The sequence below is a fragment of the Cherax quadricarinatus genome, chromosome 20, assembly GCF_038502225.1.
Source record: "Cherax quadricarinatus isolate ZL_2023a chromosome 20, ASM3850222v1, whole genome shotgun sequence".
Classification (NCBI taxonomy): domain Eukaryota; kingdom Metazoa; phylum Arthropoda; class Malacostraca; order Decapoda; family Parastacidae; genus Cherax; species Cherax quadricarinatus.
This window is the reverse complement of record NC_091311.1, coordinates 1,807,344-1,951,522: the sequence shown is the minus strand read 5'-3', so window position 1 is coordinate 1,951,522 and position 144,179 is coordinate 1,807,344.

The following is a 144,179-nucleotide window of genomic DNA, read 5'->3' as shown; positions in this document are numbered from 1 at the left end:
ACTATTGACTGTGCAATTGAGTATAAAGTCGTGAGTTAGTCACTTATCATAAACCCCGGTGATATGCGGACCATTGAGTCCACACAAGTAGGTATTTTGTCAGCCATCAGTGAATGAAATATGCTGACATAACACCCCCTAGGGGTAATTTATAATCTTACAAATTATATTTCGTGACAGCCCATGTTGAGATGGTTTCGACAGCTTCTAGACCTCGTCTGTAGGGGCGGCTGTGCAGGCGATGAGTTGTCCTTTTAAGTTAAGTATTAGTCTTTAAATTTAACTGGTAATGCCATTTCTCAACAAGTGATAAGGAATATGATATTGTTTATTTGGATTTTAGTGAAGCCTTCGATAGAGTACCTCACAGGAGACTCTTGAAAAAGGTGGCAGCTCATTGTATAGGAGGTAAAGTTCTAGCATGGATAGAGGCATGGCTTGCCAATAGAATGCAGAGAGTTACCATTAATGGAGTGAAATCTGAATGGGGATTAGTCGCTAGTGGCATTCCACAAGGATCAGTTTTAGGCCCTCTCTTGTTCATAATTTACATTAATGACCTTGATGAAGGGATTACGAGTGACATGAGTAAGTTTGCTGATGATACAAAGATAGGCTGTATAATTCACTCTGAGGAGGATAGCAATGAACTCAAGGAGGATTTGGCAAAATAATGTCCTGGTCTGAAAAATGGCAGATGAAGTTCAATGTGGATAAGTGTAAGGTACTAGCCCTTGGTAACGAAAATAACCCTTGAAGCTATAATCTAGGTGAAGTAGAGCTTGATCATACAGAATGTGAAAAGGACTTGGGAGTCATGGTGAGCAGAAATCTAAAGCCAAGACAGTTGTGCCTTAGTGTGTGCAACAAGGCCAACAGATTACTTGGATTTATCTCAAGAAGTATTAGTAACAGATGTCCAAAAGTTATTTTACAGCTCTATACATCACTAGTGAGGCCTCATTTAGATGATGCTGCTCAGTTTTGGTCCCCTTACTACAGGATGGATATAGACTCATTAGAGAACATACAGAGAAGAATGACTAAAATGATTTACTGTGTAAGGAACCTCCCGTATGAAGATAGACTAAAAGCCTTAAATCTCCACTCTCTGGAGATGCGTAGAATGAGGGGAGATATCATTGAAGTGTATAAGTGGATGACGGGCATAAACAAGGGAGATATTAATAAAGTACTGAGGGTGTCGAACCAGGTAAGAACCAGAAATAATGGATTTAAGCTGGATAAATTTAGATTTAGAAAGGACATAGGTAAGTACTGGTTTTCTAACTGAGTTGTAGATGCGTGGAACAGTCTTCCCAGTGGTGTGATAGAGGCTAGGACCTTGGGTAGTTTTAAGAAGAGATTTGACAAATATATGAGTGGTAGGGGCTGGGTTTGATTGGTGTCATTGGATACGGGAGTTATTTCTTGGGTAGCTTTAGGTAGAGGTCGTTTTGATAAGGACCTGCCTCGCATGGGCCAGTAGGCCTTCTGCAGTGTTCCTACATTCTTATGTTCTTATGTTCTTATTGATGGACTGAACACATCGACTCCAGGCTGAGGGACTGATTACCTCAAACTCCTCCTCTCCTTATGCCTTTCTTCATTGTATTGGACTGATGAAGCCACTGTGTGGTGAAACGTTTCCTGAATAAAAATTCCCATATGTTGCATAAGTGTCTCAATCTTCAACTTGTCGGTTTTTCAAACCATTTATCGCAACTGTCAGACGCTGCAGCATCATGGGATCTTTTTGCAAAGAATTCTTCAACACTTGTCCAACCTTTGGACGAAGACCTACTTCGACTAGTGGATGATACCACTATTACCCCACCTCCTCCTGCTTTGCCTCACCTCACTACAGTATATAAGCCACGTCTACGGCCGTATGCTCTACATTCTACAAGATTGATGGACTGAACACATCGACTCCAGGCTTAGGGACTGATTACCTCAAACTCCTCCTCTCCTTATGCCTTTCTACTTTGTATTGGACTGATGAAGCCACTGTGTGGCGAAACGTTTCCTGAATAAAGATTCTCATATGTTGCATAAGTGTCTCAATAGATAAGTTTAGATTTCGAAAGGATATAGGCAAGTATTGGTTTGGAAATAGGGTAGTTGATGAGCGGAACACTCTTCCTAGCAGGATTATTGAATCTAAAACGTTGGGTAGTTTCAAATTTAGGTTGGACAAATACATGAGTGAGAGGTTTTTAGGTAAAATACATATGCAACAGTTGGTCCCTATGATGAGGGGGTACTTGTGCCTCCTCCCATGGGAAACTTAGGTCTCAGACACTCCCTAGACAGGGAGCCAAGGCCGGTCCACCACTTGGAAAAGGCCCAGGCCTGGAGAAATACCAGAGAATCTTTAATAATAATATATTACCTCTGGTAGCTCTACAGAAAACGGTAAAATGCGCACGAGAAACAATAAGAAATCCTTTATATCGCATACAAAAGCCCAAAGTTGCACGATTTTCGTGATTTTTTTTTATTTTTTTGACGTAATTAGCTAGTCCGCACGCTTACCCGAATATCTCGTAAGATTTTGGCCTATTGCTTGTCAATGCGCCGTTATTAATGATTGGATTGAAATTATTTTTAGACAATATAAAACAAAGTTTGTAGATGAATGGTTCAGAGAACCGACATGTTGATAAATTAGACACAAAGTGTGTTTGAATTTCTGGTGGTAAAATTTTTTGGAATATCTCAAATATTTTTGATTTTGTGGGGCATAAAAGGGAGATATTTTGGTGATTGTCATAAAAATGCACCAAATGTATTTTTTTCACTATAATAATAAGGTATATTAGATGAATTTTATCCACCAGAAATTCGTGTTAGACATATTCTAACAGTTGGGATTGTCGGCAGTGTCACTTGTAGTGCCAATTTGTCATGTCTATTTCTATTCTATTCTATTTGATTCGCCGGTAATCCCGGCCTGGGTCTCTTCCATTTTGGTGACCCGGCATTGGCTCCCCGGGTAGGGAAGTGACATTTATCGTTACTTGCACCTGTGTAGCAGGTCTTCAGCAGGAAGGGGGGGTGCCTCACCGGCCCTATGGCCAGATGACGTACCAAACGTTAGTGTGCACTAACATTGGCTGGTGTGCAGTGCAATGGAGGCCCAAAGCAGGCCCTCGCAGCAACTTCAGCAGGGAGGCAGATGACGTGTAAGGACTGGAAGTAAGGTTTCCAAGTCCCTGACAGCTAAGTACACAAGATGTGCTACCTCATCCTCTCGGGTCTGCCCTACTGGGGTCATTGGGAAGTGTCTACGGCGAAGGGGCATCGTAGCCGGGCAGTCTAACAGGTAGTGCACCAAGGGCTGCAGAACCATTCGGTCACAATGGGCACAGAGCTCCTCTCGTGCCCGTTCAACAATCCGCGCAGTGGTGGGATACCCTAAGCGTAGGCGGTGGATATGCACCCTCAGTTCCCTGGACTGTGTCCGAATACTTGGAGGGGGCACCCTGTGGGTCGCCCTGACATACCAATAGAGGCTCCGTGAATCCCCAGGGTCAGGGAATGGGCGCCTGGCCACACCAGTAGCCCACAGCACAATCTGGCTGAGGCTGATGGAGATCGCAGCACGTGGCTGTGCCTCGAGGGTTGCAGTCCTAGCAGCCTCATCTGCAACATCATTGCCAGGGATACCCACATGGCTCAGGATCCAGTTGATGGTAGCCCTGCGACCCTGGGCCATGAGAGTCTGCAGGTCACCCCGGATGGATGTGATTAAGTGTATGTTGTCCTTTGGCTCTCAGTGCATAAGTGCTTGGATCGCTGCCTTGGAATCAACGTGGATGATGGGGGGATGCTGATGGTCTGCAAGAGCATGCCGCAGAGCTTGTTGTATGGCAAAGAGTTCGGCCTGGAGGATGGTGCAATGATCTGGGAGGCGCCAACCTGCTGTCAGATTGCTGTGGAACATCCCAGCAGCTGTGCGGCCTGCCACTGGGTCTCTGGAGCCATCAGTGTAATATGGCACACACCCTGGGCCTTCTGCACCCACAATACTAGCCGAGGCAAGGTGGTGCAGAATGTCCCGGGTGCAATGCCTCTTGCTGTCAGGTAGGGTTGTCCAGTGCACCGCAAACAGCTCTGGTGCCCAAGGGGGTGGCACCGTGTAGCTCGCTGCCAGTCTGTCGCAGCCTCCCGCCTGGAGCAATGTCATGGGCACGAGCTTCTGTGTGGCATCTGCTACCGACCACATCCATCGGCGGCCGGGATGCAGTGGAATGACCTGTCCCTGGCAGACCCGTAAATCTCTCATCAGTTTGTCAGCCCCTGGGAGTCGGGGATACTTTGCAATCCTCCTGGCAGCTTCCAGTTGAATCCTGTCTTCAAGAGGCTGTAGCTGCACCTCAAGGTTCAGAGCCACTGCATTGGCCCACCTAGGATCCCCCAGCATGGCCCGCACAGCTGTGTTCTGGATGACACAAAGGGATTTGATGTTTGTGGGTCTGGCGTGAACCAGAGCAAGTGCTCCATAGTCAACGAGGGAACGTATTGCCTGGATGTAGAACAACCTCATGACCTCGAGGCTGGCCCCAACCCTAGGGTTGGCCATGGCACTCAATGCCCTGACCCTCTGCAGAGCCCTCTCTTTAATGTGGCACACATGTTTCTGGAAGGTGAGGTGCCTGTCAATGTAGATGCCAAGGTACCTATAACTGTGAACCCACTCCAGGTCGATGCCCAGAATGCACAGCCTCTGACTGGGCACCTTGGTGCGAAGGATCATGGCTTTGGATTTTGCCGCAGATATCTTGAGTCCCAAGTGACGGCAGGTGGAAGCCAGCAGATCGAGATTCTCCTGGGCACGCTGCAAAAGCCGGCACTTCCTAGGTACGACAAGTGCCAGGTCATCGGCACAGCTGAAGAGGATGGTGCCTCTGGAGAAAGGCAGGCACACCAGCTGGTGCATCAGTACATTGAACAGGGTGGGACTAAGCACCCCGCCCTGTGGAGTGCCATTGTCCAGGGTCTTGAGAGAAGAGGCATGCCCCTGGAAGCGTACCCGGGCCTGCCTGTCCTAGAGATAGGAACGAAGCCATGAAAGCAGCCTGCCTTTAATCCCCCTGCGGGCCAAGAGTGAGAGAATGGCAGGTGCACTGGCTAGCTCAAAAGCTTTCTCGAGGTCAAGAAAGACAACAATGTGGGCTTGGGCGTCCGACCCAATGCCGGTCAGTAGAGTGGTAAGGCTTTCGAAAGTGCCCACTCCTCTGGTGAAGCCATAGAGGTGTTTATGAGGAGGGCCAAGCTTCCACCTCAGGCGCTCCAACACCATCCTTTCAGACACCTTCGAGATGCAACTGGTGAGGGAGATGGGTCTCACACTGCCAGGATCCCCAGGCTTAGGAATCGGTATGATGTCAGCCTCCTTCCATACGACAGGGAGTTTGCCAGCTCTCCAAGTCTGGTTGATGACCCCCAGGACAGCTGAATGTCCAGAATGGCCAGACCGAGTGATCATGCCATAGGTGATACCATCATGCCCCGGTGCAGTGTCTCGATGAGATGTGAAGGCTGCCTGGAGCTCCTGGTCGGTGAAGTCTTCATCCGTGACGTCCTTAGCCTGGCATGCTGCTTGGATCACCATCACCCTTCCAGGAAGGAGGGTGGCCTGGAGGTCCTGGAGATCCTGAGGCAGTTGAGCCATGGCCGCTCTGGAGGTGAATAGGTCCACCAGACGCTCTGCCTCCGTTGCGGGGTCTGGGTGCAACCGAGCCACACTGCGACGCTGCCCAGTGGCCAATCGTAACTTGGTCCAAATCTCAGATAAGGTGGAGGAGTAGCTGAAGGAGGCACACCACTCGAACCATTTAGCCTGCCGGACCCTGTGTGAGACATGGCGTGCATGCTGCACCACTTCCCTAAGCAGACGCATGGACTCAACCGTGGGATTACGCCTGTGCATCTTGCATACAACATTGATGCGGTGGTTCTGTTCCCTGATGTCCTCATTGTAAAACCACCAGTCACGTTTATATGACCCTCCGCCTGTAATCTTAGGTATTGCTGCCTCAGCTGCACATGCGAAGGCCACCTGCAAGCTTTGAGCCGCCTCATCTGGGTCTTCTGGAAGAGGAGACTCCGCCCACCAGTGCTCAATGACCTCCTGGAAGCACTGCCAGTCGGCCTTTTTTAGATTCCATCTGGGGGTAGGTGTGGGGAGCGGGCACCGCTGGACCATCAGCGTAGTGACCACTGCAAAGTGATCACTGTTGAGACGGTGGTGGACCTCCCATCTCGCGCTCGAGAGCAACCGCCTAGAGATGATGTGACATCCAAGCGGCCACCATAGTGATGGGTTGGCTCACCATTATTGAGGAGGGCGATCTCAGGGACCTCCTCCAGCACAGCCGCAAGGTGCCTCCCAGCTGCGTTGGTAGGAGAGATAGAAGAAAGTATTGGGTGGTGGGCATTGACATCCCCAGCCACAACAAGACCCTCCCGTGGGGCGAGTGCTGCCACCTCTGAAATGTCAAGGGTGTACCGAGAGCTTCTGTAAATATTGTAAACCACGAGAGGTCCATCCGCCAGGTGTAGGGTGACAGCCTGAACCTCTAAACCCTCCCCACAGCCGATGGGGTCAGTGGAGATTGAATGAGGGATAGTGGTCCTGACGTAGATCGCCGTGCCCCTGCCAGTCCCTTCCAGGCGCTGAAGGTAGGCAGAGAATCCCGGAATACGTGGCTGCATTTGACGTGACAAATCGGTCAGTGTCTCCTGAAACAGGAAGACATCAACCTCATCCTGAACTGCAGCTTCAATCACTAAGTGAATTTTCCGCTGCAGCCCACAAATGTTCCACTGGAGGATCTTCAAGGGCCGCAGAGGTGGCTCACTGCTTCCATCTCTGCCTGGGACTCGTCGTCCGTTGTTGGCGACTCTGGGGCCTCCTCCCTCACAGACTGGAAAGACTCCTGGATGATGGCTTGAAGTTCCATTGAGTCTTTCCTGTCCAGTAGAACCACGCCCAGCATCCATGACAGGAGCTGCCTGCAGGCGCCCCTGTCCTCTGCCGATGGCAGCAGGAGACAGAGGAGCGCTGAGATGACCCCGATGGTTTTCTTCAGTCGATCCGGAAAGGATTCGACCATTACCTCTGCAGGCATTGAGCTGGACGACCCGTCGAGTCGGGGCTGGGTCACAGGGTATGTCTGGGTGGCTGTCGACACTGCAGCAGCATAAGCTGGGTGCACCCTGGGCCCGGCATGAGTGGCCATGGGCTTCCAAGTCCCCTGGCGGGGTACCTCTGCCTGACTCTGGCCGCTCACAGTATGGGCCTGCCCTTGAGAAGAGGCCTGCTGGCGGTATGGCAAGGAATGTTGGTGCCCAGCTGGGACCTGCTGGGCAGTGTGCCTGGCCTGTGGCTGTTTTTCCCAATGATTCTGTCTTCTTGGCCACCTTGCCATCTGACCCCGCAGTTGACCGCGCTGCTGCAAACCAGTGTCTGCCCCCTGATGCCTCCGCTGGGAGCCCAGTGCTGGGAACTCGCTGGTATTGCCCTCCTGCAGTATCCGGGGAACCGTGATTGGAGCCCATGCTGACTGTTGTTCGGCAGTTCCAAGGCTGGGTGGCGTCGGGGCTATCGGTTCGTTCCGATGACGAACCTGCTGCCAGTGCTGCACCATCACAGGACAGCTCCACTTCCAGGCATGGTGCCTCTTTGAGCAGTTGGCACACTTGGGCTCTGGCCGAAGGGCTTCGCTAGTTGGCTGTTTGAGGATTGCAGTGCAGTCCTTCGAAGTCGTGTGCCTTGCTGCACACACCACACTTCTTCTCTCGCTGGCAGGTGGCTGCAATATGATTGAACCCCTGGCAGTTGAAGCATTGTACTGGGCCTGACAGGTATGGTCGGGTCTTGAATCTTCCCCAGACCCCAAGGTCCAGGTGCGTGGGAAGTGGACCTTTGTGGTGGATCAGCACCTGGTGGGTGGGCACCTTGTTCACCGTTGCAGTGAGTCGCTCCGCCTTGACAATATTGGGCACTTCCAAAATGGGGTCCAGTGGGAGGGGCACAGGGACGTGTAAAAGCACCCCCTTGTACACCTTCTCCGAAGCAAGCAGTTCCACCATGCTGGGATGGGTCACAACCAGCCCCTTCAACTCCTCGTAAGAGTCTTCGTCCCGAGGAATGACCAGAACCTCGTTCCTGAGAGTGAACTCGCAGCGGAACTTGAGGTGGGGGAGACCTTCCAGATACCTTACAAACCCGTAGTTGGGAACCTTGAATTTGTTGAAGGCCCTGGTTGCTTGTGCCCGAGCTGAGAGGGAACTCCTCCTTCCACGTGGAGTCAGCCAGTCCTCGTCCACTGTGGAGGCCAATGCAACTGGTGTAGGGACCTGGGATGGCTCCATCCTTGCCACTTGAGGAGCTACATCCTCCTGGCTTCCTTCCACGACCCCTATGGCCATCTGGGGGTGCAAGTCTTCTTGGGTAGGGGCTGCCGACGGACCTAGTGGCAGATTGGTAGGTACAGTAGTCTCCACTGCATCCTTGGCCTTCTTGGTGGGGGCTCCCACCTGCCCCACGTCGTCCTCCAACTCGTCCCGGCATTCCAATGTACGTTTAGGCCGCTCTCCGGGATCTGTCATGGTGACTGTAGGTGTGGGGACAGAGCCAGCAGCAGAGCTGCTGCCTTTGACCTCACAGCCGCCCACACTGGGTGCAGAGCTGTGAGGCTCAGAGCCCCAGTCGGAGCCCGTAGCCACCCTCTCGTGGCTCACTGCTCTGAAGCACTGAACACAGTCCAAGTATCACCAGGAATGACGCTACTCTGTGTGTAAACTAACACAGATTTGCGAACATAACACACTGAATGATATTGTTTCATACTATGGAACAATGCTCTTCTCCAGACTGAGGGCCTGACCACCTCAAAACTTTAAGGGTGATGGACTGATTACATCGTCTTCAAGTATCTTCTGCTTCTATCAACTTTTCTGTACTTGACTGAAGAAGCCTACTGTGTAGGCGAAACGTTTCATAATTAAGATACCTAACTGTTGCATATGTGTCTTACCTATCAATCATAACACACACTGTTTTCCAATCTTCGTCCAGTCGATAATCCTTATGAATTGAAATTCTTGTCTTTTTTTTCCTGATTCAATTTGTCATGTCATGCTGCCATATGTCAAAATCAGTAATTTTTTTTCTCTGTTGTTTGTTGGCCAATCTTATTGAAACTTTGCCGTGTTCATTTACATATGCACTTCTAAACGTACACCAAAAATAAAAGAAATCGGCAAAAAATAAACAAAATGATAACACATTGTGCATGCTCCCCTTAGCAACCCAGGATAACCCGGGGTAAGGAGGGTTAGCAACCCAGGATAACCCGGGGTAAGGAGGGTTAGCAACCCAGGATAATCCGGGGTAATGAGGGTTAGCAACCCAGGATAACCTGGGGTAAGGAGGGTTAGCTACCCAGGATATCCCAAGAAAGGCAGTGCGTCATCGAGAACTCTGTCTTATTTCCATTGTGGTCTATGAATCTTGTCACCCAGGATGCCAGCCACACCTAAGAACATAAGAACATAAGAAAGGAGGAACATTGCAGCAGGCCTGTTGGCCCATACTAGGCAGGTCCTTTACAATTCATCCCACTAACACAACATTTGCCCAACCCAATTTTCAATGCTACCCAAGAAATAAGCTCTGATGTGCAAGTCCCATTCAAATCCAACCCCTCCCACTCATGTACTTATCCAACCTAAATTTGAAACTACCCAAAGTCCCAGCCTCAATAACCCAACTAGGTAGACTGTTCCACTCATCAACTACCCTATTTCCAACCCAATACTTTCCTATGTCCTTTCTAAATCTAAACTTGTCTAATTTAAATCCATTACTGCGGGTTCTCTCTTGGAGAGATATCCTCTAGACCTTGTTAATATCCCCTTTATTAATACCTATCTTCCACTTATACACTTCGATCAGGTCTCCCCTCATTCTTCGTCTAACAAGTGAATGTAACTTAAGAGTCTTCAATCTCTCTTCATAAGGAAGATTTCTAATGCTATGTATTAATTTAGTCATCCTACGCTGAATGTTTTCTAATGAATTTATGTCCATTCTGTAATATGGAGACCAGAACTGAGCTGCATAATCTAGGTGAGGCCTTACTAATGATGTATAAAGCTGCAGTATGACCTCTGGACTTCTGTTGCTTACACTTCTTGATATAAATCCCAGTAATCTATTTGCCTTATTACGTACGCTTAGGCATTTCTGTCTTGGTTTAAGGTTGCTGCTTACCATAACCCCCAAGTCCTTTTCGCAATCTGTATGGCTAAGTTCTACATTATTTAACTTATAAGTGCTATGGTTATGGACACTCCCGAGCTTCAGAACCTTGCATTTATCTACATTGAACTGCATCTGCCACTTTTCTGGCCAAGAATACAGTTTGCCTAAATCTTTCTGAAGTTCCCTAACATCTACGTTTGAATCAATTATCCTACCTATCTTTGTGTCATCGGCGAATTTGCTCATATCACTAGTAATTCCTTCATCAAGATCATTGATATATATTATAAACAACAACGGGCCCAAGATTGATCCCTGTGGAACGCCACTTGTTACTGATCCCCACTCGGATTTAACCCCATTTATGGACACTCTCTGCTTCCTGTCTGTGAGCCATGATTCGATCCACGAGAGCACTTTTCCCCCAATGCCATGAGCTGCCACTTTCTTTAACAGTCTTTGGTGTGGAACTCTATCAAAAGCCTTACTAAAATCTAAGTAAATAATATCAAATTCTTTATCGTGGACAACAGCCTCAAAAGCTTTGCTGAAGAAAGTTAATAAATTAGTTAGACAAGACCGGCCTCTTGTGAATCCATGCTGAGTATCATTAATCAAGCTATGCTTATCGAGATGGCTTCTTATAATCTCAGCTATAATTGACTCCAGTAATTTGCCTACAATTGAGGTCAGGCTTATTGGGCGGTAATTTGACGGTAAAGACTTGTCCCCTGTTTTAAAAATAGGAATTACATTAGCCATCTTCCATATATCAGACACTACACCTGTTTGAAGAGATAAATTAAAAATATTAGTTAATGGTTCACAGACTTCCATTTTGCATTCTTTAAGAACCCTTGAAAAAAACCTCATCAGGACCCGGTGACTTATTTTGCTTCAGTCGGTCTATCTGCTTCACAACCATTTCACTAGTGACTGTGATGTTACATAATTTATCTTCTGGCCCACTATAAAAATTAATTACTGGAATATTATTAGTGTCTTCCTGTGTGAAAACAGAGAGAAAATAATTATTTAAAATCGAGCACATTTCATTCTCTTTGTCAGTAAGATGCCCATAGTTATTTTTAAGGGGACCTATCTTATCTCTGACTTTTGTTCTATAGACCTGGAAAAAACTTTTTGGGTTACTTTTAGAATCCCTAGCAACTTTAATTTCATAGTCCCTTTTAGCTTTTCTTAGCCCCTTTTTAATGTCCCTCTTAATGTCAATATACTGATTCGTAAGATGACCCTCACCTCTTTTGATACGCCTACAAATTCCTTTCTTTTGCCCTAGTAGATATTTCAGCCTATTATTCATCCATTTTGGGTCATTTCTATTTGATCTAATTTCTTTATAAGGGATAAACGTTCTTTGAGCCTCATGTATAGTGTTCAGAAAACTGTCATACTGATAGCTCTCTTTGTTACCCCAGTCAACAGATGATAAGTGTTCTTTAAGCCCATCGTAATCTGCTAAGCGAAAATCTGGGACTGTTACTGAGTTATCCCTACTATCATACTTCCATTCAATGCTAAAAGTAATTGATTTGTGGTCGCTAGCACCCAGTTCCTCTGAAACTTCTAAATTATTAACAAGGGATTCATTGTTTGCCGGAACTAAGTCAAGCAGGTTATTTCCCCTTGTAGGCTCTGTCACAAACTGCTTCAAAAAACAATCCTGAACTACTTCTAAGAAGTCGTATGATTCTAAATTCCCAGTCAAGAAATTCCAATCAATATGGCTAAAGTTAAAGTCTCCTAGAATTACTACATTATCGTGCCTTGTGGCCCTAACAATTTCCTCCCATAGTAGTCTCCCTTGGTCCCTATTTAAGTTTGGGGGACGGTATATCATATCTAAAATTAATTTTTCATGCCCCTCTGAAAATTTTATCCAAACAGACTCTGTATGTGTTATTTCAGACTTAATACCCATTTTTATGCAACAGTTCAAGCGATCTCGGACATACAATGCCACCCCACCCCCCTTCCCGACACTTCTATCTTCTTGGAACAATTTAAAACCCTGAATGTGACATTCCGCAGGCATGTCCCGACTTTTTGAATTAAACCACGTCTCAGTTATGGCAAATACATCAATGTTACCTGCACTAGCAACTAGTCTCAACTCGTCCATCTTATTCCTAGCACTGCGACTATTTGTGTAATATATATTTAAAGACCCTCCTCTCTCTTTACCCTTCCTGCTCCTTTCTGTTATTCCACTGCCCTTGTCAATTAGTGCCACTGGCTTTCCAATATCCACCTCAATTTGCCTATTACTTGCTCTCCTAGTACTCATATTACTACACTGGGACTTCACTGTTTTACCGCCCAAACCCATACCACTAACTATTCCTAGTTTAAAGACCTAACAGCTCCCTCCACTGCATTGGCCAGTGCTCCTACCCCAGACCTAGATAAGTGAACCCCATCCCTGGTATACATGTCATTTCTGCCATAGAAGAGGTCCCAGTTGTCAATGAATGTTACCACATTTTCCTTACAGTATTTGTCCAGCCAGCAATTGACACCAATTGCTCTGGACAACCATTCATTTCCAACTCCACTCCTTGGAAAATGCCACATATGACAGGTTTCCCACCCTTCCTCCTAATTATCTCTATTGCTGACCTATACCTGCTAATCAGGTCCTCACTCCTACGTCTGCCAACATCGTTGCCTCCAGCACTGAGACAGATAATAGGATTGCTCCCATTACCTCTCATGATGTCATCCAGACAGCTAACAATATCCTTCATCCCAGCCCCAGGAAAACACACTCTCTGCCTCCTACTCCTATCCTTCAAGCAGAATGCCCTATCCATGTACCTAACCTGGCTATCCCCAACAACAACAATGTTTTTACCTTCCTTGGCGTCGTCCGTCGTGATGCTCCGAGTAGTCGACTCACATTCTTCAGGTAGCATTACACCACTTGTAGAATTCGTCAAGACGTTCTCGATGGTCTTCGTTGGGGTTTCTAGGGATGTCTCACTCACGTCTGCCAGTGCTTCCTTGGTGCTCGTTGTGGCATTCCTAGTAGAACACTCACATTCGTCAGGTAGCACAGAGAATGAGTTGGAAGTTTCCACGGTAGTCTTCTGGTGTTTCTCGTTGTTTCTGCCTCTCCAACCGTTTTCTTGATCCTCAGCTTCGTTCCATGTTGCCCGGCCACTGACCAAGCTCAGCTCTTAACCTGGGGACTCACAACAGGAGGATTACTACGAATCCTCTTGTTCTCCTCCGTTAATCGCCGTATCTCCATCTTAGCAACTCTGAGCTCTTCTCTCAGCTGCTGGTAAAGTTGCTCAAGAGAGGGCATCCTGGTTCAGACTCACAGAGTGCACACAAACAGGCCTTCACAAAGCTAAGTACACTTCGCCACCTGTCAACTAATACCCAGGTACTCACTCATTTGGTATGTTTGTACGTGGCGTGTTAGTTGTTATAAAGGTATGGTGCTTCTAATTTACTGTAATCACGTTGTGCCATGTGGAGAATATAAGAACATAAGAAAGGAGAAACACTGCAGCAGGCCTGTTGGCCCATACTAGGCAGGTCCTTTACAATTCATCCCACTAACAAACATTTGACCAACCCAATTTTCAATGCTACCCAAGAAATAAGCTCTGATGTGCTAGTCCCACTCAAATCCACCCCCTCCCACTCATGTATTTATCCAACCTAAATTTGAAACCACCCAAAGTCCCAGCCTCAATAACCCAACTAGGTAGACTGTTCCACTCATCAACTACCCTATTTCCAAACCAATACTTTCCTATGTCATTTCTAAATCTAAACTTATCCAACTTAAATCCATTACTGCGGGTTCTCTCTTGGAGAGATATCCTCAAGACCTTGTCAATATCTCCCTTATTAATACCTGTCTTCCACTTATACACTTCGATCAGGTCTCCCCTCATTCTTCGTCTAACAAGTGAATGTAACTTAAGAGTCTTCAATCTTTCTTCATAAGGAAGATTTCTAATGCTATGTATTAATTTAGTCATCCTACGCTGAATGTTTTCTATCGAATTTATGTCCATTCTGTAATATGTAGACCAGAATTGAGCTGCATAATCTAGGTGAGGCCTTACTAATGATGTATAAAGCTGCAGTATGACCTCTGGACTTCTGTTGCTTACCACTTGTTACTGATCCCCACTCGGATTTATCCCCATTTATGAACACTCTCTGCTTCCTGTCTGGGAGCCATGATTCAATCCACGAGAGCACCATTCCCCCAATGCCATGAGCTGCTACTTTCTTCAACAGTCTTTGGTGCGGAACTCTATCAAATGCCTTACTAAAATCTAAGTAAATAATATCAAACTCTTTATCGTGGTCAACAGCCTCAAAAGCTTTACTGAAGAAAGTTAATAAATTAGTTAGACAAGACCGGCCTCTTGTGAATCCATGCTGAGTATCATTAATCAAGCTATGCTTATCGAGATGGCTTCTTATAATCTCAGCTATAATTGACTCTAGTAATTTGCCTACAATTGAGGTCAGGCTTATTGGGCGGTAATTTGACGGTAACGACTTGTCCCCTGTTTTAAAAATAGGAATTACATTAGCCATCTTCCACATATCAGACACTACACGTGTTTGAAGAGATAAATTAAAAACATTAGTTAATGGTTCACAGACTTCCATTTTGCATTCCTTTAGAACCCTCGAAAAAATGATATAAAACCCAGTAATCTTTTTGCCTTATTAGTTCTATAGACCTGGAAAAAACTTTTTGGGTTAGTTTTAGAATCCCTAGCAACTTTAATTTCATAGTCCCTTTTAGCTTTTATTTTCCCCTTTTTAATGTCTCTCTTAATGTCAATATACTGATTCATAAGATGACCCTCGCCTCTTTTGATACGCCTATAAATTCCTTTCTTATGCCCTAGTAGATATTTCAGCCTATTATTCATCCATTTTGGGTCATTTCTATTTGATCTAATTTCCTTATAAGGGATAAACGTTCTTTGAGCAGCATGTATTGTGTTCAGAAAACTGTCATATTGATAGCTCTCTTCGTTACCCCAGTCAACAGATGATAAGTGTTCTCTAAGCCCATCGTAATCTGCTAAGCGAAAATCTGGGACTGTTACTGAGTTATCCCTACTATCATACTTCCATTCAATTCTAAATGTAATTGATTTGTGATTGCTAGCACCCAGTTCCTCTGAAACTTCTAAATTATTAACAAGGGATTCATTGTTTGCCAGAACTAAGTCAACCCTTGTAGGTTCTGTCACAAACTGCTTCAAAAAACAATCCTGAACTACTTCTAAGAAATCGTATGATTCTAAATTCCCAGTCAAGAAATTCCAATCAATATGACTAAAGTTAAAGTCTCCTAGAATTACTACATTATCGTGCCTTGTGGCCCTAACAATTTCCTCCCATAGTAGTCTCCCCTGGTCCCTATCTAAATTTGGGGGACGGTATATCACACCTAAAATTAATTTTTCATGCCCCTCTGAAAATTCTATCCAAACAGACTCTGTATGTGTTACTTCAGACTTAATACCCGTTTTTATGCAACAGTTCAAGCGATCTCGGAAATACAATGCCACCCCACCCCCCTTCCCGATACTTCTATCTACTTGGAACAATTTAAAACCCTGAATGTGACATTCTGCAGGCATGTCCCGACTTTTTGAATTAAACCACGTCTCAGTAATGGCAAATACATCTATGTTACCTACACTAGCAACTAGTCTCAACTCGTCCATCTTATTCCTAGCACTGCGACTATTTGTGTAATAAATATTTAAAGACCCACCTCTCTCTTTACCCTTCCTTCTCCTTTCTGTTATTCCAATAAACCTATTACTGTCCTTGTCAATTAGTGCCACTGGCTTTCCAATATCCACCTCATTTTGCCTATTTCTAGTTCTCCTAGTACTCATATTACTACCCTGCGACTTCACAGTTTTCCCGCAAAAACCCATACCACTAACTATTCCTAGTTTAAAGACCTAACAGCTCCCTCCACTGCGTTGGCCAGTGCTCCCACCCCACACCTAGATAAGTGAACTCCATCCCTGGCATACATGTCATTTCTGCCATAGAAGAGGTCCCAGTTGTCATTGAATGTTACCGCATTTTCCTTACAGTATTTGTCCAGCCAGCAATTGACACCAATTGCTCTGGACAACCATTCATTTCCAACTCCTCTCCTTGGCAAAATGCCACATATGACAGGTTTCCCACCCTTCCTCCTAATTATCTCTATTGCTGACCTATACCTGCTAATCAGGTCCTCACTCCTACGTCTGCCAACATCGTTGCCTCCAGCACTGAGACAGATAACAGGATTGCTCCCATTACCTCTCATGATGTCATCCAGATGGCTAACAATATCCTTCATCCCAGCCCCAGGAAAACACACTCTCTGTCTCCTACTCCTATCCTTCAAGCAGAATGCCCTATCCATGTACCTAATCTGGCTATCCCCAACAACAACAATGTTTTTACCTTCCTCGGCGTCGTCCGTCATGATGCTCCGAGTAGTCGACTCACATTCGCCAGGTAGCATTACACCACTTGTAGAATTCGTCAAGACGTTCTCGATGGTCTTCATTGGGGTTTCTAGGGATGTCTTACTCACGTCTGCCAATGCTTCTTTGGTGCTCGTTGTGGCATTCCCAGTAGAACACACACATTCGTCAGGTAGCACTGAGAATGGGTTGGAAGTTTCCAAGGTAGTCTTCTGGTTTCTCGTTGTTTCTGCCTCTCCAACCGTTTTCTTGATCTTCTGCTTGGTTCCATGTTGCCCGGCCACTGACCAAGCTCCCCTCTTAACCTGGGGACTCACAACAGAAGGATTACTACGAATCCTCTTGTTCTCCTCCGTTAATCGCCGTATCTCCATCTTAGCAACTCTGAGCTCTTCTCTCAGCTGCTGGTAAAGTTGCTCAAGAGAGGGCATCCTGGTTCAGATTCACAGAGAGCACACATAAACTACACTAATGTTTTTTGTTTTATAAAATATGTATTACTTATTACCAAGCTCCTTTCTATTTAAAGTTTGTTCAAGGGCCCCCATTATCATTTACACCCGTCACCACAAACTTTCCTGCCACACCCTCTATAAACGTTTCTCCCACTTTAGCATTCATGACTCACGAAATCGTAATGACACGATTGCAAACAAACTATTCCCCGGCCGGGATTGAACCCGCGGTCATAGAGTCTCAAAACTCCAGCCCGTCGCGTTAGCCATTGTATTATTTTATAATATTTATACATTCTAGTACTTTTCCAATAATGTAGTAACGTAGTGTATTCAATAACACTATAAAATGTAAACTGCACTTTGTGCAATGTTGTTATAAGGCTTGAATTTCATGGCGGCTACGTTAATTTTGATATTTATAACTTGTAGGTGCATATTTTTTTTTTATTTTATTAAAATCTCTGGTACACAAAACAGGAACATATAGGCAAAATAACAAGTAACAGATTATAAAACAGGGACATATGTCCATACAATCCACTAAAGGAGAGCTTAATGTAAAACGTGTCCACCATAAACAAACCCACAACTACCTAGAAAGGTAGTCCAAGGCATTACATTGGGATTAAAGATAAACCCTTGTAAAAAAAAATATGGAACTTTCGAAAAGTCCTACCAAACACAATACAAAAAAGACAGTTTAACAAAGAACATGATGCAAATGCTTAGAAATAAAAAAAACTTAGGAACACATAGATACAAATATGAAAACCTCCGGTACATGGAACGGTAACATATACGCAAAATAATAAAGATAAGTGATAAAAATAAAGTCATTCCTTCCATACAATGAATGGCTATGGAAAACATGTATAACGTTGTTCGTACATTCAGCAATATATGCTTCAGACTATTACATGAACAGTATATAAAAACACACACTATGTAACAACACCCACTTCTCCCGCCCCCTCAATAAAACCCAGACACACACATCCTTGCCCCATCTCATCCTTCACATTACACATCTAGGGGGCCATACCTGCATGTGGCAAGGTAATATATACATAAGGTTGTACCACACCACAATCATTAACATTTCTACTTGTGAAGTAATATTAAGACTCATTGTGGGAATAAAAGAATCCTTTACAGTATATATAGAGACATCCTCATAGGTTACAACCAAAACATAACAAAGCGCAATACATAATCCACGTTGAGAGCAATACTCTTGCAACCCCACTCTCCCATAAGCACGCCCCCGTGATCGGAAACTCGTTCTCATCAGGCATACACCACGCATACACCATCAATCATGTCCCCTAGGAGACTAGCCCGTTTCTACCCCTGAAACTACAGTCGTCTCAAATCCCCCAATGTAAAAACTTCGTAACTTTCCGGAAAATCTCACTCCCACCTACCTCTGTATATCTCTTTATTGAGACACTTAGTTTTATAAAAAGTTGCTGCTAACGCCCCTAGTCTTTCTCGAACCATCCTAACTAATTTATTAACTTTTTTCAGTAAAGCTTTTGAGGCTGTTGACCACGATAAAGAATTTGATATTATTTACTTAGATTTTAGTAAGGCATTTGATAGAGTTCCGCACCAAAGACTGTTGAAGAAAGTAGCAGCTCATGGCATTGGGGGAAGAGTGCTCTCGTGGATCGAATCATGGCTCACAGACAGGAAGCAGAGAGTGTCCATAAATGGGGTTAAATCCGAGTGGGGATCAGTAACAAGTGGCGTTCCACAGGGATCAGTCTTGGGCCCGTTGTTGTTTATAATATATATCAATGATCTTGATGAAGGAATTACTAGTGATATGAGCAAATTCGCCGATGACACGAAGATAGGTAGGATAATTGATTCAAACGTAGATGTTAGGGAACTTCAGGAGGATTTAGACAAACTCTACTCTTGGTCAGAAAAGTGGCAGATGCAGTTCAATGTAGATAAATGCAAGGTTCTGAAGCTCGGAAGTGTCCATAACCCTAGCACTTATAAGTTAAATAATGTAGAACTTAGCCATACAGATTGCGAAAAGGACTTGGGGGTTATGGTAAGCAGCAACCTTAAACCAAGACAGCAATGCCTAAGCGTACGTAATAAGGCAAATAGATTACTGGGATTTATATCAAGAAGTGTAAGCAACAGAAGTCCAGAGGTCATACTGCAGCTTTATACATCATTAGTAAGGCCTCACCTCGATTATGCAGCTCAATTCTGGTCTCCATATTACAGAATGGACATAAATTCGTTAGAAAACATTCAGCGTAGGATGACTAAATTAATACATAGCATTAGAAATCTTCCTTATGAAGAAAGATTGAAGACTCTTAAGTTACATTCACTTGTTAGACGAAGAATGAGGGGAGACCTGATCGAAGTGTATAAGTGGAAGATAGGTATTAATAAGGGGGATATTAACAGGGTCTTGAGGATATCTCTCCAAGAGAGAACCCGCAGTAATGGATTTAAATTAGATAAGTTTAGATTTAGAAAGGACATAGGAAAGTATTGGTTTGGAAATAGGGTAGTTGATGAGTGGAACAGTCTACCTAGTTGGGTTATTGAGGCTGGGACTTTGGGTAGTTTCAAATTTAGGTTGGATAAGTACATGAGTGGGAGGGGTTGGATTTGAGTGGGACTTGCATATCAGAGCTTATTTCTTGGGTAGCATTGAAAATTGGGTTGGTCAAATGTTTGTTAGTGGGATGAATTGTAAAGGACCTGCCTAGTATGGGCCAACAGGCCTCCTGCAGTGTTCCTCCTTTCTTATGTTCTTATGTTCTTATGAACGTCCATGATATGTAAACAAAATCTACAATTATGTAAGCCATCGCCCGTTGAACCTTAAAGCCCTTATAACTGACAATCCACCCCCACCCACCAATCGACATACTCTCCCCAACCATTCCCTCACAACACCTAAACGGTCACAAAAATAAACAACATGAAAAGCAGTTTCTTCCTCCTCACAATACGAACACCCTCCACTCACTCGAAGTTGTCTATTTTTTAATACCACCCCTGATGGTAGAATGCCGTGTAAGAAACGGAACATCACTTCTCTCACACGTCCCACGCATACATGGGGTATGCTACCTCCACATGAACCGTTATTTGAGACCAAACCCTCCTTTCTACTGACACGATCCTCATTTTCGTTGTTGCACTGGCTTGCAAAAATATCTGCAAAATCGCCTCACAATCAAGGAGATCCTTCCCCCTCCACCACCTCTGAATATTTTCCCTCACATTATACAGCCCCCTTCCCCCTTCCCCATACTCTTGCCTGAACACATGCTTGACATAAACTCCCTTTAATCTATTCCCCAGTGAAATTAACTCCAGCCCACCCTTGGCTACCGGAAGTGTTACTACCTCCCTCTAACTAGTCACACCCCGAACCCCATATATTCTTAAAAACTATACCCAAAAGCCTCCTTACATCGCTTGACACCAGCGGGTACACTGCAGCAACGTGCCAAATTTTGCTGTACAAAAGCACATTCACCACAATGACCCGCTGATGTAAAGAAAGGTGAGGCATTCTCAACCCATTCAAACGTCCCAGCACCTTATTTACAAGACACTTTGATTTTTCCTCTCTCGCAAACACCTCATTTGCCATACACACAATCTCACAAATCTTGAGTCTATCCACCACTCTCCACCTTTCCCCTACACACATTTCATCCCCCTCTCCCCACCTACCCAACCCTAGAAGTTTAGACTTATCCACATTCACCTTCATACCTGTCGCTGCCCCAAACACATCCACAATTCTCCCCAATCCTCTTAAACCTTCCGTCCCTCTCACTAGAACCGTTGTGTCATCGACATATCCTATGATACCCACCACTTCCATTCTCCCACATGGCCACACGGACGCATCTTTCCACCGCCCTATGAAAAGGGTTCTGCAAAAATGTTAACAAGATTTGAGGCACAGGGCATCCCTGTCTCCAACCACGGGCCAACCTTACATGCGTTCCCAATCTTCCATTGACTTGCACGCTCATACCAGCATCCCTATATAACAACTGCGCCCATTGCACAATTTCCTCTCCAAAACCCTGCCATCTCATAAAGCGCCACAACGCCTGACGCTCCACACTATCATAAGCCGCCTCCCAATCAATCGCTAACACTCCGTCCCCACTCTCATGCGTACTCCCTACAAAACGTTTTATGATCCCATGTCCCTCATACATTGAACGCCCCGGCACCCCAAACTGGCCTGTAACAATTACTGTATTAATGACTTTTTAAGCGATTACCTAAAATTTTCGCGAATAATTTATAGTCCTGACACATGATTGATATACGATAATCCTTGACTGTTGTCTGACTAACACCTTTCGGTACTAATACTACTATCACCGTTGCCTGAGTCGCCCCTAACTCCCCCCGGGTCTTCATAGTATTAAATAAGGTAACCAAAAAATCCTTAAAGACATCCCAATGTTTCACATAAAAATCACTGGGCAAACCGTCAATTCCAGGGGCCTTGCCTCGGTGCATGCTCATTAAAGCCTCCCACACCTCCATGGTGATGGCCCCACCCATGAACGCCCTGTCACTCTCAGTAAGCACACACTCTACACTTTCCCCCATCTCACATAAAGCCTCCTCACTTATACCCACACTGTCCATGTATACCACAACCGAAGCATCCACATACCTACCCATCCCTTCATTTGATGCCAATTCTTGTCCCTCCATATATCCCACCATTGCAGCATGCACACACAGCCCAACCATTTCCATTGCCTTACGCCATTGCATCTGTCCACGCAGAACACATACCGATGGCCTATCACCCAATAAAACCTCTTCCAAATCACCATCTTAAACCTCTCGTTTTGTGGGTCCCTGAGTCTATCCTTCAACTTGCAATAAGTTCCACCGGATATCCTCCACTCCCATCACTTTGATAACATTCCTGTAATTGCCCTTCAATATACCTAATTAGTCCGTAAGCCATTTGACTTTCTCGACTCCTTATATGAACACCTTCCCACAATTCCTCCCAGAACCTCGCAAATAAGACACCCTCCCTCATCATCACATAAGAGTCGTACATTTAATTTCCAATAACTCCTATACCTGTGTGGTAACCCCTCCCAATACAAAATCGCCATGACACCCCTATGATCTGAAAACCCTACATTCATAACTGACACTTTTAACCACCACAGGTCTAGTAATATAGATTCTATCCAGTCGAGCTGTGTATTCCTGCCATACAAATGTGTGTTCAATGCTCCATGTCGTACTCCCCGCCACATCTACCAACCCCACTCCTGTTAATAGTTCGTGCAACATTCCTGAGCAAAACTCCATCCCTCTTGGTTCCACATCCCTACACTGAATCACACATTTCCAGTCCCCTCTCACCACTGCAACTGTGGGCAAAGATCGTAAGTGAAAACCAGAACATCCCAAACAACGATGTTGGCAGACGTAGGAGTGAGGACCTGATTAGCAGGTATAGGTCAGCAATAGAAATAATTAGAAGTAAGGGTGGGAACCCTCTCATATGTGGTATTTTGCCAAGGAGGGGAGTTGGAAATGAATGGTTGTCCAGGGCAATTGGTGTCAATTGCTGGCTGGACAAATACTGTAAGGAAAATGCGGTAACATTCATTGACAACTGGGACCTCTTCTATGGCAGAAATGACATGTATGCTAGGGATGGGGTTCACTTATTTAGGTGTGGGGTGGGAGCACTGGCAACTGCAGTGGAGGGAGCAGTTAGGACTTTAAACTAGGAATAGTTAGTGGTATGGGTTTTGGCAGGAAAACAGTGAAGTCCCAGTGTAGTAATATTACGAGTTCTAGGGGAACTAGTAATAATAAGAACGAGATAGATATTGAAAAGCCAGGGACCTTGGGTGATAAGGACAGTAATAGGTTTAGTAGAAAAATAGAAATGTTCAGGAAGGGTAAAGAGAAAGGAGAGTCTTTCAATGTTTATTATGCTAATTGCCGTAGTGCTAGGAATAAGATGGACGAGTTGAGACTAGTTGCTAGTGTAGGTAACATTGATGTATTTGCCTTAACTGAGACGTGGTTTAATTCAAAAAGTCGGGACATGCCTGCGGAATGTCATATTCAGGGTTTTAAATTGTTCCAAGAAGATAGAAGTATTGGGAGAGGGGGTGGGGTGGCATTGTATGTCCGAGATCGCTTGAACTGTTGCATAAAAACGGGTATTAAGTCTGAAGTAACACATACAGAGTCTGTTTGGATAGAATTTTCAGAGGGGCATGAAAAACTTATTTTAGGAGTGATATACCGTCCCTCAAACTTAGATAGGGACCAATGGAAACTACTATGGGAGGAAATTGTTAAGGCCACAAGGCACGATAATGTAGTAATTCTAGGAGACTTTAACTTTAGTCATGTTGATTGGAATTTCTTGACTGGGAATTTAGAATCATACGACTTCTTAGAAGTATTTCAGGATTGTTTTTTGAAGCAGTTTGTGACAGAACCTACAAGGGGAAATAGCCTACTTGACTTCGTTATGGCAAACAATGAATCCCTTGTTAATAATTTAGAAATTTCAGAGGAACTGGGTGCTAGCGACCACAAATCAATTACATTTAGCATTGAATGGAAGTACGATAGTAGCGATAACTCAGTAACAGTCCCAGATTTTCGCTTAGCAGATTACGATAGGCTTAGAGAACACTTATCAACTGTTGACTGGGGTAACGAAGTGAGCTATCAATATGACAGTTTTCTGAACACTATACATGCTGCTCAAAGAGCGTTTATCCCATATAAAGAAATTAGATCAAATAGAAATGACCCAAAATGGATGAATAATAGGCTCAAATATCTACTAGGGCATAAGAAAGGAATTTATAGGCGTATCAAAAGAGGTGAGGGTCATCTTATGAATCAGTATATTGACATTAAGAGGGACATTAAAAGGGGGATAAGAAAAGCTAAAAGGGACTATGAAATTAAAGTTGCTAGGGATTCTAAAACTTACCCAAAAAGTTTTTTCCAGGTCTATATAACAAAAGTTAGAGATAAGATAGGTCCCCTTAAAAATAACTATGGCACCTTACTGACAAAGAGAATGAAATGTGCTTGATTTTAAATAATTATTTTCTCTCAGTTTTTACACAGGAAGACACTAACAATATTCCAGTAATTAATTTTTACAGTGGGCTAGAAGAAGATAAATTATGTAACATCACAGTCACTAGTGAGATGGTTGTGGAGAAGATAGACAGACTGAAGCAAAATACGTCGCCGGGTACTGATGAGGTTTTTTCAAGGGTTCTTAAGGAATGCAAAATGGAACTCTGTGAACCATTAACTAATATTTTTAATTTATCTCTTCAAACAGGTGTAGTGTCTGATATGTGGAAGATGGCTAATGTAACTCCTATTTTTAAAACAGGGGACAAGTCGTTACCGTCAAATTACCGCCCAATAAGCCTGACCTCAATTGTAGGCAAATTATTAGAGTCAATTATAGCTGAGATTATAAGAAGCCATCTCGATAAGCATAGCTTGATTAATGATACTCAGCATGGATTCACAAGAGGCCGGTCTTGTCTAACTAATTTATTAACTTTCTTCAGTAAAGCTTTTGAGGCTGTTGACCACAATAAAGAATTTGATATTATTTACTTAGATTTTAGTAAGGCTTTTGATAGAGTTCCGCACCATAGACTGTTAAAGAAAGTGGCAGCTCATGGCATTGGGGGAAAAGTGCTCTCGTGGATCGAGTCATGGCTCACTGACAGGAAGCAGAGAGTGTCCATAAATGTGGTTAAATCCGATTGGGGATCTGTAACAAGTGGCGTTCCACAGGGATCAGTCTTGGGCCCGTTGTTGTTTATAATATATATCAATGATCTTGATGAGGGAATTACTAGTGATATGAGCAAATTCGCCGATGACACAAAGATAGGTAGGATAATTGATTCAAACGTAGATGTTATGGAACTTCAGGAGGATTTAAACAAACTCTATTCTTGGTCAGAAAAGTGGCAGATGCAGTTCAATGTAGATAAATGCAAGGTTCTGAAGCTTGGGAGTGCCCATAACCCTAGTACTTTGTAGATGAATGGTTCAGAGAACCGACATGTTGATAAATTAGACACATGTGCAACTCTTGGGTATCTTTATTGAGGAAACGTTTCGCCACACAGTGGCTTCATCAGTCCATACATAGGAGAAACTTGAAGAACAGGAGGAGAATGAGGTAATCAGTCCCTCAACCTTGAGTCGATGTGTTCAGTCCATCAATCTTGAGTAGAATACGGCAGATGAGCGGAGAAGCAGCTTATAAACCGTATGGCAGGAGAGGTGTAGCAGTCATAAGAACATAAGAAAGGAGGAACACTGCAGAAGGCCCACTGGCCCATACGAGGCAGGTCCTTATCAAAACGACATCTACCTAAAGCTACTCAAGAAACAACTCCCGCACCCCCCAACACCAATCAAACCCAGCCCCTCCCGCTCATATATTTGTCCAGTCTCTTCTTAAAGCTACCCAAGGTCCTAGCCTCTATCACCCCACTGGGAAGACTGTTCCACGCATCTACAACTCTGTTAGAAAACCAGTACTTACCTATGTCCTTTCTAAATCTAAATTTATCCAACTTAAATCCATTATTCCTGGTTCTTACCTGGTTCGACACCCTCAGTACTTTATTAATGTCTCCCTTGTTTATGCCCGTCATCCACTTATACACTTCAATGATATCTCCCCTCATTCTACGCCTCTCCAGAGAGTGGAGATTTAAGGCTTTAAGTCTATCTTCATACGGGAGGTTCCTTACACAGTAAATCATTTTAGTCATTCTTCTCTGTATGTTCTCTAATGAGTCTATGTCCATCCTGTAGTAAGGGGACCAAAACTGAGCAGCATAATCTAAATGAGGCCTCACTAGTGATGTATGGAGCTGTAAAATAACTTTTGGACTTCTGTTACTTATACTTCTTGAGATAAATCCAAGTAATCTGTTGGCCTTGTTGCGCACACTGAGGCACTGCTGTCTTGGCTTTAGATTTCTGCTTACCATGACTCCCAAGTCTTTTTCACATTCTGTATGACCAAGCTCTACTTCACCTAGATTATAGCTTCGAGGGTTATTTTCATTACCAAGGGCAAGTACCTTACACTTATCCACATTAAACTTCATCTGCCATTTTTCGGATCAAGACATTAATTTGTTCAAATCGTCCTGGAGTTCATTGATATCCTCCTCAGAGTGAATTATACGGCCTATCTTTGTATCATCAGCAAACTTACTCATGTCACTAGTAATCCCTTCATCAAGGTCATTAACGTAAATTATGAACAAGAGAGGGCCTAAAACTCATCCTTGTGGAACGCCACTAGTGACTAATCCCCATTCAGATTTCACTCCATTAATGGTAACTCTCTGCTTTCTATTGGTAAGCCATGCCTCAATCTGTGGAAAAAGACACTTATGTACAGTTCAGGACATTTATTAAAGGAAACGTTTCGCCACGAGTGGCTTCTTCAGTCCTAATGGTTTTAGGACTGAAGAAGCCACTCGTGGCGAAACGTTTCCTTTAATAAATGTCCTGAACTGTACTATTGGTCAGAAAAGTGGCAGATGCAGTTCAATGTGGATAAATGCAAGGTTCTGAAGCTCGGGAGTGTCTATAACCCTAGCACTTATAAGTTAAATAATGTAGAACTTAGCCATACAGATTGCGAAAAGGACTTAGGGGTTATGGTAAGCAGCAACCTTAAACCAAGACAGCAATGCCTAAGCGTACGTAATAAGGCAAATAGATTACTGGGATTTATATCAAGAAGTGTAAGCAACAGAAGTCCAGAGGTCATACTGCAGCTTTATACATCATTAGTAAGGCCTCACCTAGATTATGCAGCTCAATTCTGGTCTCCATATTACAGAATGGACATAAATTCGTTAGAAAACATTCAGCGTAGGATGACTAAACTAATACATAGCATTAGAAATCTTCCTTATGAAGAAAGATTGAAGACTCTTAAGTTACATTCACTTGTTAGACGAAGAATGAGGGGAGACCTGATCGAAGTGTATAAGTGGAAGATAGGTATTAATAAAGGGGATATTAACAAGGTCTTGAGGATATCTCTCCAAGAGAGAACCCGCAGTAATGGATTTAAATTAGATAAGTTTAGATTTAGAAAGGACATAGGAAAGTATTGGTTTGGAAATAGGGTAGTTGATGAGTGGAACAGTCTACCTAGTTGGGTTATTGAGGCTAGGACTTTGTGTAGTTTCAAATTTAGGTTGGATAAATACATGAGTGGGAAGGGTTGGATTTGAGAGGGACTTGCACATCAGAGCTTATTTCTTGGGTAGCATTGAAAATTGGGTTGGTCAAATGTTTGTTAGTGGGATGAATTCTAAAGGACCTGCCTAGTATGGGCCAAAAGGCCTGCTGCAGTGTTCCTCCTTTCTTATGTTCTTATGTTCTAAGCCACTCGTGGCGAAACGTTTCCTTTAATAAATGTCCTGAACTGTACATAAGTGTCTTTTTCCACATCTTGTCGGTATCACCATACCATTTCCTCATGCCTCAATCCATGCTAGAACTTTACCTCCTATACCATGAGCTGCCACTTTTCTTAAGAGTCTCTTGTGAGGTACTCTGTCGAAGGCTTTACTAAAATCCAAATAAACAATATCATATTCCTTATCACTGTCAACTGCCTCAAATGTTCTATTGAAGAACGTCAGTAAGTTTGTCAGGCAGGAACGACCTCTCGTGAATCCATGCTGAGATTCATTTATCAAGTTATGCTCTTCAAGGTGACTTCTGATAATGTCAGCTATAATTGATTCTAATAACTTGCCCACTATAGATGTCAGGCTTATTGGACGGTAATTTGAAGGAGTGGACTTATCCCCTGATTTGAATATAGGAACCACATTAGCCATCTTCCACATCTCTGGCACAACACTGGTAAGGATGGACGCATTGAATACACTCGTTAATGGCTGACTAAGCTCCATCTTGCATTCCTTAAGTACCCTTGAAAACAACTCATCGGGTCCCGGGGACTTATTTTGTTTCAGTTTGTCTATCTGTTTAATAACCATGTCCCTCGTGACAGTAATATTAGTTAACTTAAATTCATCAGGAACTAAATAATTGTTAATTATTGGAATCTCATTTACATCTTCCTGTGTAAAAACTGACAAAAAATAGTCATTAAATAAGGAACACATTTCCAGTTCATTATCCGTCAGCTGTCCATTCCCAGATTTCAGAGGTCCTACTTTTTCCTTCACCTTCGTCCTATACACTTGAAAGAACCCCTTTGGATTAGTCTTTGATTCATTAGCGACTCTAATTTCATAGTCACGTTTGTTAGGTAAGACACATATGCAACAGTTAGGTATCTTTATTATGAAACGTTTCGCCTACACAGTAGGCTTCTTCAGTCAAGTACAGAAAAGTTGATAGAAGCAGAAGATGAACATTAAAATGGTATGAAATACCGACAGATTGTTAGGTAAGACACATATGCAACAGTTAGGTATCTTTATTTCGAAACGTTTCGCCTACACAGTAGGCTTCTTCAGTCGAGTACAGAAAGGTTGATAGAAGCAGAAGATACTTGAAGACGATGTAATCAGTCCATCACCCTTAAAGTTTTGAGGTGGTCAGTCCCTCAGTCTGGAGAAGAGCATTGTTCCGTTGTCTGAAACAATATGAAGTTGAAGTGACAGAATGGGGCCTTTATATAGTGCCAGGAGGTGAGACGTAGGTTGCTTTGGGAGGGCAGGTCCTTCTCAAACCCAGCCGTTCTCACTAGTAGAGGTTGTCGAAGTGGTCTGTACCAAGATACCCTTGTGTTGCAGTGTCTGACAGAATGAACATTAAAATGGTATGAAATACCGACAGATTGTTAGGTAAGACACATATGCAACAGTTAGGTATCTTTATTTCGAAACGTTTCGCCTACACAGTAGGCTTCTTCAGTCGAGTACAGAAAGGTTGATAGAAGCAGAAGATACTTGAAGACGATGTAATCAGTCCATCACCCTTAAAGTTTTGAGATGGTCAGTCCCTCAGTCTGGAGAAGAGCATTGTTCCGTTGTCTGAAACAATATGAAGTTGAAGTGACAGAATGGGGCCTTTATATAGTGCCAGGAGGTGAGACGTAGGTTGCTTTGGGAGGGCAGGTCCTTCTCAAACCCAGCCGTTCTCACTAGTAGAGGTTGTCGAAGTGGTCTGTACCAAGATACCCTTGTGTTGCAGTGTCTGACAGAATGAACATTAAAATGGTATGAAATACCGACAGATTGTTAGGTAAGACACATATGCAACAGTTAGGTATCTTTATTTCGAAACGTTTCGCCTACACAGTAGGCTTCTTCAGTCGAGTACAGAAAGGTTGATAGAAGCAGAAGATACTTGAAGACGATGTAATCAGTCCATCACCCTTAAAGTTTTGAGATGGTCAGTCCCTCAGTCTGGAGAAGAGCATTGTTCCGTTGTCTGAAACAATATGAAGTTGAAGTGACAGAATGGGGCCTTTATATAGTGCCAGGAGGTGAGACGTAGGTTGCTTTGGGAGGGCAGGTCCTTCTCAAACCCAGCCGTTCTCACTAGTAGAGGTTGTCGAAGTGGTCTGTACCAAGATACCCTTGTGTTGCAGTGTCTGACAGAATGAACATTAAAATGGTATGAAATACCGACAGATTGTTAGGTAAGACACATATGCAACAGTTAGGTATCTTTATTTCGAAACGTTTCGCCTACACAGTAGGCTTCTTCAGTCGAGTACAGAAAGGTTGATAGAAGCAGAAGATACTTGAAGACGATGTAATCAGTCCATCACCCTTAAAGTTTTGAGGTGGTCAGTCCCTCAGACACTGCAACACAAGGGTATCTTGGTACAGACCACTTCGACAACCTCTACTAGTGAGAACGGCTGGGTTTGAGAAGGACCTGCCCTCCCAAAGCAACCTACGTCTCACCTCCTGGCACTATATAAAGGCCCCATTCTGTCACTTCAACTTCATATTGTTTCAGACAACGGAACAATGCTCTTCTCCAGACTGAGGGACTGACCACCTCAAAACTTTAAGGGTGATGGACTGATTACATCGTCTTCAAGTATCTTCTGCTTCTATCAACCTTTCTGTACTCGACTGAAGAAGCCTACTGTGTAGGCGAAACGTTTCACAATAAAGATACCTAACTGTTGCATATGTGTCTTACCTAACAACAGAAGCAGAAGATACTTGAAGACGATGTAATCAGTCCATCACCCTTAAAGTTTTGAGGTGGTCAGTCCCTCAGTCTGGAGAAGAGCATTGTTCCATAGTATCTTCTGCTTCTATCAACTTTTCTGTACTCGACTGAAGAAGCCTACTGTGTAGGCGAAACGTTTCGAAATAAAGATACCTAACTGTTGCATATGTGTCTTACCTAACAACCTGTCGGTATTTTATACCATTTTAATGTTCAATAGTCACGTTTAGCCTTTCTAATCGCCTTTTTTACTTCTCTTTTAATCTGAACATATTGGTCAGTAAGGTTAACCTCTCCTCTTCTGATGCGCCTATAAATTCCCCTTTTCTCCCCTAATAGATGCTTTAACCTCCTGTTAACCCATTTGGGATCGTTATTATTAGACCCAATTTCTCTCTGGGGAATGTATATACTCTGGGCACTGTGTACATTATTAAGAAAACAATCATAAAAGCAGATCCCTTCATATTCATAAGTATGATTATCGTCAATAAAATCATTAGCTAGATAACCCCAATCAAGATTAGACAGATGTTCCCTAAGTCCACTATAATCGGCAGAACGAAAATCGGGGATTTTTACTGTATTATCATTATTCTTGCATTCCCAATTAATGCTAAAGGTGATGGATTTGTGATCACTTGCGCCAAGCTCTTCAGTGATCTCCAGATTATTCACGAGTGTTTCCTTATTTGACAAGACTAGGTCTAGCAAATTATTACCCCTGGTAGGTTCAGTTACACTGTTTCAGAAAACAGTCCTGAACTGTTTCCATGAAGTCACTGGACTCTAGATTACCTGTCAAAGAATTCCAGTCAATTTGGCTAAAGTTAAAGTCCCCTACTATGACTACGTTACTGTGTCCAGAAGCCCTAACAATTTCGTCCCAAAGAAGTCTCCCTCTATCGTGATCCAAGCCTGGAGGTCGGTATATTACACCTAGAATTAGTTTTTCTTGACCCTCCACGAACTCTACCCAAAACAGACTCTGTTACTGCTCCATCTATTTTTATACCTTTCTTTATGCAACAATTAATATTTTCTCGAACATACAATGCAACTCCTCCCCCCTTCCCATTACATCTATCCACATTGAATAACTTAAATCCCTGAATATTACACTCAGCAGTCATATCCCGACTCTTTAAATCATACCACGTTTCAGTTAATGCAATGATATCAAAGTTCCCAGCACATGCTACCAAACGTAGTTCATTAATTTTATTTCTTGCACTTCGACTGTTAGCATAAAATACCATCATATGTTTTTTCTTCTGCACATTTTTCCTATTCATCTTCGTTTTTACACAATTTCTGAAATTATCATTACCCAGAGTTACTCCATGACAGTTACTATTAAGATTCTTAATATCAGAGCATAAGTCAATATATCCATACTCATTATTAATCATTTCTAAACCCATACCTCTAACTAATCCTAGTTTAAAGTCCTAACAACCCCCTCAACTGAGTTAGCAAGAAAACCCACACCTGCCCTGGATAAGTGAACCCCATCCCTGGCATACATGTCATTTCGGCCATAGAAGTTGTCCCAGTTGTCAATGAATAGTACTGCATTATCCTTACAGTGTTTATCCAGCCAACAATTAATACCAATTGCTCTGGACAACCATTCATTACCAACACCTCTTCTTGGCAAAATGCCACATATAACAGGGCGCCCCCCCTTCTTCCTAATCATGTCTATAGCTGTCCTGAACTTTCTAACTAAATCCTCACTTCTACGCTTGCCTACATCATTGCCTCCAGCACTGAGGCAAATAATAGGATTGATCCCATTACCGTTCATGATGTTGTCAAGCCGGCTAACAATGTCCTCCATCCCAGCCCCAGGAAAGCATACCCTTTGTCTCCTACTCCTGTCCTTCAAGCAGAATGCCCTATCCATGTATCTAACCTGGCTATCCCCAACAACAACAATATTCTTACCTTCCTTGTCGTTCGTCGTGACGATCCCAGTAGTAGACTCACATTCGTCGGGTAGCACCGAGAATGCGTTGGAGGTTTCCACAGGAGTTTCCACAGCAGTATCTTTCTTCTTCATCGTTTCTGGCTTTCCATTCGTCTTCTTGATCGTCAACTTCGTCGTCCCCTGCTGTCCAGCCACTGACCACGATCCCTTCTTGACCTGAGGACTCGAAACAGGAGGACTACTACGAATCCTCTTGTTTTCCTCGGTCAATCGCCGTATCTCCATCTTCGCTGCCTTCAATTCTTCCTTAAGTTGCTGGTAAAGTTGCTCGATGGAGGGCATCTTGGTTCAGTCCACGGGAGCAAACAAGACACTTCTTCACAGAGTTAAGTACAGGTCACCACTCAAAGTACAGGTCACCACTCAAGAGCACACAAACAAGTCTTCACAGAGCTAAGTACACGTCACCACTGAGCTAAGTACACGTCATAGGTAGTGTCACATTTGTTCAATGTGGAAGTAGGTTGTGCCCAAGAATTAGGCAAGCGAAGAATTCCTAAGTATTAAGATCCCAAGAAGTTGCAGTGTCTGACAGGTTTGTAGATGAATAGTTCAGAGAACCGACATGTTGATAAATTAGACACATGTGCAACTCTTGGGTATCTTTATTGAGGAAACGTTTCGCCACACAGTGGCTTCATCAGTCCATACATAGGAGAAACTTGAAGAACAGGAGGAGAATGAGGTAATCAGTCCCTCAACCTTGAGTCGATGTGTTCACTCAAGATTGATGGACTGAACACATCGACTCAAGGTTGAGGGACTGATTACCTCATTCTCCTCCTGTTCTTCAAGTTTCTCCTATGTATGGACTGATGAAGCCACTGTGTGGCGAAACGTTTCCTCAATAAAGATACCCAAGAGTTGGTATAAACCTTGGTAATAAATACCGACAAGTTGGTTTAGAAAGACACGTAAGCAAACACTATAACATATTTATTAGAAAACGTTTCGGTCCTGGGACCTTGATCACTTCTAACATACAGAGGTAGAAAGACATTATATATATAGGCGGAGAGTGAGATGTGACGCACGTGACCTGAGGAATGTCATAAGAACATAAGAAAGGAGGAACACTGTAGAAGGCCTACTGGCCCATGCGAGGCAGGTCCTTATCATAAGCAGAGGTTGTTTTGATAAGGACCTGCCTCGCATGGGCCAGTAGGCCTTCTACAGTGTTCCTCCTTTCTTATGTTCTTATGACATTCCTCAGGTCACGTGCGTCACATCTCACTCTCCGCCTATATATATAATGTCTTTCTACCTCTGTATGTTAGAAGTGATCAAGGTCCCAGGACCGAAACGTTTTCTAATAAATATGTTATAGTGTTTGCTTACGTGTCTTTCTAAACCAATGTGGGGTTTGCAGGATATGTTGTGAGTTGTGTGTTTGGTTGTAATACTGCCATTATGTATGGTGTGTTTATTTTCTGTACTGGGGTTTTGACATTTGGAGCTTATTGTTAATATCCAGTATTATGATTCATTTTATTATACTTTTATACCTCCTTGAATTTGTCATATGTTTTAAATAAAATATAAAAAAACTTACTCCTAGGTGAACAGTGACAGCCAGCATATGTAAGGTAGCTAACACCCAGGTTCCTACTTACTACTAGGGGAACAGTGTCAGCAGATGTAAGGTAGCTAACACCCAGGTACCTACCTACTGCTAGGATTTTGCTATTATTTTTTGCTATTTTTGCTATTGTTATTATTATTATGTAGGAAAGACCTACGTCTTGTTTCCAGAAGTTCCAGTTCTGGGTCATTATAGGACCAGAGACCAGCGTCAGGAAAACACCTAATTTTTTTTTTTATTTAAAACACTGGACAAATAAAAGGAGGTATAAAAGTATAATAAAATGAATCATAATACTGGATCTTAACAATAAACTCCAAATATCACAACCCCAGTACAGAAAATAAACACACCATACATAATGACACTTGTGGAAAATTAAATTCACTTGGATGAATCTCATTAGATACATACCAGTAAATGGTAACAAAGATAATTATTCTTTATCAAAGTTACAGAGACAAGTAGGAATTTTTAGGACACCTAAGTCGCAAAAAATGTCCCCCTTCGATACCTACTACAATCTATATCTCCACAAGTCACTCTGGACCTATATTAATTTCAAATGAAATATACATCACCAGGAATTTTGATAAAACATTAATATAAATATGTGGACTGTATATTAAATTTAAAAAATGAATACATATACATTAAAGGAGAATTTATCTTAATACCACTCACTAATTAGTCTGGAGTCATACACAAAACCCCCTGCCTAAAATATGAAGAAAATACTGGCCAGAATTTCAACATAAATAGACATCGACTCAGCTGTGATAATATCCTGTTTCCATCTAATTACGGAGTACTGTCCAGTCGCCTAATTCTCACATTCTGCAGGACTGCAATTCCAACAATTTCGGCTCCTATTTGAGAGGTTTTAAGCCCAATATAACCTCCTGAGCGACGAAATTCTTCCGATTTTCACTAACATTTCTCCGTCAGTTTAAAACAATGGGACACCCCCCCCCTACCGACGCTCACCAATTTCGCTGGTTCTTTATTTATTTACAAATTAATTTTTATTACCTACAATATATTCCATCAATTTACATACAAAATACACTGTATTTTCGGAAAATATACAGTACTTTCCACACTGCGGCTGGGCGGAGTTCGTCTCTAAAAGACTCAAATGGTTTCACTAATTGTACACGCTCCTTTGGCAATGGTGGAGGACCTGGGTACTTATAGGATCTGGCGTCCACACGGCGACATATTACACTTTGCCGTCCTTGTGGAATCCAGAAAATTTCCCTAATACAATTTAAGGTATCTTGTACCCCACCATGCATTACATTTTATGTGCATTTATTTATTTTATTTATTTATTTGAACATGATACAGTGAAGTACAAAGTTATTACAGTGCAACATGCCAAAGCCCCTTGTATGCAGAGCATTATGAGCAGACTTAAAATTAACTTAAGATTAACTAAGCAGTGATATATTCTGTGGTAAAAACATTATAGTAAACAGATAACAATTTAACACAAATGAGTATTACAAAGATAGGTCATATGGTCATTTACTGTGTTGCTGAGCATTTTTTTTTATATATTTTATTTAAAACTCAGGTACAAAAATATATGGGTACATAATCAATATGTAACAAGATACAGGCAGTGAACAATAATCAACTGTGACTACACAATACTGAAGAAGCACATATATAATGACAGAACTGGCTGCACTCAAATCAAACACCGCTTGTACGTACTGTGCTTCACATGAAAAGGTGGTCATATCAAAAAAAAAAACAACGATAGAACCTACCCAGTAATGCTTACACTCCCCCCCCCCGATGAAAATGTGCCACTTTCACCTTAGATACACAGTGACAAATCTCTTATACTTATACATTTGTAAAAGCATTAAAAACTTCAATGACAATGTATATAAACACAATCCAGCCAGCTAAACGTCTGACACTATAATACAACGAATGCCTGAACCTGATGGCTCACATCCACCATAGAACACAATCCACCCTACCCTCATATACCCTAAGGTAATAATTAATATCGTACATGGTGGTGGGTTAAGACACTACCGCTGACACTTCACCCCCCCCCTCCCACATGCCTAGTAACTGTGTCTGCCATCACCACTCATAACCACCAACAGTCATTGATGGTAATTAGCGTCTTATAATATATCACCCTAAAAACACGCTATACACATAAACCTACCACAATAATAAATAAATTTACACATTATTCCCTCCAGCAGACAGATTATTTACACTGCCGGAGATAATCTATACATCACATCCTACAGAGAATGGACAACATTAGACATCTAAAATAATATGACATGTGTGTCACATGACCTGCTATTTTTTTTTATATTTTATTTAAAACCAATACATTTTAACATAAAAATAAAGAAACAGTATGGAACCTAATCAAATTTTTTTTTTTATTTTATTTAAAAACAACATACACATGATACAAGCCGACAATTAGCAAATCCAAAACCGTGACAGACAATGTCAGTACACACACAATAAACAAAAAAAAACATTTTAACATATTGATATAACGAAATTCTACCGTAAGAAACCCAACCCGTTTACGGGAAAAAAAAAACATACCGACTACAAAATAGAACGTCGGAGTCATAAAACATGTAGGAATAACTCCTATAATCATGTATATATGTATATACATACACATGCACATATACACATACATGTATGTGCACATATGTTCTTACAGCACAGACTGGATTATACTAGAACAAACAAACAAACAAAAAAAAAAGACTTATCACTAAAAAAAAAACTAGACAAACTAAATACATAACATCCAAAACAGAAGTGGCAGACAATGTCAGGTACACACAAAAAACATTGTAACACATTGATATAACAAATTCTACTAAAATAACCCAACCAACCGACTTCCAAACAAACAGTCGGAGTCATACACAAATAACCCGCACATAAAAGACAGAAGCTTACGACGACGTTTCGGTCCGACTTGGACCATTGACAAAGTCACACTAACTGAGGAGGAGCAGGACGGCTATATATAGGCAGGCTGCCTATATATAGCCGTCCTGCTCCTCCTCAGTTAGTGTGACTTTGTCAATGGTCCAAGTCGGACCGAAACGTCGTCGTAAGCTTCTGTCTTTTATGTGCGGGTTATTTGTGTATCGTTCCAGTCACGGTATTGTGCCTTTTTGTTATTTATAGTCGGAGTCATTATAAAACATGTAGGAATGAGTCCTACAAACATATATATATATATATATATATATATATATATATATATATATATATATATATATATATATATATATATATATATATATATATATATATATATACATATACGCATGCATATACACACATACGTGTATGTGCATTTGTTCGTACAGAACAAACTGGATCATACATAGAAATAAAGCTCTAAATGACTTTTCACCAAATAAACTAAAAAAATATTACATCCAATGATAGAACTATACCTAAGACATTGGTTCCCACAAACACACCTACACACACACAAAATTAATGTTACCGATTAACACTCAATATATAATATGACCTTCCAGTCAAATGAAGGGTATATATAAACCCCATCAAATACTTTTATATTTTCGTACATAGGTCATTTTGTACCCATTCAATACGCTAAAAAAGAGACGTATGACAAGGATAAATCTAACATCAGATTCGAATGTATAAAACATATCCTCACAATATACATATAAATATAAACCCCCTATATAAAATGGTTCTTATAACAATAAGAGAAAAAACAGAAAATCACATACTACTTTTGACTCTGTGATTTTACAAAATTCATAAAGGTCTACATACCCCGGAGCCCCCGACGGCTCCCTGCAAAAAAACTTTACCCACATCTACCACCTTGCAAACCAATCAACCTTCCTCATCAGGCTTCCAATCACTCCAAGAGGACACACCACTGAAGAGACCAACCCCTTGCCTCTCACCCCGTCACCAAACGGAGTAGACGTTCAACAGTAAGTTCACGATATCCCTCCGGAAAACTAATTACCCACCTTCCCCCATATAATTGTTTGTTCCTACATGCTGTCCTATAAAAACACGCCGCCAACGCTTTTATCCTAATGTTTCCCTCCACCTCCCTCATCCCCCAAGAAACATGCAAGTAATCAACTATTACGTATCTGATAGCCCTCCCCACCTCTTTGGGTACCCCTCCCATATCTAACATTAAAGCCCTGAGGGTTGATATGTCCCCCCCCCCAATAAAAAGAAAACCCTCTTCAACCACAATCTTACCACCTCCAAAGCAGAACAAAAATATACTACATGAAAAGCCGTTTCAACTTCCCCACAAAAACCGCATGATGCCTCTCTCACAAAACCCATTCGTCTTAGCACCTCTTTCGATGCTAACGTCCCCATAAGAAATCTATAAACTAATTCCCTCGCTCTTGCCGGTATTCTTAATTTACTAAATTCCACCCATATCACTCTCCAATCATATGTGGGATACACTGCCATCCCTTGCATTGATTCCTGACGACGACCCACACCCACTAACCGTTTTACCTTGAGTTTTTTAACATTGCATACCTTTAACATAAACCGCAACATATCTTCACACTCCACTAAGTCCCTGCCACCCCACCATTTGCGGATATCCCCCATCACCTCCCCCACCCGAAGACCCCTTTCCCCCGCTGCCCGAATATACCTCTGCTTCACATATAGCGCCTTCACCCTAGACCCTAATGCCATCAATCCCAATCCTCCCTGTCTTACCGCAGTCATTACCACATCTTTACCCAACCACGCCCTCCCATAACCCCACACATACCTTAAGACTCTTCTTTGTAATTCCATAATATCCTGACTTCTTAAGGGGTAAATTTCCGCCACTCCCCACACCTTACTATAAATCAGCGTATTTACCACCACAACCCTTTGATGCAAGGTTACATCCCCGGCCCTTAGACTCCTGAGCCTACTCAAAGCTCTGTCCATTACCATTTCTGAATTAACCCTCCTGCTCTCCTGTACATCTGCTAAATACAAAATCCCACAAATATTTAGCCTATCTACAGTTATCCATCCAAACTCCTCCCCCAAGGTCCCTCCTACCCAATTGCCTACCTCCAGCAACCGTGATTTCTGCTTATTAACTCTCATCCCAGTAGCATTCCCAAAAATCTCAATTACCCTTCCCACTTTACTTAAATCTTCTATCTCATTAAGTAAAACAGTTGTATCATCTACATAACCAACAATATTCCCACCAAATCCACCTCTCTCCCCCATCCTTCCCATCCCACCATCAACCAGAACATAGAAAGGATTCTGCATACATGCAAAGAGTATTTGGGAGAGTGGACACCCCTGCCTTAAACCCCTCCCCATGCTTACTGAACTACCCAACCTACCATTTACCTGTACTCTCATCGATGCATTCTCATACAATGTCCTCACCCATCCAACCACCCTCCCTCCAAAACCCATTCTCACCATACTCTCAAACAAAAAGTCCCTATCCACATAATCATAAGCTTTCTCCCAATCCAGACCTAGAATACCTCCCTTACTACTACCCTCAAGGAAATCCCGAATACGTCCATGACCTACCCGCATACTCCTCCCCGGGATACCAAATTGTCCCCCATGTATCACCGACCCCATGACCTTCTTCAGTCTATTACCCAAAATTTTCGCAAAAACCTTGTAATCTGCACACATCAAAGATATTGCTCGGTAAGCACTCAACTCTCTTCCCCCCCTCTTCTTTGGCACCAAAACTATGACACCCGTACTTTGCGATGTGCCCAACTTCCCACTAGTTAACATATGATCCAATAGCCTAACAAAGCACTGCCTAATACACCCCCAATGTGCTCTATAAAAATCATTTGGTATACCGTCTATCCCTGGTGTTTTCCCGGTACTCATCCCGAAAACTGCCTCTTCCACCTCAACCTCACTTATACCAACCTCCAACCCCACTCTATCCTGCTCACTTAAAACGCTATGGAACCCCCCTTCAAAAATACCCTCCCAGGAACCCCCCTCCCTCCAACTCCATTTCTCCCTAAACCAACTATCAGCATAGAGACTCATACTTTCCGTATTGGATAGGACTCGACCCACTGGATACCCTCCCACCCCAGGGCTTGTCTCCAATTGTAGAATGGTGTTTACACTCTGTCGGTCCCTAAATTTACGTAAAACAAACCCAGACGGCTTATCACCCCACAATACATCCTCTAACCCCGCCCTAACCCTAATTGCATCAAACCTATCATTGTGTATTTCAGCGATCCTGCTCCGCAGACTGTCCATGTCATCCCTCCTACCACCTCCCCCAACATAACAATCTTGCAACTGTCCCTCCAGATAATTTTGCAACCCAAAACGCCACCTCGCCTCTTCCCGTCCCCTAACCTTAAAAAAATTCGCTATTCCCGGTTTTGCCTGCATTTCCCACCAATCTAACAGATCTATCTCCCTGTCCCTAGCCTCCCAAAAAGGCAACCACCAATCACTGAAAAAAGGCCCCTCCTCCTCCTCCTTAAGAAGCCTTACATTTAATTTCCAGTACCCAGAATAAATACGCACCACTCCATCCCACATCAAATCTGCTATTACCGCCCTGTGATCCGAAAACCCCACATCGAAGGTTTGCACCCTCACAACATCTATACCCTGCTTAATATAAATTCTGTCCAATCGCGCTTCATATCCCCTACGGACGAACGTGTGCTCCACTAGGTATCCCCCCCTCCCCACCACATCAACAACCCCAATATCTCGCAATACATCCCTCAGCACACTCAGCACACAACCCGCCCCTCTCGGTTCGACATCACCACTCCTAATCACACAATTCCAATCACCACCTATTGCCGTTATAGCAGGCAAACCTCTCAAGTGATACAGCAATACCTCTCTGACAAAATCTACTTTTACCCTGGTATTGCTAGTTGCTGGCATGTAAACTCCTACAAAACTAGCTCGACTCTCACCCCAGACACCATCCACCCTCACGACCCTCCCCCCCCCCTCTTCCCAGCCGATGACACGCAAGGGGCTGGTCTCCTTTATCGCCACTGCTACCCCACCTTTCAATTGCAAACCACTGGTAACATACATCCGATATCCTTTTAACCGCAACACACAACCAGCCCTATGATTATGCTCTTGCAAAAAGCAAATATCTACATCAAACCGCCGTAAAAACCACTCCAACCAAACTTTCTTAACCTCAGTCTTAAGTCCATTGACATTAAGCGTGACACTTCTGAAAATTATAGAAGTGGCGGCTTTCCCCTATGCCGCTGGGATTTACTCGCTGCACTTTTCACATTGCGTATTCCCTTACCACTCGAGTTATCCTGTGCAGTCACCTCCCCCCTCCCTCTCCCACTGTGCAACTCAGGCGCACCTCTACCACTATGTGGCATCGGCTCCACAACCGCTGCCCATGACTTCTTCCCCGGCCTCTGCCCCGGGGTAATAACCTCGTCTATCTCTGATGCCGCAGTTCTTTTTCTAGAACTTCCACTTACACACATCTCACCCTCAGACGAATCCTCCTGGTGTACCTCCACGGCCACCACACGCTCCAGCCTTTTCTTACTCAAGTCTTTCTCCACAATTTGTTGTCCCTCCAGCTCTCCAACTTCACATAAACTGAGGACACCTTCAGCACCGAGCTCATCCCCATCCAAAAAATCCTTGATGACATCTGCCAGTAAACCCTCCTGAGTCGAAGCTTCCTGGACTAAAGACTCCTCAGATAACACCTTCGACTCCCCCGTCTCCCCTGGGATAGTGACACACGTCTCCTCCTCCGCCACCTCCCGGTCGACCTCCTTGCTCCAGAGATCAGGCCTCCGGCCTCCCGAGGCAACAGAGCCAGGCACCAAATCACACGACTGTTGAATCACAATCGGCGTTTCCAGAATTCGAGGAGCCCGCCTCCTAGGACACTGGGCTGCCATGTGCTCATAAGAGCTGCACAGACGACATGTTTTTCTCTGACCCGCATAGTACACATAAACCTGTGTTCTACAACCGGTCATCGTTACATACGATGGTATAGGCCTTGTTAAAGACATTTTAAGGGTGTAAGAACCTTCTGGCATTCCTTCATACGGACCATCCCTCCATACCCCCATGGTTGCAGAATGCACTGTCCCATAACTGCGAAAAAACTCCTGTAGTCCATACGCCGTAGCCTCGAAGGGTACATTCCGTACCTTCACCCATGTGAAGTACTTAGAAACATCATGTAACACAACATCCATCGCTGAATTCACACTCATGCGTTGTTCCTGGTACTGCTCGACAATTCTTGTGTAGAAGCCGGCTCTCAGAAATTTCACGAAGATTCTTGTCAAACCATTAAGAGCGACGCCATATAATTCCTCGTTGGGGATACCATATGTGTCCCTGATGATGTTAGGGAGAAGTACGTTCATCGTATCTCCACTTAACGTACCACGAACCAGCTCTATGCAGATAGTATTTACTCTCCGTACTGTATGTTCAGCCATTTTGATATCCCAAAATGAGCAGCGCACGTCCACACTACTCAATGGTTGTTGATGTACTGTGGTAGCTCGCCTGAAAAACAGCAGAGGGGTGCTGGGCACAACCGCACTCCACCGTAGTCAGGCAGCGAATGGAACCTAATCAAATTGACTGACAAACGGATCGTACCTACATGCTCGCAAGATATTGCTGCCAAACATACAACAATAACTTACAGCAAGAACATAGCTAAAAAATTATGTCACAGGGTCATGAATTGACATATATACAAAACCTTGCATATATATAAATTGTACATATAAATGACATCTGACAAAGGTTCAATACACTTGAACATGAAATATACAAAGAAGTTATATCAGTTAAATCCCATCATTCACATTAATCAAAAACCAAAACCTAACATCATAATCTTACTAGAAAATCTACATACTTATCCCTAACAATACAGCTGTACATATACCAACATACAAATAAACAGAAAAAGAATACAGCTTAGGACACAATAACTGAAGCACTATACTGTTACAATACACCCATATACAACTCTCAGACACAAATGGACTACGTCACTAAACTGTCTAGCTATGTCTGTATACCATACAGACTAAAACTTAACATCAAGAACTTGCATTAACACCAAACCGGTATCAGGGTACAGACCATAATTATAAACTTTAAAAAGAATCAATCATGCATATATAAAGTATTACATAACGTCTGACCCATGACAAAGGCTCAATACAATAGAAAGGGATATATATTTATATATATATACACACACACCCACACACCCACACCCACACACCCACATCCACACACCCACATCCACACACACACACCCACACGTACACACAAAATTTTTCACAAAATCACATTAATCAGATGCACTGTATGCACAATGCAAAACAGTATATAAGTATATATCATCGTGCCAAAAACCCAGCACGTAACATAAATACAAACTAAAACACACTTCATGTCGCAAAGAACTTATTTCTCAAGAATCATGTTATACAAGACTGATACACATCATAATTATACATAAAAAAGTCTACTATATTATACCTACATTCTGAAAAGTGTTATATCTAACATAACGAGACCTTGAGCTCTACATCCACACTTGGATGCCATAAAGTCTCAATGAAAACCAGGAAACCATTCCAAACCCACATTCACAACACTCTCACGACCCCCCCCAGGGAGGCGAGCCCGCTGTGACCCCCTGACTCACTCCAACCTATGAAAACCCCTTCGCTCACTCATTATCAGTCACAGATTTACGAGAATCCCTAACGTTAGCATTCTATACCCCTCTGAGAAAGCCTGATCCCACCTCCTCCCATACAAATCTCTGTTACGACACATCGTACGATAAAACGTTACCGCAAGAACCTTCCCTCGCTCTTCACTATCCCCTCTCCCCCTCATCACCCACGACATATATATATAATCTACCATGATATAATCTAAAGCTCTTATGACACCCTCGTCTAACCCACCCATATCTAGACTTAAAGCACGCAAAACCGACACCCCACGGCCCCCCACCCTCTGTACCAACCTACTTAACCAGCACCTAACCTCCTCTAGCCCTTCACAAAAGTAAACTACATGGAACGCTGTCTCATCCCCTCCACAGATACCACACCCCCCACCCTCTACAACCTGTCTGTTTCGTAATATCTCACCAGACGGAAGGATCCCATGCAGAAAACGAAACATCACCTCACGCGCCCGAGGGTTTAACTTCATTTTACTAAATCTAAACCAAATACTCTTCCACGCATACATGGGGAACAAACCCTCAACTGGGACAACGCACCTACCTACAAGTAACCTACACAAAACCCTTATACGAACCTTTCTCAGTTCCCTAACCAACATCACAGCCCTCAAAACTATTTCACATTCCCTCAACTCCATTCCTCGATACCACATACCCAGCCTGTCGTGTATCCTTCCCAAACGCCCCGCGTTCACACCCTCACGCAACACTTCCCATTTAATAACCACACATTTAGCCCTCCATCTCAAATCCATCAACCCCAACCCACCCTGACTTACAGGTAACATTACAACTTCCCTCCGTAACCAATCACAACGTGAACCCCACAAAAATTTGTACACCCGTCTTAGAATCCCCGCAATCGCTGTCCCTGTAATTGGGAACACAGCTGCAACATGCCAAACCTTACTATACAATAAAATGTTCACGACTATCACTCGCTGTATCAGAGTTAGGTGCTGGGGTCTCAGAACACCTAGACGCCCCACGATTCTTTCCAATAACCTATCCGAGTTTTCCTCCCGCGCCGCAACCATGTCATCCCTATAAATAATACCACAAATCTTTAAAGACACCGCCCATTGTGTACGAATGGTATATAATACCGACAAGATGAGAGTAAGACACATCTGGGTATCTTTATTGTAGACGTTTCGCCATCCAGTGGCTTTATCAATACAAATTCCAGGACAAAAGTTGAAGACAGTAGAACTATGTACAGAAGATGAGGTAATCAGTCCCTCAACCTAGGAGTAGGTGCGAACAGCACCATAGTCGTGGAGATTCTGAAGCAGAAGAAAGAATCCTGGCGCTTATATAGTAACGTCAGGTGAAGCAGACGAGGGCAAATTCACTGGTGGGCGGGATTCCCCAGTGGAAGTAGGTCCTTCCCAAAGAGATGGGTTAGTTGTAGTAGTAGTAGTTGTCGTAGTTGTGAAGGTTATGTACATGTCCTCAGAATTAAGATTCCATGATGTTGCAGTGTCTGACAAGTTGTGTACGAATGGTATATAATACCGACAAGATGAGAGTAAGACACATGTGCAACATCTGGGTATCTTTATTGTAGACGTTTCGCCATCCAGTGGCTTTATCAATACAAATTCCAGGACAAAAGTTGAAGACAGTAGAACTATGTACAGAAGATGAGGTAATCAGTCCCTCAACCTAGGAGTAGGTGCGAACAGCACCATAGTCGTGGAGATTCTGAAGCAGAAGAAAGAATCCTGGCGCTTATATAGTAACGTCAGGTGAAGCAGACGAGGGCAAATTCACTGGTGGGCGGGATTCCCCAGTGGAAGTAGGTCCTTCCCAAAGAGATGGGTTAGTTGTAGTAGTAGTAGTTGTCGTAGTTGTGAAGGTTATGTACATGTCCTCAGAATTAAGATTCCATGATGTTGCAGTGTCTGACAAGTTGTGTACGAATGGTATATAATACCGACAAGATGAGAGTAAGACACATGTGCAACATCTGGGTATCTTTATTGTAGACGTTTCGCCATCCAGTGGCTTTATCAATACAAATTCCAGGACAAAAGTTGAAGACAGTAGAACTATGTACAGAAGATGAGGTAATCAGTCCCTCAACCTAGGAGTAGGTGCGAACAGCACCATAGTCGTGGAGATTCTGAAGCAGAAGAAAGAATCCTGGCGCTTATATAGTAACGTCAGGTGAAGCAGACGAGGGCAAATTCACTGGTGGGCGGGATTCCCCAGTGGAAGTAGGTCCTTCCCAAAGAGATGGGTTAGTTGTAGTAGTAGTAGTTGTCGTAGTTGTGAAGGTTATGTACATGTCCTCAGAATTAAGATTCCATGATGTTGCAGTGTCTGACAAGTTGTGTACGAATGGTATATAATACCGACAAGATGAGAGTAAGACACATGTGCAACATCTGGGTATCTTTATTGTAGACGTTTCGCCATCCAGTGGCTTTATCAATACAAATTCCAGGACAAAAGTTGAAGACAGTAGAACTATGTACAGAAGATGAGGTAATCAGTCCCTCAACCTAGGAGTAGGTGCGAACAGCACCATAGTCGTGGAGATTCTGAAGCAGAAGAAAGAATCCTGGCGCTTATATAGTAACGTCAGGTGAAGCAGACGAGGGCAAATTCACTGGTGGGCGGGATTCCCCAGTGGAAGTAGGTCCTTCCCAAAGAGATGGGTTAGTTGTAGTAGTAGTAGTTGTCGTAGTTGTGAAGGTTATGTACATGTCCTCAGAATTAAGATTCCATGATGTTGCAGTGTCTGACAAGTTGTGTACGAATGGTATATAATACCGACAAGATGAGAGTAAGACACATGTGCAACATCTGGGTATCTTTATTGTAGACGTTTCGCCATCCAGTGGCTTTATCAATACAAATTCCAGGACAAAAGTTGAAGACAGTAGAACTATGTACAGAAGATGAGGTAATCAGTCCCTCAACCTAGGAGTAGGTGCGAACAGAACCATAGTCGTGGACTGAGGGACTGATTACCTCATCTTCTGTACATAGTTCTACTGTCTTCAACTTTTGTCCTGGAATTTGTATTGATAAAGCCACTGGATGGCGAAACGTCTACAATAAAGATACCCAGATGTTGCACATGTGTCTTACTCTCATCTTGTCGGTATTATATACCATTCGTACACAACTTGTAAGACACTGCAACATCATGGAATCTTAATTCTGAGGACATGTACATAACCTTCACAGCTACGACAACTACTACTACTACAACTAACCCATCTCTTTGGGAAGGACCTACTTCCACTGGGGAATCCCGCCCACCAGTGAATTTGCCCTCGTCTGCTTCACCTGACGTTACTATATAAGCGCCAGGATTCTTTCTTCTGCTTCAGAATCTCCACGACTATGGTGCTGTTCGCACCTACTCCTAGGTTGAGGGACTGATTTCCTCATCTTCTGTACATAGTTCTACTGTCTTCAACTTTTGTCCTGGAATTTGTATTGATAAAGCCACTGGATGGCGAAACGTCTACAATAAAGATACCCAGATGTTGCACATGTGTCTTACTCTCATCTTGTCGGTATTATATACCATTCGTACACAACTTGTCAGACACTGCAACATCATGGAATCTTAATTCTGAGGACATGTACATAACCTTCACAACTACGACAACTACTACTACTACAACTAACCCATCTCTTTGGGAAGGACCTACTTCCACTGGGGAATCCCGCCCACCAGTGAATTTGCCCTCGTCTGCTTCACCTGACGTTACTATATAAGCGCCAGGATTCTTTCTTCTGCTTCAGAATCTCCACGACTATGGTGCTGTTCGCACCTACTCCTAGGTTGAGGGACTGATTACCTCATCTTCTGTACATAGTTCTACTGTCTTCAACTTTTGTCCTGGAATTTGTATTGATAAAGCCACTGGATGGCGAAACGTCTACAATAAAGATACCCAGATGTTGCACATGTGTCTTACTCTCACACCGCCCATTCTTTAACAACATTACATCTCCCCCCCACACCCCACACCCAAGAACCCAACGCCATGCACCTTGACTTTGCACTATTTACCTGCATACCCGTGGCACTTCCAAATAATTGCACCACCTCGTCCAACACTCCCATTGACATCCCTTCACGAATGAGAACAGTGGTGTCGTCAACATATCCAATTAACCCCGGCCAGGCCCTCCCACCCCCCACACTTCCCTCACATGGCGTACATAAGCTACGGTCAACCATTCTATAAAAGGGGTCTTGGAAACACGCAAACAATATTTGGGACATGGGGCATCCCTGTCTAAAGCCTCTTCCCATTGCAATTTCCCTCCCCATACACCCATTAATCTGTGTCATCATTTTCGCCCCCTTGTACAACGTATTTACCCACTCGACTATTTCCTCCCCAAAACCCTGTCTCCTAAGTATAACCTGCAAAGCTCCCCTTTCCACTCTATCATATGCTCCCTGCCAATCTAGAGCCAACAAAGCCGCCCCTCCACTTCCACCCTTAGCTTCCACAAAACTTCTCAGTATCCCATGTCCTTCAATCATCGACCTTCCCGGCAACCCAAACTGAGATTTTGACACCACCCTCCCCACAACACATTTAAACCTATTACCTAAAATTTTTGCAAACACCTTATAGTCTGCACACATCAGTGATATGGCTCGGTACTCCCGAAGGGTGGGCTGCCCCTTGACCTTCGGGACCAACACTACAACTGCTGTTTCCTGCTTCTCCCCCAACTTACCCTTCTCCTTCATACGATTAAATAACCGAACTATAAATTCCTTTATCAACGCCCAATGTTGTAAATAAAATTCTACCGGGAGACCGTCAATATCGGGAGCTTTCCCCTTCCTCATTCCCCTTAACGCATTCTCTATTTCCTCTGCCGTAATAGTCCCACCTAAAGCCTTTCATTCACTATTTCCTAAATTACACGTCACATACGTACACACCTTGTCCAACGCCACGTCACCCACCCCCCCACTGTTCCAGTACTTCTCGTACCAATCCTCCGCATACGCACACATCCCCTTCGTGGTTCGTATCTCCTGCCCTACTCTATAATTCCCAACCATCTCCATTACCTCTAAACATGGTATAGCTGTCACCGCCTGCCTTTGCTTTTGATGCCGCAAAACACACGCTGACGGCTTGTCGCCCCAAAGCACTTCCTCCACCCCTGCCTGCATCCTTACAGCTTGAAACCTTTCATTTTGCAACACCCTCAACCTTCCCTTTATTTCAGCTATTTCATCCATAGGAAAATTATTCCCACCCACCCCCCTCCCATAGCAACCTCTTAACCTATCCTCTAAATAGTTAGCCAGTCCATATTTTAAATTATTAATACGTTTTCCCTCTCTCACATAAAACTTTCTAATCCTTTCCTTTGCGACACTATCCCACCATGTCACAATGTCATCCACTCCCTGTTCTTCCACACTAAGCTCCCTCCATAGGACTGAAAACCCCTCCAACCCCTCCTCATCACCTAACACACTTATATTTAATTTCCAATAACTTCTGTATATGTCCGCAAGCGTCCCCCACCCAACCTCCACCACCACTGCCCTATGATCTGACATTGTAGCCTCAACAGTAAAGATTTCACTTCCACTCCCTGAGAAAGGTACACTCTATCTAGTCTCGCAGCATATCCACTCCTAACAAACGTATATTCAGTCTCCCACACCGCCCCCCCAAAGGCATCACGTAGCCTAACATCCCTTAATAAATCCCTAAGAGCCACAGACATATATCCAGCCCCTCTTGGGTCCACATCAGCCACCCTGATTACACTATTCCAGTCCCCACCAACTATCGCCACCTCTGGCAGTGCACTTAAGAAAAACACAAGATCCTCACACACAAAATCATTCTTTACCTTTATGTTATTTTCTGCCGGCACATACACACTCACAAAAGACACACGCTTACCCATCCACCACCCATCCACACGCAACACCCTCCCTCCCCCTCCTCCCTCGCTTCTCTGCAAAACAAACAGGCTCGTCTCCCTTATTAAAATTCCCACACCACCTTTTAGACGGGGAGATGGCAGGTTAACTACTCGAAATCCTGCCACCTCCAACACCCTACCCTCTTTGAAATTGTGCTCCTGAAGGAACACAACATCCATTCTAGATTTATTCAGAAAATTACGAAACCAATCTCTCTTCATTCCGCTACATAACCCATTAACATTTGCAGACATACACCTAAGACCTATTAAAGTTTCCACCCCTGCTTCCTCTCATCACTCTTTACAACTCCAGAGCTTGAATTTACGTTCGACACCTTCAGAGTGCTCTCTTTCCCTCCCCCCTTCTTCCGGTGCCTCCTATCATGGCTACCACCACCTACACCACTACCTTCACACTTTACCTCAGTCTGTTTCCCAGGCCTTTGTGCAGGCGTAAGGACGTCATCAGAATCTGATGTAGCCGCCCTCTTTCTCGTGACAGTCATGTTTCACATGTCTTGGTCAGATGTTACCTCTCGATGAACCTCCACCTCCACCTGAGAATGGTTCAATGTTTCAATGGACGACTCCAGACTTTCTGGAAGCGACGATTCTCCAATGACACCACGCTCAGATGTAATGTCCCTCTCTGGCGGTGACAACGTCTTCAACACCTCCACCAATTCCTCCTCAATCTCAAGAACCTTCTCCTGTACTTGCCTCTCCTCCTTATCCACAGGAGACGACACCTGATCAGGCAGTTGGGGGCGTGACTCCAACTCACCGCCAGTCCTGTGTGCCCGATCCACTATCTCGCTCCACAAAACACCACGCCCTCCATCCGATGTTTGTTCCTCACCTGCCACCTTTGAAGCAGGGGCTGCGACGTCCACCACAGGTCCAGGCACATGTCTTCGCTTGTCACAGGTCGCTGCTATGTGATCATACTCACCACATAGGCGGCACGTACGTCGTTGTCCTGGGTACATTACCATTGCCTGCATCCTGAAATCTTGTAGATACACATAGGATGGTATTGGGTGCCTCAAAGTCATTTTGAGGTTGAAAGAACCCTCTGGAAAACCAGCATAGGCTCCTGCCGCCCACGTACATGTTGAGCATAATGCACCGTCCCATACTTCTCAAAAACTTTCCTTATATCCGCCTCGTCCGCCTCAAAGGAAACGTTGCGTAACTTGATCCACGTATAATACCGTGAAACATCTATCATTCTTACAGTGACAGCTGGTGTGACGTTAAGACTCACGTCCTGAAACCTGGCGACTAACGATTCATAAACCGTTGCTGATAGCAGTTTGACGAAAATCCGTTGTCCTCCGTTCAATGCTTCACCATACAAGTCACTATCTTGTACTCCATATGTCTCCCGGATGATCTTTGGCAATAAGACTTGCGCAGAACTGGGCGTTATCGTTCCTTTAAGTAGCTCAATGCCAACAGTATTTATCCTTCGTCTCAGACTAACCGCCATCTTGACAATCACAGTGCACCTAAGTTGTTAGCCGAGGTGTGACAGCACCACTTCACACCACTGCAGCCAGGTAACTGACAAGGGAGCTCGCCGACAAACAGCAGAGGGGTGCAGAGCACAACCGCACTCTACCGTGGTCAGGCAGTGAAATGACCTGCCATTGCAGAGATTACTTAAACTCCTACCCCCCCCAAGTGAAAAACTGTCCAGTTTCACCTGGCTATACACAAGATCTATAACTCATTCACTTGAACATATATAATGAAAATGTGAAAAAACATCTGTAACAATACATAAGCAAAAACACCCCAGGCAAGATCTTACATTATATACAATACCAAAACGTTCCACTAGTTAAAAAACAGGTATGAATGCCTCATTATTATGACAAGTTACATTGCTCATATATAGGTAGACATGTATAATTACAGGTTAAAATATGCTTATATACTAACATGCTTATGTACATCCTTACGAAACATGAAGGAATCCTTAGATAAATTATAATCATCGGTGGTCACAATAACACCAAGACATTACATTGAATATCACATTGAATATCACCTCAACATCCTTTCCTCACACAATTCCACACACACTCACACAATCGACCTCTGCAACACATCCCCCTCCCTGGGAAAGCCAGCCCGTTCGTGCTCCTGACCACTTATAAAGACCATAAATCCCTCAAAAGAAAGTCCCTGTAGCCCTCTGAGAAATCCCTCTCCCACCTCCTACCATATATTTCCCTGTTGCGACACTTTGTTCCATAAAGGGATGCTGCTATGGCCATCCTATGTTCCTCCGCCCCTTTGTCTCTCATTGCCCATGATATATACACAAAATCAACCACTAAGTAAGCCACTGCTTTTTGAACCTTTACCCCAACCCCACCTACATCTAAACTGAGTGCTCTCAAAACCGACAACCCTTTCCCCCCCACATACCGGATTACTTTCCCTAACCATTCCCGCACAATCCTTAGGCTTTCACAAAAATAAACTACATGAAAAGCTGATTCATCTACCCCACAAACCTGACACTCCCCACCCTCCCTTATTCGCCTTTTTCGTAAAACAACCCCAGACGGCAATATTCCTTGAAGAAACCTATACATTACCTCCCTCACGCGTGGCCGGATGCATAACCCTTTTAATCGACCCCAAATGTCTTCCCATGCGTACATCGGGTACACTCCTTCCGTTGCCACTGCCACCCTAGGCCATATCTTCCTCTCCATGGACCCTACCCGCATGTTTCTCGGCTCTCTGACCATCATCAATAGATGCCACAACTCCTCACCATCTCTCAAATCTTGTCCCTTCCACCATCTCCGAAGATCTCCCTGCAGCATCCCCAACCCTCCACTCCCTTCCCCCCAAGCCCTTAGCAACCCATGTTTCACATATACACACTTCAACCTTCTTTCCAAATGAATTAACCCCAGCCCTCCCAAGGCCACCGGAAGTGTTACCACCTCCCTTTTCAACCAATCGCATCCCGAACCCCAGATAAAACGGAAAACTCTGCTCAACAATCTCCGGACATCCCCATACACCAAAGGGTACAAAGCTGCCACATGCCATATTTTGCTGTACAAAAGCACATTGACCACAATGACCCTCTGGTGTAACGTAAGATGTGTCGGCCTCAATCCTGACAATCTTCCCAATACCCTATCTACCACACCCTTTGAATTATTCTCCCTCGCCATCTGAGCATTACCCATATACACAACTCCACAAATTTTCACCCAGTCCACGACACTCCACCTCACCCCGCCACCCCCGCCCTCCCGCCCATCCCATTCACCCAATCTCATGAGCTTTGATTTGTGCACATTCACTGCCATACCTGTTGCCATCCCAAAAACATCTATAACTCTCTCCAGACCCTCCAATCCCTCCCTCCCACTCACTAGGACAGTTGTGTCATCACCGTAACCTATGATACCGGGACTCCCACCTCGTATGTCCTCCCTTACCCCCTCCTGTATGCACCTTTCCACTGCCCTATAAAACGGATTCTGTAAACATGCAAATAATATTTGTGACAACGGGCAACCTTGCCTCAATCCCCTGCCCATTTTCACATGCAACCCCACCCTCCCATTTATCTGTACACACATCCCAGCTCCCCGATATAAAGTACGTGCCCAATTCACAATGTCCTCCCTGAACCCCTGCCGCTCCATGATTCTCCACAGAGCCTCCCTCTCGACACTGTCATATGCTGTTCTCCAATCTAACGCCAATACCCCTCGTTCCCCCTCTTGCTGACCCTCAATAAACCTTCTAATAACCCCATGCCCCTCATACATTGATCTCCCCGGAATCCCATATTGATCCCTCACTATTACCTTTCCAATGACCTTTTTTATACGATTTCCCAAAATTTTTGCAAAAAGTTTGTAGTCTGCACACATGAATGATATCATCCGGTAATCTCTCACTGTGCACTGACTTTCACCCTTTGGCACCAAAACTACTAGTGCTGTCGCCAGCAAAGGTTCCAACACACCCCTCTCTTTTATGATATTAAATAATTGCACCAAAAAATCTTTTAATACTCCCCAATGCTGTATGTAAAACTCCGCAGGCAGCCTATCTATCCCCGGCGCCTTACCCCTGCTCATACTCATTAAAGCCGTCCACACCTCTTCCTCCACAATAGGCCCCTGTAACTGTTCCCTGTCGTCCCTGTCCAGCACACTCTGCACCCATCCCCCTGTCTCTCTTAAAGCCCCCTCTCTCACACCCACACTCCTCATATGTGTGCACTAAGCCAAGCATCAACATACCCTCCCATCCCCTCTGTCGTTACCAAATCTTGTCCCTCCCTATACCCCTCGATGTCCTCAAGAACTCTCAAACCCACCATTTCCATTGCAATGCGCCGGTGCCCCTGCCCTCGCAGGACACACGCCGATGGTCTATCACCCTACATGACCTCCCCCAACCCCCCTAAAACCCTTGCCGCATCAAACCTCTCATTTTGCACTTCCATTAGGCGTTCCTTCACTCCCTCTATGTTAGCCACTGGGGCTCCCATCCCCCCCCTTCCTCTCTCATAATACTCCCTTAACTGCCCCTCAAGATACCTAATAAGCCCATAAGCCAACTGATTCTCGTGCCTTCCCTGTCGGACATAGAACTCTCGAATTCTCGTCTTCGCCGTCACATCCCACCATCTCAACACATCCCCATTGACTTCCATCCCTTCCCATAAGCCTTTCCACCATTGTGCAAATAGGACCCTCCCCTCAACATCTTGAAGCAACCGAACATTCAATTTCCAATAACTCTTATACCTGTTCGGCCGACCCTCCCATCCCAAATCCACCAAAACACCTCTATGATCGGAAAAAAAGACATCCAAAACCCTTACACTCCGCACCACTGCTTTCCTTGTCACGCATATCCTGTCCAGCCGTGCAGCATACCCCTGCCTCACAAAGGTGTGCTGCACCTCCCACGCTGCCCCCCCTCCACATCCACCAACCCCACCCCGGTTAACAGGTCCCTCAGAACGCCAGAACAATATCCTGCTCCCCAAGGTTCCACATCCTTGCGGCGTATAACGCAGTTCCAGTCCCCTCCCACCACAGCTAATGCTGGAAGCGACCTTAAGTGATACACCAACACTTCACGTACAAACTCATTCTTCACTCGACTGTCCCCCTCCGCCGGACCATAAACACACACAAAAGACATCTTATCTCTTCCCCATGTCCCATCCACTCTTATAACCCTCCCCTCACCCCCCTCCTCACAATGATGTACAGTAAACGGGCTAGCCTCCCTCACCAAAATAGCCACTCCTCCTTTCAATCTCGTTGAGTGTGCCGCATATACAGTATACCCCTCAATCATCAACATACAACCCGGCTTGTGGTTGTGCTCTTGCACAAACACTACATCTACACCATACCTAATGAGCATCTCATGAAACCATTCTCACTTCCTAGAATTTTTCAGACCATTAACATTTATAGAGAGACTCTTGAATTTGTCAATGGAGGTTTTCCTTTACGTATTGCACCACCTTTATCCCCCTTCCCCTTTATACACCCTTGATCTTCAATCACCATTCTGTGATCTGCTTTCACATGCCCCTTGCCCCTGGACCCCCAGGTCCATGCTCAACCACTTCAGCCCAAACCTTTTTGCCCGAACGCTGTGCCGGAGTGAGCACATCATCCACGTCCGAGGGCACTGCCGCTCTCTTCCGTGACACTCGAGCCTTTCTCCCCGCCTCCACCCGGAAGCCATCCCCGTGCACTTCCGCCACCACCGTGCCAATGTGCAACCCAGCCTCAACCTGGGTCTCTGACATGCCTCCCCCCCTCTCACCACCTGGAACCCCAGCAGCATCCAGGGCACCCACAAGCCCCTCAACTGTGACCTCTCCTGGGGTCCCTAACAGGTCGTGGAGGACTGAATCAATGGTAGCCTCCACGGCCCTGTCCTCACCCAGTGACACCACATCTTTGGTCTCCGGTGCCTGCCCGGCAGTGCATGTCTCTCTCGGAAGAGTTACACACTCTTCCTTCCTCAAGGCCTCCTTGACCTCCACACTCCAAGCCTTGTTCAAGGAAACCGACTCAGGTCATGCCAAATTCAACGTCTCAAGGTCCTCTGATGCCTCCTTATGCTGTTCCTTCGCCTGTGTACCCTGTTGTTTAACACACTGTGCAGCAATGTGATCATAGGCACCGCATAATCGACAGGTACGTTGTTGCCCTGTGTATGTCACCATTACTTGAGTCCTGAAGTCTTCTAGGAAAATATAGGAAGGAATAGGATGCCTCAATGTCATTTTTAAGGAAAAACTTCCTTCAGGCATCCCAGAATACGATCCTTCCTTCCATTTCCCCAATGCCGCCATATGAACAGTCCCAAACTTCTCGAAGACGGCACGTAGGTCTGCCTCATTAGCCTCAAAGGGTACATTTCTGATCTTCACCCACGTATAATGGCGGGACACATCATGTAGCCTTACTGTCACTGCAGGATTCATTGGTACACAAAGATCTTGGAATCTGGCGACTATGTCCTCGTATACACTTGCATTGAGAAATTTCACAAAAATTCTGTATGCCCCGTTCAAGGCTACGCCACACAGCTCTTTGTTGGCAATGCCGTATGTGTCCCTGATGATGGCAGGTAATAAAACTTGAGCTGAGTGGGCATGCACAGCCCCACGCACCACTTCTATGCCGACAGTGTTTACCCTTCTTCTTGCCTGCTGCGCCATTTTGAGAAAACCAAGTTGTCACTGGCTGACAGCAGAGGGCAGGCTCCGCTCACGTCCGCTCGTCCCAGAGGTTGAGCGACGAATGTTGCTGAGCATTCAGTAGAATGGAGCATTCTGTTAGGTAATGTAATTAAAAATAAAGTTTAATTGGGTCACAGGTTAGACATTTATGAGATACAATAATGAGAAACATTTATGAGATACAATTTATGAGATACAATTATTCATTATTTATTTAGTTGTGGGTGATTAAGTGATTTTTGAGAAGAGACTTGAATTTATAAACAGACAGTGTTTCTTTTATATTCACAGGTAATGAATTCCAGATTTCAGGGTCTTTTATGTGCATTGAGATTTTGCATAGCGTGAGATGGGCTCGAGGAACATCAAAGAGTGATCTGTGCCTTGTGTTATGGTCGTGTGTTCTGTTGAGGTTGGTAAGGAGACGTTTGAGGGGAGGGTTTATATCAGAATTAAGTGTTCTATGAATGTAGTAGGTGCAGTAATAAGTATGGATGTTTTGAATGGTGAGTAGGTTTAGAGTTTTGAATATTGGTGGAGTGTGCTGCCTGTAGTGGGAATTTGTTATCATTCTGACTGCAGCCTTTTGTTGGGTAATTAATGGTCTGAGATGGTTTATTGTTGTTGAGCCCCATGCACAAATTCCATAGATGAGATAGGGGTAAATAAGAGAGTGATATAGGGCCAGGAGGGCTGACTGTGGAACATAGTACCGTATCTTCGATAGTATGCCTACGGTGTTGGAAATTTTTTTGGAAATTTGTTGTATATGTGTTTGAAATTTGAGTCTATTATCAAGGTGGATTCCTAAGAATTTTCCTTCTGTGAGTTTTGTGATAGGTGATCCGTTTATCATTATGTTAAGAGGGACGTCTGTAGCTCTGTTACCAAACTGAATGAAAGTAGGTTTTGTCAATGTTTAGAGTAAGTTTGTTAGTACTCATCCAGGTAGATATTTTCTGTAATTCGGTATTTACAGTATTGGCTAGCGTGACTGGGCTCGGGTGAGAGAAGACGTATGTAGTGTCATCTGCAAATAGTGTGGGTTTGAGTAGTTGCGATGCATTTGGTAGGTCATTTATGTATACGAGAAAGAGAAGAGGGCCTAGGACACTTCCCTGTGGGACACCAACTGTAATTGGCTGTGCTGAAGAGTTTGCCCCGTTTGTGTACACATATTGGCTTCTGTTGCTGAGGTAAGACTTTAGGTAGTTGAGGGAGTGCCCTCTTATACCATAGTGCGACAATTTTATATGGAACAAGTCATGGTCAACTGTATCAAAAGCTTTACGTAAGTCTATGAAGATCCCCAGTGGGACTTCTTTTTTTCTATTGCAGTGTATATGTGTTCTAGCATGTGTATAATAGCATCATTAGTATTTTTATTAGGCCTGAACCCAAATTGACAGGGGTTGAGTATGTTGTGGGAGATGAGGTAGGAGTAGATTCGTTTATGAATTAATTTTCCGAAGACTTTAGAGAGAGGGTGTAAGTTGGATATTGGCCTATAGTTATTCAAGTCTGTTTGGTCTCCTCCTTTATGGGTCGGGGTGACCCTTGCTATTTTGAGAACTGTAGGGAAGGTAGAGGATTCTATGGATTTGTTAAAGAGTGTTGTAATGATTGGTGATAGTACTTGTGATGCTTTTTTGTATATAAAGGGTGGTAAGATATTTAAATCTCCTGTCTTGTTTTTTAGTGTGTTGATAATAAGGGAGACTTCAGTAGGGTTAGTCGGAGCTAGGAACAGTGTGTTAGGGTAGTTGACAGTGAGGTAGTCATTGGGTGGGGTATCTGAGCTTGGGATTTTATTGGCAAGGCTTTTTCCTATAGTGGAGAAGAAATTATTGAGTCTGTTTGCTGTTTCAGTTGGTTGGAGTTGGGGTTCATCTGGTTTTGTCAATTCAATTTCGCTATTTCGTGATATCTTTTTTGTTCCTAGAATTGCTGATAGGGTTTTCCAGGTCTTTTTATATCACCTCGTAAGTTGGATAATCTGTTCTCATAATACAGTTTTTTTAGCCCTTCTTATCAGGCTGGTTAAAATTGACGAGTAACGTTTTGTTGGGTCTCTGGTTATGTGACCCATTCTGTACTGTTTTTCGTATAGGTGCTTTGTATTTATGGATTTGAGGATGCTGGGTGTTAGCCAGGGACTGTACAGTCTCTTAGCTGTCATCTGTTTAGTTTTTTTGGGGCAGTGCTTGTTATAAAGGTATTGGGTCTTTTTTGGAAAATTATTAATACATTCGTCAATATCTGTATAGATTTCTAGCTCAGTGTGCCAGTCAATGTTTGTCACTGCTGTTATGAAGTTATTAATGGCTGCCTCATTGTGAAGTCTGAAAGTGACTTAAGTAGTGTCTTGGGGTAATTTGCCAAGGTTTGTGATGAGGAAGGTAGGGTAGTGATCTGTGGTATTATCTGTGATTATACCTGATTTTAAAGGGGATATGGTGTTGGTCCAGATGTGATCTAGTAGGGAAACACTAGTCTCTGTAACTCTTGTAGGTTTTGTTACTGCTGGTAGCAACATGCAGTTACTCATAGTGTTTGTGAATTCAGTAACGTGTGGGTCTTGGTCTTGCAGGAGATTTATATTGAAATCACCTGAGAGTAGCAAGTGATCTTTGTTCATGCGTGCATCAGTTATCATACTTCCTAGGTTGTCACTAAAACGGCTAATGTTTGACTGTGGTACTCTGTAGATGTTTATCAATGTGAGAGGTTTTTTGTAGGTATTTGGATTTGAATTTAGCTATTATATATTCCCCATGTTCATCCCTTGTGCAAGTATTAGTGATACATTCAAGTTGGTCTGAGTAGTATATAGCTGTGCCACCCCCTTGTTGATCTGGCCTACAGTTGTGTATGGCTGTGTAACCAGGAATGGCATAGACATCTGTAGTATCAGGCTTTAGCCAGGTTTCGGTGAGAGTAATGATGGATATACTGGAATACAGGGAATTTAGTAATGCTATGAGGTCATCGTAATGTTTACTTAAAGATCTCTTATTGTAGTTAAAGACAGTTATGTTTTTGTTGGCTCTGAGAAGTGCCTTTGATTGCTCTGCTGTGTAGTAATTACAGTTACTGTTTGATTCATTCAAGTCATTCAATAAGAGGTTGGTATCAGGATGAGTGCTTGTTATCATAAGATTTATAGTGAATCTATAGTTAGAATTAAGTATAAGACAAAGTAAATATTCTAAAGCTATGAAATAGCACCTGAGATATTTTAACAAATGTAAACAATTTGAGCTAAGGTAATTCTTTAAAGCTAAAATATAGGAGACAATATAAAAGGGACTAAAAAGAAAAACTTTGTGGTGAACAAATCAAGTGGTAATCAAATAAATGAGCTAGGGAATAAAATGGCAAAAATAGTGAACTTATTACACTTTAGTACCTGAGAATAGCACCTTGATTATTTAACAATTGTGAATATATGAACTAAGGTTGTTATGTAAATCTATAATAAAGATAAAATAAAGGAGAAAAAATATAGGGACAAAATTAAATAATGGTAAACAAAGTTAAATTGGCAGATAGTAACTAAGATATGATACTGATTTGGGAGTAAGATCTGATTTGTTATATATAATAAGTTGAGCAATTTATTGTACTATAAAAGGTAGAAAATAATATGAGGTAGTTGGTAGTAGCTAGCAAAAGATAGTTTTGGGCCGTGAACAATAATGTAATTGAAATATACACTAACTGCACACACAATATAGTTACTAAGATATGAAAATAATCTGAGAGTAGGAATTGCCCAATAGCATAAAGTTTGAGCAATTAATATCACTATAGGAATATTATTTGAGGTAGTTGAAACTAGCTAGTGAGGGATGGTTCAAGGTATTGCTCAGTAGTGTAGTAGGAACATACACTAGTTTGTTATTTGATGTTAAATGATGAGTTTTGGGCTGTAAGATAGGGTATTTAGCATAATCACCCAATTCACCAATTTGTTACATACCTCTGCACCTAATTACATTATTCTCCAAATACAGCCCCAATTTCTCTATTATGGAACCTTTCACAATTTTTCTTTCCATCATCAATTTAATCTCATTTCCATAATCTCATTTCTTCTTGTACCCTCTGTAACCAATATTCAAGTGGATGTGAAAACTTATATGAGATATTCATCTTGTTTAGAAATTTAAACACCAACTTAGTTACATTGATTAGTTTGGGTAAAGAGGAATACCTATTTATATCAATGGCTAAGGAAGGACAAACTATTGGAGTGGTGGTCACAGTAATTTCAACAGGAGCAATATACACCTTTTGTACAGGCCAATTTAGGCTTTATTTACCAACCAGCTAGGTTGGTACAGCATTTACGAATTTAGCATACCGTAAACCTCGAGACAAGAAATCAGCTGGATTCTCCTCACCAGGTATATGATTAAATGTTAACATATGCTGACCCAAACTATTATACTTCTCTTGCATCTGATTAATTTCAGTGACTCTGTTTTGTACGTACACAATTTTCCACTATGAATCCATTGTAAGGATACCTCATTATCAGACCAAATTACAGTGTCGTTAATATTTATCTCCTGCAACTTATTTCTTATATAATTAGCTAATTTGACACCTAATAAATGGCTGTTAATTTCAACTGACATAAGGTATGTGATTTAATTGGAGACACTTTAGCCTTAGACATAAGAGAAATAACACTATTACATTGAAGGTAAGCAACTGCTCCATACGCCAATTTTGAAGCATCACAAAAAATGTGGAGTATATTTTTCCCATATGGATTGATCACCGGGCATGGAAACTCCAACACTGGAATTTTTCGTAATCACCAATTAATTCATCCCACCTGTTAATGAATTCCTCAGGTAGAGTTTCATCCCAAGCACATTTAAGCTTCCATGCTTCTTGTATTGGTAATTTCCTTCGTCATTGTTCGTATCGCTCTTGGGCCGTACGGACAGGCTGCGCAGTAGCTCCTGACTCTGTTGATTGCTGCGCAGTTTTCCTCAGTGCACTCACAATGGCGGAAGGTGCACGTAGGCGAGTCAACACCGTCTGCCTTCAATTAGTGACAGGCTCGTTCAACAATCAGAATACACATCTATTGCTTACTGCGATACTCCGAGATATATATGGTATCAATAATGAAGATCTTTATGGTGTCTCTTTGAACGGCAATTCGAGGCTTTTTGTCAAATTCAGACAAAATAGTACTTACGAAAATATGGTTGCCACTTATCAGGATGTGATCAAAACCGTTAATCCTGGTGTCACTGTTCGCCTTCACGACGTCTCCCGTTTTTACACCTGGATCAAGGTACGAAACGTTCCTTTTGAGGCGGACGAGAGTGATTTGAGGAATGTTTTTGCACGCTATGGCACGGTCCATATGGCATCTATGGGACGGTGGCATGATGGTCCTCTAGTTGGTATGCTGGAGGGGTCTTTCTCCCTGAAAATGTCCCTCAAGCACCCTATTCTGTCGTATGTGGTTATGGAGGACTTTCGTACGCAAGTGTACGTTACGTACTCAGGACAAAGGCGTACGTGCAGGCTTTGTGGGATGTATGACCATATGGCGGCACAATGCCCTACAAGACGTGATAAAACGACGGAAGTTTTTTTTTTTTTTATATTTTATTTAAAACTTCATGTACAAATATTAATAGGTACATATATAAAAAAATGATCAAGGACATCAGTAAAACAATATATAAACACAAAACAATCCAGGCAACATCTGACAGTCTACTATATACAAGTTTTTATAACATATCACAATTTAAGAAGGAATAAAGTTATAATAACAAAGGCCACAAAATGGCTATTAATAAAACTCCTAAAGTTACAACCTCAACACAATAATGCACCAAGCTTAATGACAATCACCCATAATACCACTCGCAACAAATACACCAGACCTACAATATGCCTTAAGAAACCTGTGCTGCAACACAGGTGACCCATCATCCCTCTCCCCCCCCACTCACACACACATTGAAAACTAACCCTATCACCAACCTGAATAATCATGACATTAATTATCCTCAATTTAGGATTCTTATGACACATGTCACTTGAGGAAACATTATTTACAACCATGAATGGTACAGGACTACCAAAATTACAATACCTTAAATAAGAACAATAATAATAGGTAATTGCTACCAAAACTGATGCTGGACCACGTTACAAAAAAAAAAAAAAAAATAACTCAGTGCTTCAAGGAAATAGTGAAAGGAAAACCCTCTCAAGAAAATTCAAATTCAATTGCAATACTAGTGCAAGTGGAACATAATACGCTATCAAAGAAATATACATGTTATATAATTTATAGGTTATACATTAATATATGTTATATATTTAATCTGCTCCTTACACCTTCCCCATCAAGGGAACTAAGCAAAACTTATCTTGCACAACCTCTCATCTGGTCACACACTAGTACCTCCAATCACACCCAACCACATCACTGCATACCCAAGGAGGTGAGCCCGTTGAAATCCCCTGAACCCCCCCCCCCTTTTACCAACCCACTCACCCCGGCAGTTAAAGCCCGTTATAACGCCAATAAATTCCCTACTGTTAGTCCTCTATAACCCTCAGAAAAATACTCTTCCCACCTTTTCCCAAAAATGTCTCTGTTGCGACACAAAGTTCGATAAAACGTCGCCGCCAAAGTCCTTCTCAGCACATCCCCACCCACCTTCCCCCTCATACCCCATAAAACATATATATAGTCCACGATGACATATGCTAAACCTCTTACCACACTCTCCTCCACACCACTCATATCAAGACTCAACGCTCGCAATACCGCCACACCTTGACCCCCCACCCTCACCACTACCTTACGCATCCATACCCTGATGCACTCCAAACCTTCACAAAAATAGACGACATGATACGCAGTCTCTTCCCCACTGCATCTGCCACACCCCCCACCCTCAATAACCCTCCTATCTCGGAGCATCGCTCCCGTTGGCAAAATCCCATGCAGGAAACGGTACATAACCTCACGCGGCCTAGGTCGTATCCTTAATTTACTAAATCTTCGCCATATTACATCCCATGCATACATGGGGTAGATCCCTTCAACCGGCGCCACTACATGTCTCTCTAACAATTTACACAAAGTTCCCACCTTTACTTTTCCTGGTTCCCTGGCTAACATTAAGGCGCGTAACACTGTCTCGCATTCCTTCATTTCCGCCCCTCCATACCATTTCCTCAGGTGAGCATGTACCTTATCTAGCTGACCCTCCCTCCATCCACCTGCACTCATCACTTCCCTCTTAATAAACACACATTTCACGCGCTTTCTCAAGTCCAACAAACCCAACCCTCCCCTACATACCGGCAATGTCACTACCTCCCTTCGCAACCAGTTGCACCCTGAACCCCACAAAAATTTGAACACCATTCTAAGAATACTCGTGATCGCCGTTCCTGTTAACGGCATCACAGCCGAAACAAACCAGACTTTACTATATAGTAATACATTGATGACAATTGCACGTTGCCTAAGGGTTAAATGGTGAGGTCGCAGCATTCCCAACCGTCGCTGCACCTGTTCCACCATCCTATTCGAATTGCTAACCCTTGCAGCACTCAGGTCAGCCTCATACATGACACCGCAGATTTTCAGACTCCCGGTCCTCCGCTGCACAACATCACATCCCCAATCTAATCTCTCTGTCCACTCTCCCAGCCCCATGATCATTGACTTTTCCAGATTTACCTTCATCCCAGTAGCTCTCCCAAAAGTGTGTACAACTTCCCCCAAAAGTCCTAACCGTGTCTCCTCACTTGCCAAAATAGTGGTATCATCCACATAGCCCACCAAACCAGGCCACGGCTTCAGCTCACCATCCCTCCCCCCCGTCCTTAGACGATCCTCCACCATCCTATAAAAGGGATCCTGAACACATGCAAACAATATTTGTGATAAAGGACATCCCTGCCGAAGACCCCGCTCCATGTTGACTCCCCCTCCCACACACCCATTGATTTGCACCCTTACCTTCGCGTTTGAGTACAACGTATCCACCCACCCCACTATTTCTTCGCCAAACCCCTGTCGTAGGAGAATATCCCTCAAAGCCTTTCTTTCCACCCTATCATAAGCCCCTTGCCAATCCAACGCCACCAACGCTCCTCTTTCCCTTTCCATGTCCTCCAGGAACCCCTTGATAATCCCGTGGCCCACGCTCATTGACCTACCAGGTAAACCAAACTGAGACTCAAACACGACCCTCCCCACAACACATTTAAGCCGATTCCCAAGAATTTTCGCAAATAATTTATAATCAGCACAAAGCAATGAAATGGCTCGATAATCCCGAAGGGTTCTCTGCTGTTTACCCTTTGGGACCAACACCACCACCGCCGTTGCCTGAGATTCTCCCATCTTACCTCCGTCTTTCATAGCATTCATTAACCTTACTAGGAAACCCCTAAGCAGACCCCAGTGCTGTACATAAAATTCGCTTGGTAAACCATCGATCCCGGGTGCCTTACCCTTCCTCATGTCCATAAGGGCTCTCCATATTTCCCCCTCCTCAATGACCCCACCCAGTGCCTCCCGATCACTCCTTCCCAGTTTGCACGGCACATACTCACATACCTTCCCAAGAACCTCACCATCCACCCCACTACTTTTCCCGTATTCCTCAAACCATCTATCTGCATATGCACTCATCCCCTTGGTGTCCCTTAATACCTGACCCTCTCTAAAACCCCCCACAGAAGATATGACTTGCAAACCCGGTATTGTAGTCGTTCGCTGTCGTACCTTCTGTCCTCGCAGCACACAAGCTGATGGCTTGTCGCCCCAGAGTACTTCGTCTAACCCCGCCTGTACCCGTACAGCTGCAAAACGTTCTTCTTGCAAATCCCGTATTCTGTCCTTCAACATGTGTATATCCTCCACCGGGTACACCCCGGCCACCGCCCCCCCTCGTAACAATTCCGTAACCTAGATTCTAAGTAATTTGACAAACCATACCGCAATTGATTAATGCGTTTGCCCTCCCTCACATAAAAATGACGTATTCGTAACTTAGCCACACTATCCCACCATCCTACCACGTCTTCCTCAGTTCTTCTGTCAGCACAGAGCTGTTCCCAAAATATTGCAAACGCTTCCACTCCCTCCCTATCCCCCAAAACCATCGTGTTCAGTTTCCAATAACTTCCCTGCCTACGAGCCAAAGCATCCCATCCCACCTCCACTAATACCGCCCTATGATCGGAAGACACCATCTCTATAGTTTTAAAAGACTCTACCAAAACCCTCTGAGATAAATATAACCTGTCCAAACGAGCCGCATATCCCCTTCTTATAAACGTATGTTCCACCTCCCACAGACCTCCCCTGAAAGCATCACATAACTGAAGATCTCTAAGCAGGCCCCCGAAGACTGAGGCAAAAAATCCCGCTCCTCTGGGTTCCACGTCTGTCTTCTTAATTACACAATTCCAATCCCCCCCCACAATCGCCACAGACGGTAACGTGCGTAGGTAATACACGAGCTCCTCCCGCACAAAATCCATCTTCACTTTCACGTCACTTTCTGCTGGGGCATACACACACACAAACGCCACTCTCTCTCCCATCCACCATCCTTCCACACGTAATACTCTCCCCCCTCCCCCCCCTCTTTCCTATGCAATACAAACGGGCCCGCCTCCCTGATCAACACACCCACTCCTCCTTTTAAACGCTCAGACAGCAACACATAAGCCTGATACCCAGGCACCACTAATTCACGACCAAGCTTAAAATTGTGCTCCTGCACAAAAGCTACGTCAACCTTATACCTATTCAAAAACATCCTGAAGCACTCTCGTTTAACACCATCACACAGACCATTAATATTTATTGTTACACACCTGAGGCCAGTTTAAGGTTTCCTTCCCCGCCTCATGTCAAGATTCTTCCCTTTCAGACCGTTCCCCTGGACTGTGCCTTTGCCACAGATTCCCCCCTCCTTCCCAACCATCCCCCCCCCTTCTGTTGTGGCCCTCTCGCAGAGTCACTCTGGGTACCATAACCCCATGTCTTTTTCCCCGGCCTTTGCGCCGGTGTCAGAACATCGTCCGAATCTGACGCTGCTGCCCTTTTCCTTGTAGCTCCCTCAGTTTCCATATCTGAGTCCTGGGAGCCAGCACGATGGACTTCCACCTCTACCACCCTTAATCCGCCTCCATGCCCCTCCATGGCACTCGCACTCTCCACCACAGGTGCCACCTGATCCTCCCCTTCCCCACACACACCTTCTGCCCTGATCCCAGGGTCTTGTTCGCTGTAACTCTCCACCTCCGTAGACTGTAACATAGCCTGTATCACCGTCTCCAACTCCTCCTCAATAGCCTTCACTGCTGCACCCTCCTGTACCTCCTCACTTGACAACTGTACTGTTGATGGGCCAGGTGATTCATGGATCACCACTTCTTCCGATTCCCCAGGAGGAGCCACCACCACTTCACTCCACATGCGACCACGCCCTCCTCCTTGCACCCGTTCTTCTTTAGGCATCGGGTGCTCAAGCGCAGGTGCTCCGCCCCTTGCCGGCCCTGGAGCCACTGTTGATGGGCCAGGTGATTCATGGATCACCACTTCTTCCGATTCCACTGGAGGAGCCACTACCTCTTCACTCCACATGCGACCACGCCCTCCTCCTTGCCCCCGTTCTTCCTTAGGCATCGGGTGCTCATGCGCAGGTGCTCCGCCCCTTGCCGGCCCAGGAGCCATACTCCGCTTGCCACAGTCTGCCGCCATATGGTCAAAATCGCCACACAGTCGGCACGTACGTCTCTGCCCCGCATACGCTACCATTACCTGGGTTCTAAACTCTTCGAGATATACATACGAGGGTATAGGATGCCTAAGCGTCATCTTGAGATTAAAAGAGCCCTCAGGAAATCCTGTGTAAGCACCTTTTACCCATTTGCCAGGTTGGGCCAGATGTACAGTTCCATAACGTTCGAAAACATTTCGAATATCTACCTCATCAGCCTCAAAAGGCACGTTGCGGAGCTTAACCCACGAATAATGTCGTGATACATCAATCAACTTGACCCTCACTGCCGGTGTTACAGTAATGCTGACATCTTGGTAACGATCAACCAAAGCCTCGTATACTTGAGCAGTTAGCACTTTCACGAAAATTCTATATACACCATTCAGTGCCACTCCATATAAATCCTCGTCTCTGATGCCATATGTCTCTCGTATAATTTTGGGCAATAACACATCGACTGACGTAGGTGTTAAAGCCCCACTAATAAGTTCAATGCCCACAGTATTCACTCTCCTGCGCACACCTGGCGTCATGTCGTTGACTGATTAGCTCGTCTGGGAAACAGTAGAGGGGTGCAAAGCACGACCGCACTCTACCTCATCCAGGCAGCGAATGCACAACACCTCCTCATACCACTACTGTCAGGTTACTGAGGAGCATCAGGCAAGGGGGTCTGCACGGCCCAATAGCGATGCAGACAATAAACGACGGAAGTAAGGCGGTTTGATGTTTCAACGGAGCAGCGATCATATGCTGCTGCTACACAACAACATATATTGCCTCGTAAATCGTGGAGTGAGGAGGTAGAGGGTGAGGTTAAAGAATCGCCGATATGTCTAACCCTCCCTGGTGCAGTGGAGGACGTGGGCGTGGTATCGGCGACGACAGAGGAAGATCTCGTTCATACTCAGGTTGATGTGGAGCAATCTATTCAAGAAGTTCTGAATGTTTTATTGGATGCTTCCACATCTGAGGGGCTTCACAGTGGTTTAGAGGATGTAAGTGTGAAGGAGAAGGACGGGGCATCCGCCGGGCATATTGCTGAACATCAGGTTATGGTCGTGGAAGTTTATAGAAACAACAGTTCTGAAGATGAGATGGATACTGGCCGCAGTTCTCGTAAGAGAGTGGCGGTGATATCTGACTCTCAAGATGTTTTGACACCAGGACAACGGTCGGGGAACAAAGCATGGTGCGATGTGACCCGTAGAGACAAGGGCAAATCTACATGTGTTCAGCATGTCAAGGAGAACGACACAGGGGGGGGTGGGGGAAGAAGTGGAGATATATGCAAGAGAACCAAGAATGTCAAGGTATCCAAGGGTAAACCTCCAATGAAACGTTCAAGTGTCTTACTTTAAATATAAATGGGTTACGGTCTGTTGAAAAACGTAAGTATTTGGAGGTTTTGTTAAAAAATTATGTACCTGATGTTGTATTCTTACAAGAACACAATTATAAATCTTTAGGTGAATTGCTGATGCCTGAATATATTTTGTACATGGGATGTTCTAATAGACTGAAAGGTGGTGTAGCAGTGTTAGTTAAAGAGGCCAGCCCGTTTTCTTTGCAAACATATGAGGTAGGAGAGGAGGGGAGGGTTGTTAGGGTTGATGGGGTGTGGGGTGGGGTACGGGTGGCCTTCCTGGGGGTGTACGGACCAGCGGAAGGTGACATGCGTGTAAAAAATGCGTTTTTTAGGGACGTGTTGGTGTACCATTTAAGATCACTGCCAGTCGTCACGATTATTGGGGGTGATTGGAATTGCATTGATCGTCGCAAGGATGTCGAACTGAGAGGGAGGGTTTTTTTTTCAGGATATTTAGGGGACCTTTTGCGGAGTGTTAATGTTACGGATGTGGGGGGGGGATGAGGTGGGGGGGGTCATGCATACGTTCGTTAGAAGGGAGTATGCGGTAAGACTGGATCGCATATACGTTTCTAGAGGTGTCAGCGTCAGGAGTGTACGTGTGCTAAATGTGAGCTTTTCCGATCACAGAGGTGTTATGGCGGATGTTGACTGGGTAGGATTACCGAGGCGTTACAGAGGTTTCTGGAAGTTGAATGTGGGTTTAATGCACAAAAGAGGTGTGAGGGAAGATTTTGTGAGTGCTTGGAGAGGATGGTGGGCTGAACGGCATGAGGGAATTGATATAGTCGAATGGTGGGATACTCTCGGTAAGGTGAAGGTGAGGAATTTTTATCAGCAGCAAGGAAAAGAAGACAAGAGAATGCAGTATGGGCTCTTGAACTATCTTGAAAATCAACTGCAAGCATGTTATACAAAGGGTGGGGGAGTGTATCCGGTGGTTGAAATTGAAAATTTAAAACTTTAAGAAAATTTAAGACTTTCACAATCGTATTTTTGATGCGGCGCGGATAGCAAGTGGAATTGATGAGGTTTTATGGGGTGACCGTCCTTCAGAGTTTGTCTTGCGAGAGCAGGGCAGACGCCGTAAGGCGACAGAATTAATGGGATTAGAGGTTCAGGAGTCATTGGGAGACTTTAGTAGGGGGCAGGTCCTTCGGTCAACGGAGGCTATGAATACCTTTGTAGACGCATGGTATGAATTACAATACAAAAATGCTGGGATTTCTAAGGGGGCGCTGGGAGAAATGGGTGAATATGTACGTTGTAATCTAGAGTACATGGACAGGTTGGCTTTGAATGGACCTATAAGTGAAGAAGAGATTAGGTTGGCTGTGGAGGGTATGAGTGTAGGGAAGTCGCCGGGGATTGACGGAATCCCTTGTGATTTTTACAAGGACAATTGGGATTGTATTCGCGATTTTTTGGTGATATTATTTAATGCCATGAAAAATAGTGGCATTATGGGACAGCAACAAAGAACAGGGGTGGTTGTTCTAGTCCCGAAAAAAAAATCTGGGAATTATATACATAATTATAGGGCAATTTCATTAATGTGTGGCGACTATAAAATATTTGCGAAATTATTAGGAAATAGGATAAAACGGGTTTTGGAGAGAGTTCTGGACGAGGGACAATATGGTGTGCCAGGACGATCTATGTGTGTGGGACAAGGAATTATTCGCAGGTTCATTGAGGAAAGTGGGAGGGGTAATAAGGGTGGAATATTAGCTTTAGATTGGCACGCTGCATACGATTGCGTGGAGAGAGATGCATTATGGCAAGGTTTCGGAAAGGAAATTGTTAGTTGGGCACAGGTTTTGTACGAGCAGGCTACGTTTAGGGTGCAGGTAAACGGTAGGTTGGGAAAAGTTGTTAGGATGCATAGGGGATTGCGGCAGGGGTGTCCTATATCACAAATTCTTTTTGCGTTGATTCAGGACCCGTTTTTTAGAGCCGTGAGGGGGATTGTACGACAGGATGACAAGCAAGGTTGGGTTGGGGTACAATCAGGAATTATAGGTTACGTGGACGACACTACGGTTTTATTTCGTGGAGCCAAGGTTTTAGGAAAAGTGAGCGAATTGGTGGAATGTTTCGGGAAAGCAACCGGAATGACGGTTAATAAGGAAAAATCAATGCTTATGGGGGTGGGGGATTGTGCGGGTGTGGTATTAGGCCAGAGGGAAGGCTGGCCTTTAGTAAATCAAATTAAGGTGTGTGGGATTGTGCATAGGGATAACATACAGGATGCGAGGAAGGTGAATTCAAGTGAGGCTGTAGAGAGGGTTTTAGGTCGTTTAACAGGTTTGAGGGAAGGTGGCTTGTCTATACATCAGCGCGCAATTGTGGTGAATGTGATTTTGTTCAGTAAGTTGTGGCATGTGGCATGTATTTATCCGTTACATCCATATGATGAAAAGCGTATGTTAACGCGTGTATATAGATATATTTGGGGTTCAGGTTGTGATTGGTTAACGAGGGATGTGGTGTCGCTTCCGGTTGGCCGGGGTGGCCTGGGGTTAATGAATCTGCATAATAGAATGTTAGGCATGTATGTCAAGCATAGCTACTTGAGAGAGGATAGAATGGCTGGCACGGGTTTGACCTGGATAAGACGGGACTTGGTACGTTGGTTGACCGGCACGGATGTAAAGAGATGTGAGGACATGTTGAGGATGTTAATTTATGTATAAGATCCACGCAAGATCAAGATCGGCAAATTGGCACTGGTAGAGGGCAGGGAGGTAGTGGCTAAGGTGGAGGGAATATATCCAATGTATGCATGGAAGGACATATGGGGTCGTTTAAAAGCATTACGGTTACGAGCCAAGGTCAGGGAAATAATGTTCAAATTTTTACATAATATACTGCCGTCCGGGGAAGTTTTAGCGAATAGGCGCGTGCAGGAGGGGGGGCTGTGTTGTGTGTGTGGAGATCCTGATACGGTCTTTCATGCAGTTTATTTCTGTAAGAGATTGGAACACGTAAGGTTGTGGTTTGGTAAGGTGTTAAGAATGGTGGGTGGGGGTGGATTTAGTGTCTTAAGAGCTTTAAGTTTAGATGTGGGGGGGGGTCGAAACACCGGTACAGAATGCAATCGGATATTTAGTGACGGATTTTGTATATACGTCATGGGTATATAGGCATTTATCTGTGAGGGAGAGAATCAGAGCACTGGTAGCGATATTTTATGGTACACAGCAGAGAAATAAAGACATTACGGGAAACAGATGGTTTATCTTTTTTTCAAAGGGATATTGCAGATTCAAGGTCAGGGATTTATGGGAGTTAATACCTTAAAGGGTACACGAGGCTGGCTTCTTGAATATGTGTGAGTGAAGGTGGCATACGATTGGTATGGGTGTGGTTTAATGTATAAATGATAGTATGATCGTTAGTTTGGATGATGTTTTATGCAGACAAATATATATACAATTGCTTGGAAACTAATTTTTGTTCTTAAATTGACGTGGTTAAGAGAGTGGGTCTCTTGTGAAGCAAACTCATGAATTGCATGACAGGTGTTATGTAAAAGCACCTTGTGCAACTTATATATATAGTTTTTCATTTTATACTTTCCTTGTATCAGCCATGTGGATGATACCTGGTAACGTTCTGCTTGGGGTCTCCTGGGATATATGTTTTGGAATATGACCAGATATGAGGGTAACATTTTTGTATTATGTGTACATAATCTCTCATGTGTGTATGTATATGTGATAAGAATGTGGTGTGTGTATGTTGCATAATGTTACTTGTTTGGCAATTCAGAATTATCTCATGCTGTTAAGAGGAACCCTTTGTGTAATGTACTGAATATTTTTGTATCTTTGCAGTAATCAAGTAAATTGAGTACCAGTTTCATTACATATCGTTCGTGTTTGGATATTTTGTTATATATGCACTTGTTTATGTATTATGTCTTTACAAAGGTTTTATTGACATAAAATCAGACACTATGGCATATTATTGATGAATAGTTTCTCTTTGTTTATAATGTATATAAGAGGGTTTTAATTAAGGTAACGAAGAATTTGTATATTCTTGTGTTACCTTAGGATAGGTACATAATGAATAGGGGATGGCCGAATATTTACAACCGTTCTAGCGGAAGGCGGTGACATCGGAGAATTCATAAGGATTATCGACTGGACGAAGATTGGAAAACAGTGTGTGTTGTGTTCGCAAATCTGTGTTAGTTTATGCACAGATTAGCGTCATTCCTGGTGATCCTTGGACTGTGTTCAGTGCTTCAGAGCAGTGAGCCACGAGAGGGTGGCTACGGGCCCCGACTGGGGCTCTGAGCCTCACAGCTCTGCACCTGGTGTGGGCGGCTGTGAGGTCACAGGCAGCAGCTCTGCTGCTGGCTCTGTCCCCACACCTACAGTCACCATGACAGATCCAGGAGAGCGGCCTAAACGTTCCTTGGAATGCGGGGACGAGTTGGAGGACGACGTGGGGCAGGTGGGAGCCCCCACCAAGAAGGCCAAGGATGCAGTGGAGACTACTGTGCCTACCAATCTGCCACTAGGTCTGTCGGCAGCCCCTACCCAAGAAGACTTGCACCCCCAGATGGCCATAGGGGTCGTGGAAGGAAGCCAGGAGGATGTAGCTCCTCAAGTGGCAAGGATGGAGCCATCCCAGGTCCCTACACCAGTTGCGTTGGCCTCCACAGTGGACGGGGACTGGTCGACTCCACGTGGAAGGAGGAGTTCCCGCTCAGCTCGGGCACAAGCAACCAGGGCCTTCAACAAATTCAAGGTTCCCAACTACGGGTTTGTAAGGTATCTGGAAGGTCTCCCCCACCTCAAGTTCCGCTGCGAGTTCACTCTCAGGAACGAGGTTCTGGTCATTCCTCGGGACGAAGACTCTTACGAGGAGTTGAAGGGGCTGGTTGTGACCCATCCCAGCATGGTGGAACTGCTTGCTTCGGAGAAGGTGTACAAGGGGGTCCTTTTACACGTCCCTGTGCCCCTCCCACTGGACCCCATTTTGGAAGTGCCCAATATTGTCAAGGCGGAGCGACTCACTGCAACGGTGAACAAGGTGCCCACCCGCCAGGTGCTGATCCACCACAAAGGTCCACTTCCCACGCACCTGGACCTTGGGGTCTGGGGAAGATTCAAGACCCGACCATACCTGTCAGGCCCAGTACAATGCTTCAACTGCCAGGGGTTCAATCATATTGCAGCCACCTGCCAGCGAGAGAAGAAGTGTGGTGTGTGCAGCAAGGCACACGACTCAAAGGACTGCATTGCAATCCTCAAACATCCACCTGGCGAAGCCCTTCGGCCAGCGCCCAAGTGTGCCAACTGCTCAAAGAGGCACCATGCCTGGAACCGGAGCTGTCCTGTGATGGTGCAGCACTGGCAGCAGGTTCGTCATCGGAACGACCCGACAGCCCCGACGCCACCCAGCCTTGGAACTGCCCAGCAACAGTCAGCATGGGCTCCAATCACGGTTCCCCGGATACCGCAGGAGGGCAATACCAGCGAGTTCCCAGCACTGGGCTCCCAGCGGGGGCATCAGAGGGCAGACACTGGTTTGCAGCAGCGCGGTCAACTGCGGCGTCAGATGGCAAGGTGGCCAAGAAGGCAGAATCATTGGGAAAAACAGCCACAGGCCAGGCACACTGCCCAGCAGGTCCCAGCTGGGCACCAACATTCCTTGCCATACGGCCAGCAGGCCTCTTCCCAAGGACAGGCCCCTCCTGTGAGCGGACAGCGACAGGCAGAGGTTCCCCGCCAGGGGACTTGGAAGCCCATGGCCACTCATGCCGGGCCCAGGGTGCACCCAGCTTATGCTGCTGCAGTGTCGACAGCCACCCAGACATACCCAGTGACCCAGCCCCGCCTCGACGGGTCGTCCAGCTCAATGCCTGCAGAGGTAATGGTCGAATCCTTTCCGGATCGACTGAAGAAAACCATCGGGGTCATCTCAGCGCTCCTCTGTCGCCTGCTGCCGTCGGCAGAGGACAGGGGCGCCTGCAGGCAGCTCCTGTCATGGATGCTGGGCGTGGTCCTACTGGACAGGAAAGACTCAATGGAACTTCAAGCCATCATCCAGGAGTCCTTCCAGTCTGTGATGGAGGAGGCCCCGGAGTCGCCAACAACGGACGACGAGTCCCAGGCAGAGATGGAATCAGTGAGCCACCTCTGCGGCCCTTGAAGATCCTCCAGTGGAACATTTGTGGGCTGCAGCGGAAAATTCACTTAGTGATTGAAGCTGCAGTTCAGGATGAGGTTGATGTCTTCCTGTTTCAGGAGACACTCACCGATTTGTCACGTCAAATGCAGCCACGTATTCCGGGATTCTCTGCCTACCTTCAACGCCTGGAAGGGACTGGCAGGGGCACGGCGATCTACGTCAGGACCACTATCCCTCATTCAATCTCCACTGACCCCATCGACTGTGGAGAGGGCGTAGAGGTTCAGGCTGTCACCCTACACCTGGCGGATGGACCTCTCGTGGTTTACAATATTTACAGAAGCTCTCGGTACACCCTTGACATCTCAGAGGTGGCAGCACTCGCCCCACGGGAGGGTCTTGTTGTGGCTGGGGATGTCAATGCCCACCACCCAATACTTTCTTCTGTCTCTCCTACCAACGCAGCTGGGAGGCACCTTGCGGCTGTGCTGGAGGAGGTCCCTGAGATCGCCCTCCTCAATAATGGTGAGCCAACCCATCACTATGGTGGCTGCTTGGATGTCACACTCATCTCTAGGCGGTTGCTCTCGAGCGCGAGATGGGAGGTCCACCCCCGTCTCACCAGTGATCACTTTGCAGTGGTCACTACGCTGATGGTCCAGCGGTGCCCGCTCCCCACACCTACCCCCAGATGGAATCTAAAAAAGGCCGACTGGCAGTGCTTCCAGGAGGTCATTGAGCGTTGGTGGGTGGAGTCTCCCCTTCCAGAAGACCCAGATGAGGCGGCTCAAAGCTTGCAGGTGGCCTTCACATGTGCAGCTGAGGCAGCAATACCTAAGATTACAGGCGGAGGGTCATATAAACGTGACTGGTGGTTTTACAATGAGGACATCAGGGAACAGAATCACCGCATCAATGTTGTACGCAAGATGCACAGGCGTAATCCAACAGTTGAGTCCATGCGTCTGCTTAGGGAAGTGGTGCGGCATGCACGCCATGTCTCACACAGGGTCCGGCAGGCTAAATGGTTCGAGTGGTGTGCCTCCTTCAGCTACTCCTCCACCTTATCTGAGATTTGGACCAAGTTACGATTGGCCACTGGGCAGCATCGCAGTGTGGCTCGGTTGCACCCAGACCCCGCAACGGAGGCAGAGCGTCTGGTGGACCTATTCACCTCCAGAGCGGCCATGGCTCAACTGCCTCAGGATCTCCAGGACCTCCAAGCCACCCTCCTTCCTAGAAGGGTGATGGTGATCCAAGCAGCATGCCAGGCTGGGGATGTCACGGATGAAGACTTCACCGACCAGGAGCTCCAGGCAGCCTTCACATCTCATCGAGACACTGCTCCGGGGCATGATGGTATCACCTATGGCATGATCACTCGGTCTGGCCATTCTGGACATTCAGCTGTCCTGGGAGTCATCAACCAGACTTGGCGAGCTGGCAAACTCCCTGTCGTATGGAAGGAGGCTGACATCATACCGATTCCTAAGCCTGGGGATCCTGGCAGTGTGAGACCCATCTCCCTCACCAGTTGCATTTCGAAGGTGTCTGAAAGGATGGTGTTGGAGCGCCTGAGGTGGAAGCTTGGCCCTCCTCATAAACACCTCTATGGCTTCACCAGAGGAGTGGGCACTTTCGAAAGCCTTACCACTCTACTGACCGGCATTGGGTCGGACGCCCAAGCCCACATTGTTGTCTTTCTTGACCTCGAGAAAGCTTTTGAGCTAGCCAGTGCACCTGCCATCCTCTCACTCTTGGCCCGCAGGGGGATTAAAGGCAGGCTGCTTTCATGGCTTCGTTCCTATCTCCAGGACAGGCGGGCCCGGGTATGCTTCCAGGGGCATGCCTCTTCTCTCAAGACCCTGGACAATGGCACTCCACAGGGCGGGGTGCTTAGTCCCACCCTGTTCAATGTACTGATGCATCAGCTGGTGTGCCTGCCTTTCTCCAGAGGGACCGTCCTCCTCAGCTATGCCGATGACCTGGCACTTGTCGTACCTAGGAAGCGCCGGCTTTTGCAGCGTGCCCAGGAGGACCTCGATCTGCTGGCTTCCACCTGCCGTCACTTGGGACTCAAGATATCTGCAGCAAAATCCAAAGCCATGATCCTTCGCACCAAGGTGCCCAGTCAGAGGCTGCGGGTCCTGGGCATCGACCTGGAGTGGGTTCACAGTTATAGGTACCTTGGCATCTACATTGACAGGCACCTCACCTTCCAGAAACATGTGCGCCACATTAAAGAGAGGGCTCTGCAGAGGGTCAGGGCATTGAGTGCCATGGCCAACCCTAGGGTTGGGGCCAGCCTCGAGGTCATGAGGTTGTTCTACATCCAGGCAATACGTTCCCTCGTTGACTATGGGGCACTTGCTCTGGTTCACGCCAGACCCACAAACATCAAATCCCTCTGTGTCATCCAGAACACAGCTGTACGGGCCATGCTGGGGGCTCCTAGGTGGGCCAATGCAGTGGCTCTGAACCTTGAGGTGCAGCTACAGCCTCTTGAAGACAGGATCCAACTGGTAGCTGCCAGGAGGATTGCAAAGTATCTCCGACTCCCAGGGGCTGACAAACTGATGAGAGATTTACGGGTCCGCCAGGGACAGGTCATTCCACTGCATCCCGGCCGCCGATGGATGTGGTCGGTAGCAGATGCCACACAGAAGCTCTTGCCCATGACATTGCTCCAGGCGGGGGGGCTGCGACAGACTGGCAGCGAACTACACGGTGCCACCCCCTTGGGCACCAGAGCTGTTTCGGTGAGCTGGACAACCCTACCAGACAGCAAGAGGCATTGCACCCGGGACATTCTGCACCACCTTGCCTCGGCTAGCATTGTGGGTGCGGAAGGCCCAGGGTGTGTGCCATATTACACTGATGGCTCCAGAGACCCAGTGGCAGGCCGCACAGCTGCTGGGATGTTCCACAGCAATCTGACAGCAGGTTGGCGCCTCCCAGACCATTGCACCATCCTCCAGGCCGAACTCTTTGCCATCCAACAAGCTCTGCGGCATGCTCTTGCAGACCATCAGCATCCCCCCATCATCCACGTTGATTCCAAGGCAGCAATCCAAGCGCTTATGCACAGAGAGCCAAAGGACAACATACACTTAATCACATCCATCCGGGGTGACCTGCAGACTCTCATGGCCCAGGGTCGCAGGGCTACCATCAACTGGATCCCGAGCCATGTGGGTATCCCTGGCAATGATGCTGCAGATGAGGCTGCTAGGACTGCAACCCTCGAGGCACAGCCACATGCTGCGATCTCCATCAGCCTCAGCCAGATTGTGCTGTTGGCTGCTGGTGCGGCGAAGCGCCCATTCCCTGACCCTGGGGAGTCACGGAGCCTCTGTTGGTATGTCAGGGCGACCCACAGGGTGCCCCCTCCAAGTCTTCGGACACAGTCCAGGGAACTGAGGGTGCATATCCACCGCCTACGCTTAGGGTATCCCACCACTGCGCGGATTGTTGAACGGGCACGAGAGGAGCTCTGTGCCCATTGTGACCGAATGGTTCCACAGCCCTTGGTGCACTACCTGTTAGACTGCCCGGCTACGATGCCCCTTCGCCGTAGACACTTCCCAATGACCCCAGTAGGGCAGACCCGAGAGAATGAGGCAGCACATCTTGTGTACTTAGCTGTCAGGGACTTGGAAACCTTACTTCCAGTCCTTGCATGTCATCCGCCCCCCCGCTGAAGTTGCTGCGAGGGCCTGCTTTGGGCCTCCATTGCACTGCACACCAGCCACTGTTAGTGCACACTAACGTTTGGTACGTCATCTGGCCATAGGGCCGGTGAGGTACCCCCCCCCCTTCCTGCTGAAGACCTGCCACACAGGTGCAAGTAAAGATAAATGTCACTTCCCTACCCGGGGAGCCAATGCCGGGTCACCAAAATGGAAGAGACCCGGGCCGGGATTACCGGCGAATCAAATAGAATAGAATAATAGAACCGTTCTAGCGTATATATTGACAATTGTAATTATACTTACTATGAATGTAATGAAAGGTAATCCTTTGATTATTTAATGTATTGTATATTTTTAAATTACAAAAAAAAAAAAAAAAAAAAAAATTATGTATGGTGAGGGTTTACGATTTTTTCTTTCTGTATTCTAGGATCTCAATACAATGATTGCTGTTTATGATGTGGACGGATCTTGTTAATGTAATTTGACTACAGGAAATTCTTTATAACCAATGTTAGTAATCAAACTGTTCCATATTTACATAATGTACTTATTGCACTTGCAGTTTTGTTTTGTAAGCCGTGAGGCAGTTATAACCTTTACCATTTTAAGTTTTGGGAACAGATGTATCATTGTAGTTTATTCTTCATATTCTTACGTGTTGGAAGATTTATACTTTTTGACAGCATTATAGATGTGTTAGGGTTAACTTAATTTATTGTGCACTCTTGTGGTTCTATTTTTATGTTGTACTTTTCAGATAGGGGGGGGGTTCTGTCTGGGGAAGGGGGGTTTTAGTTTGCAGGGTTACTGTATGTAACATACTGTGCTCTTTTGAGTTATTACCTTATGACGTTAAGTCATAGTACAGAATATCTGGTTTTACTTTTGATGTAGTTAGTACGGAAGTTTGTATCAGTTCTCTCCTTAATTTGGTTGCCGTTTGTATTTTCATTAGATAATATTTGTTACATGTATAATTATTTATATTTGTATGTGGTATTATATGGCCATGGAAAGTTGTTGACGGATAAGGCCTGTTTGTTTGTTTTTTTATGTGCTATGATGTACTTTTTAAATAAAATAAAAAAAAAAATTCCTTCTTATAGTAAGGGGTGACACTAAACCTAGTGGAACAAAACATTTGGAAACTTCAGCAAGCAAGACTCTCTTAGTTAATTTATTGGGCAAACTGTAATTATTAGGTTTTAACATTAACAAATCTCTCTCAGTATCCCAAGTTAATCCCAATACATTACCACATTTTGGCACTTCATCTCCAGGGTAATTTTTACTTATTTTGTTCTTTAATTTGGACGAATTACTATTCCATTCCCTCAGAGGCATATTTGCACCTTGCATTATTTTATTAGCCTCTTCATAAGTCATTAACAGTTCCTCTTCAGTTGATGTCCAAACCAGGAAATTGTCCACATAAAATTGTTTGCTCATTACTTTACTCAGTGGACTTCCTGTACGTTTAAGGTGTGCATTTATCTTCACTTAAAGTAGGAATGGAGTGGATGTAGCGCCAAATAATATGCTCCTAAAGCAAAAGGTTTTCAGAGGGCTAAGTGGGTCACTAGGATTCTCATTCTTCATTCGTCAACGATGGACCTGCCATCAAACAGTCATTTAAACTAGGTACAGTTTTGTTACTCCTGGCACTACAATTAAACACAATCCTCAGAGGAGTGGTCTTAGAATCCTTCTTCACTCTGTGATGTGGCAAATAGTGACCATAAATTTTGGCTTGCTCAGGAGGCACCTCTTCTATAAATTTATTAATTAATTGTTCAGTAATTATATCATTATAGGCAGTCAGCAATTCTGGTGTTTTACTCAGTTTGCGGAGCTGAGCCTTTAACTGTCCATATGCCATTCTGTAATTAGTGGGCAATTCTGGATGGTTCAGTCTCCACGGAAGTCGTACCCAGTATTGTCCAAATTCAAATTTTACATCTCTGAGGTACTGTTCCTGAGTAAAAGAATCGTCTGGACTTTCTTCCTTTACACTTATTCCAATGCTGTCTAATTCCCACAATTTATGCACTGGCTCAACACCACCCTCTCTGGAAGAATTATAACAGGAGCACGATTTCATCAGTAAGACACACAGTGATAGTATTTATAGTTTCCTTTAGTCATGCATTATGGTTATGAGGAATCCTACCATACATGGCCTCCTGCAGTCTTTAAAAGGGTGACACCACATTTCTTTACCATACCCTTTACAAAGGAGGCATAATAGTCACTACCTATCAAAATATTTATTGGGCCTACAGAATCATCATTTACACCAGAAGGTGCTAAATTTACATTATATGAAAGTCTGTAGCTTTACTAAGCCTTATTGTACATATTTTCTCTGGGAATCTATCTACAATTACTGCATTAACACGTAACTGACAGTTACGTAAACAGTGTCGTACAACTGAGCCCTTTTATCTGAGAGAAAACCAGATAATTTTAGAGTTGTAGGATCTCCCATTTGTACTTTCATCCCATTAAGACATTTACGTTTTATGAAAGTACGCTGTGATTCCTGGTCTAATAATGCAGTTGCATTTTTTGATTTATGCCTTTTATCATCAATTCTTACCTCTAACACAGGTAAGGCTACTTCAGCAAAGCCATCATTATTAACATTAGCAGCAATTTTTAAATTAGCTACTGTTGTGTCAGGATTGTGAACATTATCGTTATTATAAACATTATCATATAGACCCATACACATGACTATATGGTGTCTTCCTTTGTGACATTGATAACAGTTGTTTAATTTGGCATTACAATCCTTTACATTGTGATTACCTAGACATCTGTTACATCTGTTAAGTTCTTCCAATCTTTCAACTTTATCATTCCATGAATTGTATGTATTGCAATTCTTAGAAAAATGAGTACCCTTGCAGAAGAGACAATCTCTATTTTCTTTGACTGGTTTCTTATTAACTGGGCTACTCTTAGAAGGGTACTTATTCTTCTTACCTTATGGAGAATCATTATTTCTGATTCCTACTATTTGATATGTACCTATGCAACTCTTTTTAGGAAATGAATTTTGATTATTAGTATTGGGATAATTTTTCCCTTTGTGAAACTTGGCAGATACCTCAGAGTTATTATGTGTTGCATCTTCAAAATGAGTTGGTTGGCTGGTCTGCAACTGAACAATTAATTCTTGCAGACGTAGTCTTATTTCCTCCAGACCAAAATAACCTTTTTGATACTTGTTCGAGAATCATTCAAGTGTTTTATAGCTTAATTTATTCTGTTCAATGGCACTCAATAACCAGTCTAATACCTTCAGATTATATTTATTACTTAAAGTTTTGAGAGTGCTCTCCAGTTTAACTCTAAACTGCTGTAAACCTTTGTAAGTGTGATCTGGAGTTTTTAAATTAACGATCATTGTCACTAGATCCAACCTACTTTGTTCTATATTACAATAAGTGACCTTCAACAAGTCAACTGCATCTCCTCTTATCTGCCCTTTGAGGTGAAATAATTGAGTAACACATGCTAGGTAATGCCTATCATGCACAGCTGCTTTAAAAATTGACCAAAACTCCTCCCAGTTTTCTTCAGGATTAAATACAGGTAAACATAATTCTGGGAGTTTTGACAAAGACATCTTATTTATTGGAACAGATTGATTAACTGCCTGGTTTACACCTTTTAATTTATTCAAAGCCTGACTTTTACAATAAATTTTTTTTTCTTCTAATTCATAAAACTGGTTAATCATAAGATCTATTTCTGTCACATCTGTACAATTTACTAATAAATTTCCTTCATATTTTTTTATAATATAATTTGTATGAATCGTATCTGTTCCCTAAAACATCTAAATACAATTTTAAATCATCAGTATTCTCAGTTTTTGATTCATTAATTCCAAACATTTACTGTATGTCTTTGTTACATGACCCTTTCTAGCCTGCAATGATGATTTTTTTTGGCTCTAATTTCCATGTGTTTTTCCTCTACATTAATTTCCTCATTTTCCCCCATGGTGCATTGTATTAAATTCAACTTAATTAATAACACTGATTATGTACTTAATTATGCACTTTATAAAGGTGAATATTACAACTTACCTTTGAATAAATCTTGAGCTTAGCAATAACACATGTAAGGAAATTATAATATAAATTTTAAATGCATTAATATGAATCATAGCTACACTTGAGCTTAGCAGAATTAGTATTGTAATAATTATAATCCATTATACATTAAGTAAATTTGTGGACTTAACATCCACCTCCTGTCATTTCACATATAATTATAAAGTAATTAATTTACTAATTAATGACTTCACTAATTACATCCAGTTCGATCAAGGACCAATGGGCAACTTTGTAGAAAATTAAATTTACTTGGATGAATCTCATTAGATACACACCAGTAAATGGTAACAAAAATAATTATTCTTTATCAAAGTTACAAAGACAAGTAGGAATTTTTAGGACACCTAGGTCGCAAAAAAGTCTCCCTTCGATGCCTACTACAATCTATACATCCACAAGTCACTCTGGACCTATATTAATTTCAAATGAAATATACATCACTAGGAATTCTGGTAAAACATTAATATAAATATGTGGACTGTATATTAAATTTAAAAAATGAATACATATACATTGAAGGAGAATTTATCTTAATACCAGTCACTAATTAGTCTGGAGTCATACACAAAACCCCCTGCCTAAAATATGAAGAAAATACTGGCCAGAATTTCAACATAAATAGACATCAACTCAGCTGTGATAGTATCCTGTTTCCATCTAATTATGGAGTCCTGTCCAGTCACCTAATTCTCACATTCTGCAGGACTGCAATTCCAACAATTTCGGCTCTTATTTGAGAGGTTTTAAGCCCAATATAACCTCTAGAATGACGAAAATTCTTCGGATTTTCACTAACATTTTCCGTCAGTTCAAAACAATGGTGACTCCCCCCCAGCGATGCTCACCAATTTCGCTGGTTCTTTATTTATTTACAAATTAATTTTTATTACCTACAATATATTCCATCAATTTACATACAAAATACACTGTATTTTCGGAAAATATACAGTTACAACCAAACATACAACTCACATCATATCCTGCCAACCCCACATTATACAAAGTATTACTAGTGCCTGTGCTGACACACAGCAGATGCTTACCCCCCCTCTCCCCCACTCTCACATTAAAAATATTTTCACAATCACCATTCCGAAGAAACATATAATTAATTATCCAGAAATTTAGGATCATACCCTGAACTCGTTAAAGATTGGTTGTACACGAACACCAAAATCACAAAACATAAAATTACAAACTATTAACGAATATGAACATTACATTCTTAAACACTTATACACCTTTATAAGTAGAGGAATATACACCTACAAATTATAAATATCAATATTAATGTTGCTGCCATGAAGTTCAAGCTTTACAACAACATTGCTAAAGTGCAGTTTACATTTTATAATACTATTGAAAACACTACATTACTACATTATTGGAAAAGTACAAGGATGTATAAATAAAGTAAAAGAATACAATACTAGGACATGAATAAAGATTATCCACATGCCACAATGTTATTACAGTAAATTAGAATCACCATACCAAACCCCATTATAACAACTAACATACCACGTACAAACTTACCAACTATTAACTATGCCATGTAGGAAGTGATACATAATCTCACGTGCCATATGTCGCATCCTTAATTTACTGAATCTTTGCCATATTATATCCCATGCATACATAGGGTAGATCCCTTCAACCGGTGCCACTACGTTTCCCTGTAACAATTTACACAAAATTACCACCCTTACTTTTCCTGGTTCTATAGCTAACACTAAAGCACGTAACAGCGTTTCACATTCCTTCATTTCCGCTCCCCCATACCATTTCCCTAGGTGATCATGTACCTTATCTAGCTGCCTCCCTCGCCATCCACCTACACGCATCACTTCCCTCTTAATAAACACACATTTCATGAGGCTTCTTAAGTCCAACAATCAAAACCCTCCTTTACATACCGGCAATGTCACTACCTCCCGTCGCAACCAGTTGCACCCAGAACCCCACAGGAATTTAATCACCATTCTGAGAATACTCGTGATCGCCATTCCTGTCAACGGCAACACTGCTGAAACAAACGAGACTTTACTATATAATAATACATTGATCACAATTGCTCTTTGCCTAAGGGTTAATTGGTGAGATTGCAGCATTCCTAAGCATCGCTGCACCAGTTCCACCATCTTGTTCGAATTGTCCACCCTTGCAGTGCTCAGGTCAGCCTCATATAGGACACCAGAGATTTACAGACTCCCAGCCTAACGCTGCATGACATCACATCCCTACTCCACTCTCCCTGCCCACTCTCCCAGCCCCATTAGCACTGACTTCTCCAGATTTACTTTCATCCCGGTAGCACCCCCAAACATGCATACAACCTCCCCCAACACCCCTAACCTCGTCTCCTCACACACCAGAATAGTTGTATCGTCCACGTAACCTACCAACCCAGGCCAAGGCTTCCGCACACCATCCCTTCCCTCATTTCTTAGACGGTCCACCACCATCCTATAAAAGGGATCCTGAACACATGCAAACAATATTTGTGATATTGGACAGCCCTGCCGAAGACCCCACCCCATGTTGACTGCTTTCCCCACACACCCATTGACTTGCACCTGCGCTTTCGCTCCAGAGTACAATGTATCCACCCACCCCGCAATTTCTTCCCACAAAACCCTGTCTGATGACCATATTCCACAAAGCTCCCCTTTCCACCCTGTCATAAACCCCTTGCCAATCCAATGCCAATAACCCCCCACCTTTCCCCTTCCCCCTTCCATGTCTTCCACGATCCCCTTGATGATCCTGTGACCCTCGACCACTAACCTACCAGGCAACTCAAATTGAGACTCAGACACCACCCTCCCCACAACACATCTAAGCCTATTCCCAGGGATTTTCGCAAACAACTTATAATCAGCACATAGCAACGAAATGGCTCGGTAATCCCCAAGAGTACTTTGCTTTTTCCCCTTTGTAACTAACACCACCACCGCCGTTGCCTGCGTTTCTCCCATCTTACCTCCGTCTTTCATTGCATTCATTAACCTAACTAGGAGTCCCCTTAGCAGCCCCTAGTGTTGCATATAAAGTTCACAAGGTAAACCATCTATCCCAGGCACCTTTCACTTACTCATGTCCATAAGTGCTCTCCATATTTCCTCCTCTTCAATGACCCCACCCAATGCCTCCCGATCACTCCTCCCCAGTTTGCACGGCACATACCCACACTCCTGCCCGAGAAGCTCCCCATCCATCCCACGACTTTCCCAATACCCCTCATACCATCTATCCGCATACGCACTCATCCCCTTTGTTTCTCGCAATTCCTGACCTGCTCGAAATCACCCCACCGAAGAAATGACTTGCAATCCCGGTATTGTAGTCATTTGCTGTCGCTCCTTCTGGTCTCACAGCATGCAAGCCGATGGCTTGTTTCCCCAGAGTACCTCGTCCAACCCCGCCTGTATCCGTACCGCTGTAAATCAATCTTCTTGCAAATCCCTTATCTGTCCTTCAACATTTGTATTTCCTCCACTGGGTAATCCCCAGTCACTGCCCCCACCCCCGCGTAACATTCCTGTAATCTAGATTCAAAATAATTTGACAATCCATACCACAATTGATTAGTTGGTTTGCCCTCCCTCACATAAAATTGACGGATTCTTGCCTTTGCCACATTGTCCCACCATCTTACCACATCCTCCACAGTCCTTCCCTCTGCACAGAGCTGGTCCCATAATTCTGCAAAACCTTCCACTCCCTCCCCATCCCCAGAGCCATCGTATTCAGTTTCCAATAACTCCCATTCCTACGAGCCAAAGCCTCCCACCCCACCTCTACCATTACCGCCCTTTGATCGGAACACACTATCTAAATGGTTTTAAAAGACTCTACCAAAACCCTCTGCGATAGATATATCCTGTCTAACCGAGCTGCATATCCCCTCCGTACAAAAGTATGCTCCACATCCCACATACCTCCCCCAAATGCATCTCTTAACTGGAGATCTTTAAAAAAGGCCCCCTAAGACTGAAGAAAAATACCCCGCTCCCCTGGGTTCCACATCTGCCCTCTTAACTACATAATTCCAATATCCCGCACAATCGCCATAGATGGTAACCTGCATAGGAAGTACACAAATTCCTCACGCATGAAATCCATCTTTACTTTCGCATCACTTTCAGCTGGGGCATATGCACACAAACGCCACTCTCTCCCATCCACCATCCTTCCACATGCAATACTCTCCCCCCCTCCCCCCTTATTCCTGTGCAAAACAAATGGGCTCGCCTTCCTGATCAACACACCCACTCCCCTTTTCAACCGCTTGGTAATCAGACACCACTAATTCACTACCAATTATGTTCCTGCCCAAATCCACATCTAATTTATATCTGTTCAAAAACACTCTATAGTACTCATGTTTCATGCCATCACACAAACCATTTATATTTATAGTTACACACCTGAGTCCAGCTTAAGATTTCCCTCCCTGCCGCTTTTCAACACTCTTCCCTCTCCGACCATTCCCCTGGGCATTACCTTTCCCACTCTCTCCACTCTCCTTCCCCACCCTCCCCTCCCTCCTGGCTGTTGTGGCCCTATCTTAGGTTACTCTGGGTCCCATAACCCCATGTCTTTTTCCCCGGCATTTGCACCGGCGTCAAAACATCGTCCGAATCTGATGCCACCACCCTTATCCTCATTACTACCTCCGCCTCCATATCTGCGTCCTGAGAGGCCTCACAATGGACTTCCACCTCCACCACCCCGAATTCGCCTCCATGGCCTTCCGTGTCCACCGCACTGTCCACTGCAGGTGCCACATGGTCCTCCCTTCTCTCACATACACACCGTGTTTCTTCTGCCCCAAGCCCAGGCTCCTGCTCCTTGTGACTCTCCTTCTTGGTAGGCTGTAACATAGCCTGTAACACCATCGCCAACTCCTCTATAGCCTTCACTTCGGCGCACACTTGCGCCTCCTCACTCAGCAACTGTACTGACGATGGGCTGGGTGATTCTTTGGTCTCCACGTCCTCTCCCATTTTCACAGGAGGAACCACCCCCTCTTCACTCCTCGTACGACCATGCCCTCCTCCTTGACCTTGTTCTTCCTCAGACACCATTCTCTCATGCATAGATGCTCCGCCTCTTGCCGGCCCAGGCGTCCAATTCCGCTTACCACAATCTGCCTCCATATGGTCATATTCACCAAACAGATGGCATGTACGCCTCTGCCTGGCATACGCCACCATTACCTGGGTAATGGTGGCATATGCCACCATTACCCTCATATGTATAACTTGTACCCTCATATGTATATCTTTAGGAGCCAGGTGGCTCCTCAAGATATACATATGAGGGTATAGGATATCTCACCACCATCTTAAGATTAAAGGTGCCCTCCGGAAATCCTGCATAGGCCCCTTTCACCCACTTTCCAGGCTGGGCTAGATGAACAGTCCCATATCTTTTGAAGGCACATCGAATATCCACTTCATCAGCCTCAAAAAGCATGTTACGGAGCTTGACCCATGTGTAATGTCGCAATAAACCCGTCAACCTGACCCTCACTGCCGGCATCACATTAATACAGACATCTTGGAAACGACCCACCAATGCCTCATACACATGAGCTGTTAGCACTATCACAAACATTCCATAAGCACCATTCAGTGTAAGTCTTCAATGTAAGTCTTCGTCCCTGATGCCGTATGTCTCTCGTATAATTTTTGGCAACAACACCTCGGCTGACGTATTCGTTAAATCTCCACTGATGAGCTCAATGCCCACTGTATTCACTCTCTGGCGCACACCTAGCGCCAAGTTTCTGAGTAGCTCGTCTGGGTAAACAGTAGAGGGGTGTTAAGCACGACCGCACTCTACCCCATCCAAGCAGCGAATGACTAACATTACCAGATTTACCATTCCAGTGAACTGAACTGAACTGAGGACTCACAGGTAAGGGCCCACTAGGGGCGAGGGGCAAGTGGGGACAGGATGAAGAAGATAGTCGGGGAGAGGAAAAAATCTTAAGAAGGAGGAAAAGTGTCAGGACTATACCCAACTGCTAATCAATGAAAACATAATATTCAGCAGTATCTCTCTCGTGAGCATATCAACTTGCAATGACTGGACACGGCACAGGCACATGTTACTGTAAAAAGGCGACGCAAATGCACGTCGCAAGCACTTCAGCTCAAAACACACAAAGACACAGCTCTATGACAATGGCACGTATAAGTTGTTGGAATAGTTAGGCTAATTAAGTCAGGTAGTTTATTTGTATTGAGGTGGAGGTGCCGGGTCGTACAACGTTTGAAAGAGATTTACATCATTGTAAGGACGTCTGAGAGTATCAGCTAAGTATGTAGTCCAGTGGTCATGATATGCTTCAAGTCTGTCAAGTTGTTTGTCACTGAGTGTCTTCCAGTATACGTTCAAAACTGGTGTGTTTTTAGTGAGGTGGAGAGATTCACTGATGGCAAATTCGTCCCACCTCACTCGCAACACCCAACGTAATGCTAGATTCTGGATGCGTTGGAATTTTAGTGCGTTTGTCTTGGCGGTTAACGTCAGAGCGAGTGGAGAGTAAGAGAGTAGAGGTCGAATTAGTGCTTTGTATAGATGTAGTTTTGTCTTGTCAGTTGCCCTGGGTATCCTAGTTGTCCCAGCTACAGTGACATATGTTCTCATTATTAACCAATAACTAATTCTAATGTCGAAAACAAGAAGTTGATCTAAATCTTCGAAGTTCAGAGACAGATGCTCAGGCTTTTAATCAATAACTAACTTATTCTAACTACAAAATCTATATCATCAAAATCTGAGACAGATACACAGGTTATTAACCGATATTTGACTGATTCTAGCTTCAAAATCAATGACGAATCAAATATTACAATTTAGACTAAACTTACAAAAAGTTACATTGAATCTAGACACTATTTTCTTAAACTAAAAAGCTTCAGTATTCTAGATTACCGTGCTCACAAATCTAGAAAAACCGCTCATTTTTAACTTTTCATTGTCTGCATCGCTCTTGGGCCGTGTAGACCCCCTTGCCTGACGCTCCTCAGTAACCTGACAGCAGTGGTACGAGGAGGTGTTGTGCATTCGCTGCCTGGATGAGGTAGAGTGCGGTCGTGCTTTGCACCCCTCTACAGTTTCCCAGACGAGATACTCAGTCAACGACATGGCGCCAGGTGTGCGCAGGAGAGTGAATACTGTGGGCATTGAACTTATTAGTGGGGCTTTAACGCCTACGTCAGTCGATGTGTTATTGCCCAAAATTATACGAGAGACATATGGCATCAGAGACGAGGATTTATATGGAGTGGCACTGAACGGTGTATATAGAATTTTCGTGAAAGTGCTAACTGCTCAAGTATACGAGGCTTTGGTTGATCGTTACCAAGATGTCAGCATTAACGTAACACCGGCAGTGAGGGTCAAGTTGACTGATGTATCACGACATTATTCGTGGGTTAAGCTCCGCAACGTGCCTTTTGAGGCTGATGAGGTAGATATTCGAAATGTTTTCGAACGTTATGGAACTGTACATCTGGCCCAACCTGGCAAATGGGTAAAAGGTGCTTACACAGGATTTCCCGAGGGTTCTTTTAATCTCAAGATGACGCTTAGGCATCCTATACCCTCGTATGTATATCTCGAAGAGTTTAGAACCCAGGTAATGGTAGCGTATGCCGGGCAGAGACGTACGTGCCGACTGTGTGGCGAATATGACCATATGGCGGCAGACTGTGGCAAGCGGAGTATGGCTCCTGGGCCGGCAAGGGGCGGAGCACTTGCGCATGAGCACCCGATGCCTAAAGAAGAATGGGGGCAAGGAGGAGGGCGTGGTCGCATGTGGAGTGAAGAGGTAGTGGCTCCTCCAGTGGAATCGGAAGAAGTGGTGATCCATGAATCACCTGGCCCATCAACAGTGCCTCCTGGGCCGGCAAGGGGCGGAACACCTGCGCATGAGCACCCGATGCCTAAAGAAGAACGGGTGCAAGGAGGAGGGCGTGGTCGCACGTGGAGTGAAGAGGTGGTGGCTCCTCCTGGGGAATCGGAAGAAGTGGTGATCCATGAATCACCTGCCCCATCAACAGTACAGTTGTCAAGTGAGGAGGTACAGGAGGGCGCAGCAGTGAAGGCTATTGAGGAGGAGTTGGAGACGGTGATACAGGCTATGTTACAGTCTACGGAGGTGGAGAGTTACAGCGAACAAGACCCTGGGATCAGGGCAGAAGGTGTGTGTGGGGAAGGGGAGGAACAGGTGGCACCTGTGGTGGGCAGTGTGAGTGCCATGGAAGGGCATGGAGGCGGATTAAGGGTGGTAGAGGTGGAAGTCCATTGTGCTGGCTCCCAGGACTCAGATATGGAAACTGAGGGAGCTACAAGGAAAAGGGCAGCAGCGTCAGATTCGGACGATGTTCTGACGCCGGCGCAAAGGCCAGGGAAAAAGACATGGGGTTATGGTACCCAGAGTGACTCTGCGAGAGGGCCACAACAGGAGGGGGGGATGGTTGGGAAGGAGGGGGGAGTCTGTGGCAAAGGCACAGTCCAGGGGAACGGTCTGAAAGGGAAGAATCTTGACATGAGGCGGGGAAGGAAACCTTAAACTGGCCTCAGGTGTGTAACAATAAATATTAATGGTCTGTGTGATGGTGTTAAACGGGAGTGCTTCAGGATGTTTTTGAATAGGTATAAGGTTGACGTAGCTTTTGTGCAGGAGCACAATTTTAAGCTTGGTCGTGAATTAGTGGTGCCTGGGTATCAGGCTTATGTGTTGCCGTCTGAGCGTTTAAAAGGAGAAGTGGGTGTGTTGATCAGGGAGGCGAGCCCGTTTGTATTGCATAGGAAAGAGGGGGGGGAGGGGGGAGAGTATTACGTGTGGAAGGATGGTGGATGGGAGAGAGAGTGGCGTTTGTGTGTGTGTATGCCCCAGCAGAAAGTGACGTGAAAGTGAAGATGGATTTTGTGCGGGAGGAGCTCGTGTATTACCTACGCACGTTACCGTCTGTGGCGATTGTGGGGGGGGATTGGAATTGTGTAATTAAGAGGACAGACGAAGAACCCAGAGGAGCGGGATATTTTTCGTCAGTCTTGGGGGGCCTGCTTAGAGATCTTCAGTTACGTGATGCTTTTGGGGGAGGTCTGTGGGAGGTGGAACATACGTTTATAAGAAGGGGATATGCAGCTCGTTTGGACAGGTTATATTTATCTCACAGGGTTTTGGTAGAGTCTTTTAAAACTATTGAGATGGTGTCTTCCGATCATAGGGCGGTATTAGTGGAGGTGGGATGGGATGCTTTGGCTCGTAGGCAGGGAAGTTATTGGAAACTGAACACGATGGTTTTGGGGAATAGGGAGGGAGTGGAAGCGTTTGCAATATTTTGGGAACAGCTCTGTGCCGACAGAAGGACTGAGGAAGACGTGGTAGGATGGTTGGATAGTGTGGCTAAGTTACGAATACGTCAATTTTATGTGAGGGAGGGCAAACGCATTAATCAATTGCGGTATGGTTTGTCAAATTACTTAGAATCTAGATTACGGAATTGTTACGAGGGGGGGGGTGGCCGGGGTGTACCCGGTGGAGGATATACACATGTTGAAGGACAGAATACGGGATTTGCAAGAAGAACGTTTTGCAGCTGTACGGGTACAGGCGGGGTTGGACGAAGTACTCTGGGGCGACAAGCCATCAGCTTGTGTGCTGCGAGGACAGAAGGTACGACAGCGAACGACTACAATACCGGGTTTGCAAGTCATATCTTCTGTGGGGGGTTTTAGAGAGGGTCAGGTATTAAGGGACACCAAGGGGATGAGTGCATATGCAGATAGATGGTTTGAGGAATACGGGAAAAGTAGTGGGGTGGATGGTGAGGTTCTTGGGAAGGTATGTGAGTATGTGCCGTGCAAACTGGGGAGGAGTGATCGGGAGGCACTGGGTGGGGTCATTGAGGAGGGGGAAATATGGAGAGCCCTTATGGACATGAGGAAGAGTAAGGCACCCGGGATCGATGGTTTACCTAGCGAATTTTATGTACAGCACTGGGGTCTGCTTAGGGGTTTCCTAGTAAGGTTAATGAATGCCATGAAAGACGGAGGTAAGATGGGAGAATCTCAGGCAACGGCGGTGGTGGTGTTGGTCCCAAAGGGTAAACAGCAGAGTACCCTTCGGGATTACCGAGCCATTTCGTTGCTTTGTGCTGATTATAAATTATTTGCGAAAATTCTTGGGAATCGGCTTAAATGTGTTGTGGGGAGGGTCGTGTTTGAGTCTCAGTTTGGTTTACCTGGTAGGTCAATGAGCGTGGGCCACGGGATTATCAAGGGGTTCCTGGAGGACATGGAAAGGGAAAGAGGGGCGTTGGTGGCGTTGGATTGGCAAGGGGCTTATGATAGGGTGGAAAGAAAGGCTTTGAGGGATATTCTCCTACGACAGGGGTTTGGCGAAGATATAGTGGGATGGGTGGATACGTTGTACTCAAACGCGAAGGTAAGGGTGCAAATCAATGGGTGTGTGGGGGGGGGGGAGTCAACATGGAGCGGGGTCTTCGGCAGGGATGTCCTTTATCACAAATATTGTTTGCATGTGTTCAGGATCCCTTTTATAGGATGGTGGAGGATCGTCTAAGGACGGGGGGGAGGGATGGTGAGCTGAAGCCGTGGCCTGGTTTGGTGGGCTATGTTGATGATACCACTATTTTGGCAAGTGAGGAGACACGGTTAGGACTTTTGGGGGAAGTTGTACACACTTTTGGGAGAGCTACTGGGATGAAGGTAAATCTGGAAAAGTCAATGATCATGGGGCTGGGAGAGTGGACAGAGAGATTAGATTGGGGATGTGATGTTGTGCAGCGGAGGACCGGGAGTCTGAAAATCTGCGGTGTCATGTATGAGGCTGACCTGAGTGCTGCAAGGGTTAGCAATTCGAATAGGATGGTGGAACAGGTGCAGCGACGGTTGGGAATGCTGCGACCTCACCATTTAACCCTTAGGCAACGTGCAATTGTCATCAATGTATTACTATATAGTAAAGTCTGGTTTGTTTCGGCTGTGATGCCGTTAACAGGAACGGCGATCACGAGTATTCTTAGAATGGTGTTCAAATTTTTGTGGGGTTCAGGGTGCAACTGGTTGCGAAGGGAGGTAGTGACATTGCCGGTATGTAGGGGAGGGTTGGGTTTGTTGGACTTGAGAAAGCGCGTGAAATGTGTGTTTATTAAGAGGGAAGTGATGAGTGCAGGTGGATGGAGGGAGGGTCAGCTAGATAAGGTACATGCTCACCTGAGGAAATGGTATGGAGGGGCGGAAATGAAGGAATGCGAGACAGTGTTACGCGCCTTAATGTTAGCCAGGGAACCAGGAAAAGTAAAGGTGGGAACTTTGTGTAAATTGTTAGAGAGACATGTAGTGGCGCCGGTTGAAGGGATCTACCCCATGTATGCATGAGATGTAATATGGCGAAGATTTAGTAAATTAAGGATACGACCTAGGGCGCGTGAGGTTATGTACCGTTTCCTGCATGGGATTTTGCCAACGGGAGCGATGCTCCGAGATAGGAGGGTTATTGAGGGTGGGGGGTGTGGCAGATGCAGTGGGGAAGAGACTGCGTATCATGTCGTCTATTTTTGTGAAGGTTTGGAGTGCATCAGGGTATGGATGCGTAAGGTAGTGGTGAGGGTGGGGGGTCAAGGTGTGTCGGTATTGCGAGCGTTGAGTCTTGATATGAGTGGTGTGGAGGAGAGTGTGGTAAGAGGTTTAGCATATGTCATCGTGGACTACATATATGTTTTATGGGGTATGAGGGGGAAGGTGGGTGGGGATGTGCTGAGAAGGACTTTGGCGGCGACGTTTTATCGAACTTTGTGTCGCAATAGAGGCATTTTTGGGAAAAGGTGGGAAGAGTATTTTTCTGAGGGTTATAGAGGACTAACAATAGGGACTTTATTGGCGTTATAAGGGGCTTTAACTGCCGGGGTGAGTGGGTTGGTAAAAGGGGGGGGGTTCAGGGGATTTCAACGGGCTCACCTCCTTGGGTATGCAGTGATATGGTTGGATGTGATTGGAGGTACTAGTGTGTGACCAGATGAGAGGTTGTGCAAGATAAGTTTTGCTTAGTTCCCTTGATGGGGAAGGTGTAAGGAGCAGATTCAATATATAACAGGTATTAATGTATAACCTATAAATTATATAACATGTATATTTCTTTGGTAGAGTATTATGTTCCACTTGCACTGGTATTGCAATTGAATTTGAATTTTCTTGAGAGGGTTTTTCTTTCACTATTTCCTTGAAGCACTGAGTTATTTTTGCCTTTTTTTGTAACGTGGTCCAGCATCAGTTTTGACGTAATTACCTTTTATTATTATTCTTATTTAAGGTATTGTAATTTTGGTAGTCCTGTACCATTCATGGTTGTAAATAATGTTTCCTCAAGTGACATGTGTCATAATAATCCTAAATTGAGGATAATTAATGTCATGATTATTCAGGTTGGTGATGGGGTTTGTTTTCAATGTGTGTGTGTGAGTGGGGGGGGGAGGGATGATGGGTCACCTGTGTTGCAGCACAGGTTTCTTAATAAAGCATATTGTAGATCTGGTGTATTTGTTGCGAGTTGTATTATGGGTGATTGTCATTAAGCTTGGTGCATTATTGTGTTGAGGTTGTAATTTTAGGAGTTTTATTTATAGCCATTTTGTGGCCTTTGTTATTATAACTTTATTCCTTCTTAAATTGGGATATGTTTTAAAAGCTTGTATATAGTAGACTGTCAGATGTTGCCTGGATTGTTTTTTGTTTATATATTGTTTTACTGATGTTGTCCTTGTTCATTATTTAATATATGTACCTATTAATATTTGTACATGAAGTTTTAAATAAAAAAAAAAAAAAAAAAAAAAAAATTACATTTTATTACTTTTATTACATGTTTTTGTTGTACATCAAAAACTGGCAGACAAATATTGAAATTTAGCCATTTTTTTCAAAACTTCATCCTGTAAGCCACAAAAGTAATTGGCTGCATCGCTCTTGGGCCGTGTAGACCCCCTTGTCTGACGCTCCTCAGTAACCTGACAGCAGTGGTACGAGGAGGTGTTGCTGTGTCTGTTGACACCGCTGGAAAATTACTGGTGTTAAGATGGCGGTTTGTCATCGCAGACGCATTAATAATATTGGTATTGAACTACTTCGAGGTGCGATTACACCTAGTTCTGCTCAGATACTCTTACCCAAGATAATCAGGGAGACATATGGCATTCAAGACGGAGAATTGTATGGAGTAGCGTTGAATGGAGCACATAGAATATTTTTGAAACTGCTTGCTGCGACAGTTTATGAATCGGTGGTTACGCGCTTTCAAGATGTGTGTTTTGACGTTACGCCTGCTGTGCGTGTGAGACTGGTGGATGTGTCTCGATATTATACCTGGATAAAGTTGTGGAATGTCCCCTTTGAGGCGAACGAAGCTGACATCAGAAACGTCTTTGAGAAATATGGGACCGTGCATTCTGCCCAGCAGGGTAAGTGGTTGATGGGTGCCTACGAAGGTATGCCGGAAGGTACTTTCAGCCTTAAAATGACGTTGCGGCAACCCATACCATCATACGTGTAGCTTCAAGATTTTAGGACACAGGTAATGGTTTTATTTACTGGACAACGGCGTACATGTCGCATTTGTGGAGAGTATGACCACATAGCGGCGGCATGCGAGACGAACAGATGCGTGACCAAACCTGTGCAAGAAGAGGTAGCCCCGGTCACACGTGGTGAAGGTGAGCATCGATCATCAGAGGAAGGGCGCGGTCGTTTGTTGAGTGAGATGGTGGAACAGGCTTTTCGAAATGAGAGTGAGTCCTCCCCTCGGCTCCCTGCACCTGAGTCGTTGCCAATACCATCTGCTGGATTGGTACCCCGAAATGACGTGTTAAATATAGGGGAGGAATTGGACGAAGTTTTAAAGACCTTGTCACCACCTGTGGTGGAAGCTCCGTCTATGAATGACGTAGCTGGAGACTTTTTGAGTCCAGATTGTAAACAATATGAGACTCAGCGGAATGACGACGAGACTGAGACATCGGGGGACTTCACACCTCACTGTAAAGTGGATGTTGAGGTACACCGTGAGGATTCCTCAGACCTTGACATGGAGGATAAGAACGTTATGAGGAAACGAGCAGCTGCGTCAGATTCAGATGACGTACTGACGCCAGCACAGAGGACTGGGAAGAAAACTGAGAGGATGGGAGAGGGAAGGGATGGAGAGGGGGGGGGGGTCATGTGGGACGCCATCGCAAGAAGGGAGGCGAATGGGACTGTACTGTAAAGAAAACCCATAGAAATAACAATTCAAGTGGTGAAAAACGAGAGGAGAAGAGGCAAGGGTGGAAAATATAACAGGCCTTAGGTGTATGACTGCTAATGTTAACGGTTTATGTACTAGACTGAAGAGAGATTGGTTAAACAATTTTCTTAGCAAACATAGAGTTGATGTTATGTTCCTTCAAGAACACAATTTCAAAGAGGGGAAAGTGTTGGAGGTTGCAGGTTATAAAGTACTGACCCTGCCAACTATCCGTGTGAAAGGTGGTGTGGGTCTTTTAATAAAAGAGACGGGCCCGTTTGTATTGCAGAGATGTGAGGGGGGTGGGGGGAGCGTGTTGAGAGTGGATGGAACTTGGATGGGAAAGCGTGTATCTTTAGTAAGTGTGTACGCCCCTGCGGAGAATAGCACGAAGGTACGAAAGGATTTTGTGTGTGAGGACCTTGTTTATTTTTTGTGTGCACTTCCGGAAGTGGTGATAGTGGGGGGTGACTGGAACTGTGTCATCAGGGCGGCTGACGTCGAACACAAAGGGGCTGGGCATATGTCTGTACCTCTCAGAGATTTGTTGAGGGATGTTAAGTTATGTGATGTGTTTGGGGGAGGGGTGTGGGAAACGGAACATACTTTTATCAGAAGGGGATATGCTGCAAGGTTGGACAGAGTGTATATTTCTCAAGGAGTAGTTGCAAAGTCTTTTAATACTGTCGAGACGGTCTTGTCAGATCATAGGGCAGTAGTAGTGGAGGTAGGGTGGGAGGGGATGGCGGAAATTTATCGGCCTTATTGGAAATTAAATATTAGTGTGTTAAGTGATGACGAAGGTTTAGAGGGTTTTTCTATGCTGTGGAAAGAGCTTTCACGGGAAGCTCAGGAGGTAGAAGACATTGTAACGTGGTGGGACTCGGTAGCAAAAGAAAGGATAAAATCCTTTTACGTGAGGGAGGGTAAACGTATAAACACTCTAAAATATGGACTAGTGAATTATTTAGAGGATCGATTAAGAGGTTGTTATGGGCAGGGAAAGGTTGGTGGTGTTTACCCCATGGACGAGATTGTAGACATAAAAGAGAGCTTGCGAACGTTGCATAATGAGCAGTTTCAAGCAGTGCGGGTGCAAGCAGGATTAGAAGAAGTTTTGTGGGGAGACAAGCCATCCGCGTGTGTGTTGCGGCAGCAAAAGCAAAAGCAGGCGCTGATGGCAATCCCGAGCTTGGAGGTACATGAGACGATGGGAATCCATAGAGCAGGTCAAGTGATAAGAAACACGAAAGCTATGAGTGCATATGCGGATATGTGGTATAAAAAATACTGGACTAGTAGTGATGTGGTTGAAGTGGAACTAAATGGGGTGTGCACATATGCCAAGTGCAATTTGGGTCATAGTGATAGGAAGGCTTTGGGTGGGGATATTACTGAGGAGGAAATTGAAATTGCTTTACACGGAATGAGAAAGGGCAAAGCCCCGGGTATTGATGGTTTACCGGTGGAATTTTATTTACAGCATTGTGCGTTGATTGGGAAGCTCATGGTAAGATTATTAAATTGTATGAAGGAGAAGGGTACGTTACGGAATAAGCAGAATACAGCAATAGTGGTGCTGGTCCCGAAAGGCAAAGGACAGCCAGACCTTGGGAAGTATAGGGCAATATCATTGCTCGGTGCAGACTATAAGGTTTTCGCTAAAATTTTGGGTGATAGGGTGAAATGCGTGGTGGGGAGGGTTGTTTCACCATCGCAGTTTGGGTTGCCGGGCAGGTCGATGTTAGAAGGTCATGGGATTTTAAGAAGTTTTGTGGAGTCAAAGGGCGGGGGGGAGGGGGCGGCTTTACTGGGCTTAGACTGGCGAACTGCCTATGATAGAGTGGAAAGAAGTGCACTGCAGAGCATACTTAGGAGACAGGGTTATGGTGAAGAAATAGTTGGGTGGGTAAACACGCTGTATAAGGGAGCAAAGATGAGATTACAAATAAATGGGTGTATGGGGACGGACTTTGAGATGGGTAGAGGTTTACGACAATTTGCGTGTTTTCAGGATCCCTTTTACAGGATGGTTGAGAGCACAGTCAATTCCCAGGGTGAAGGGGGGGTAGGGGAAAGGAGATGTTGGCCGGCATTAATAGGTTATGTGGATGATACGACTGTTTTGGTGTGTGAACGGATGTCTATGAAAGTGTTGGAAGATGTTGTGCGTGTGTTTGAAAGAGCCACGGGTATGAAGGTGAATAGTGAAAAGTCAATGATCATGGGGTTGGATACCTGGAAAGGGGGAGGAATGGTGAGCTGTAACGTGGTTAACACGACTGCGATGTCATTAAAGATTTGTGGTATTATTTATAGAGACGATTTGGATGTGGCGCGGGAGGAAAATTCAGTAAGGACGTTGGAAAAGGTCATTGGTCGTCTGGGTGTTTTGAGGCCCCAACATCTCACTCTGGCCCAACGTGTGATCGTTGTTAACGTTTTATTGTATAGCAAGGTGTGGCACGTTGCGGCTGTATTCCCGATTACAGGGACAGTGATCCATGGAATATTGAGACGAGTATTTACCTTTTTGTGGGGATCGAGGTGTGATTGGTTAAAACGTGAGGTTGTTATGTTACCTGTCCGTCGAGGAGGTTTGGGATTGTTGGATTTAAAACGTAGGGTAAAATGTGTTTTTCTAAAGTGGGAGGTTTGGCGTGTGGGTGTGATGGCGGGAAATATGGAACAGGTATATATGAGGTTGAAAAAGTGGTATGGGGGAATGGAATTGAGGGAATGTGAGATTGTACAATGGGCTTTGTTGATGGTAAGGGAACGGAAAAACATTCGCATAAGGGTTTTAAGTAGGTTACTGGGGGGTACGTGCGCAGCTCCAGTAGAAGGTTTGTTCCCCATGTACTCGTGGGAAAATATTTGGCTCAGATTTAGTAAGCTGAAATTACGGCCTAGGGTGCGTGAAGTCATGTTCCGTTTTTTACATGGTATATTGCCGTCAGAGGCAATACTACGATCCAGACATCGGTGGATTAGACCAGGAAGTTAGACGAGCTTTAGGTTATATTATCGTGGATTACATTTATATTTCGTGGGTAATGAGAGGGAAAGGGGTAAGTGAGGTGCGAAGGCGTGTCCTTGCAATAACGTTTTATCGTACAATGTGTAGGAATAGGGAATTGTATCGGATGAGGTGGGATAAGGGTTTTTCGGACGGTTATAAAAGGCTAACTATTGAAAGCCTTGTGAATTTGTGAATAATATACGGGCATGCCGGGTAAGTTTCCGTGTGGGTCAGTGGGCAATAGCTGGCTCGTCTCTTAGGGGGAGGGGAGGTGTGAGTTGCGTGAATATGAGATTGGTCATGGATGTATTCTAGTTGTTATGGATATGTGTTTGTTGATTCTGGAGTTAGGGTTACTTACTATACCTTTTGTGTACAAAATGACAGTGGTGCCTTTACAGTATTTGTTATGTTTTTGAAGCTTTCCTTTTGTGTAAAGACTCGTTTTTTCTTGAGTCACAAGTTTTCTAAAGTATTTTGTTTTTGATTGTGTTTTATAGGTCCAGATATTTGGGTTTACAAACCTGCATATATATATATATATATATATATATATATATATATATATATATATATACATATATATATATATATATATATATATATATATATATATATATATATATATATTTATTTTTTTTTATTATCACACCGGCCGATTCCCACCAAGGCAGGGTGGCCCGAAAAAGAAAAACTTTCACCATCATTCACTCCATCACTGTCTTGCCAGAAGGGTGCTTTACACTACAGTTTTTAAACTGCAACATTAACACCCCTCCTTCAGAGTGCAGGCACTGTACTTCCCATCTCCAGGACTCAAGTCCGGCCTGCCGGTTTCCCTGAATCCCTTCATAAATGTTACTTTGCTCACACTCCAACAGCACGTCAAGTATTAAAAACCATTTGTCTCCATTCACTCCTATCAAACACGCTCACGCATGCCTGCTGGAAGTCCAAGCCCCTCGCACACAAAACCTCCTTTACCCCCTCCCTCCAACCCTTCCTAGGCCGACCCCTACCCCGCCTTCCTTCCACTACAGACTGATACACTCTTGAAGTCATTCTGTTTCGCTCCATTCTCTCTACATGTCCGAACCACCTCAACAACCCTTCCTCAGCCCTCTGGACAACAGTTTTGGTAATCCCGCACCTCCTCCTAACTTCCAAACTACGAATTCTCTGCATTATATTCACACCACACATTGCCCTCAGACATGACATCTCCACTGCCTCCAGCCTTCTCCTCACTGCAACATTCATCACCCACGCTTCACACCCATATAAGAGCGTTGGTAAAACTATACTCTCATACATTCCCCTCTTTGCCTCCAAGGACAAAGTTCTTTGTCTCCACAGACTCCTAAGTGCACCACTCACTCTTTTTCCCTCATCAATTCTATGATTCACCTCATCTTTCATAGACCCATCCGCTGACACGTCCACTCCCAAATATCTGAATACGTTCACCTCCTCCATACTCTCTCCCTCCAATCTGATATTCAATCTTTCATCACCTAATCTTTTTGTTATCCTCATAACCTTACTCTTTCCTGTATTCACCTTTAATTTCCTTCTTTTGCACACCCTACCAAATTCATCCACCAATCTCTGCAACTTCTCTTCAGAATCTCCCAAGAGCACAGTGTCATCAGCATATATATATATATATATATATATATATATATATATATATATATATATATATATATAAATGCATGTTTTATCCCTTCCCTGTTACTGCTCAATCTAGTCTGTGAGTCACCAAAGTATTAAAGGGATATAACATGTGTACATTACCCTGAGTCGTCCAAATTTATCCTATAAATATTCGTAATGTTGTGATTTTTGTTTGTAATTCAAACGTAGTTCATGGGTATCAAGATTGAACACATATAGAATGGATGGAAATTGCTGACGATTAATATGATCGTCAATTTATATAATATTTATTATGTTAATGAATTTGTGTTAGAGTAAATCATTGAATTTGTGTCTAAGTTGGAATTTCTATAAACAATTGTATATTTTGTATGCAAATTACATAAACTATTGTTTAATCATTAATGTAACATGTTTGTATGATGTGAATGTTGTTTATAATGGGTTTAGTGGGGTTTTCACCAGTGTTATATTTGTTGAGCAAACAGTTATGTCCTTTGGTACTGTGTGTGTTTAGTGAAACGTACGTATGCATTTTATGGTGTGTTTGTCGTATATATCTATTCGTATTAGTTACAAAAAAAATTGTTCTGGTATTTATGGTGTGAATCTTGGTGTACTCTATAGCATATGTATGATAATGCTATTTAATTTTTAAGCAGCCTTGTATTTATGATGTTTTAAATAAAATAAAAAAAAAAAACTTATTCTAACTTCAAAATCTATATCATCAAAATCTGAGACAGATACACAGGTTATTAACCGATATCTAACTGATTCTAGCTTCAAAATCAGTGACGAATCAAATATTATAATTTAGACTAAACACACAAAAAGTTACATTGAATCTAGACACCATTTTCTTAAACTAAAAAGCTTCAGTATTCTAGATTACCGTGCTCACAAATCTAGAAAAAACGCTCATTTTTAACTTTGTAATTATGTTTCAGAGAGTTTAAAATAAAATTTGTGTAATTTTTTTTTCATTTAATTATATTTTATTACTTTCATTACATGTTTTTGTTGTACATCAAAAACTAGCAGACAAATATTGAAATTTAGCCATTTTTTTCAAAACTTCATCCTGTAAGCCACAAAAGCAAAGTATAAAAGGAATAATGGGAATTTTCTATTATTTTGAAAGGAACATAAATTGTGTTACGTAGTGTAATGTGACTGATTCCCAGGAGGCGGACATGTGTTGTTGGAGTGGTGGAGGGACTGGTGAAGGAGGCCAAGGACCTGTCTTACTCCATGGAGGACATCACCAGCATCACCACCACAGCAGCAATAACTAACCAGATGACTGGTAAGTGATGACTGGTGAGTAATGACTGGTGAGTGGGGAAGATGAATGGACACTCTGGGGTGCGTTGACTGACTGACTGCCATCAATTATGACTGAGGGACTGAGTACCATCTATCATGACTGAGGGACTGACTACCATCTATCATGACTGAGGGAGTGACTACCATCTATCATGACTGAGAGACTGACTACCATCTATCATGACTGACAGACTGACTGCCATCTATCATGACTGACAGACTGACTACCATCTATCATGACTGACAGACTGACTACCATCTATCATGACTGACAGACTGAATGCTAGGGAGCATTAAAAATACAAAATTTAGTGATATAAGCTGCACTTATCGAGGATTATTACTATGGTAACAACAAACGTCTGTGCAAAATTTCGGATCATTTCATGCCCATTTACCCAGCAGCATCGCCATCGACTTCTCGCCAAATTACACACCATTGAAAGCAAATAGTTATAAATTATTGGTTGTCAGGATAATCAAGTGTACTTGGTTTATATCATTTTTGATTGTGAAGATTGTATGAGATTGTATAATCAAATGTACATGAGTTATATAAATCATCAACTACTTAATTTTTAACTATTACAAGTTATAAGTGAAGTCTTTCTTGATGCTGAACTTGGGCATCACTTGCCTGGAAAATATTCTTTGCCTGATATATCCATCTGTTGTCTTCCGTCCAGTCACTTCATGCAAGCTTCAGGGAGGGAAGAGCATTTTTTTCATAGATTAGGAAATTAAGATTGAAAAAGTCTGGAAAAAAAAGTTTCCTTACTGAAAAATAGTGCATGATTCTGGCAACTTATTGATGTAATCCGCTTGTTTCTATTATATTTCTAAGTATGTTTTTCATTAAAAGTATTTGTTTTTGTTCTTTCTGTCAGCAAGAATACATGTTGGCAACCAGTGTTTTATCCTCCAAAAGTTACGATTTTTATGATTGTTTCATTCTAAATACTCTACATGGCATCTTCTCTGCTGACTAAAGTGTAGAGAGTGGTCAGTGTGTCCCTGGTAGCCTGCAGGCTGTCAACAAGGAAGCAGATTTCTTACAAACTGACATTTGACATGTCATAACCGTAAAGTTTCACACCAAACAATAACAATAAAAACTCAGAAATAAGTTATTGACCTTGTTTACCCTTTTCTGTGATAACTATTAATATGATTGTCATGATTTTTGCAGACGTTATTGAGGAATGATCATCCTACAAACACCCAGGGTGGATTTACGATATTGTTTACAGCTTTGTTTACATTGATTTACCCCCCTAAAAAATTACTGCAACATTTTTTTATGGAATCTACTATCGCTGAAACGTCCTGGGTTAACAATAATCTAGCCTTTATCTTTCATCTGATGTTAACTAGAGCATTGTATATCTTTCCAATTTAGTAGAGAAAGGAAAGTTTTATGACCCATAAAATTGTGCATAATTTTTTTTCTATCTAACTTGAATTTTAACAGTCAAAACAAACACAGTCTATACTTTCTTTTATGCTACTTAATCCACTGTCAAAATCTCACTGAAATCTGACAAAAAAAAATGGTGATAACGTTCGCCCCTCCCTTCCGTCATCAATTTTATCCCTCTCTCAACAGCTTGAGTGTTGTTTGGCCACTTGGGCACCTCCAGTGGAGTCTCAATAATTTTCAGAACCTGTTGATCTGATAGAGAAGCAATGACAATAGGCTTAGTTTTGAGTTCAGTCTTTCAGTCAATCATGGAATGATAGTTCTTGCTCGCCACTTTAGTTTTGGAATCACTACTTTTCTTGAGTTGACAATAGGAGCCACATTGTCATTCTCTTCATCCTCACTGTCATCCTCATCATCAGTGTAAATTAACAAGTCTTCGTCAACAGCATCAGCAGAATCTTCTTCATCCTCATCAGAGGTCTCAGTACTACTTCTGTCTGTTGATTCTCTTCTCTAATTTTTCTTATAAACGAGACAGTTTTGTCTCTCAGTCATGTCTTCTTCAGCTCACATACCAAGAAGCAGATGATCTATGTTTTAATAATCAGGATTATTCATTAAACTTGCCCAACATGGATATACCAGGGTATACCACGGATAACTAGCATAATATTCCAACACAGGGTATACCATGGATAACTAGCATAATATACTAACACAGGGTATATTGATAAAGGATATAACTAATATAATATTCCAACACAGCATATACAAGTGATAACTAGCACAATATACCTACACAGTGCGTAACAGGGATACAACTAGTATAATATACCAACACAGCATATACCAGTGATAACTAGCATAATGTACCAACATAGGGTATACCAGGGCTATAAAAAGTATAATATAACAACACAGAGTATACCATGGATAACTAACATAAAATACCAACACAGGGTTTACCAGGGATACAACTAGTATAATATACAAACACACCACACATCAATGATAACTAGTATAACATACCAACACAGGGTATACCATGGATAACTAGTATAATACACCAACACAGGGTATACCAGGGATTAGTAGAAAAATATACCAACAGAGGGAATACCAGGGATAACTAGCATACTATACTAACACATGGTATACCAGGGATAACTAGCATAATATACCAACACAGGGTATACCAGGGATAACTAGTTTAATATACCAACAGAGCATATACCATCGATAACTAGCATAATTCACCAACAGAGGAATACCAGGGATAACTAGCGTAATATACTAACACAGGGTATACCAGGTATAACTAGCATAATACACTAACACAGGGTATACCAGGGATAACTAACATAATATACCAACACAGTGTATACCAGGGGTAACTAATATAATATAGCAACACAGGGGATATACCAGGGACAATAACTGGTATAATATACCAACACAGGGTATAGCAGGGACATAGCTATTATAATATTCCAACACAGGGTATATCAGGGATAATTAGTATAAAATACCAACACAGGGGATATACCAGGGATGATAACAATTACAATATACCATCACATGGTATACCAGGGATATAATTAGTATAATATACCGTCTCAGTGTATACCAAGGACTAGTATAATATACTAACACATGGGATATACCAGGGATAACTAGTATAATATACCAACACATGGTATGACAGGGTTATAACTAGTATAATATATCAACACAGGGTATAACAGGGATAACTAGTAAAATATACCAACACAGAGGATATGCCAGGAATAATTTGTATAATACCAGCACAGATGATATACCAGGGAACTAGTATAATATACCAATGCAGGGTATACCAGGGATAACTAGCATAATATACCAAGACAAGGCTTGCAGGGATAACTTGTTTATTATACCAACACAGGGGATACCAGGGATAACTAGTGTGATGTACCAACATAGGGATTCCAGGGATAACTATTATAATATACCAACACAGGAGATACCAGGCATAACTAGTATAATATTCCAACACTGGAGATACCAAGGATAACTAGCATAATATACCAACACATGGGATACCAGAGATATAAATATTTTAATATACCAACACAGGGGATGCACAAGGGATAATAACTAGTATAATATACCAACACAAGGGATATCAGGGATAACTTGTATAATGTACTGTTACGCATGAATGGGCAAAATTGTTCCATTGGTAATCTCCTGTGGAACCAGTTTGAATATTTTTTTTTTAGATTTTATTTAAAAGAACGGTATACATATGATTTACATACACCTAGAACATACATCATCAAATAACAATCAGGTTTACAAAGGATAAATACAATCACCTTCCACATCAAAAAGGTATTTGATCAATACCCTGGAGTAACTTAACCACTCACTACACATCGGCTGGACAACACGGTCTACAAGACAACAACAGGAAGATTCATAAGGATTATCGACTGGACGAAGATTGGAAAACAGTGTGTGTTGTGTTCGCAAATCTGTGTTAGTTTACGCACAGATTAGCGTCATTCCTGGTGATCCTTGGACTGTGTTCAGTGCTTCGGAGCAGTGAGCCACGAGAGGGTGGCTACGGGCCCCGACTGGGGCTCTGAGCCTCACAGCTCTGCACCCAGTGTGGGCGGCTGTGAGGTCACAGGCAGCAGCTCTGCTGCTGGCTCTGTCCCCACACCTACAGTCACCATGACAGATCCAGGAGAGCGGCCTAAACGTTCCTTGGAATGCGGGGACGAGTTGGAGGACGACGTGGGGCAGGTGGGAGCCCCCACCAAGAAGGCCAAGGATGCAGTGGAGACTACTGTACCTACCAATTTGCCACTAGGTCCGTCGGCAGCCCCTACCCAAGAAGACTTGCACCCCCAGATGGCCATAGGGGTCGTGGAAGGAAGCCAGGAGGATGTAGCTCCTCAAGTGGCAAGGATGGAGCCATCCCAGGTCCCTACACCAGTTGCGTTGGCCTCCACAGTGGATGGGGACTGGTTGACTCCACGTGGAAGGAGGAGTTCCCGCTCAGCTCGGGCACAAGCAACCAGGGCCTTCAACAAATTCAAGGTTCCCAACTACGGGTTTGTAAGGTATCTGGAAGGTCTCCCCCACCTCAAGTTCCGCTGCGAGTTCACTCTCAGGAACGAGGTTCTGGTCATTCCTCGGGACGAAGACTCTTACGAGGAGTTGAAGGGGCTGGCTGTGACCCATCCCAGCATGGTGGAACTGCTTGCTTCGGAGAAGGTGTACAAGGGGGTGCTTTTACACGTCCCTGTGCCCCTCCCACTGGACCCCATTTTGGAAGTGCCCAATATTGTCAAGGCGGAGCGACTCACTGCAACTGTGAACAAGGTGCCCACCCGCCAGGTGCTGATCCACCACAAAGGTCCACTTCCCACGCACCTGGACCTTGGAGTCTGGGGAAGATTCAAGACCCGACCGTACCTGTCAGGCCCAGTACAATGCTTCAACTGCCAGGGGTTCAATCACATTTCAGCCACCTGCCAGCGAGAGAAGAAGTGTGGTGTGTGCAGCAAGGCACACGACTCGAAGGACTGCATTGCAATCCTCAAACATCCACCTGGCGAAGCCCTTCGGCCAGAGCCCAAGTGTGCCAACTGCTCGAAGAGGCACCATGCCTGGAACCGGAGCTGTCCTGTGATGGTGCAGCACTGGCAGCAGGTTCGTCATCGGAACGACCCGACAGCCTCGACGCCACCCAGCCTTGGAACTGCCCAGCAACAGTCAGCATGGGCTCCAATCACGGTTCCCCGGATACTGCAGGAGGGCAATACCAGCGAGTTCCCAGCACTGGGCTCCCAGCGGTGGGATCAGAGGGCAGACACTGGTTTGCAGCAGCGCGGTCAACTGCGGCGTCAGATGGCAAGGTGGCCAAGAAGGCAGAATCATTGGGAAAAACAGTCACAGGCCAGGCACACTGCCCAGCAGGTCCCAGCTGGGCACCAACATTCCCTGCCATACGGCCAGCAGGCCTCTTCCCAAGGACAGGCCCCTACTGTGAGCGGCCAGCGTCAGGCAGAGGTTCCCCGCCAGGGGACTTGGAAGCCCATGGCCACTCATGCCGGGCCCAGGGTGCACCCAGCTTATGCTGCTGCAGTGTCGACAGCCACCCAGACATACCCAGTGACCCAGCCCCGCCTCGACGGGTCGTCCAGCTCAATGCCTGCAGAGGTAATGGTCGAATCCTTTCCGGATCGACTGAAGAAAACCATCGGGGTCATCTCAGCGCTCCTCTGTCGCCTGCTGCCGTCGGCAGAGGACAGGGGCGCCTGCAGGCAGCTCCTGTCATGGATGCTGGGCGTGGTTCTACTGGACAGGAAAGACTCAATGGAACTTCAAGCCATCATCCAGGAGTCCTTCCAGTCTGTGATGGAGGAGGCCCCGGAGTCGCCAACAACGGACGACGAGTCCCAGGCAGAGATGGAATCAGTGAGCCACCTCTGCGGCCCTTGAAGATCCTCCAGTGGAACATTTGTGGGCTGCAGCGGAAAATTCACTTAGTGATTGAAGCTGCAGTTCAGGATGAGGTTGATGTCTTCCTGTTTCAGGAGACACTGACCGATTTGTCACGTCAAATGCAGCCACGTATTCCGGGATTCTCTGCCTACCTTCAGCGCCTGGAAGGGACTGGCAGGGGCACGGCGATCTACGTCAGGACCACTATCCCTCATTCAATCTCCACTGACCCCATCGACTGTGGGGAGGGCGTAGGGGTTCAGGCTGTCACCCTACACCTGGCGGATGGACCTCTCGTGGTTTACAATATTTACAGAAGCTCTCGGTACACCCTTGACATCTCAGAAGTGGCAGCACTCGCCCCACGGGAGGGTCTTGTTGTGGCTGGGGATGTCAATGCCCACCACCCAATACTTTCTTCTGTCTCTCCTACCAACGCAGCTGGGAGGCACCTTGCGGCTGTGCTGGAGGAGGTCTCTGAGATCGCCCTCCTCAATAATGGTGAGCCAACCCATCACTATGGTGGCCGCTTGGATGTCACACTCATCTCTAGGCGGTTGCTCTCGAGCGCTAGATGGGAGATCCACCCCCGTCTCACCAGTGATCACTTTGCAGTGGTCACTACGCTGATGGTCCAGCGGTGCCCGCTCCCTACACCTACCCCCAGATGGAATCTAAAAAAGGCCGACTGGCAGTGCTTCTAGGAGGTCATTGAGCGTTGGTGGGCGGAGTCTCCCCTTCCAGAAGACCCAGATGAGGCGGCTCAAAGCTTGCAGGTGGCCTTCACATGTGCAGCTGAGGCAGCAATACCTAAGATTTCAGGCGGAGGGTCATATAAACGTGACTGGTGGTTTTACGATGAGGACATCAGGGAACAGAACCACCGCATCAATGTTGTACGCAAGATGCACAGGCGTAATCCCACGGTTGAGTCCATGCGTCTGCTCAGGGAAGTGGTGCGGCATGCACGCCATGTCTCGCACAGGGTCCGGCAGGCTAAATGGTTCGAGTGGTGTGCCTCCTTCAGCTACTCCTCCACCTTATCTGAGATTTGGACCAAGTTACGATTGGCCACTGGGCAGCATCGCAGTGTGGCTCGGTTGCACCCAGACCCCGCAACGGAGGCAGAGCGTCTGGTGGACCTATTCACCTCCAGAGCGGCCATGGCTCAACTGCCTCAGGATCTCCAGGACCTCCAAGCCACCCTCCTTCCTAGAAGGGTGATGGTGATCCAAGCAGCATGCCAGGCTGGGGATGTCACGGATGAAGACTTCACCGACCAGGAGCTCCAGGCAGCCTTCACATCTCATCGAGACACTGCTCCGGGGCATGATGGTATCACCTATGGCATGATCACTCGGTCTGGCCATTCTGGACATTCAGCTGTCCTGGGAGTCATCAACCAGACTTGGCGAGCTGGCAAACTCCCTGTCGTATGGAAGGAGGCTGACATCATACCGATTCCTAAGCCTGGGGATCCTGGCAGTGTGAGACCCATCTCCCTCACCAGTTGCATCTCGAAGGTGTCTGAAAGGATGGTGTTGGAGCGCCTGTGGTGGAAGCTTGGCCCTCCTCATAAACACCTCTATGGCTTCACCAGAGGAGTGGGCACTTTCGAAAGCCTTACCACTCTACTGACCGGCATTGGGTCGGACGCCCAAGCCCACATTGTTGTCTTTCTTGACCTCGAGAAAGCTTTTGAGCTAGCCAGTGCACCTGCCATCCTCTCACTCTTGGCCCGCAGGGGGATTAAAGGCAGGCTGCTTTCATGGCTTCGTTCCTATCTCCAGGACAGGCGGGCCCGGGTACGCTTCCAGGGGCATGCCTCTTCTCTCAAGACCCTGGACAACGGCACTCCACAGGGCGGGGTGCTTAGTCCCACCCTGTTCAATGTACTGATGCATCAGCTGGTGTGCCTGCCTTTCTCCAGAGGGACCATCCTCCTCAGCTATGCCGATGACCTGGCACTTGTCGTACCTAGGAAGCGCCGGCTTTTGCAGCGTGCCCAGGAGGACCTCGATCTGCTGGCTTCCACCTGCCGTCACTTGGGACTCAAGATATCTGCAGCAAAATCAAAAGCCATGATCCTTCGCACCAAGGTGCCCAGTCAGAGGCTGCGGGTCCTGGGCATCGACCTGGAGTGGGTTCACAGTTATAGGTACCTTGGCATCTACATTGACAGGCACCTCACCTTCCAGAAACATGTGCGCCACATTAAAGAGAGGGCTCTGCAGAGGGTCAGGGCATTGAGTGCCATGGCCAACCCTAGGGTTGGGGCCAGCCTCGAGGTCATGAGGTTGTTCTACATCCAGGCAATACGTTCCCTCGTTGACTATGGGGCACTTGCTCTGGTTCACGCCAGACCCACAAACATCAAATCCCTCTGTGTCATCCAGAACACAGCTGTACGGGCCATGCTGGGGGCTCCTAGGTGGGCCAATGCAGTGGCTCTGAACCTTGAGGTGCAGCTACAGCCTCTTAAAGACAGGATCCAACTGGTAGCTGCCAGGAGGATTGCAAAGTATCTCCGACTCCCAGGGGCTGACAAACTGATGAGAGATTTACGGGTCCGCCAGGGACAGGTCATTCCACTGCATCCCGGCCGCTGATGGATGTGGTCGGTAGCAGATGCCACACAGAAGCTCTTGCCCATGACATTGCTCCAGGCGGGAGGCTGCGACAGACTGGCAGCAAACTACACGGTGCCACCCCCTTGGGCACCAGAGCTGTTTGCGGTGAGCTGGACAACCCTACCAGACAGCAAGAGGCATTGCACCCGGGACATTCTGCACCACCTTGCCTCAGCTAGCATTGTGGGTGCGGAAGGCCCAGGGAGTGTGCCATATTACACTGATGGCTCCAGAGACCCAGTGGCAGGCCGCACTGCTGCTGGGATGTTCCACAGCAATCTGACAGCAGGTTGGCTCCTCCCAGACCATTGCACCATCCTCCAGGCCGAACTCTTTGCCATCCAACAAGCTCTGCGGCATGCTCTTTCAGACCATCAGCATCCCCCCATCATCCACCTTGATTCCAAGGCAGCAATCCAAGCGCTTATGCACAGAGAGCCAAAGGACAACATACACTTAATCACATCCATCCGGGGTGACCTGCAGACTCTCATGGCCCAGGGTCGCAGGGCTACCATCAACTGGATCCCGAGCCATGTGGGTATCCCTGCCAATGATGCTGCAGATGAGGCTGCTAGGACTGCAACCCTCGAGGCACAGCCACATGCTGCGATCTCCATCAGCCTCAGCCAGATTGCGCTGTTGGCTGCTGGTGCAGCGAGGCACCCATTCCCTGACCCTGGGGATTCACGGAGCCTCTGTTGGTATGTCAGGGCGACCCACAGGGTGCCCCCTCCAAGTCTTCGGACACAGTCCAGGGAACTGAGGGTGCATATCCGCCGCCTACGCTTAGGGTATCCCACCACTGCGCGAATTGTTGAACGAGCACAAGAGGAGCTCTGTGCCCATTGTGACCGAATGGTTCCGCAGCCCTTGGTGCACTACCTGTTAGACTACCCGGCTACGATGCCCCTTCGCCGTAGACACTTCCCAATGACCCCAGTAGGGCAGACCTGAGAGAATGAGGCAGCACATCTTGTGTACTTAGCTGTCAGGGACTTGGAAACCTTACTTCCAGTCCTTGCATGTCATCCACCCCCCTGCTGAAGTTGCTGCGAGGGCCTGCTTTGGGCCTCCATTGCACTGCACACCAGCCACTGTTAGTGCACACTAACGTTTGGTACGTCATCTGGCCATAGGGCCGGGGAGGTACCCCCCCCCCCTTCCTGCTGAAGACCTGCCACACAGGTGCAAGTAACGATAAATGTCACTTCCCTACCCGGGGAGCCAATGCCGGGTCACCAAAATGGAAGAGACCCGGGCCGGGATTACCGGCGAATCAAATAGAATAGAATAGAATAGAACACTCACTACACACACACAAAAAAAAGAAGGTTGGACAGGACGCAAACAAAAGTGTGGAAAGGAGATCGAAGGACAAAGACTGTGTTTTGTTTACGCACAGATTAGCGAAGTTTCTAGTGACCCTTGGACGGTGTTCAGTGCTTCAGAGCAGTGAGTCACGTGAGGGCGGCTACGGGCCCCGACTGGGGCACTGAGCCTCACAGCTCTGTACCCAGTGTGGGCGGCTGTGAGGTCACAGGCAGCAGCTCTGCTGCTGGCTCTGTCACCACACCTACAGTCACCATGACAGACCCAGGAGAGCGGCCTAAACGTTCATTGGAATGCGAAGACGAGTTGGAGGACGACGTGGGGCAGGTGGGAGCCCCCACCAAGAAGGCCAAGGATGCAGTGGAGACTACTGCATCTGCCAAACTACCACTAGATCCGTCGGCAGCCGCTACCCAAGGAGACTTGCACCCCCAGATGGCCATAGGGGTCGTGGGAGGAAGCCAGGAGGCTGTAGCTCCACAACTCGCAAGGATAGAGCCATCCCAGGTCCCTACCCCAGCTGCATCGGCCTCCACAGTGGACGGGGACTGTCTGACTCCACGTGGAAGGAGGAATTCCCGCTCAGCTCGGGTACAATCAACCAGGGCCTTCAACAAACTCAAGGTTCCCGATTACGGGTTTGTAAGGTATATGGAAGGTCTACCCCTCCTCAAGTTTCACTGTGAGTTCACTCTCAGGAACGAGATTCTGGTCATTCCTTGGGACGAAGATTCTTACGAGGAGTTGAAGGGGCTGGTTGTGACATATCCCAGCATGGTGGGACTGGTTGCTTTGGAGAAGGTGTACAATGGGGTGCTCTTACACGTCCCTGTGCCCCTCCCACTGGACCCCATTTTGGAAGTGCCCAATATTGTCAAGGCGGAGTGACTCACTGCAACAGTAAACAAGGTGCCCACCTGCAAGGTGCTGATCCACCACAAAGGTCCATTTCCCACGCACCTGGACCTTGGGGTCTGGGGAAGATTCAAGACCCAACCATACCTGTCGGGCCCAGTACAATGCTTCAACTGTCAGGGGTTCAATCATATTGCAGCCACCTGCCAGCGAGAGAAGAAGTGTGGTGTGTGCAGCAAGGCACACGACTCGAAGGACTTCATTGCAGTCCTCAAACAGCCAACCAGCAAAGCCCTTCGGCCGGAGCCCAAGTGTGCCAACTGCTCAAAGAGGCACCATGCCTGGAACTAGAGCTGTCCTGTGATGGTGCAGCACTGGCAGCAGGTTCGTCATTGGAATGACCCAACAGCCCCGATGCCACCCAACCTTGGAACCACCCAGCAGCAGTCGGTATGGGCTCCAACCGTGGTTTCCTGGATTCCGCAGGAGGGCAATACCAGCGAGTTCCCGGCACTGGGCTCCCAGCAGTCGTATCAGGGGGCATGCACTGGCTTGCAGCAGCGTGGTCAACTATGAGGTCAGATGGCAAGGTGGCCAGGATGACAGAATCTATAGGAAAGACAGCCACAGGCCAGGCACATTGCCCAGCAGGTCCCAGCTGGGCACCAACATTCCTTGCCATCCTGTCAGCAGGCCTCTTCCCAAGGGCAGAGATTCACTGCTGGGGGACCCAGAAGCCCATGGCCACTCAGGCTGGGACCAGGGTGCACCCAGCTTATGCTGCTGCAGTGTCAACAGCCACCCAGACATACCCAGTGACCCAGCCCCGACTCGACGGGTCGTCCAGCTCAATGCCTGCAGAGGTAATGGTCGAATCATTTCCTGATCGACTGAAGAAAACCATTGGGGTCATCTCAGCACTCCTCTGTCGCCTGCTGCCGTCGGCGGAGGACAGGGGCACCTGCAGACAGCTCCTGTCATGGATGCTGGGCGTGGTCCTACTGGACAGGAAGGACTCAATGGAACTTCAAGCCATCATCCAGGAGTCCTTCCAGTCTGTGATGGAGGAGGCCCCAGAGTCGCCAACAATGGACGACGAGTCCCGGGCAGAGATGGAATCAGAGGGCCACCTCTGTGACCCTTAAAGATCCTCCAGTGGAACATTTGTGGGCTGCAGTGGAAAATTCACTTAGTGATTGAAGCTGCAGTTTAGGATGAAGTTGATGTCTTCCTGTTCCAGGAGACACTTACCAATTCGTCACATCAAATGCAGCCATGTATCCCGGGATTCTCGGCCTACCTTAAGCGCCTGGAAGGGACTGGCAGGGGCATGGCGATCTACGTCACGACCACTATCCCTCATTCAATCTCCACTGACCCCATCAACTGTGGGGAGGGTGTGGAGGTTCAGGCTGTCACCCTCCACCTGCCTGATGGACCTCTCGTGGTTTACAACATTTACAGAAGCTCTCAGTACACCCTTGACATTTCAGAGGTGGCAGCACTCGCCCCCCGGGAGGGTCTTGTTGTGGCTGGGGATGTCAATGCCCACCACCCAATACTTTCTTCTGTCTCTCCTACCAACGCAGCTGGGAGGCACCTTGCGGTTGTGCTGGAGGAGGTCCTTGAGATCGCCCTCCTCAACAATGGTGAGCCAACCCATCACTACAGTGGCCGCTTGGACGTCACACTCATCTCTAGGCGGTTGCTCTCGAGTGCAAGATGGGAGGTCCACCCCCATCTCACCAGTGATCACTTTGCAGTGGTCACCATGCTGATGGTCCAGCGGTGCCCACTCCCCACACCTACCCCCAGATAGAATCTAAAAAAGGCTGACTGGCAGTGCTTCCAGGAGGTCATCGAGCGCTGGTGAGCAGGTCTCCTCTTCCAGAAGTCCCAGATGAGGTGGCTCAAAGCTTTCAGGTGGCCTTCACATGTGCAGCTGAGGTAGCCATACCTAAGATTACAGGCAGAGGGCCATATAAACGTAGAACGCAGAACCACCGTATCAAATTCGTACGCAAGATGCACAGGCGTAATCCCACGGTCGAGTCCATACGTCTGCTCAGGGAAGTGGTGCGGCATGCACGCCATGTCTCACACCGGGTCCGGCAGGCTAAATAGTTCGAGTGGTGTGCCTCCCTCAGCTACTCCTCCACTTTATCTGAGATTTGGACCAAGTTACAATTGGCCACTGCGCAGTGTCGCAGTGTGGCTCGGTTGCACCCAGACCCCCACATCGGAGGCAGAACGTCTGGTGGACCTTTACACTCCAGAGCGGCCATGGCTCAACTGCTTCAGGATCTCTGGGACCTCCAAGCCACCCTCCTACGTAGAAGGATGATGGTGATCCAAGCGGCATGCCAGGCTAAGGACATCACAGATGAAGACTTCACCGACCAGGAGCTCTAGGCAGCCTTCAAATCTCATTGGGACACTGCACCAGGGCATGATGGTATCACCTATGGCATGATCACTTGGTCTGGCCATTCTGGACATGCAGCTGTCCTGAGGTCGACAACCGGACTTGGCAAGCTGGCAAACTCCCTGTCATATGGAAGGAGGCTGACATCATACCGATTCCTAAGCCTGGGGATCCTGGCAGTGTGCCCAGGAGGACCTCGATCTGCTGGCTTCCACTTGCCGTCACTTGGGGCTCAAGATATCTGCAGCGAAATCCAAAGCCATGATCCTTCGCACCAGGGAACCCAGTTAGAGGCTGTGGGTCCTGGGCATCGACCTGGACTGGGTTCACAGTTATAGGTACCTTGGCATCTACATTGGCAGGTGCCTCACCTTCCAGAAACATGTGTACTACATCAAAGAGATGGCACTGCAGAGGGTCAGGGCACTGAGTGCCATGGCCAACCCTACAGTTGGGGCCAGCCCCGAGGTCATGAGGTTGTTCTACATTCAGGCAATACACTCACTCCTTGACTATGGAGCGCTTGCTCTGGTTCATGCCAATCATGACATGAGTGATTGGAAGATTGGACAGATTGTGCCTGGGTCATTTAACACTTCATCAGTGGGTTATTGTGGTAAATGTTTTACTGTATAGTAAAACTTAGCATTTGGGTGCAATGTACCCGATGTTGCAGATGGATACTGGGGCATTGTTGAGGAGAGTCTTTCGGTTTATCTGGGGGTCGGGGTGTGATTGGTTGTGGAGGGGGGTTGTTACTCTCCCAGTGTGCAGAGGTGGGCTGGGGTTAATTATTTTTAATTAAGGGTAGGCTTATGAGTGTATATGTAAAGAGGAGGTTCCTCTGGGTGGGGGGTGTACAGGAGGTCGGCTGCACCTTTTGTATGACGATGTCAGGAGGTGGGGGGGAAAGGGCCTGCACACATGTGAGGACATGTTATGGGTGCTTTTGTATGCAAGGGATGCTGCATATATGCGGATGGGGGTTTATGGAGAAAGCGGTGGGGGAGAGGAAGATGGTAATAGTGGAAGTAGTGTATCCAATGTATGCATGGGGAGATATTTGGGGTAGGTTGTGTATGCTCTGCATACAGCCACGGGAAAGGGAGGTTCTGTTCCGGTTGCTGTTCTCAGAGACAGGAGGATTTGGGAAGAGGATGTGTGTGTGTGGGGTTTGTGGGGGAGAGGACACGGCTTTTCATGTAGTGTATTTCTGCGAATGGTTGGAAGACGTACAGGAGTGGATGGGGAGGGCTGTGAGACGGGGGGATTTCGGTTTTGCAGGCATTGAGTTTGGATGTGGGAGGGGTGGATGTCCCTGTGCAGTGAGCTGCAGCTTACCTCATCATGGATTTTGTGTTTGTCGTGGGTGTTGAGAAGTCAGGCAGAGAGGGGAAAAGGTGTTGGCGGCGACCTTTTATCATATGATATGTTGATATCAGGCTCTTTATGGTGATATCAGGCTCTTTATGGGATATGGTGGGAGCGGGATTTCCCTGTAAGCTATCGTAGTTTCACGGTTGGGTTTTTATTGGGCATGTAAGGGGGGAAGAGGGAGGAGGATGCAGTGGGCTGGTCTGTCCTGGGTGGAGGTCGGTGTGTGTGTGTGTATGGACAAACCAATTGTATGTTGGAAATGAAAAGAGAGTGTATGATGGTGTGTAAGTTGTTAGGGTTGGGGATGGGATATTGGTCCTGTTACAGTTTGCAGAGTGTGTATTTAATGTGGATACTGCTTATTCTGGGGAAGGAGTATGAGGGATTATGTTCTTTATTTTATATGCTTGAATTATGTGACCATGTAAACTGTGTGAGATGTTTTTTAATAAAATATGAAAAACTTGTATGCGTGTGAGATGTTTTTCTCATCAGTAATGGTGATACATACAATTAATATATGTGTATGTATATGTACGTTTATTGTCTTCTCTGAGGATGAGGGTCCCCATTCCAGCTATAGAGGTGGTACTTCTTATCCACTTCTCCGAGGCTATGGGTCCCACAATTTACACCAGAGGTGGACCCCATCCTATATATATATATATATATATATATATATATATATATATATATATATATATATATATATAGATATATATATATATATATATATATATATATAGGTAGTAGGTTGGTAGACAGCAACCACCCAGGGAAGTACTACCATCCTGCCAGATGACTGTGAAACAAAAACCTGTAACTGTTTTGCATGATGGTAGGATTGCTGGTTTCTTTTTCTGTCTCATAAACACGCTAGATAACAGGGATATCTTGCTACTCCTACTTACACTTTGGTCACACTTCACAGACACGCACATGCATATATATATACATACATCTAGGTTTTTCTCCATTTTCTAAATAGCTCTTGTTCTTCTTTACTTCTTCTATTGTCCATGGGGAAGTGGAAAAGAATCTTTCCTCCGTAAGCCATGCGTGTCGTATGAGGCGACTAAAATGCCGGGAGCAATGGGCTAGTAACCCCTTCTCCTGTAGACATTTACTAAAAAAGAGAAGAAGAAAAACTTTATAAAACTGGGAAGCTTAAATGTGCGTGGATGTAGTGCGGATGACAAGAAACAGATGATTGCTGATGTTATGAATGAAAAGAAGTTGGATGTCCTGGCCCTAAGCGAAACAAAGCTGAAGGGGGTAGGAGAGTTTCAGTGGGGGGAAATAAATGGGATTAAAACTGGAGTATCTGAGAGAGTTAGAGCAAAGGAAGGGGTAGCAGTAATGTTAAATGATCAGTTATGGAAGGAGAAAAGAGAATATGAATGTGTAAATTCAAGAATTATGTGGATTAAAGTAAAGGTTGGATGCGAGAAGTGGGTCATAATAAGCGTGTATGCACCTGGAGAAGAGAGGAATGCAGAGGAGAGAGAGATTTTGGGAGATGTTAAGTGAATGTATAGGAGCCTTTGAACCAAGTGAGAGAGTAATTGTGGTAGGGGACCTGAATGCTAAAGTAGGAGAAACTTTTAGAGAGGGCATGGTAGGTAAGTTTGGGGTGCCAGGTGTAAATGATAATGGGAGCCCTTTGATTGAACTTTGTATAGAAAGGGGTTTAGTTATAGGTAATACATATTTTAAGAAAAAGAGGATAAATAAGTATACAAGATATGATGTAGGGCGAAATGACAGTAGTTTGTTGGATTATGTATTGGTAGATAAAAGACTGTTGAGTAGACTTCAGGATGTACATGTTTATAGAGGGGCCACAGATATATCAGATCACTTTCTAGTTGTAGCTACACTGAGAGTAAAAGGTAGATGGGATACAAGGAGAATAGAAGCATCAGGGAAGAGAGAGGTGAAGGTTTATAAACTAAAAGAGGAGGCAGTTAGGGTAAGATATAAACAGCTATTGGAGGATAGATGGGCTAATGAGAGCATAGGCAATGGGGTTGAAGAGGTATGGGGTAGGTTTAAAAATGTAGTGTTAGAGTGTTCAGCAGAAGTTTGTGGTTACAGGAAAGTGGGTGCAGGAGGGAAGAGGAGCGATTGGTGGAATGATGATGTAAAGAGAGTAGTAAGGGAGAAAAAGTTAGCATATGAGAAGTTTTTACAAAGTAGAAGTGATGCAAGGAGGGAAGAGTATATGGAGAAAAAGAGAGAGGTTAAGAGAGTGGTGAAGCAATGTAAAAAGAGAGCAAATGAGAGAGTGGGTGGAAGGGGTGGAAGGAAGGAGGGGTAGGGGTCGGCCTAGGAAAGGTTGGAGGGAGGGGGTAAAGGAGGTTTTGTGTGCGAGGGGCTTGGACTTCCAGCAGGCATGCGTGAGCGTGTTTGATAGGAGTGAATGGAGACAAATGGTTTTTAATACTTGACGTGCTGTTGGAGTGTGAGCAAAGTAACATTTATGAAGGGATTCAGGGAAACCGGCAGGCCGGACTTGAGTCCTGGAGATGGGAAGTACAGTGCCTGCACTCTGAAGGAGGGGTGTTAATGTTGCAGTTTAAAAACTGTAGTGCAAAGCACCCTTCTGGCAAGACAGTGATGGAGTGAATGATGGTGAAAGTTTTTCTTTTTCGGGCCACCCTGCCTTGGTGGGAATCGGCCGGTGTGATAAAAAAAAAAATAATAAAAATAATATATATATATGTCGTGCCGAATAGGCAGAACTTGCGATCTTGGCTTAAATAGCAACGCTCATCTTGCCATATAGGACAAGCGAAAATTTGTGTATGCAATAATTTCGCCAAAATCATTCTGAACCTAACGAAAAAAATATATTTCACTGTGTTTGTTTAGTATTAAATTATTGTAAACAAATCTGAAATATATTTAGTTGGGTTAGGCTAAAATAAATTGTTCTTGTTATAATAAGGTTAGGTAAGTTTTCTAAGATTCTTTTGATGCAAAATTATAAATTTTTACATTAACGTTAATGAAAAAAAATATATCTTTAAACATATAAGAGAAATTTTTAGAAGGGACTTAATTTTAAATGAGTTCTTGCTAATTGACCAGTTTTACATATTCGGCACGACATATATATATATATATATATATATATATATATATATATATATATATATATATATATATATATATATATATATATATATATATATATATATATATATATATATATATGCGAAACAACCACTCTCAAAGAATAGAGAAATTCCAAGCGCTTTCGTGACTACTCACATTATCAAGGAACTATGAAAGTAAAGCATCCAAGGAAGCTATATAGGGGGTCTGGCCAGCACCTCACTATCAGATCCCACAACGGTTAAACACCTGACGCGCGCCGACCCAACTTGGATAGGTCCTTTGCACAACTCACCCACAAAGTATTCTACCCAAGAAAAATTTAAAATTATTATTTGTCCAGTGTATTATTAAATTCTTCCCAAATTCTATTAATTATAAATGGATCTAATTTATATAAACCAAAGGAAATATTCATATTATTGTCAAAACTGCTTTTTATGAAACAAGATTCAATTATATTCCTGTCGACCATGGACTTGCTTGATACTACTTTCTCAACTTTTTGAAAATCAATTGGATGGTTAAAATCTCTTACATGAATAAATAGAGCATTGGAATCTTGTCCAGTTCTAATGCTATATTTATGTTGTTTTAATCTTAGTTCGAGATTTTTACCAGTTTGACCGTAATAAACTTTATCGCAAATTTTACAAGGAATCTTATAGACACATCCATCAGCATTTTGGGGGGAATTCTTTATCAAAAGTTTTTTTTACTGTATCAAGATTTTTGAATACAACTTTAATATTAAAAGTCTTAAGAAGAGAAGGCATATCAACCAAGTTTTCATGGTAAGGTTTTCTGTAAATTTTAAATTTAAATTCATTATTACCCTTAATAATTAAAACATCTAGAAAAGGCAATGAGTTATTTTCTTCAAACGCAACAGTAAAGTTTATAGAATGGGCTAAGCTATTTAATTTTCCAAGGAAATGGTGTATATCTACATTTTTGGGCATAAGACACAAAATATCATCAATATATCTGAACCATTTAGCTCTATTAGGGAGGATTGTGTTAAGCAACCTTGTTTCAAAAAATTCCATGTATAGGTTACTAAGAACAGGTGAAAGAGGATTTCCCATTGCTATACCAAACTTCTGAGTGTAAAACTTATCATTAAATACAAATTTTGCATCAACAATGCAAAGTTTAATAAGTTTAATGATAGTAGGAACTGGCAATGGTAAATCATAGTTAACGAGTTCTTCAGATAAGAAACTTAATAAATCATCAACAGGAACTTTCGTAAACAAGGAAGTAACATCAAAACTAACCATGTTAAAATCATTTAAGTCAGTCAAGGAGCTTAATTTATCAACCAAGTCTATGTTGTTTTTAACATTAAAGTTAGAAATTTTGCCAACAATAGGGCTCAAAATATCAACAAGCCATTTGGATAATTTATATGAAACTGACCCTATGAAACTGATGGGTGTGTCTATAAGATTCCTTGTAAAATTTGCGATAAAGTTTATTACGGTCAAACTGGTAAAAATCTCGAACTAAGATTAAGAACATAAGAACATAAGAACATAAGAACGAAGGAACACTGCAGAAGGCCTACTGGCCCATGCGAGGCAGGTCCAAGTCCCTACCGGCTTAAGCCAATGCACCCAACCTAGTCAGGTCAGGTCACATTGACTTAAGGGAGGAACACGGCAACCGACCTGTTAGCACAAGCTATCAGGTCCAACTCACACCCACCCACATCTACTCATGTATTTATCCAACCTATTTTTAAAGCTACACAACGTTCTGGCCTCTATAACGGTACTTGGGAGTTTGTTCCACTCATCCACAACTCTATTACCAAACCAGTACTTTCCTATATCCCTCCTGAATCTGAATTTTTCCAACTTAAAACCATTGCTGCGAGTCCTGTCTAGGCTAGATATTTTCAGCACACTATTTACATCCCCTTTATTTATTCCTGTCTTCCACTTATAAACCTCAATCATATCCCCCCTAATTCTACGTCTTTCTAGAGAGTGCAGTTTCAGGGCCCTTAGTCTATCCTCATAGGGAAGGTTTCTGATACATGGGATCATCTTTGTCATCCTCCTTTGTACATTTTCCAGAGAATTTATATCCATTCTGTAATACGGTGACCAAAACTGTGCAGCATAATCTAAATGAGGCCTAACCAAGGATGTATAGAGTTGAAGAAGAACCTGAGGACTCCTATTATTTATGCTTCTTGATATGAAGCCAAGGATTCTATTAGCTTTATTGCGAACACTTATGCACTGTTGTCTTGGTTTCAGATTACTGCTAACCAGAACTCCTAAATCTTTTTCGCAATCCGTAATATTAAGATCTACATTATTTAGTTTATATGTGGCATGGTTATTGTCCTGTCCAACATTTAGAACTTTGCATTTGTCTATATTAAACTGCATCTGCCACTTCTCCGACCACTGCATCAGTCTATTCAAATCTTCCTGGAGTGCTCGAATGTCCTCGTCAGAATGAATTCGACGGCCTATTTTGGTGTCATCGGCAAACTTGCCGATGTCGCTCTTTATGCCCTCATCTATGTCGTTTATGTAGATTGTGAACAGCAGGGGGCCCAACACTGACCCCTGTGGAACACCGCTCGTGACGCTTCCCCACTCTGATTTCTCCCCATTTATGCAAACTCTCTGCTGCCTATTTGTCAACCATGCCTCTATCCAGGAAAAAATTTCTCCTCCTATTCCATGTGCTTTAATTTTCCTCAATAGTCTCTGATGTGGGACCCTGTCAAAAGCCTTACTGAAGTCCATATACACAATATCATATTCATTACCATGATCTACCTCCTCAAATACCTTAGTGAAAAAAGTTAATAAATTCGTAAGGCAGGAACGCCCCTTTGTAAAACCATGCTGAGATTCGTTGATTAATTTATGCTTTTCAAGGTGGCTACGAACTGCCTCGGCAATTATTGATTCCATAAATTTTCCCACTATGGAGGTTAGGCTTATTGGTCTATAGTTCGAAGCTAAGGACCTGTCACCTGTTTTGAAAATAGGTATCACATTTGCCATTTTCCACTTATCTGGCACCATGCCAGTTTGTAGTGATATGTTGAAAAGATTAGCCAAAGGTGTGCTAAGCTCCTCTTTACATTCCTTTAGAACCCTTGCATACAGTTCATCAGGGCCTGGGGATTTGTTAGGTTTTAATTTATCTATTTGCCTAAGGACCATGTCACTTGTGACCCTAATAGTGCACAGTTTATTATCGTCCTGTTCTACATAATTTATCATTACTGGAATATCGCTGGTATCCTCCTGTGTAAAAACTGAGAGGAAGTATGTGTTAAAAATTCTACACATTTCCTTATCACTGTCAGTGAGCTGACCCGAGGAACTTTTGAGTGGGCCTATCTTGTCCCTGATCTTACTTCTGTATACCTGAAAGAATCCTTTTGGGTTAGTCTTCGATTCTCTTGCAACTTTAACCTCATAATCTCTATTTGCTTTTCTAATTCCCTTTTTTATTTCTCTCTTTAACTGAATATATCGATTTCTTAATTGCCCCTCTCCTCTTTTGATTTGCCTATATATGCCTCTCTTTTGACCAATCAGATATTTTAATCTATTGTCCATCCATTTAGGATCATTTTTGTTTGATCTGATTTCCCTATTTGGAACATAATTTGACTGAGCAGCTAGAACTATGCCCTGGAAAGCATCATATCGGCAACCATCACCACCTACCTGACCCCTAGTCAGGTCATTCCAGTTCAGCCCACCTAAGTAATTTTTCAGTCCTATGAAATCAGCCAAGCGAAAGTCAGGGACGGAGACTTGATTGCCATTATTAGGGGAATTCCATGATATGTTAAAACTGAGTGATTTGTGATCACTCTCCCCAAGCTCATCATTAACCTCAAGATTATTAATTAGTGTTTCCCTACTGGCAAGAACCAAGTCAAGGAGGTTATTTCCCCTAGTTGGCTCTGTCACAAACTGTTTTAAAAAACAATCCTGGATCGTATCAAGAAAGTCACCCGACTCTAAATTTCCTGTCAAATTGCTCCAGTCAATCTGTCTATAGTTGAAATCTCCCATTAGCACAACATTTTCGTATGTAGATGCCTTACGAATTTCGTCCCATAGAAGTTTACTGCACTCCCTATCAAGATTTGGGGCCCTGTAAATCACACCCAAAATTAGTTTTTCTCGGCCCTCGAGAAGCTGTAACCAAACAGATTCAGTGGCTGACGCTTCTAATTTAATATCTTGTCTAACACAACAATTTAAATTGTCTCTGACATACATCGCTACTCCACCACCTTTCCTGTTGACCCTGTCAGTGTGGAATAATTTATAGCCTTGTATGTGACATTCAGAGGGCATCTCTCTATCTTTCAGATTGAGCCAGGTCTCTGTTATAGCAATAATATCTATGTTTCCTGCACTTGCAATTAATCTTAGCTCATCTATCTTATTTCTAACACTCCTGCTATTAGTATAGTAAACCTTAAGGGAGCTAGTCCCTTGCTGCCCTCTGCTGTCCCCCTTTGTTTGCTGACCTGTTCTATTGTCTTTATTTATAACTTCATGCTGAATGCCTTTTATACATTTACTGTTTCCAACCCTAGTGTTGCAACCTGCTTGTTTCCCACACACACCCATACCTCTATCTTCCATCAGTTTAAAATCATAGGCATTTCACCAATGGCCTTCTCAATCGAGTCTGCAAGTGCTACCACCCCTGCCCCAGAGAGATGAACCCCATCCCTTGCATACATATCATGTTTGCCATAAAAGTTGTTCCAGTTGTCAATGAATGGGATTGCAAGTTCCTTGCAGTATCTGTCTAGCCAGCAATTTACACCAATTGCCCTAGACAACCATTCATTTCCTACTCCCCTTCTAGGCAAGATGCTACATATGATTGGGATCCCTCCCTTAGACTTAATGAAATCTATAGCTGACCTGTACTTATCTAGCAGCTCTTCTCTCCTACCCTTCCCAATATCATTTCCACCAGCACTGAGACAGATAATGGGCTTGTTCCCATTACCTGACATGATATTATCCAGTCTGTTGACAATGTCCCCAACACCAGCTCCAGGGAAGCACACTCTATCTCTCATCTTCTTATTCCTATTACAAAAAGCACGATCAACATATCTTACCTGAGAGTCACCAACCACAAGAATGCGCTTACCTTCATTAGCAGGGGCAGTAGTACCCTTACCTTCACTGGCCACTGAAGTACATTCATCCTGGAGAACAGAGAAGCGATTTCCTACCTTCAGATCTGCACTCTTAACTTTCCTTACTCTGATGCGCCTCCCATTACTGTGAACAACTCGCCACTTGTAGCAGGTGCTGGGCTGCACCTCACTGCTGGTAGCCGTTGCTACTACCCCACCTACAGCCTCCTCACAGTGAGAGACAGACTGCACCTCACTGCTAGAAGCCTCATTCCCCACATCTCCAACCACCTCACACTCTCTCCCAGGCCCATTGAGGTGGACCTTCAGCCTCCTAATCTCCTCCTGGAGAAGCAAGACCTCCTCCTTCAACTCTCCAACCTCAGCTTTTAAAACACTGTAGAAGCAAGCCATGCTTTGTAACCGTCCACGCTAATCCCCAAGCAGCTCAGGGTCTGTGACCTCACGTGACGACTGACCACTGAACACTGACGACTGACCACTGAACTGGACAAGATTCAAATGCTCTATTTATTCATGTAAGAGATTTTAACCATCCAAATGATTTTCAAAAAGTTGAGAAAGTAGTATCAAGCAAGTCCATGGTCGACAGGAATATAATTGAATCTTGTTTCATAAAAAGCAGTTTTGACAATAATATGAATATTTCCTTTGGTTTATATAAATTAGATCCATTTATAATTAATAGAATTTGGGAAGAATTTAATAATGCACTGGACAAATAATAATTTTTAAATTTTCTTGGGTATAATAGTTTGTGGGTGAGTTGTGCAAAGGACCTATCCAAGTTGGGTCGGCGCGCATCAGGTGTTTAACCGTTGTGGGATCTGATAGTGAGGTGCTGGCCAGACCCCTTATATAGCTTCCTTGGATGCTTTACTTTCATAGTTCCTTGATAATGTAAGTAGTCACGAAAGCGCTTGGAATTTCTCTATTCTTTCAGAGTGGTTGTTTTGCATATTTTGAAATCACCTGTTTACTGAGATCTTATTGCATATTTATATATATATATATATATATATATATATATATATATATATATATATATATATATATATATATATATATATATATATATATATATATATATATATATATATATACAATATGTATATAATATATATATATATATATATATATATATATATATATATATATATGTGTGTGTGTGTGTGCAGTGTGTGTGTGCGCATGTTGTGTGTGTGTGTGTGTGTGTGTGTGTGTGTGTGTAGTGTGTGTAGTGTGTGGTGTGTGTGTGTGTGGTGTGTGTGTGTGTGTGTGTGTGTGTGTGTGTGCATATATGTATATATAGCGACGAGATGCCCCTCTTGTGGAGGAGCATCCAGCAGTAGTACATTTTTTGTCACATTTTACAGCATGGTTTGGTTGATTTATGTACATAGCAAGGACATATTGTGCTTTGATTGTTTTTTGTTGCCGCTATATTTGTGTAATTACATTTTCTTTTAGTAAACGTATGCTTTGTTTCTGTAAGCTGTGTGTATAATGTGTATACATATAATGTCAGTGTTGGTGGCTGTTCACCTTAGTAATGCCGATGTTCGGTGGATCTGTGCAAGTCTATGGTTAATTATTGTGTGTGTTCTTGTGCAAAATATATGGGACGGTTGGAATGCCTTTCCAGTGGGGAGGATGGGGGTTAGTGTGTGTAGGAGGTATGTTGTTTATACTATTGCATGATGCACCCCTTGGTACAAGTAGCCGATGTATTTGCTTGTGCGTTTGCTTGTTAGATTAGCTTTTTTGTTGTTATGCATGGTCTCTTGTCTTCATAACCCGGTGTAGTGTCTGGCTGAGTTAATGTTTATTACCACCTACATTGTATCTTTTTCTTTGTGTACCTATCCATGTATGTATATGTATGTCCGGTTTAATAAAATATAAAAAAAAATACCAACACTTGGTATACCAGGGATAACTAGTATAATATACCAACACAGGGAATACCAGGGATAACTAGTATAATATACCAACACAGGGTATACCAGGGATAACTAGTATAGATTGAAACGCTTATGCAACATATTGAAAACTTTACTGAAGAAACGTTTCTCCAACCCAGTGGCTTCATCAGTCCATACAATGGAGAAAGGTGAAGAGCAGGAGGAGTTTGAGGTAATCAGTCTCTCAGCCTTGAGCCTATGTAATCGCTCCATCAGTCTTGAAAAGAACGCAACATACGTGCGAACAAGTGGCTTATACACTGTACAGAGGTGAAGTGAAGCAGTTGAAGAGGTATCACACATGACAAATCCAAGTATGGAAGTAGGTATTCGTCCAAAGGTTGGCCAAGTGTTGAAAAACTTGTATCAAGTTCCCCTGATGTTGCAGTGTCGGACAGATATTGTATTCTTTTCAAGATTGATGGATTGACTTCATCGACTCAAGGCTGAGGGATTGATTACCTCAAACTCCTCCTGTTCTTCACCATTCTCCTTTGTATGGACTGATGAAGCCACTGTGTGGCGAAACGTTTTTTCAGTAAAGTTTCCTATAATGGGGGGTTTGGAGCTTCTGCATGAGGGAGTGAAGAAGTGGTATGGGGTTGCAGAGTTGAGGGAATGTGAGGTGGTGCTGCATGCCCTCATGGTCCTACGAGAGTCTGGCAAGATCCGCATGGGGGGTGTTGGCGCAATTGATTGGAAGCTGAATGGTGGTGCCGGTGGAGGGGATATACCCCATCAATGGGTGGGGAGATATTTGACGTCGTTTTCGCAAGTTGAAGCTTAGGCCTCGCATGTGGGAGGTTATGTTCCGTTTCCTGCATGGCATTTTTCCATCAGGAGCGGTTCTATGGGTGAAACGAGTGGTGAAGGAGAGTGGGTGTGGGGTGTGTGGTGGGGAGGATATGGCGCATCATGCGGTGTATTTTTGCAAATGTCTGGGGAATGCTCAGGATTGGATGGGTAGGGTAGTGATGCGAATGGGAGGGGGGGGGGGTATCGGTGCTGAGGGCGCTCGTTTTGGATGTGGGAGGGGTGCCTGAGAATATTCAACGGGCAATGGCATATTTAATGGTAGATTTTGTGTACGTGTCGTGGGGTATGTGTGGGAATGGGGACTGGGTTGCATGGAGATGAATAATGGCAGTGACTTTCCATAAGACGGTTTACAGGAATAGGGAAATATATGAATGGCAGAGGGAGGCGGCTTTCCCCGTGGGATATCGTGGTTTAACTTTTGGAATCTTACTAGCTTTGTAGTGGGGGGTTGTTATCAAGAATAAGGCGAGGGTTGGGGATGATTTCTGGGGTTCCAACGGGCTCGCTGCTGGGGATGGGTGGATGTGTGTGTGGGGGGGTATGGGTGTCTGGTTTGCAGGTGTTAGGATGTAAGTGTGATGATAGCTGGATTAAAAGTATGATCTGGTAATGGTTGTGAGGGTTTCAGTTTACAGAGTTATGTATGTGTCCCCCAGGATGAGCATAAAAGAGAGAAGCTTACGACGACGTTTCGGTCCGACTTGGACCTTACCAGTCACGGTATTGTGCCTTTTTGTTATTTATCCCCAGGATGAGGATTGTATTACTATGTACATATAGCCTTGCATGCACTATTGGTCACTTCACATCACACCTATCTTCAGGTGTGATGGTATATTTTTAGGTATTATTCGCATGTATGCTGTAAGGATGCTTGGGTGGGGTCTGTAGTGATTGTGATACTGTCATGCACTGTGACAGGCTTATATGTTCATGTAAAGCTAGGTGAATGAGTGACAGTGTAATGTGTAATGACGAGAGAAAATGGGCGGTTCCCAAATGGGGGGGGGAGAGGGGGGTAAGGAGTGTTGGAGATGCTTGTTTTGCAACATAATGGTATTTATTGTATACACCTTTGTTTTGCACACTGACCTTTGTGCGGTGAATGGGTTGTGATAGAGTAGTTTATTTTTGTGTTCGAATTAGGTTACAGAAGACTGTGTTGTGATAATACTGAATTTTGTTGACAGTATACTTAATCTTACATAATAATATACCAATTGTATGTGTACAACAAAATGTTAATTAATGTATTTGGCGTGGGTGTGTAGCTCAGGCGGATACACGTACTTCTGTATGATTTACCCCCAGGATAGAGGTAGTACTTTTTTATATATATTTTATTTAAAAACAATACAGCTTAACATGGATTTCAATCTTGCAGAACACACACTGACAAAAAAAAAAAACACAAATTAACTGACACAAAGAGACTGCACATATACACTCGCAAATATTGCTATATAACAGACGTAACATTAAGAATGGGTCATCTGAACCCTATTTTACAAGAAACCTAACAAGGACATAACTTACAGGTGACCTCTGTAGCAGGGTCAAATAATGAATTATATAAACATCCACTGAATCGAAATCCTTTCAGGTATATATAGTTTACATAATATTACTGTGACATATGACAAAGGCTCAACACAATAGAAATAATATTCACGAGAAAATATATCAATTAATTACAACCATCACATTAGTCAATAAAACGAAAAGACCCATATCATAATCTCCTTAAAACAAGTACATACTCTTCCCCAACTAACCCCCGATACAGGAAATTGCCTAAAACATGCAAACGTGCCTCACTACAAAGCTTATCGAGTCATTGCAAAATAATGAAAGCCTCAAGCATTCCGCCCTCTTCCACAGGATGAATACATTATATAATGTAAAAAGAAACAAACTCCCTTTATCAGAGCAGTGCATGAAAGAAAAGCACAGTATACCAAACAAACAATACCGGAGTATATCCTAACATAAACAGCCATAGCACATTTCATAAAGAACAACAAATAAACACCTCAAATCGCAGGAGTATTTGGGTTTATGTAGACTGTGCGTATACAGCCTTGTGGACATGTTCATGTACGATATATCAAATCGCGATATATCGTACATGAACATGTCCACAAGGCTGTATACGCACAGTCTACATAAACCCAAATACTCCTGCAAGGTTTTAGCCATTATTCATAACACCAATTACACTTAGTATATAAAGATGGTCATGAACCCACATTCACGTCACTCTCACAACCCCCAGGAGGCAACCCCACTGTGACCCCCTGACTTCCCTTTCTACATGTGATCCCCAAAACCCCGACCCTTTACTCACTCATCCCAATTCACAGATTCACGAGAATCCCTAACGTTAGCATTCTATATCCTTCCGAAAAAACCTGTGCCCACCTCCTCCCATACAGTTCCTTGTTACGACACATTGTAAGATAAAACGTTACCGCAAGTACCCGCTGCCGCACCTCACAAACCCCCCTCCCCCTCATCACCCACGATATATATATATAATCCACCATGATATAATCCAAAGCTCTTGTGACACCCTCGTCTAACCCTCCCACATTTAGGCTTAGTGCACGCAGAACCGACACCCCACGGCCCCCAACCCTATGTACCACCCTACTTAACCAACACCTGACACCCTCCAACCCCTCACAAAAATATACTGCATGGAACGCCGTCTCATCTCCACCACCTCCTGCCCACTACTACCCTTCTGGTTCTTAGTACCTCTCCCGGTGGCAGGATGCCATGCAGAAAAGGATACGTTACTTCACGCACCCTAGGATTTAACTTCAGCTTGCTAAACCTATACCAAATACTCCCCCATGCGTACATGGGGAACAACCCCTCTACTGGGACAACGATCCTCCCTGCAAGCAGCCTACACAAAACCCCTATTCGAATTTTCCTCGGTTCTCTAACCAACATCAAAGCCCACAAGACGATTTCACATTCCCTCAACTCCTCTCCTCCATACAACTTTCCCAACCTATCATGTACATCTTTAAGCTGTTCCCCCCCCCTCACTCCCTCGCGCAAAACCTCCCATTTAAGAAACACACATTTAACCCTCCTTCTCAGATCCATCAACCCCAACCCACTCTGACGCACAGGTAACATTACAACCTCTCTCCATAACCAATCACAACTTGAACCCCACAAGAATTTAAACACCCATCTCAGAATCCCTGCAATCACCATCCCTGTTATTGGGAACATGGCCACCACCTGCCAAACCTTACTATACAATAATGCATTTATGACAATTGCACTTTGCACGAGGGTCAGACGATGAGGTCTCAATGCACCCAGACGCCCCAGGATCCTTTCCAACAAACGATTCGAGCTTTCCTCTCGTGCTGCATCCAGGCCATCCCTGAAGACAATATCACAATTTTTTAAAGACACCATCTGTTTCCTCACAACGTTACATCTCCCTCCCCCCCTACCCAATCTCCCAACCTCATGACCATTGACTTCTCACTATTTACCTGCATTCCTGTTGCACATCCAAACAATTGTATAGCATCATCCAAAACCCCCAGCAACATCTCTTCCTGAACCAGGACGGTTGTATCATCTGCATATGCTATTAATCCAGGCCATACTTTCCCTGCCTCCACCCCACCCCTACTCTTATTGCATACACTACGTTCAACCATTCTATAGAAGGGGTCCTGAATGCATGCAAACAATATTTGTGACATGGGACACCCCTGCCTAAGTCCCATTCCCATTGCAATCTCCTCCCCAAGCATCCATTTATCTGTAAACGCATCTTGGCTCTTTTGTACAATGTGGTTACCCAATTAACTGTTTCTTCCCCATAACCCTGTCTCCTGAGTATAGCTCCCAATGCTGAACATTAAAATGGTATAAAATACCGACAGGTTGTTAGGTAAGACACATATGCAACAGTTAGGTATCTTTATTATGAAACGTTTCGCCTACACAGTAGGCTTCTTCAGTCAAGTACAGAAAAGTTGATAGAAGCAGAAGATACTTGAAGACGATGTAATCAGTCCATCACCCTTAAAGTTTTGAGGTGGTCAGTCCCTCAGTCTGGAGAAGAGCATTGAGGGACTGACCACCTCAAAACTTTAAGGGTGATGGACTGATTACATCGTCTTCAAGTATCTTCTGCTTCTATCAACTTTTCTGTACTTGACTGAAGAAGCCAACTGTGTAGGCGAAACGTTTCATAATAAAGATACCTAACTGTTGCATATGTGTCTTACCTAACAGCTCCAAATGCTCCCCTTTCCACTCTGTCTTAGGCCCCCTGCCAGTCTAAAGCCAACAACGCCACCCCCCTCCCCCCTCTTTTGACTCCACAGAACTTCTCAGTATCCCATGACCTTCAATCATCGACCTTCCAGGCAACCCAAACTGCGTTTTCGAAACCACTCTCCCTACAACACATTTAAACCGATTACCCAAGACTTTAGCAAACAACTTATAATCTGCACATAGCAGCGATATGGCACGGTACTCCTTGAGGATGTGCTGCCCCTTACCCTTCAGGACCAACACTACAACTGCTGTTGCTTGCTTCTTCCCCATCTCACCCTTCTTCTTCATCTGATTTAATAACCTGATCATGAAACCCCTTATCAGCTCCCAATGTTGTAGGTAAAATTCAGCCGGGAGACTGTCTATTCCCGGTGCTTTGCCCTTCCTCATTCCCCTTAATACCATCTCTATTTCCTCTACCGTAATTACCCCTCCTAATGCCTTCCTATCACTGTTCCCTAGATTGTACATCACATACTTACACACGTTCTCTAAAGTCACATCCCCCACCCCCCACTTGCCCAATACCCTTCATACCATTTATCCGCATATGCACACATTCCTTTCATAGCCCTTATCTCCTGACCTACCCTATAACCTCCCACCGACTCGTATACCTCTAACCTTGGAATAGCTGTAACCTGCTGCCTTTGCTTTTGATGTCGCAACACACACACATCAATGGTTTGTCACCCCATAGCACCTCCTCTACCCCTGCCTGCACCCTTACTGCTTGAAACCTCTCATTTTGTAACTCCCTCAGTTTCCCCTTCACCTCGACAGCATCATCCATTGGATAGTTGCCCGCTACAGCCCCCTGCCCATAACAGCCCCTTAACCTGTCCTCCATATTTTAAGTTATTTATACGTTTACCCTCCCTCACGTAATATTTCCTAATCCTTTCCTCAGCGACACAATCCCACCATTTCACGACATCTTCCACCCTTTGTGCGTCCTCACTAAGCTCCTTCCAAATGACTGAAAATCCCTCTAACCCCTCCTCATCACTCAACACACTTATGTAAAATTTCCAGTAACTCCTGTATATTTCTGCAAGCACCTCCCACCCTACCTCCACCACTACTGCTCTGTGATCCAACAATGCTACCTCAACAGTTTTGAAAGATTGTACTACAACCCCTTTAGAAAGATACACTCTGTCTAACCTCGCTGCATACCCTCTCCTAACAAACGTATGCTCTGTCTCCCATTCCCCCCTCAAACGTGTCCCGTAACCAAATATCCCTCATTAAATCTCTTAGGGTCACAGACACATAGCCTGCCCCTTTCAGTTCCACATTGGCCCTCCTAATAACACAATTCCAGTCGCCTCCTACTAGTGCCACCTCCAGTAATGCACGTAAAAAAAACACAAGGTCTTCACACACAAACTCCTGTTTCACCTGTATGTTATTCTCTGCAGGCGCATACATGCTTACAAGGGACACACGCTTGCCCATCCACCAACCATCCATGCACAACACCCTCCCCCCTCCCCCTTCACTTCTCTGCAAAACAAACGGGTTTGCCTCCCTAATTAATATACTCACACCTTTTAAATGGGCAGATGACAGGGTTACCATCTGAAACCCTGCCACCTCCAACACCCTACCCTCCTTAAAATTATGCTCCTGAAGGAACACAACATCCATTCTAGATTTATTCAGAAATGTTCTAAACCATTCTCTCTTTACACTATTACACAAACCATTAACATTTACTGTCATACACCGGAGGCCTTTTAAAGTTTCTACCCCTGCCTCCTCTCTCCACTCTTCCCAAGGGCACCAGAACTTGTAGTTCCACTTGTCCTCTTCACACTTCTCTCCCCCCCCCTTTCTTTCGGTGCCTCCTGTCGTGGCCACCACTACCTTCACCTTCCGCCCAAATCTGCTTCGCTGGCGTTAGGACATCATCTGAATCCGACACAGCAGCCCTCTTCCTCGTGACGATCACATCCTCCATAGCTTGGTCTGGGGATGCCTCACAATGGACCTCTACTTCCACTGTACATTGTTTCATTGATCCCAGTGACACCTCTGCCATGCTGTCAATCCCGTAGTCCATATGGTTCTCCTGTCGTTGACGCACCTCAGCCGTCAACTCGTCGTCTACTACCTGCTCAGGTGCAACCACCTTCTCAGGTGCTGACAAAGACTTCAACACCTCAGCCAATTCCTCCTCAATTTCCAACACTTTCTCCTGTACTTTCCGTTCGACACTTGCCTCTGGAAGAGTCTCTGGGCCAGTTAACTGGCCCGGGGACTCCCTCCCAGACATATGCGCCTCATCCACTATCTCGCTCCATTGACGACCACGCCCTCCCTCACGTCGTTGTTCCCCATCTGCTTCCTCCGTTGCAGGAGCGGATGCCTCCACCGCTGGGCCAGGCACTCGTTGCCGCTTCCCACACGCCGCTGCTATGTGATCATATTCCCCACATAGACTGCATGTACGTCTTTGCCCGGCGTATGAAACCATGACCTGCATCCTGAAGTCCTGTAGGTACACGTAGGACGGTATGGGGTGTCGCAGTGTCATTTTTAGGTTAAAGGTGCTTTCTGGCAGACCCGCATAGGCTCTCGTCACCCATGTTCCGTGCTGGGCCAAATGAACTGTCCCATATTTCTCAAAAACTCCTCTAATATCTGCCTCATCCGCCTCAAAGGGAACATTACGAAACTCGATCCATGTGTAATGCCTGGATACATCAATCATCCTCACACGAACAGCTGGTGTAGCATCAAGACTTATGTCCTGAAAACGATTGACCAACGATTCATAGACCGTTGCTGTGAGCAATTTCACAAAAATCCTGTGTGCTCCATTTAAAGCTACCCCATATAACTCTCCATCCTGAATGCCATACGTCTCTCTGATGATCTTGGGTAGTAATACTTGCGCCCAAACAGGCGATATTGCTCCTCGGAGAAGCTCAATTCCTAGAGTGTTGATTCTGCATCTATGACTGAACGCCATGTTGACTAATGGTAGTTCTCCTGGTATGACAGCAGAGGCACGACAAGCACCATCTCACACCACCGCAGCCAGGCAACTGAGGAGCATCTGCGCAGTAGATCCTCTCGGCCCGAAAGCAAAGAGGACAATGAGGGGTAGTACTAGGGATGTGTACATTTTTATAATAATGTATATGTGTATTAAGTTCTGTGCATAAATTTACATGAGTACACTGTTGTATTGGTCCTCTGCACGTCACACTTATGTTAAAGTGAGACTTGATAAATATAAGTATCACTCATACTGTCAGGTTGCTTGAGTGGTGTATGTTGTGATTGTGATTTTATCGTTTTCCGTGAGAGGTTTCTTCTCCTCTGTACAGCTACTTGTATGTGTGATATTTTCCGTATGTACCTAATGTTCTCAATATGTTTATTCTAGATATTATAACTGTTTGTACAAGATATGTTCTCAATAAAATATGAAAAAATGTTTCCTATATGTTGTATAAGTGTCTCATTCTTCACATAACAAGTATAATATCACATAACTAGTATAATACACCAACAAAGGCGATATATCAGGGATAACTAGTATAATACACAACACCGGGTATACCAGGGATGACTAGTATAATATACCAACACGAAAGTGTAACAGATACAAATGGAGTATAATGCCACACTTTTTATTAACAACGTTTCGCTCTCAGTGAGATTTATCATGTGAAAAGCATATCTACCTGGGAGAGAGTATGTGAATATACTCAACAATATACAATCATTATACCCAACTGACTCACGAAATCGTAATGACACGATTGCAAACAAACCATACCCCGGCCGGGATTGAACCCGCGGTCATAGAGTCTCAAAACTCCATCCCGTTGCGTTAACCACTGGACCAGCTAGCCACAATAAGATTCGTCCAACTAGGTATATTTCTACACCATAGGAAGGTTAGCACAGGCACCACTGTGACCACAAATGCAAGTAGAAATATACCTAGTTGGACGAATCTTATTGTGGCTAGCTGGTCTAGTGGCTAACGCGTCGGGCTGGAGTTTTGAGACTCTATGACCGCGGGTTCAATCCCGGCTGGGGTATGGTTTGTTTGCAATCGTGTCATTACGATTTCGTGAGTCATGTTGATGGCAGTGAAGGGACTTGAGCTAGAGTTCGTCACGGCCACGCTAGCTGGAGATTCGTCTGTAAAAACTTGCATTTGTGGTCACAGTGGTGGCTGTGCTAACCTTCCTATGGTGTAGAAATATACCTAGTTGGACGAATCTTATTGTGGCTAGCTGGTCTAGTGGCTAACGCGACGGGCTGGAGTTTTGAGACTCTATGACCGCGGGTTCAATCCCGGCCGGGGTATGGTTCATTATACCCAGCTCGTGACTCAGCACGTTCCTCCCTAAGCTAAGAAGTTTCTCCCTCAGCTAATATTTTTCTCCCTTGGATAAGATGTTTCTCCCTCAGCTAAGATGTTTCTTCCTCAGCTAAGATGTTTCTCCCTCAGCTAAGATGTTTCTCCATCAGCTAAGATTTTTCTCCCTCAGATAAGATGTTTCTCCCTCAGCTAAGATTTTTCCTCTCTCAGATAAAATGTTTCTCTCTCAGCTAACGTGTTTCTCCCTAAGCTAACACGTTTCTCCCTCAGCCAACACGTTTCTCCATCAGTTAATACGTTTCTATCTCAGCTAACACGTTTCACCCTCAGCTAAGACGTTTCTGTTTTAGCTAAGATGTTTCTCCCTCAGCTAAGACGCTTCTCCCTCGGCTAAGATGTTTCTCCCTCAGCTAAAATTTTTCTCCCTGAGATTAGATGTTTCTCCTTCAGCTAAGATTTTTCTATCTCAGATAAAATGTTTCTCCCTCGGATAACATGTTTCTCCCTCGGCTAACACGTTTCTCCTTCGGCTAACACGTTTCTGCCTCAGCTAACACGTTTCTCCCTCAACTAACACGTTTCCCCTCAGCTAACAAGTTTCTGCCTCAACTAAGATGTTTCTCCCCCAGCTAGTATTCTGGTAGAGTCGCTGAATCAACTACAGACAGTAGTACACCATCGACTGTACTTCAGTCCCACTGTACAGTATTTGTACGCATCTCAGATGGCCAGGAGAGCCTCACAAGTGCTGGTAAGTACATTAATGTTACTCTGGTCTTGGTAGTAACTACCACCACCGAATGGGTATGTTGTAATTACCACCACAGAACAGGTATGTTGTAACTACCACTACACTAGGGGTATGTAGAAACTACCACTCAAACAATGGGTATGTAGAAACTACTACCATAAAAGGGGGTATGTAGTGACTACCACCACAAAATGGATATGTTGAAACTACCACTCACAGAAAGGGTGAATAGTAACTTCCATCACAAAAGGGGTATGGGACAGGCAGTAAATATCACCACAGAAGAGGTATATAGTAATTACCACCTCAGAGGGGGTATGGTACAGGCAGTAACTACCACCACAGATGAGGTATATAGTACTACCACCACAATTGGGGTATATAGTAACTACCACTACAAAAGGGGTATGTAGTAACTACCACCACAGATGGAGTTTATAGTAACTACCACCACAGAAGAGGTATATGGTAATTACCACCACAGAAGAGGTATATAGTAACTATCACCACAGAAGGGGTATGGTTTATATACTAACAGTAATTACTACTGTGTCAGTCATCAGGCGAGACAGTGGGATCTCTGGAGGCTCGTGTCAGTGATGCTCACAGACTGAGGGAGAACTCTGTGACTACTAGAGATGACCTGATCACCTCTCTGACACGACACCTGCAACATCTGCAACAGTCAGGTGCACAGACTGTGCACATCTGCAGGTGAGCCTTCACTGCTTCCTAGTACTCATGTACTCTGCTTAAAGTACTCATCTGATGATTGTACAGAGTTCTATCACTATTTATGCACATTGACATATGTTTGGTATGTTTGTAGTACCATGACCTGTACTTCTCGAAGACTAGTGGCTGTCTTAAAGACTCCTGACTGTCTTAAAGACTCCTGGCTGTCCGAGAGACATCTGGCTGTAATAAAAGCTCCTGGCTGTCTTAAAGACTTCTGACTGTCTTAGAGACCCCCAGGCTGTTTGAAAGATTCCACTCTGTCTTCAAAACTCTTGGTAAAGGGTTAAAGACTCCTAACTGTCTAAAAAACACATGTTAGGGCAGTATACAGGCTGCCAGAGCCGGATATGCAGGCTACTAGAGCCGGATATACAGGCTAATAGGACACGATATACAGGCTAATAGGGCAAAATATACAGGCTAATAGGGCAGGATATACAGGCCGCAAGAGCGGGATATATAGACTGCTAGAGCAGGATACACGGGCTAATAGGACACAATATACATGATAATAGGGTAGGATATACAGGCTAATAGGGCCAGATATACAGGGTAATAGGGCCGGTTATACAGACTACTTGAACAGGATATACAGGCTAATAGGGCAGGATACACAGGCTAATAGGGCAGGATATACAGGCTAATAAGGAATTATATACAATCTAATAGGGAAAGATATATAGGCTAATAGGGAAGGATATAGAGGCTAATAGGCAGGATATACAGGGTACTAGAGCAGGATATAGAGGCTAATAGGGCAGGATACACAGGTTACTAGGACATGATATACAGGTTAATAGGGCCGGATATACAGGCTACTAGAGCAGGATATACAGACTTATAGGGCAGGATATATAGGCTAATACGGCAGGATATACAGGTTACTAGAACAGGATATAGAGGCTAATAGGAAATTATATACAGGCTAATAGGGCAGGATATACAGGTTAATAGGGCAAGATATAAAGGCTAATAGGGCAGGATATATAATTGCTGGGGAAGGATATACAGGCTGGGTACAGGTTTAATCCATCATTCACAGAGAGGAGGCGGGAACTGACCTGCAGGATGTGAAAAGCAACAGCCAGGTCAGCCTGCAGGAGTTACAGGCGGACCTGCAGGCCAGTACACAGGCCATGACGACACAGGAAGACAGGCACCGGGAGCTAGAACTCGACCTCAGGGGAAGAAGGTAGGTGCATGGTAGATAGTAGACGGTAGATTGGAAATAGATAATGTTGCAACTCGAAGGATAAGAACGTTTCAAAACAGCATTGAACTTCACGATACAGTACTGTTCTATATGAAACAGCACTCTACTACACGATACAGTACTGTACTACACGATACAACACTGTACTACAAAGTACAGTACTGTTCAACACGATACAGCACTCTACTACACGATACAGTACTGTACTACACGATACAACACTGTACTACAAAGTACAGTACTGTTCAACACGATACAGCACTCTACAACACGATACAGCACTGTACTACACGACACAGTCTGTACTTCACGATACAGTACTGAACTACACGATACAACACTGTACTACAAAGTACAGTACTGTTCAACACGATACAGCACTCTACTACACGATACAGTACTGTACTACACGATACAGCACTCTACAACACGATACAGCACTGTACTACACGACACAGTCTGTACTTCACGATACAGTACTGAACTACACGATACAACACTGTACTACAAAGTACAGTACTGTTCAACACGATACAGCACTCTACTACACGATACAGTACTGTTCTAGACGATACAGCACTCTGCTACATGATACAGTACTGTACTACACGATACAGCACTCTACTACACGATACAGTACTGTAATACACGATACAGCACTGTACTACAAGATGCAGAACTGTACAACAAGGTACAGTACTGTTCTACACGATATAGCACTCTACTACACGATACAGCATTCTACTACACTATACAGTACTGTTCTAGACGATACAGCACTCTACTACACGATACAGTACTGTACTACACGATACATCACTCTACTACACTATACAGTACTGTACTACACGATACATCACTCTACTACACTATACAGTACTGTTCTAGACGATACAGCACTCTACAACACGATACAGTACTGTAATACACGATGCAGCACTGTACTACACGATACAGTCTGTACTTCACGACTCAGTACGGAACTACACGATACAGCACTGTACTACAAGGTACAGTACTGTTCTACACCATACAGAACTCTACTACACGATACAGTACTGTTCTACACGATACAACACTCTACTACACGATATAGTACTGTAATACACGATACAGCACTGTACTACACGATACAGCACTGTACTTCACGATACAGTACTGAACTACAAGATATAGCGCTGTACTACAAGGTACAGTGTTGTTCTACACCATAAAGCACTCTACTACACGATACAGTACTGTTATACACAATACAGCACTCTACCACACGATACAGTACTGTACTACACGATACAGCACTGCACTACACGATTCAGCACTGTACTACACGATACAACAAGGTACTACACGATACAACACTGTACTACATGATGCAACACTGTGCTGCGCGATACATCACTTTACTATACGATACAGCACTGTACTTCACGATACAGTATTGAACTACACTATTCAGCATTGTACTACACGACACAGCACTGCACTAAACGATAGAGCACTGTACTTCATGATACAGTACTGTACTAAACGATACAGCACTTTACTACACGGTACAGTCTATACTTCACGATACAGTGCTGAACTACACGATACAGCACAGTATTACACGATACAGGACTGTACTACACGATACAGCATTGTACTACTCCATACAGCAATGTACTACATGGTACAACACTATACTACACGATACACCACTGTACTACACGATACAGTCTGTACTTCACGGTACAGCACTTTACTACATGATACAACAAGGTACTACACGATACAGCACTGTACTACACGATGCATTACTGTACTACACGATACAACACAGTACTACATGATACAACACTACACTACACGATACAGAATTGTTCTACACTATTCAGCATTATACTACACGATACAGCACTGCACTAAACGATACAGCACTGTACTACATGATACAGTACTGTACTAAACGATACAGCAGTCTACTACACGATACCGTACTGTACTATAAGATACAGCACAATACTACGCGATAGAGTATTGTATTACACGGTACAGAACTCTACTACACGATACAGTCTGTACTTCAGCTCTGTACTTCAGTCTGTACTTCAGCTCTGTATCGTACTTCACGATACAGAGCTGAACTACACTATACAACATTGTACTACACGATACCTTACTGTACTACACGATACAGCACAGTACTACTTGATACAACACTGTACTAAGCGATACAGCACTGTACTATATGATACAGCACTGTACTGCTCGATACAACAATGTACTACATTGTACAACACTGTACTACGCGATACAGCACTGAACTACAGGATACAGTGCTGTACTTCACGATACAGTACTGTACAACACGATACAGCACTGTACTACGCGATACATTACTGTACTACACGACACAGCACAGTACTACATGATACAACACAGTACTACACGATAGAGCACCGTACTTCACGATACAGCACTGTACTTCACGATACAGCACGGTAGTACTCGATACAACAATGTGCTACAATATACAACAGTGTACTACACGATACAGCACTGTACTACACGATACATTACTGTACTAGATGATACAGCACTGTTCTACACGTTACAACAATGTACTACACGATACAGCACTGCGCTATATCGTGTAGTACAGTACTGTATCATGTAATACCATGCAGTACCATGTAGTACAGAACTGTACTGTGTAGTACAATGCTGTTCCTTGTAGTACAGTACTGTGCCCTGTAGGACATTGCTGAACTACATGATACAGCACTGTACTACAATATACAGCACTGTGCTACACGGTTCAGTACTGTTCTACGTGGTACAGCATTGTACTACACAGTATAGCACTGTATTTATCCTTAACTCACTTCATATTTAATTTTAGGACCACTTAGTTACCCGTAGGACCACTTAACTGTCTTTCATGACTCTTAACTAGCTTCTGGATCCATTAAATAATTTTACGACCCTTTGACTCCCTTAGGACCTTTTAACTTCCTTCAAGACCCCTTAACTACCTCGAGGACTCCTTACAGTTCTTTAGAATTCTTAATTACCTTCAGGACCCTTAATTACCTTAAGAACCCTTAGCTACATCGAGGATCAATTAACTATCCTTCAGGCCCCCTTTACCACCTTCAGGACCCCTTTACCACCTTCAGGACCCCTTTACCACCTTCAGGACCCCTTTATCACCTTCAGGACCGTTTAACTACATCAAAACCCCCTTTAAGTACCTTGAGGTTCCCTTAACTACTTCAAACACCTTAACTACCTCCAGAACCCCCAAGCTCCCTCAACTGCCCCTTAACTACCTTCAAGATCCATTAACTACCTTCAAGGTCCCTTAACTACTTCTACGAACCGTTCATTAACTTCAGGACCCCATAACTATTTCGAGGACCTAAACTACCTCCAGGTCTCTTTTAAAATCCTCCAGAATCCATCAGATGGCTACTTAACTACCTTCAGAACCCCTTAACTACCTTCAGGATCCCCTAACTACCTTCAGTACCTCTTAAATACTTTCAAAACCCCATAACTACCTTCTGAACCTCTTAACTACTACAGGACCTCTTAACTACCTTCAAGACCAGTTAATTAAATACCTTCAAAACCTCTAAACATCTACAGGACCCCTTAACTGCCTTCAGAACCCCTTAACTACCTTCAGGACCCTCTAACTACCTTTAGGATCTTTTAACTACCTTCAGGATATCTTAATTAACTACCTTCATAACCTCTAAATTACTACAGGACCTCTTAACTACCTTCAGGGTCCGCCAGCTACCTTCAGGACCCTTTAGTTGCCTTCAGTATCCCTTAAATACCTTAAGGATCCCTTAAATACTTTAATTAAGGATCCCTTAAAATACCTTAAGGATCCCTTAAATATTTATGACCCCTTAAGGACCCCATAACTACCTTCTGGACCCCTTAACTACTCTCAGGACCCCATCAATACCTTCAGAACTCCTTAAATACCTTCAGGAAACAGCTGGTACAGCAGGTGGTGTGAGTCACCTAGTTGTTATTATTACAGAAGACACCTGGTACAGCAGGTGGTGTGAGTCAC